Here is a 144,179-nt window from a genome sequence, read left to right as displayed (position 1 = left end):
GAATAGTGCCCCATCATTGGCATCAGTGGAAGGAATAGTGCCCCATCATTGGTATCAGTGGGAGGAATAGTGCCCCATCATTGTTGTCAGTGGGAGGAATAGTGCCCCATCATTAGTATCAGTGGGAGGAATAGTGCCCCTTCATTGGTGTCAGTGGAAGGAATAGTGCCCCATCATTGGTATCAGTGGGAGGAATAGTGCCCCATCATTGGTATTAGTGGGAGGAATAGTGCCCCATCATTGGTGTCAGAGCGAAGAATCGTGCCACATCATTGGTGTCAGTGGGAGGAATAGCACCCCATCATTGGTGTCAGTGGGAGGAATAGCACCCCATCATTGGTGTCAGTGGGAGGAATAGCACCCCATCATTGGTGTCAGTGGGAGGAATAGCACCCCATCATTGGTGTCAGTGGGAGGAATAGCACCCCATCATTGGTGTCAGTGAGAGGAATTGTGCCCCATCATTGGTATCAGTGGCAGGAATAGTGCCCCATCATTAGTATCAGTGGGAGGAATAGTGCCCCATCTTTGGTGTCAGTATGGGAGGAATAGTGTCCCAACATTGGTGTCAGTGGGAGGAATGGTGTCCCATCATTGGTGTCAGTTGGGGGGGGGGGGGAATAGTGCCCCATCGTTGGTGTCAGTGGGGGGGGGAAATAGTGCCCCATCGTTGGTGTCAGTGGGGGGGGGGAATATTGCCCCATCGTTGGTGTCAGTGGGGGGGGGGGAATAGTGCCCCATCGTTGGTGTCAGTGGGGGGGGGGGGGGGAATAGTGCCCCATCGTTGGTGTCAGTGGGGGGGAGGACTAGTGCCCAATCGTTGGTGTCAGTGGGAGGAATAGTGCCCCATCATTGGTGTCAGTGGGGGGGAGGACTAGTGCCCCATCGTTGGTGTCAGTGGGAGGAATAGTGCCCCATCATTGGTGTCAGTGGGAGGAATAGTGCCCCAACATTGGTGTCAGTGGGAGGAATGGTGTCCAATCATTGGTGTCAGTGGGGGGTGGGATAGTGCCCCATCGTTGGTGTCAGTGGGGGGGGGGGGGGAATAGTGCCCCATCGTTGGTGTTAGTTGGGGGGGGGGAATAGTGCCCCATCGTTGGTGTCAGTTGGGGGGGGGGGAGGAATAGTGCCCCATCGTTGGTGCCAGTGGGGGGGAGGAATAGTGCCCCATCGTTGGTGTCAGTGGGGGGGGAGGACTAGTGCCCCATCGTTGGTGTCAGTGGGGGGAATAGTGCCCCATCATTGGTGTCAGTGGGAGGAATGGTGTCCCATCAATGATGGGGCACTATTCCTCCCACTGACACCAATTACACTTGCTGACCCTGTTCTAGTATGGTGCTGCTGCAGCCAGCATATGTGGTTGCAGCAGCACCTCTACACTGCACACTTACCTGCCGCTCCTTCACGTGATTTTCACCGTGCCGCCCCCCTAAAAAGTGTCAGTATGCCGTATACCGGCGTATAAGACGACCCCCGACTTTTGAGAAGATTTTCAAGGGGTAAAAAGTCGTCTTATACACCGGAAAATACGGTATATTAAAGTGGAGTTCCACCAAAAAGGGGAACCTTTGCTGGTTTGCCTCCTCCCCCCTCCACTGCCACATTTTGCACTTTTTTGGGGAGGAGGAGGGAGCGGGTCCCTGGTTCTGGCATGCCCTCCTCTTTCCCCCCCGCAGTCTTCTGGGACACATTACAGGTCCCAGAAGATTGCTGGACCATTCGGGAGGCGCAGTACAACTCGTGCATGCGCAGTGGGCACCCAGTTGTGAAGCCACATCTGCTCTCCCCATACAGGATGTACGCACAAGCAGATATACTGACAGGAAGACTGAATGAACTACCCCAGTGCTCCACAGTGCCGTGATAGTTCATTGAGAACTACAAGCTGACAGCCGCTAAGTCGGGACTAGTAGTTTCCCATTCACAGAGGAGTGACGCGGCTGGGCAAATGGAGCCCCACACGGCCACATTTTTTAAAAATTTGACAGCTATCGGGGAGAAGATCGCTCACTAGCTGACAAAGCTGGTGATCTGCAGGGAGCGGGGGCCAGTGCGTTCATAACATGTTACACTCTGAATATGGGGGTAACATGTTACAAAAGGGGAATTAGCCTTTAACCACTTGCCCTCCAGAGGATTTACCCCCCTTCCTGAGCAGGCCATTTTTTTGCATTACGGCTGGTAAATGGTACGGTGGGATATGATTGCCTATGCGGTTTTTATTTTTTGCACAATAAAAAAAAAAATAGACTGACAATTTTGAGAAAAAAAACCCAATATTTTTGACATTTTGCTATTAGACATGTCCAGTAAAAAAATTTAAAAATCACATTTCGTCATAAATTTAACCGTTTCCATACCGGGCACTTTTACCCCCTTCCTGCCCAGGACATATTTCAGGTTTCAGCGCTCTCACACTTTGAATGACAATCATACAACATTGTACCCAAACTAAAATTTTATCATTTTCTTCACACAACTAGAGCTTTCTTTTGGTGGTATTTAATCACCGCTGGGGTTTTTATTTTTTGCTAAATTAACAAAAACAAAGGCCAAAAAGTTTGAAAAAAACCCACGTTTTTCTTTGTTTCTGTTATAAACGTTTGCAAATAAATAATTGTTCTTCATAAATTTAGGCCGAGATGTATTCTGCTACATGTCTTTGGTGAAAATAACCCAAATTAGGATGTATTATTTATTTTGTAGGAAAGTTATAGAGTTCACAAACTATGGTATAGATCTGAATATTGATCAATCCTGAAGTACCGACAGCCAATCTAATTTCTTGAGGTCCAAGAATGTCAGAACAGTACAGATATCCCCCAAATGACCCCTTTTTGCAGAGTGGACAGTCCGACGTACTTCATAAGAGGCATGAAGTTGTATTTTTTTTGTCAGAATTTTTCAGAAAATGAAAAAATAAAAAAAAAATATTTTCACAATTTTTTTACATACTGTCACCAGTGCAGTAGAGCGTCATCATATAACTGGCATGGCGGTGATCAGGGACACTGACTGGTGACAGTATGAAAAAATATATATATCATTTTGTTTATTATTTTTAATTTTTTATTACTTTTTTTTTACAATTTTTTTTTCATATTTCACTATGACCAAAGTTGTACAATGTTACCATAGTAACAATGTACTACTTTGGGGAAGTGATCAGTATTATTTATTTTTTTTTTACACAATTTGCTTACAGCAAAGAATTACTGTGCCATAAGCAAGCATTTACCTGAATGACATCGATTCATTCAGGGGTTTTTTTTTGTGCTTAGCTGTGATTTGGCCACAGCTAATCACATGACACAGCTGGGCTGTGATTAGCCCAGCTTGTGCATGTGATCGCTGTGACCAATCACAGCTACACACACTAGCATACAATGGATGGCATGAATGAAGCCATCCATTGTATACAACTGTCATGTGACCTGCTGTGATTGGTCACAGCAGGTCACATGGTATCGGCAACGAGCCGGTACTAAGATCTGTCATCGGCCGTGTCCGAGGTACACGGCCGGTGACAGATCGCGCCGCTGCGCGGCTCTGCAGGCGCGCAAACTGCGCATGCCCGGGATGACACCATATGGCGTCCACCCGGAACGCTAAGGGATTTGGCCGGCCGCCACTGGCCGGGCAGCTAATGGTTAATCCAAAATGTATTCTGTGACATGTCTTTGCTATAAGACAATATGTATAAATTTATTGGCTTACGTGATATTTATAGTGTTTACAAATGGCGGTATATATACTGGGTTTTTTTTTTTTTTTACTAGTAATGAAGGCGATCAGCAACTTATAGCGGGACTGCGGTGGGCATTCTGACACTGGGTGGAACTGACATCCCTAGGGACACCAATACAGTGATCAGTGCTAATAAAAACCACTGACACTGTACTAATGGCAGTGGGGAGGAAGGGGTTAACATGTGGGGCGATCAAGGGGTTAACCTGTGTGCTGTGTTACTATGGGGCTGTGTGTTAGTGCTTCACTGTAAGCACACTGCTTTGCATGGCTGTGCTATGCACAGCCATGCAAAGCAGTGTGCAGGAGCTGACAGGGGAGAGAACTGTTTTGTTTACAAACCATTCTTTCCCCCCATCGGAGATGTTCGGCAATCACCGACCGGGACCCGGTGACTGATAGCCACGGCCGTGAATGGTGGCGCAGGTAGGGCACACGTGCGTCCCCTACCTGGCAATGCAAAATCAGGTATATACACGTGATTTTGTGCACCCGTGCCGCCTTGTAGCAGTACTTCTGCTATAGGGCGGACGGGAAGCGGTTAATACAATACTGATGTTTACCTTCCTGGTGACACCTCTGGCACATGTGCATTCTAACCAATATTCTCAGTATCCTGAAATGCTGCGATGTGAAGACACCTTTGCTCTAATGACATGATCACAGATCTCCAGTATAGGTTCTCATTCTCACAAGCCTTCCTCTGTTTACTTCCCTGAAACACCATGTGACAAGCAACATCACAGGGGCTGTGTCATCACTTAGGCTACTTTCACGCTGACCTGCGGCAAAAACACATATGCATATTTCACACGTTTATACCGCGGTTGCTGTGCGTTTTGTGGTGTGTTAGATGTGTTGCATTACAAAGCATATTGGTGAATAGCTGGTTGTTAAGGACGTCATCAGGTACTCGCTTCTTAACCACTTGACAACCAGCCTATAGCCGAACGAAGGCCACAGCGCGGTTGTCCAGTTCTGGGAGGGCGTCATACAAACATCCTCCTAGACCGCGCCCTCCCACGTACCCCCAGCGGCGCGCATCCGGCAATCTCCGTGATTGCTGTGTCCTATGGACACAGCTGATCACGTGATGTGGTAAAAGGGCAATCATAGCAGCCTTTTACCACATGATCAGCTGTGTCCAATCACACAGCAGATCGCTTGGTAAATGCAGTTGCTGGTCGTCGGCTTCACCTTCCTCACGCTGCCACAGTGTGAGGAAAGTCCTGCTGATAACCGGCAATTGTCTGAAAACAGATTGGCACTGATGATCAGTGCCGCCCACATGTGCCCAGCAGTGCCACCCACATGTGCCCAGCAGTGCCGCCCACATGTGCCCAGCAGTGCCGCCCACATGTGCCCAGCAGTGCTTCCCATCTGTGGTGCCCAGCAGTGGCGCCAGTCAGTGCCCAGCAGTGCTGCCCATTAGTGTAGCGTCATCAGTGCCGACTCATCAGTGACGCCTCATCAACGCACATTAGTGAAGGAGAACAATTACCTGTTTGTTTCTATTATAACATTTTGTAAAGAAAGACTTTTTATTTTGATTTTTTGCTATTTTTTTGTTTATAGCGCAAAAAATAAAACACCCAGAGGGGATTAAATACCACCAAAAGGAAATCTGTGTGAAAAAAATGATAAAAATGTCATATGGGTGCAGTGTTGCATGACCGCGCAATTGTCATTCAAACTGCGCCAGCGCTGAAAGCTGAAAACTGTCCTGGGCAGGAAGGGGGTATAAGTCCTCGGTAGGGAGGGGTTAAAGGATAAGTTCACCTATCATAACATGTACCCTCTGCAGGCCTGGGGGGGTCAGCCACAGTCTGCCTCCCCAGTGTTCTGGGGGAACACTGGGGGGGCAGGTGGGGAAACGCTGAGGGGGCGGGGGGGAAATGACGCTGAGGGGGAGGGGGGAATGACGCTGAAGAGCGGGGGGGGGGGGGAGAATGACGCTGAGGGGGGGAAATGACGCTGAGGGGGGGGGGAATGATGCTGAAGAGCTGGGGGGGGGGAATGACGCTGAGGGGGGGGGATGACGCTGAGGGGGCGGGGGGGAATGACGCTGAGGGGGCGGGGGAAATGACGCTGAGGGGACGGGGGAAATGACGCTGAGGGGACGGGGGAAATGACGCTGAGGGGACGGGGGAAATGACGCTGAGGGGACGGGGGAAATGACGCTGAGGGGACGGGGGGGGGGGGAAATGACGCTGAGGGGACGGGGGGGGACGGGGGGGAAATGACGCTGAGGGGGCGGGGGGGGAAATGACGCTGAGGGGACGGGGGGGGGGGGAAATGACGCTGAGGGGGCGGGGGGGGAAATGACGCTGAGGGGGCGGGGGGGGATGACGCTGAAGAGTGGGCGGTGCGGGGAATGACGCTGAGGGGGGGGGAATGACGCTGAGGGGGGGGGATGACGCTGAGGGGGGGGGGATGACGCTGAGGGGGGGGGGGGGATGACGCTGAGGGGGCGGGGGGGGGAGATGACGCTGAGGGGGCGGGGGGGGGGGGAAATGACGCTGAGGGGGGGGGGAAATGACGCTGAGGGGGCGGGGGGGAATGACGCTGAAGAGTGGGCGGTGGGGGGAATGACGTTGAGGGGACGGGGGGGGGAATGATGCTGAGGGGAGGGGGGGGGGGGGAAATGACGCTGAGGGGACGGGGGGGGGAGAAATGACGCATGGGGGGAATGACGCTGGGGGGGGGGGGGAAATGACGCATGGGGGGAATGACGCTGAGGGGGGGGGGAAATGACGCTGAGGGGGGGGGGGGAATGACGCGGGGGGGGAATGACGCTGAGGGGGCGGGGGGGAATGACGCTGAAGAGTGGGGGTTGGGGGGAATGACGCTGAGGGGGGGGAATGACACTGAGGGGGGGGGCAGGTGGGGGAGGGACACTGGGGGGCAGGTGGGGGAGCCCCAGCTATGTCTGCCCCTTTTACCCCCCCCCCACCTTCTCCAGACATAACCTATCAGCCTTTCTATACAGACAATCCCCCCAGCCTTGTCCACAAAGCCCCCCGACCTCCTCTATGCACCCCCCGGCCTCCTCCATCCACCTCCCCGGCTCTCCTGCCCTCTGTCCTCCTCACCTGCTCAGCTCTGCTCCCCCCTCGGAGGCCATCATCCCCGCCCCAGCCGTTCCTTTGCTGTTCCCCCGTCAGCTGCTCCTCTCCTCCGCCTCCCATAGACTTTACATAGCTAAAGATGGCCGCCGTTTTCTCTGTATGGAGCCGACTGGGAAGGGAGACATCTATGGGATGAGCGGTATTACATGAGAATGCCATCTTGTGGCGGAATTCTAGAATAACCAATAAATGGCCCCAATCCTGTGTAATTCTATGTAAAATCTATAAAATGATAGAAGATGGATTTGGTTGTAGTGTTACATGAGTGCCATATTGCCAGTCAGAGTGACAAGGCCGGAAAAGTGACAGTTGGTGACAGTTGGTGACAGTTGGTGCTGAGTCTGCCTGAGGCCTGCGCTGGTAACCGAGGTGATTGCATCCTCAGACTGTGTCTCCTGCGACTGACTGCATCTCCTGCGACTGACTGCAATTCTTCTCCTTTCTATTACATTGCGTTTACCATACTAGTTTTCTTGATAACATTATTATTATTAGATATTTTTAAGCTGTTTTCAGGTACTCCGGCATCAATTACTACCAGGATGCCGCGATCTTCACGACGTCCATCTCGTGGAAGGCCATCACGTCAGGAGGGCGGAGAGTCTCCCATAGCCCATCGGACGAGGGCCAGAGCGCAACAACGGCAGAGACGGGAGGACGCCGCCATCAGCCGCAGCCGATCTCCAAGAGACCGCAACAGGGCTGCTGAGCACCACCCAGAGCCACTGGGAGCACCGGCCATGGAGCCACAGGGAGCACCGGCCATGGAGCCACAGGGAGCACCAGCCATGGAGCCACAGCGAGCTCCGGCCATGGAGCCACAGGAAGCACCAGCCATGGAACCACAGCGAGCACCGGCCATAGAGCTACAGGGAGCACCGGCCATGGAGCCACAGGGAGCACCGGCCATGGAGCCACAGGGAGCACCGGCCATGGAGCCACAGGGAGCACCGGCCATGGAGCCACGCGGCGACGAGCAGGTAATCTGTACCATTTGTTTGGCAGATTGTGACGATGGAGACGCCAATACTACCCTACCCTGCGATCACCAATTCCACACCCGCTGCCTCCAACAATGGGTTGAAGAGAGTGCTACCTGTCCCATGTGCCGGGCGAACATTCCTGTCCTGCGAGGGCACCAGGATTTCAACCGTATGAGAGAGTTTCTTGATGAAAATGGAATCGACTACGTGATCGATGAGGAGCATGGTATTATAGAGATCTATTATTAATATTACCAGCTTAGAAGTATTTATTGCATTATATATTTTAAGAGTTTTCCTGTCTTGTAGAAGTTATAGTATTTAATGCTTTAAAAAAAAAAAAAAAAAAAAAAAAAAACAAAACAAAAAAAACCAAAAAAAATATATAGTTATTGAATATTATTATAAGTATTATATATTTTAAGAGTTTTCCTGTCTTGTAGAAGTTATAGTATTTAATGCTTTAAAAAAAAAAAAAAAAAAAAAATATATATATATATAGTTATTGAATATTATTATAAGTATTATATATTTTAAGAGTTTTCCTGTCTTGTAGAATTTCTAGTATTTAATGCTTAAAAAAAAAAAACAACAAAAAAAAAAAAGAAAACAAAAAAAACCAAAAAAAATATATAGTTATTGAATATTATTCTAAGTATTAAATATTTTAAAATATGTTCTTTATTGTAGTAGTCTAACATTATTATTATTACACAGTATTTATATAGCGCCAACAGTTAGCTCAGCGCTGTACATTACAATGGGAGACAATACATGAGACAGTACAGTAACAATACAATAAAATACACGAGCGGTTCGAGGCCCCTGCTCCTTGGAGCTTACAATCTAGGAGGGAGGGGATAGTGGTACAGGAGGAAATAGCTGTGGGGGATGGAGTGGTGGGGGGAGCGGAGGAGATCAGCAGTTAGGTAAGGGCGGGGTAGGCTTCTCTGTAGAGATGGGTTTTCAGGGTGCGCCTAAAGGTGAGGAGGGTAGGTGACAGTCTGATGGATTGGGGTAGTGAGTTCCAGAGGATGGGGAAGCCCTGGAGAAGTCCTGGAGGCGGGCATGGGAGGAGGAGACCAGGGAACTAGAGAGTAGGAGGTCTTGTGAGGAGCGGAGAGTACATTTTGGGTGGTATTTTGAGGCAATGTTATGAACAGCTTTGTACGTCAATGTTAGTATTTTGAATTTTATGCGTTGGGCAATCGGAAGCCAGTGGAGGGAATGGCAGAGGGGGGTGGAGGATACGGAGCAGTTAATAAGGTGGGTGAGTCTGGCCGCAGAATTCAGGGTAGACTGAAGCGGGGATAGCCTGTGTTGGGGTAGGCCTGCGCGGAGGGAGTTGCAGTAGTCAAGTCGTGATATGATAAGGGAGTGAATGAGTTGCTTTGTAGTTTCCGGGGTTAGGAATGGGCGTATTTTGGAGATGTTGCGGAGGTGGAGTCTGCATGAATTTGTCAGCGATTGGATCTGGGGCTTGAAAGACAGATTGGAGTCTAGAATGACACCAAGTACTCTGGCTTGCGGGGTGGGGCTGATGGTGGTGGTGTTGTTGGTCGTGATGGAGAGGTCAGGGGGGGGGGGGCGTGGGCTGGGGGGAAAACTAGGAGCTCGGTTTTGGAAAGGTTTAATTTGAGGAAGTGGAGTGACATCCAGTCTGATATTTCATTCAGAAGGCTAGTGATTTGGCCCAATCTTGTGGGCGGCGAGTGAGGTACTGGGTGGAGGTGGGGGAGGAGAGAGCAGGGAGTTGAAGGTGGAAAAGAGCTGGCGAGGGCTGGCGGAGAGGGTATTGATGAGGGTTACAAAGTAGGCTTGCTTGGCAGCATGGAGGGAGGTAGTGTAGGTGAGGAAGGCGGATTTATATCGGTTGAACGCTTGCTGGGATCTGGTTTTGCGCCATAGTCGCTCTAGCATCACTTGAGGTTTTTGGAATGGTCATTCTGCCAGGGTTGAAACGGTCGGGGTCTAATGTTTTGTGTGGTTAGGGGTGCTAAGGAATCAAGGGCGGCAGACAGCGAGTTGTTCTAAACAGTAGTGGCCAAGTCAGGGCAGGACAGGGGAAGGATACTGTCGTAGAGTTGGTCAGCTGCAGAGTGGAAGGGGGCAGGGTTCAGGTTGCGGAGATTTCGGCTGGTGAAGGTTTGACGTTTGGGGTGGGTAGGTGTAAGAGGACGAGGATACAGAGAAGGTGATGAGGTTGTGGTCAGAGAGGGGAAAAGGGGTGTTTGTGAGGTTGTGGGGGGTGCAGAGATGACAGAAAACAAGGTCCAGGGTGTTCCCATCGGAGTGGGTGGAGGACTGTATGCACTGTGCGAGTGCAAAAGAGGAGGATAGGTGGAGGAGTTGTGAGTTATGCTTAAAAATCACATTTATTGTTATTATATTTATTATTGTTATTATTATTATTAATATTTATTTTAAGATATTTTCTTCTCATAGTAGTTAATGATTAAAAAAAAATACAAAAAAATATTGTTATTTTATATTAATATCATTATAATGATATATTTTAAGATGTGAATAGAGGAATCTGTTAGTTGGACTGAACGACAAAAACAGAACGTTTCATGTGTGCCCACCATTAGAAGTGGGTGGATACAGGGAGGTAAATTCTAATGGTAGGCATACCACACACAGCTGCAGGCATAATCCTAGTATAATTTTATTCAGCCGGCGATCGATTTTCATGTAAAAGCAATCCTAGTGACTAATTAGCTGCAGGATTGCTTTTACAAGCAGCGGGAGAAGATGCCCCCCCCCCCCCTTGCTGCCTTCCACGGCTTTCTCAGGCTTTCCCGTGCCATCGGGGGAACCTGAGAATGCAGCCGGTGTTTCTGCCAGCTGACCATAGATTTGACTGGAGACCGGAATGGAGCCAATCATCTCTATAGTCTAAGAAATCGGAAGCTTACCAGAATTTGATCACTTCAGTTCCGCAGGATATAAACAGCGCCATTTGTAAATTGGGAAAGTATCTGATCACACCGATTTTGGTGAGATTAGATAATGTAAGAGCAGAGGAGATATCTAGAGTCTGACAGACCCCAGATTTCTCAAAAATGAATGTATGACAATGCCCATCGCAGTTATAGGGGATATTTGCATTCCCTGACATAGCATTAAAAGCGATAAAAAAAATGAAAGGGACAGTGTAAAAATAATTTTAAAAATCAAAATAACTTGAAACTCCATTAAAGATTTATTTTTTTCTCCACAAGTTTCTGGAAAATGACAAAAACATTTTTTTTTTTTTACACAAAGTTGTCACTTAAATGATATATTGCTCACACAAGCCATGGGTATATGTGGAATTACATATACAAAATACATTCTGCTACGTCTCCCGAGTATGGGGGTACCACATGTGAGAGACTTTAGCAGTCTAGCCAAGTACAGGACCCCAAAAGCCAATATGCTCCTTCAGGCGTTTAAAGGGCTTTATTTACTCATTACACTTCCTGACTACCTATCACAATTTAGGAGGCCCTGAAATGCCAGGATAGCACCAATCCCCCCCCCTAATGATCCCTTTTTGGAAAGTAGACACCCTAAGAAATTTGATAAGAAGCATGGTTAGTATTTTGCAGATCTCATTTGTTGCCACAAGTTTTTGGAAAATGAAGAAAGAAAACAAAAACATATTTTTTTGTTTTTTTTATATTTCAAAACCTTGTGAGAAAAAATTAGATCGGCAAAATACTCACCATGCCTCTTTTTAAATTCCTCGGGGTGTCTACTTTCCAAAAAGGGGTTATTTGGGGGGGGGGGGGTTTGGTGCTATCCTGGCATTTCAGGGCCTCCGAAACTGTGATAGGTATTGAGGAAGTGAAATGAGGAAGTTACGCACTGTCAAGCTTTCAAAGTGGTCATTGGATTTCAGGCTCCTGTATGTGGCTAGGCTCCCAAAAAGTCTCACACATGTGGTATCCCCATACTCGGTAGAAGTAACAGAATGTATTTTGGGGTGTAATTCCACATATACCCATGGCTTGTGTGAGCAATATATCATTTAAGTGACTAGTGACTGGTATTTTAGCACCTCAAGAAAAGTGAAGGGCAGTAAGAAAGTAAAAGCTGTGTAAATTCCATTCTCTATACCATAGTTTGTAGATACTATAACTTTCACACATAGCAATCAATATTCACTTACTGGGATTTTTTTTTATCAAAAACATGTAGCAGAAAAATAGCACAAAAAAATTAAAAGCGCACAGGTGATCAAATACCACTGAAAGAAAGCTCTGTTTGTGTGGAAAAAAAGGAAGAAAATTTTGTTTGGGTACAGCTATTTTCTTTTTGTAGTAGTTAATAATTTAAAAGAAAAACCCAAAAATTAAAAAAACAAAACAAATTATACCATTATTGGTATGAGGGGGCAGGTGGGGGGGGGTAACACTAAGGGGGCAGGGGGGGAATAACACTAAGGGGAAGGGGGGAATAACACTAAGGGGATGGGGGGAATAATGCTAAGGGGGCGGGGGGGGAAATGCTAAGGGAGCAGGGGGGGAATAATGCTAAGGGGGCGGGGGGATGACGCTTTTATTGTTATTATATGTATTGTTATTATTATTTAATAATATTATATATTTGAAGATATGTTCTGCTCATAGTAGTTAATAATTTAAAAACAAATACAAAAAAATATTGTTATTTTATATTAATATTATTAGGATAATATATTTTAAGATGTGTTCTGGCTTGAAGTAGTTATAATATTTTATGCTTTAAAAAAAAAAAAAAAATATATATATATATATATATATTTCTGTCATTCAGCTGCAGCACCGACCTGTTTATTCTGACAGCAACAGGAACTTGCTCCCAGAATATACATTAGTCAGTGTGGGCAGTGCTGTTGGATGAGATTTTTCATCCGCAGTTAAAAAAGAGCATACGGTATATGCCGAAGCATGGGGGCCTGGGGTGGCCAGTGGGTGGATGGCCCCCATGCTTCGGTATATATTTAAAAAAAAAATTGTTGGCCGAGATTTCTTCATCCACATCGACCGATGTGAATAGAGGAATCTGTTAGTTTATTTTTTCTTCGTTCAGCCCATGGGCTGAATGACAATAAAAGAACGTTTCATGTGTGCCCACCATTAAAAGTGGGTGGATGGAAGGAGGTATATTCTAGTAGTAGGCATACCACACACTTTTTCTGGCAGAGATTTCTTCTCTTTTTTTCATTCAGTACACAGGCTGCATAAAAGAAAAAAAGAACATAGCATATATACCCAACAAGCGACGTACTGGTACATCACATACCCAACAAGGACCAGTGACATACTGGTACATCACAAAACTTTGAGTGGTTATATCAGGATGATGCCTGATCGGTTTTCATGTAAAAGAAATCCTAGTGGCTAATTAGCTGCAGGATTGCTTTTACATGCAGCGGGATAAGATCCCCCCCCCCCGCGCTGCCTTCCACGGCCTTCTCAGGCTTTCCCGTGCCATTGGGGGAACCTGAGAATGCAGCCGGTGTTTCTGCCAGCTAACCATAGATTTGATAACCGGCATTTCCCTGTTTACATATGATCAGCTGTGATTGGACACAGCTTATCACATGACCGAGCCGACATCTTCAGCTCTTTCCGTGATCGGTGATCCGCTGTGTCCGAGGTACACAACGCACCGTCGATCGCCACGTGCCCCCTGAGCCGCGCATGCGTAGTGAGAATGGGAGGACGCCATATGATGTCCTCCCAGAACGAGAGAACCACCTTGCGCCCGTAATATTACTATATGGCGGACGGGAGGTGGTTAAACTCCATTAAAGATTTTTTTTTTTCTCCACAAGTTTCTGGAAAATGACAAAAACATTTTTTTTTTTTTACACAAAGTTGTCACTTAAATGATATATTGCTCACACAAGCCATGGGTATATGTGGAATTACATATACAAAATACATTCTGCTACTTCTCCCGAGTATGGGGGTACCACATGTGAGAGACTTTAGCAGTCTAGCCAAGTACAGGACCCCAAAAGCCAATATGCTCCTTCAGGCGTTTAAAGGGCTTTATTTACTCATTACACTTCCTGACTACCTATCACAATTTAGGAGGCCCTGAAATGCCAGGATAGCACCAATCCCCCCCCCTAATGATCCCTTTTTGGAAAGTAGACACCCTAAGAAATTTGATAAGAAGCATGGTTAGTATTTTGCAGATCTCATTTGTTGCCACAAGTTTTTGGAAAATGAAGAAAGAAAACAAAAATATATTTTTTTGTTTTTTTTATATTTCAAAACCTTGTGAGAAAAAATTAGATCGGCAAAATACTCACCATGCCTCTTTTTAAATTCCTCGGGGTGTCTACTTTCCAAAAAGGGGTTATTTGGGGGGGGGGGGGTTTGGTGCTATCCTGGCATTTCAGGGCCTCCGAAACTGTGATAGGTATTGAGGAAGTGAAATGAGGAAGTTACGCACTGTCAAGCTTTCAAAGTGGTCATTGGATTTCAGGCTCCTGTATGTGGCTAGGCTCCCAAAAAGTCTCACACATGTGGTATCCCCATACTCAATAGAAGTAACAGAATGTATTTTGGGGTGTAATTCTACATATACCCATGGCTTGTGTGAGCAATATATCATTTAAGTGACTAGTGACTGGTATTTTAGCACCTCAAGAAATGTGATGGGCAGTCAGAAAGTAAAAGCTGTGTAAATTCCATTCTCTATACCATAGTTTGTAGATACTATAACTTTCACACATAGCAATCAATATTCACTTACTGGGAATTTTTTTTATCAAAAACATGTAGCAGAAAAATAGCACAAAAAATATTAAAAGCGCACAGGTGATCAAATACCACTGAAAGAAAGCTCTGTTTGTGTGGAAAAAAAGGAAGAAAATTTTGTTTGGGTACAGCTATTTTCTTTTTGTAGTAGTTAATAATTTAAAAGAAAAACCCAAAAATTAAAAAAACAAAACAAATTATACCATTATTGGTATGAGGGGGCAGGTGGGGGGGGGGTAACACTAAGGGGGCAGGGGGGGAATAACACTAAGGGGAAGGGGGGAATAACACTAAGGGGATGGGGGGAATAATGCTAAGGGGGCGGGGGGGGAAATGCTAAGGGAGCAGGGGGGGAATAATGCTAAGGGGGCGGGGGGATGACGCTTTTATTGTTATTATATTTATTGTTATTATTATTTAATAATATTATATATTTTAAGATATGTTCTGCTCATAGTAGTTAATAATTTAAAAACAAATACAAAAAAATATTGTTATTTTATATTAATATTATTAGGATGATATATTTTAAGATGTGTTCTGGCTTGAAGTAGTTATAATATTTTATGCTTTAAAAAAAAAAAAAAAATATATATATATATATATATATATTTCTGTCATTCAGCTGCAGCACCGACCTGTTTATTCTGACAGCAACAGGAACTTGCTCCCAGAATATACATTAGTCAGTGTGGGCAGTGCTGTTGGATGAGATTTTTCATCCGCAGTTAAAAAAGAGCATACGGTATATGCCGAAGCATGGGGGCCTGGGGTGGCCAGTGGGTGGATGGCCCCCATGCTTCGGTATATATTTAAAAAAAAAATTGTTGGCCGAGATTTCTTCATCCACATCGACCGATGTGAATAGAGGAATCTGTTAGTTTATTTTTTCTTCGTTCAGCCCATGGGCTGAATGACAATAAAAGAACGTTTCATGTGTGCCCACCATTAAAAGTGGGTGGATGGAAGGAGGTATATTCTAGTAGTAGGCATACCACACACTTTTTCTGGCAGAGATTTCTTCTCTTTTTTTCATTCAGTACACAGGCTGCATAAAAGAAAAAAAGAACATAGCATATATACCCAACAAGCGACGTACTGGTACATCACATACCCAACAAGGACCAGTGACATACTGGTACATCACAAAACTTTGAGTGGTTATATCAGGATGATGCCTGATCGGTTTTCATGTAAAAGAAATCCTAGTGGCTAATTAGCTGCAGGATTGCTTTTACATGCAGCGGGATAAGATCCCCCCCCCCCCCCGCTGCCTTCTACGGCCTTCTCAGGCTTTCCCGTGCCATTGGGGGAACCTGAGAATGCAGCCGGTGTTTCTGCCAGCTAACCATAGATTTGATAACCGGCATTTCCCTGTTTACATATGATCAGCTGTGATTGGACACAGCTTATCACATGACCGAGCCGACATCTTCAGCTCTTTCCGTGATCGGTGATCCGCTGTGTCCGAGGTACACAACGCACCGTCGATCGCCACGTGCCCCCTGAGCCGCGCATGCGTAGTGAGAATGGGAGGACGCCATATGATGTCCTCCCAGAACGAGAGAACCACCTTGCGCCCGTAATATTACTATATGGCGGACGGGAGGTGGTTAAACTCCATTAAAGATTTATTTTTTTCTCCACAAGTTTCTGGAAAATGACAAAAACATTTTTTTTTTTTTACACAAAGTTGTCACTTAAATGATATATTGCTCACACAAGCCATGGGTATATGTGGAATTACATATACAAAATACATTCTGCTACTTCTCCCGAGTATGGGGGTACCACATGTGAGAGACTTTAGCAGTCTAGCCAAGTACAGGACCCCAAAAGCCAATATGCTCCTTCAGGCGTTTAAAGGGCTTTATTTACTCATTACACTTCCTGACTACCTATCACAATTTAGGAGGCCCTGAAATGCCAGGATAGCACCAATCCCCCCCCAATGATCCCTTTTTGGAAAGTAGACACCCTAAGAAATTTGATAAGAAGCATGGTTAGTATTTTGCAGATCTCATTTGTTGCCACAAGTTTTTGGAAAATGAAGAAAGAAAACAAAAATATATTTTTTTGTTTTTTTTATATTTCAAAACCTTGTGAGAGAAAATTAGATCGGCAAAATACTCACCATGCCTCTTTTTAAATTCCTCGGGGTGTCTACTTTCCAAAAAGGGGTTATTTGGGGGGGGGGGGGTTTGGTGCTATCCTGGCATTTCAGGGCCTCCGAAACTGTGATAGGTATTGAGGAAGTGAAATGAGGAAGTTACGCACTGTCAAGCTTTCAAAGTGGTCATTGGATTTCAGGCTCCTGTATGTGGCTAGGCTCCCAAAAAGTCTCACACATGTGGTATCCCCATACTCAATAGAAGTAACAGAATGTATTTTGGGGTGTAATTCTACATATACCCATGGCTTGTGTGAGCAATATATCATTTAAGTGACTAGTGACTGGTATTTTAGCACCTCAAGAAATGTGATGGGCAGTCAGAAAGTAAAAGCTGTGTAAATTCCATTCTCTATACCATAGTTTGTAGATACTATAACTTTCACACATAGCAATCAATATTCACTTACTGGGAATTTTTTTTATCAAAAACATGTAGCAGAAAAATAGCACAAAAAATATTAAAAGCGCACAGGTGATCAAATACCACTGAAAGAAAGCTCTGTTTGTGTGGAAAAAAAGGAAGAAAATTTTGTTTGGGTACAGCTATTTTCTTTTTGTAGTAGTTAATAATTTAAAAGAAAAACCCAAAAATTAAAAAAACAAAACAAATTATACCATTATTGGTATGAGGGGGCAGGTGGGGGGGGGGTAACACTAAGGGGGCAGGGGGGGAATAACACTAAGGGGAAGGGGGGAATAACACTAAGGGGATGGGGGGAATAATGCTAAGGGGGCGGGGGGGGAAATGCTAAGGGAGCAGGGGGGAATAATGCTAAGGGGGCGGGGGGATGACGCTTTTATTGTTATTATATTTATTGTTATTATTATTTAATAATATTATATATTTTAAGATATGTTCTGCTCATAGTAGTTAATTTAAAAACAAATACAAAAAAATATTGTTATTTTATATTAATATTATTAGGATGATATATTTTAAGATGTGTTCTGGCTTGAAGTAGTTATAATATTTTATGCTTTAAAAAAAAAAAAAAAAATATATATATATATATATATATATTTCTGTCATTCAGCTGCAGCACCGACCTGTTTATTCTGACAGCAACAGGAACTTGCTCCCAGAATATACATTAGTCAGTGTGGGCAGTGCTGTTGGATGAGATTTTTCATCCGCAGTTAAAAAAGAGCATACGGTATATGCCGAAGCATGGGGGCCTGGGGTGGCCAGTGGGTGGATGGCCCCCATGCTTCGGTATATATTTAAAAAAAAAATTGTTGGCCGAGATTTCTTCATCCACATCGACCGATGTGAATAGAGGAATCTGTTAGTTTATTTTTTCTTCGTTCAGCCCATGGGCTGAATGACAATAAAAGAACGTTTCATGTGTGCCCACCATTAAAAGTGGGTGGATGGAAGGAGGTATATTCTAGTAGTAGGCATACCACACACTTTTTCTGGCAGAGATTTCTTCTCTTTTTTTCATTCAGTACACAGGCTGCATAAAAGAAAAAAAGAACATAGCATATATACCCAACAAGCGACGTACTGGTACATCACATACCCAACAAGGACCAGTGACATACTGGTACATCACAAAACTTTGAGTGGTTATATCAGGATGATGCCTGATCGGTTTTCATGTAAAAGAAATCCTAGTGGCTAATTAGCTGCAGGATTGCTTTTACATGCAGCGGGATAAGATCCCCCCCCCCCCCCCGCTGCCTTCTACGGCCTTCTCAGGCTTTCCCGTGCCATTGGGGGAACCTGAGAATGCAGCCGGTGTTTCTGCCAGCTAACCATAGATTTGATAACCGGCATTTCCCTGTTTACATATGATCAGCTGTGATTGGACACAGCTTATCACATGACCGAGCCGACATCTTCAGCTCTTTCCGTGATCGGTGATCCGCTGTGTCCGAGGTACACAACGCACCGTCGATCGCCACGTGCCCCCTGAGCCGCGCATGCGTAGTGAGAATGGGAGGACGCCATATGATGTCCTCCCAGAACGAGAGAACCACCTTGCGCCCGTAATATTACTATATGGCGGACGGGAGGTGGTTAAACTCCATTAAAGATTTATTTTTTTCTCCACAAGTTTCTGGAAAATGACAAAAACATTTTTTTTTTTTTACACAAAGTTGTCACTTAAATGATATATTGCTCACACAAGCCATGGGTATATGTGGAATTACATATACAAAATACATTCTGCTACTTCTCCCGAGTATGGGGGTACCACATGTGAGAGACTTTAGCAGTCTAGCCAAGTACAGGACCCCAAAAGCCAATATGCTCCTTCAGGCGTTTAAAGGGCTTTATTTACTCATTACACTTCCTGACTACCTATCACAATTTAGGAGGCCCTGAAATGCCAGGATAGCACCAATCCCCCCCCCAATGATCCCTTTTTGGAAAGTAGACACCCTAAGAAATTTGATAAGAAGCATGGTTAGTATTTTGCAGATCTCATTTGTTGCCACAAGTTTTTGGAAAATGAAGAAAGAAAACAAAAACATATTTTTTTTGTTTTTTTTATATTTCAAAACCTTGTGAGAAAAAATTAGATCGGCAAAATACTCACCATGCCTCTTTTTAAATTCCTCGGGGTGTCTACTTTCCAAAAAGGGGTTATTTGGGGGGGGGGGGGGGTTTGGTGCTATCCTGGCATTTCAGGGCCTCCGAAACTGTGATAGGTATTGAGGAAGTGAAATGAGGAAGTTACGCACTGTCAAGCTTTCAAAGTGGTCATTGGATTTCAGGCTCCTGTATGTGGCTAGGCTCCCAAAAAGTCTCACACATGTGGTATCCCCATACTCGGTAGAAGTAACAGAATGTATTTTGGGGTGTAATTCCACATATACCCATGGCTTGTGTGAGCAATATATCATTTAAGTGACTAGTGACTGGTATTTTAGCACCTCAAGAAAAGTGAAGGGCAGTAAGAAAGTAAAAGCTGTGTAAATTCCATTCTCTATACCATAGTTTGTAGATACTATAACTTTCACACATAGCAATCAATATTCACTTACTGGGATTTTTTTTTATCAAAAACATGTAGCAGAAAAATAGCACAAAAAAATTAAAAGCGCACAGGTGATCAAATACCACTGAAAGAAAGCTCTGTTTGTGTGGAAAAAAAGGAAGAAAATTTTGTTTGGGTACAGCTATTTTCTTTTTGTAGTAGTTAATAATTTAAAAGAAAAACCCAAAAATTAAAAAAACAAAACAAATTATACCATTATTGGTATGAGGGGGCAGGTGGGGGGGGGGTAACACTAAGGGGGCAGGGGGGGAATAACACTAAGGGGAAGGGGGGAATAACACTAAGGGGATGGGGGGAATAATGCTAAGGGGGCGGGGGGGGAATAATGCTAAGGGGGCGGGGGGGTGAAAATGCTAAGGGAGCAGGGGGGGAATAATGCTAAGGGGGCGGGGGGATGACGCTTTTATTGTTATTATATTTATTGTTATTATTATTTAATAATATTATATATTTTAAGATATGTTCTGCTCATAGTAGTTAATAATTTAAAAACAAATACAAAAAAATATTGTTATTTTATATTAATATTATTAGGATGATATATTTTAAGATGTGTTCTGGCTTGAAGTAGTTATAATATTTTATGCTTTAAAAAAACAAAAAACAAACTATATATATATATATATTTCTGTCATTCAGCTGCAGCACCGACCTGTTTATTCTGACAGCAACAGGAACTTGCTCCCAGAATATACATTAGTCAGTGTGGGCAGTGCTGTTGGATGAGATTTTTCATCCGCAGTTAAAAAAGAGCATACGGTATATGCCGAAGCATGGGGGCCTGGGGTGGCCAGTGGGTGGATGGCCCCCATGCTTCGGTATATATTTAAAAAAAAAATTGTTGGCCGAGATTTCTTCATCCACATCGACCGATGTGAATAGAGGAATCTGTTATTTTATTTTTTCTTCGTTCAGCCCATGGGCTGAATGACAATAAAAGAACGTTTCATGTGTGCCTACCATTAAAAGTGGGTGGATGGAAGGAGGTATATTCTAGTAGTAGGCATACCACACACTTTTTCTGGCAGAGATTTCTTCTCTTTTTTGCATTCAGTACACAGGCTGCATAAAAGAAAAAAAGAACATAGCATATATACCCAACAAGCGACGTACTGGTACATCACATACCCAACAAGGACCAGTGACATACTGGTACATCACAAAACTTTGAGTGGTTATATCAGGATGATGCCTGATCGGTTTTCATGTAAAAGAAATCCTAGTGGCTAATTAGCTGCAGGATTGCTTTTACATGCAGCGGGATAAGATCCCCCCCCCCCCCCCGCTGCCTTCTACGGCCTTCTCAGGCTTTCCCGTGCCATTGGGGGAACCTGAGAATGCAGCCGGTGTTTCTGCCAGCTAACCATAGATTTGATAACCGGCATTTCCCTGTTTACATATGATCAGCTGTGATTGGACACAGCTTATCACATGACCGAGCCGACATCTTCAGCTCTTTCCGTGATCGGTGATCCGCTGTGTCCGAGGTACACAACGCACCGTCGATCGCCACGTGCCCCCTGAGCCGCGCATGCGTAGTGAGAATGGGAGGACGCCATATGATGTCCTCCCAGAACGAGAGAACCACCTTGCGCCCGTAATATTACTATATGGCGGACGGGAGGTGGTTAAACTCCATTAAAGATTTATTTTTTTCTCCACAAGTTTCTGGAAAATGACAAAAACATTTTTTTTTTTTTTACACAAAGTTGTCACTTAAATGATATATTGCTCACACAAGCCATGGGTATATGTGGAATTACATATACAAAATACATTCTGCTACTTCTCCCGAGTATGGGGGTACCACATGTGAGAGACTTTAGCAGTCTAGCCAAGTACAGGACCCCAAAAGCCAATATGCTCCTTCAGGCGTTTAAAGGGCTTTATTTACTCATTACACTTCCTGACTACCTATCACAATTTAGGAGGCCCTGAAATGCCAGGATAGCACCAATCCCCCCCCCTAATGATCCCTTTTTGGAAAGTAGACACCCTAAGAAATTTGATAAGAAGCATGGTTAGTATTTTGCAGATCTCATTTGTTGCCACAAATTTTTGGAAAATGAAGAAAGAAAACAAAAACATATTTTTTTTTTTTTTTTTTATATTTCAAAACCTTGTGAGAAAAAATTAGATCGGCAAAATACTCACCATGCCTCTTTTTAAATTCCTCGGGGTGTCTACTTTCCAAAAAGGGGTTATTTGGGGGGGGGGGGTTTGGTGCTATCCTGGCATTTCAGGGCCTCCGAAACTGTGATAGGTATTGAGGAAGTGAAATGAGGAAGTTACGCACTGTCAAGCTTTCAAAGTGGTCATTGGATTTCAGGCTCCTGTATGTGGCTAGGCTCCCAAAAAGTCTCACACATGTGGTATCCCCATACTCGGTAGAAGTAACAGAACGTATTTTGGGGTGTAATTCCACATATACCCATGGCTTGTGTGAGCAATATATCATTTAAGTGACTAGTGACTGGTATTTTAGCACCTCAAGAAAAGTGAAGGGCAGTAAGAAAGTAAAGGCTGTGTAAATTCCATTCTCTATACCATAGTTTGTAGATACTATAACTTTCACACATAGCAATCAATATTCACTTACTGGGATTTTTTTTTATCAAAAACATGTAGCAGAAAAATAGCACAAAAAAATAAAAAGCGCACAGGTGATCAAATACCACTGAAAGAAAGCTCTATTTGTGTGAAAAAAAGGAAGGAAATTTTGTTTGGGTACAGCTATTTTCTTCTTGTAGTAGTTAATAATTAAAAAACAAAAAAATTATACCATTATTGGTATGAGGGGGAAGGTGGGGGGGGGGGGGATAACGCTAAAAGGACAGGGGGGATAACGCTAAGGGGACAGGGGGAGGATAGCGCTAAGGGGGCAGAGGGGGATAACACTAATGAGGCGGGGGGATAATGCTAAGTGGACAGGAGGGATAACGCTAAGGGGGCGGGGGGATCACGCTTTTGTTATTATATTTATTATTATTTTTTTAATATTATGTATTTTAAGATATGTTCTGCTCATAGTAGTTAATAATTAAAAAAAAAATACAAAAAAATATTGTTATTGTATATTATTATGATGATATATTTTAAGATGTGTTCTGGCTTGAAGTAGTTATAAAAGTTCATGCTTTAAAAAAAAAAGAAGTTTTATATACATATATATATATATATAATTTTTATTGATAATATTATCAGATTAGATGTATTTATTGTATTATATATTTTAAGAGCTTTCCTGTCTTGTAAAAGTTAAGGTATTTAATGCTTTGAAAAAAAAAATAAAACAAAAAAAAACAAAAAAATATATATAGTTACTGAATTTTATTATTAGTATTATATATTTTAAAATATGTTCTTTATTGTAGTAGTCTAATAGTTTATGCTTAAAAATTACTTTTATTGTTATTATATGTGTTATTATTATTATTAATTTTATATATTTTAAAATATGTTCTTTATTGTAGTAGTCTAATAGTTTATGCTTAAAAATTACTTTTATTGTTATTATATGTGTTATTATTATTATTAATATTATATATTTTAAGATATTTTCTGCTCATTGAAGTTAATGATTTAAAAAAAAAAATACAAAAAATATTATTATGATGTTATATTTTAAGATGTGTTCTGGCTTGAAGTAGTTATAATAATTTATGCTTAAAAAAAAAATATATATATATTTCTTTGCAGGAATGTCATTCAGCTGCAGCACCGACCTGTTTATTCTGACAGCAACAGGAACTTGCTCCCAGAATATACATTATTCAGTGTGGGCAGCGCTGTTGGATGAGATTTTTCATCCGCAGTTAAAAAAGAGCATACGGTATATGCCGAAGCATAGGAGCCTGGGGTGGCCAGTGGGTGGATGGCCCCTATGCTTCGGTATATATTTTTTAAAAAAGTTGTTGACAGAGATTTCTTCATCCACATGAATAGAGGAATCTGTTTATTTTTTTCTTCGCTCAGCCCATGGGCTGAACGACAAAAACAGAATGTTTCATGTGTGCCCACCATTAGAAGTGGGTGGATGCAGGGAGGTATATTCTAATGGTGGGCATACCACACACTTTTTGTGGCAGAGATTTCTTCTCTTTTTTTCATTCAGTACACAGGCTGCATAAAAGAAAAAAAGAACATAGCATATATACCCAACAAGGACCAGCGACGTACTGGTACATCACTAGACTTTGAGTGGTTATATCAGGATGATGCCTGATCGGTTTTCATGTAAAAGCAATCCCAGTGGCTAATTAGCTGCAGGATTGCTTTTACATGCAGCGGGAGAAGATGCCCGGTATTAGGTATTGAGGAAGTGTAATGAGGAAGTTACGCACCGTCAAGCTTTCAAAGTGGTCATTGGATTTCAGGCTCCTGTATGTGGCTAGGCTCCCAAAAAGTCTCACACATGTGGTATCCCCATACTCGGTAGAAGTAACAGAATGTATTTTGGGGTGTAATTCCACATATACCCATGGCTTGTGTGAGCAATATATCATTTAAGTGACTAGTGACTGGTATTTTAGCACCTCAAGAAATGTGATGGGCAATCAGAAAGTAAAAGCTGTGTAAATTCCATTCTCTGTACCATAGTTTGTAGATACTATAACTTTCACACATAGCAATCAATATTCACTTACTGGGATTTTTTTGTACCAAAAACATGAAGCAGAAAAATAGCACAAAAAAATAAAAAGCGCACAGGTGATCAAATACCACTGAAAGAAAGCTCTATTTGTGTGAAAAAAAGGAAGGAAATTTTGTTTGGGTACAGCTATTTTTTTCTTGTAGTAGTTAATAATTTAAAAGAAAAACCCAAAAATTAAAAAAACAAAAAAATTACAACATTATTGGTATGAAGGGGCAGGTGGTGGGGTAACACTAAGGGGGCAGGGTGGGGGGATAACGCTAAGGGGGCAAGGGGGGAATACCACTAAGGGGACGGGGGGGAATAACACCAAGGGGACAGGGGGGAATAAAACTAAGGGGGCGGGGGGGATAATGCTAAGGGGGCAGGGGGAAATTAACGCTAAGGGGGCGGGGGGGATAATGCTAAGGGGGCAGGGGGAGAAGATGCCCCCCCCTGCTGCCTTCCACAGCCTTCTCAGGCTTTCCCATGCCATCAGGGGAACCTGAGAATGCAGCTGGTGTTTCTGCCAGCTAACCATAGATTTGACTGGAGACCGGAATGGAGCCAATCATCTCTATAGTCTAAGAAATCGGAAGCTTACCAGCATTTGATCACTTCCGTTTTGCAGCATATAAACAGCGCCATTTGTAAATTGGGAAAGCATCTGATCACACCGATCTTGGTGAGATTAGATAATGTAAGAGCAGAGGAGATATCTAGAGTCTGATAGACCCCAGATTTCTCAAAAATGAATGTATGACAATGTGCATCACAGTTATAGGGGATATTTGCATTCCCTGACATAGCATTAAAAGTGATAAAAAAAATGAAAGGGACAGTGTAAAAATAATTTAAAAAATCAAATAACTTTAAACTCCATTAAAGATTTATTTTTTTCTCCACAAGTTTTTAGAAAATGACAAAAACATTTTTATTTTTACACAAAGTTGTCACTTAAATGATATATTGCTCACACAAGCCATGGGTATATGTGGAATTACATATACAAAATACATTCTGCTACTTCTCCCGAGTATGGGGGTACCACATGTGAGAGACTTTAGCAGTCTAGCCAAGTACAGGACCCCAAAATCCAATATGCTCCTTCAGGCGTTTGAAGGGCTTTATTTACTCATTACACCTCCTGACTACCTATCACAATTTAGGAGGCCCTGAAATGCCAGGATAGCACCAATCCCCCCCCCCTAATGATCCCTTTTTGGAAAGTAGACACCCTAAGAAATTTGATAAGAAGCATGGTTAGTATTTTGCAGATCTCATTTGTTGCCACACGTTTTTGGAAAATGAAGAAAGAAAACAAAAACATATTTTTTTTGTTTTTTATATTTCAAAACCTTGTGAGAAAAAATTAGATCGGCAAAATACTCACCATGCCTATTTTTAAATTCCTTGGGGTGTCTACTTTCCAAAAAGGGTTTATTTTTTGGGGGGGGGGGGTTTGGTGCTATCCTGGCATTTCAGGGCCTCCAAAACTGTGATAGGTATTGAGGAAGTGTAATGAGGAAGTTACGCACTGTCAAGCTTTCAAAGTAGTCATTGAATTTCAGGCTCCTGTATGTGGCTAGGCTCCCAAAAAGTCTGACACATGTGGTATCCCCATACTCGGTAGAAGTAACAGAATGTATTCTGGGGTGTAATTCCACATATACCCATGGCTTGTGTGAGCAATATATTATTTAAGTGACTAGTGACTGGTATTTTAGCACCTCAAGAAATGTGATGGGCAGTCAGAAAGAAAAAAGCTGTGTAAATTCCATTCTCTATACCATAGTTTGTAGATACTATAACTTTCACACATAGCAATCAATATTCACTTACTGGGATTTTTTTTTTACCAAAAACATGTAGCAGAAAAATAGCACAAAAAAATAAAAAGCGCACAGGTGATCAAATACCACTGAAAGAAAGCTCTATTTGTGTGAAAAAAAGGAAGGACATTTCGTTTGGGTACAGCTATTCTCTTCTTGTAGTAGTTAATAATTAAAAAAAAAAAACCCCGGAACAATTGAGTACTGTCCGTGATACTTTTTTTATTTGCACTAACATACAATTTAGATTACACGCTTTCGGGGTATGTCCCCTTCTTCAGGTCTAGCTCGCCCTCTAAATTGTATGTTAGTGCAAATAAAAAAAGTATCACGGACAGTACTCAATTGTTCCTGTCGCAAATGCACTAATACGGCTACAATCACCTCAAGCAAAAAAACCCCCAAAAATTAAAAAACCAAAAAAATTATACCATTATTGGTATGAGAGAGCAGGTGGGGGTGAAAACGCTAAGGGGACAGGGGGGATAACACTAAGGGGACAGGGGGGGATAACGCTAAGGGGACGGGGGGGATAACGCTAAGGGGCGGGGGGGGAATAACGCTAAGGGGGCAGGGGGGGATAATGCTAGGGGGGCAGGGAAGGGATAATGCTTTTATTATTATTATATTTATTTATTATTGTTATTATTATTTTATTAATATTATATATTTTAAGATATTTTCTGCTCATAGTAGTTAATGATGTAAAAAAAATACAAAAAAATATTGTTATTGTATATTAATATTATTATGATGATATATTTTAAGATGTGTTCTGGTTTGAAGTAGTTATAATAGTTTATGCTGTAAAAAAAAAAAAAAAAAAAAAAAAAATTATATATATATATATATATATATATATATATATATATAATTGTTATTTATAATATTATCAGCTTAGATGTATTTATTGTATTATATCTTTTAAGAGTTTTCCTGTCTTGTAAAAGTTATAGTATTTAATGCTTTGAAAAAAAAAAAAAAAATTAAAAATGAACAAAAAAAAAACAAAAAAAAAAATATATATATAGTTATTGAATAATTGTCAAGGTCCTACCTTTCCTCAGGGCTTTTGCTGCTCCATGTGCTGGCATCCATCTTAGGTGTCTGCAAAGCATTGTGGGATCCTTTATGCTTTCAGCCCTCTGCGGCTCCTCCTCCAGGAGGTGGCAGTTTATCACATATAAGTCTGCTGTTTGTAGCTGTCCATTGCATTCGTGTCCTGTCTGTTGCACAGCAGCAAGCTCCTATTTAGTTTCTCATTGCTCTCCTGGATACCGACTCGGCTTTGGCAAGACTCCTTCCTGGCTTCTGACCCCGGCTCTGGCGACCATCCTTCCTGGCTTCTGACCCCGGCTCTGGCGACCATCCTTCCTGGCTTCTGACCCCGGCTCTGGCGACCATCCTTCCTGGCTTCTGACCCCGGCTCTGGCGACCATCCTTCCTGGCTTCTGACCCCGGCTCTGGCGACCATCCTTCCTGGCTTCTGACCCCGGCTCTGGCGACCATCCTTCCTGGCTTCTGACCCCGGCTCTGGCGACCATCCTTCCTGGCTTCTGACCCCGGCTCTGGCGACCATCCTTCCTGGCTTCTGACCCCGGCTCTGGCGACCATCCTTCCTGGCTTCTGACCCCGGCTCTGGCGACCATCCTTCCTGGCTTCTGACCCCGGCTCTGGCGACCATCCTTCCTGGCTTCTGACCCCGGCTCTGGAGATCATCCTTCCTGGCTTCTGACCCCGGCTCTGGCGACCATCCTTCCTGGCTTCTGACCCCGGCTCTGGCGATCATCCTTCCTGGCTTCTGACCCCGGCTCTGGCGATCATCCTTCCTGGCTTCTGACCCCGGCTCTGGCGACCATCCTTCCTGGCTTCTGACACCGACTCTGGCGATCATCCTTCCTGGCTTCTGACCCCGGCTCTGGCGATCATCCTTCCTGGCTTCTGACCCCGGCTCTGGCGACCATCCTTCCTGGCTTCTGACACCGACTCTGGAGACCATCCTTTCTGGCTTCTGACCCCGGCTCTGGCGACCATCCTTCCTGGCTACTATTCTACTAAGTCATCCGCTGTTGCTGTTGGACTTGCATAGACTCTGTCTTGTTTTTGTATAATAAACCTACCTTTAATTGCACCTCCTTGTGTGTCTGGCTCCTTGCTCCCTGACAATAATATTAATAGTATTATATATTTTAAAATATGTTCTTTATTGTAGTAGTCTAATAGTTTATGCTGAAAAATTATTTTTATTGTTATTACATTTATTATTGTTATTATTATTAATATTATATATGTTAACGTATTTTATGCTGATAGTAGTTAATGATATAAAAAAAAATACGAAAAAAATTGTTATTGTATATTAACCATTTGACGCCCGGCCTCTGGCCTCTGGCGTCCGTAAAAATGGATTAGCTTTCCGGGATGCCGCCATATGTCATCCTCCCGCACATGCGCAGTTTGCGCGCTTGCAGAGCCGCGCAGCGGCGCGATCTGTCACCAGCTGTGTACCTCGGACACAGCCGATGACAGATCTGAGTACCAGCCTCCGTTGCCGGTACTCTGTGACCTTCTGTGACCAATCACAGCAGGTCACATGACAGTTGTATACAATGGATGGCTTCATTCATGCCATCCATTGTATACTAGTGTCTAGCTGTGAATGGTCACAGCTAATCACATGCACATGTCATGTGATTAGCTGTGGCCAAATCACAGCTAAGCACAAAAAAAAAAAAACCTGAATGAATCGATGTCATTCAGGTAAATGCTTGCTTATAGCAAAGTAATTTTTTGCTATAAGCAAATTGTGTAAAAAAAAAAAATACTGATCACTTCCCCAAAGTAGTACAATGGTAACATTGTACTACTTTGGACATAGTGAAATATAAAAAAAAACTTAAAAAAAAGAAAAAAAATTTAATAAAAAAAAAAAAAAAAAAAATATATTAATTTTTTTACACACTGTCACCAGTCGGTGTCCCTGATCACCGTCATGCCAGTTATATGATGACGCTGTACTTCACTGGTGACAGTATGTAAAAACAAAATAGTGAAAATAATTTTTTAATTTTCTGAAAAATTATGACAAAAAAAATACAACTTAAAAAAACTCACCATGCCTCTTATGAAGTACGTCGGACTGTCTACTGTGCAAAAAGTGGTCATTTGGGGGATATCTGTACTGTTCTGACATTCTTGGACCTCAAGAATTTAGATTGGCTGTCAGTACTTCAGGATTGATCAGTATTCAGATCTATACCATAGTTTGTGAACTCTATAACTTTCCTACAAACTACAAATTACATCCTAATTTGGGTTATTTTCACCAAAGACATGTAGTAGAATACATCTCGGCCTAAATTTATGAAGAACAATTATTTATTTGCAAACTTTTATAACAGAATCAAAGACAAATGTGGGTTTTTTTCCAAAATTTTCGGTCTTTTTTTTTTAATTTAGCAAAAAATAAAAACCCCAGCGATGATTAAATACCACCAAAAGAAAGCTCTAGTTGTGTGAAGAAAATCATAAAATTTGAGTTTGGGTACAATGTTGTATGACTGCGCAATTGTCATTCAAAGTGTGAGCAACAGGAACTTGCTCTAAGAATATACATTAGTCAGTGTGGGCAGTGCTGTTGGATGAGATTTTTCATCCGCAGTTAAAAAAAGAGCATACGGTATATGCCGAAGCATGGGGGCCTGGGGTGGCCAGTGGGTGGATGGCCCCTATGCTTCGGTATATATTTAAAAAAAAAAATTGTTGGCAAAGATTTCTTCATCCACATCGACCGATGTGAATAGAGGAATCTGTTACATAGGATATATACCCAACAAGCGACGTACATCACTGGACTTTGAGTGGTTATATCCGGATCCTGGTATAATTTTTTTCAGCTGTCGATCAGTTTTCCGCTTTCCACGGCCTTCTCAGGCTTTCCCGTGCCATCGGGGGAACCTGAGAATGCAGCCGGTGTTTCTGCCAGCTAAACATAGATTTGACTGGAGACCGGAATGGAGCCAATCATCTCTATAGTCTAAGAAATCGGAAGCTTACCAGCATTTGATCACTTCAGTTTCGCAGGATATAAACAGCGCCATTTGTAAATTGGGAAAGCATCTGATCACACCGATCTTGGTGAGATTAGATAATGTAAGAGCAGAGGAGATATCTAGAGTCTGATAGACCCCAGATTTCTCAAAAATGAATGTATGACAATGTCCATCGCAGTTATAGGGGATATTTGCATTCCCTGACATAGCATTAAAAGTGATAAAAAAAAATGAAAGGGACAGTGTAAAAATAATTTAAAACATCAAAATAACTTTAAACTCCATTAAAGATTTATTTTTTTCTCCAGAAATTTCTGGATAAAGACAAAAACATCTTTATTTTTACACAAAGTTGTCACTTAAATGATATATTGCTCACACAAGCCATGGGTATATGTGGAATTACATACCATATTTTTCGCTCCATAAGACGCACCTGACCATAAGACGCACCTAGGTTTTAGAGGGGAAAAACAAGAAATAAAAATATTCTGAACCAATGGACTGCAGACACAGTACAGGGGATGACCAGAGACTGCGGACACAGTACAGGAGATGACCAGAGACTGCGGACACAGTACAGGAGATGACCAGAGACTGCGGACACAGTGCAGGAGATGACCAGAGACTGCGGACACAGTGCAGGAGATGACCAGAGACTGCGGACACAGTGCAGGAGATGACCAGAGACTGCGGACACAGTGCAGGAGATGACCAGAGACTGCGGACACAGTGCAGGGGATGACCAGAGACTGCGGACACAGTACAGGGGATGACCAGAGACTGCGGACACAGTGCAGGGGATGACCAGAGACTGCGGACACAGTGCAGGGGATGACCAGAGACTGCGGACACAGTGCAGGGGATGACCAGAGACTGCGGACACAGTGCAGGGGATGACCAGAGACTGCGGACACAGTGCAGGGGATGACCAGAGACTGCGGACACAGTGCAGGGGATGACCAGAGACTGCGGACACAGTGCAGGGGATGACCAGAGACTGCGGACACAGTGCAGGGGATGACCAGAGACTGCGGACACAGTGCAGGGGATGACCAGAGACTGCGGACACAGTGCAGGGGATGACCAGAGACTGCAGACACAGTACAGGGGATGACCAGAGACTGCAGACAGTGCAGGGAATGACCAGAGACTACAGACAGTGCAGGGAATGACCAGAGACTGCAGACAGTGCAGGGAATGACCAGAGACTGCAGACAGTGCAGGGGATGACCAGAGACTGCAGACAGTGCAGGGGATGACCAGAGACTGCAGACAGTGCAGGGGATGACCAGAGACTGCAGACAGTGCAGGGAATGACCAGAGACTGCAGACAGTGCAGGGAATGACCAGAGACTGCAGACAGTGCAGGGAATGACCAGAGACTGCAGACAGTGCAGGGAATGACCAGAGACTGCAGACAGTGCAGGGGATGACCAGAGACTGCAGACAGTGCAGGGAATGACCAGAGACTGCTAACCTTTGGGGAGGGAGGGGGAGCGGGTACCTGAATTTGACAGGTACCCGCTCCCACTTCCGCGGCGTTGTCCTTCCTTCCTTCTTCCCGGGCTGGCTTCTGTGACAGCCGGGTGCCCACTGCGCATGCGCGAGAAGCGCTGCGCTTTGTGAAAGGCCCGGCGCCTTCTGGGACCTGTCATGTGTCTCAGAAGACACCGGATCATTCACAAAGCGCAGCACATGCGCAGTGGGCACCCGGCTGTCACAGAAGCCAGCGCGGGAAGACTGTGCAGCGCTGGAGCGAGGCACAGGTAAGGCCCTGCAGGAGAGAACAGCTGAGCGGCCGGCCCGGTATTCTGACATGGTGGCGGCAGAAATACTGGACCGGCCGCTTTATATTCGCTCCATAAGACGCACTGACATTTTCCCCCCTTTTTTTGGGGGAAAAAAGTGCGTCTTATGGAGCGAAAAATACGGTATATAAAATACATTCTGCTACTTCTCTTGAGTATGGGGGTACCACATGTGAGAGACTTTAGCAGTCTAGCCAAGTACAGGACCCCAAAAGCCAATATGCTCCTTCAGGCGTTTAAAGGGCTTTATTTACCCATTACACTTCCAGACTACCTATCACAATTTAGGGGGCCCTGAAATGCCAGGATAGCACCAATCCCCCTCCAATGATCCCTTTTTGGAAAGCAGATACCCTAATAAATTTGATAAGAAGCATGGTTAGTATTTTGCAGATCTCATTTGTTGCCACAAGTATTTGGAAAATGAAGAAAGAAAACAAAAACATATTTTTTTTGTTTTTTTTTTATTTCAAAACCTTACGCACAGTCAAGCTTTCAAAGTGGTCATTGGATTTCAGGCTCCTGTATGTGGCTAGGCTCCCAAAAAGTCTCACACATGTGGTATCCCCATACTTGGTAGAAGTAGCAGAATGTATTTTGGGGTGTAATTCCACATATACCCATGGCTTGTGTGAGCAATATATTATTTGAGTGACTAGTGACTGGTATTTTAGCACCTCAAGAAATGTGATGGGCAGTCAGAAAGTAAAAGCTGTGTAAATTCCATTCTCTATACCATAGTTTGTAGATACTATAACTTTCACACGCACTTTGGTTTGGGTGCCATTATGAAAAGGGTCCTGTGCAAGTTTGTAGCTGTGCGTTCCAGACTCGCAAGTGATAGAGCAGACTGGCATATGGAGATAAGTGTTCACATAGGATTGCTATTGACAGAAGTTTTTCCCATTGATGTCCGTGGGAGGCGTTTTCCCATAGAAATCCACGGGAGACGTTTTTCCATTGAAATCCACGGGACGCGATTTCCCATTAAAGTGCACGGGACACGATTTCCCATTAAAATGTACGGGACACGATTTCCCATTAAAGTGCACAGGACACGATTTCCCATTAAAGTGCACGGGACACGATTTCCCATTAAAGTGCACAGGGCACGATTTCCCATTAAAGTGCACGGGACACGATTTCCCATTAAAGTGCACAGGGCACGATTTCCCATTAAAGTGCACGGGCACGATTTCCCATTAAAGTGCACGGGGCACGATTTCCCATTAACGTGCACGGGGCACGATTTCCCATTAAAGTGCACGGGACACGATTTCCCATTAAAGTGCACGGGACATGATTTCCCATTGAACTGCACGGGGCACGATTTCCCATTAAACTGCATGAGGTGTGATCTTCCATTGAAGTGCACGGGTCGCGATTTATCACTGAAGTCTATGAGGTGCAATTTCCCATTGAAGTCTACAGGGCGTGATTTCCCTCTGAAGTCTACAGGGCGGGATTTCCCATTGAAGTCAATGCAAAGCAGTGTGTGAACCCAGGTGCCAGGAAGCAATTTCTAATCCTGGGCCTGGGATTTGTTGAGCCCTGTGCAAATGTAAATCTTATATCTCCAGGGCTTTTTTTTCTCAGAGAACAGGTGCAGGAACTCAAATCATCGAGTGGGTGTGGCCTAATTTTACAGTGGGAGTTAAAGAGACATTGTTACACCAATGATCTCTGTATGCTATACTGCAGGGGTTTCAATTTTGAGTCCAGACCTACTAGCCCGGGTGTCGGCAACCCACGGCTCCAGAGCCGCATGCGGCTCTTTTTCACCTTTGCTTCGGCTCCGGAGCAGCAAATGCGGCTCTTCTGTGTGCCGGGAGCCCGCTCCCCTCCCTCCTCTCGGGCGGCCGCCCCAAAAGTCAGGACTCTGCAGCTAGCCCAGCAATATGCAAACTATGGCCCGGCGGACCTTTTAATCCGGCCCGCGGAGCATGGCAAACATTGGCTGTCAGGATGTAGGCGGGGCAGTGTGACGAACTCCTCTCCTCTCACAGTCCGCCCTGAAGACCGGAACGGCGTGGGAACACGGCGAGTGGAACGCGCGGAGCAAAGGTAAGTGAATTGACACAATATGGGGAATGAATTACTATAGGGGGGGTGAATTACTATAGGGGGGATGAATTACTATATGGGGGATGAATTACTATGGGGGATGAATTACTATATGGGGGATGAATTACTATGGGGGATGAATTACTATATGGGGGATTAATTACTATGGGGGATGAATTACTATGTGGGGGATGAATTACTATGGGGGATGAATTACTATATGGGGGATGAATTACTATGGGGGATGAATTACTATATGGGGGATGAATTACTATGGGGGATTAATTACTATGGGGGATTAATTACTATGGGGGATGAATTACTATATGGGGGATGAATTACTATGGGGGATGAATTACTATATGGGGGATGAATTACTATGGGGGATGAATTACTATATGGGGGATGAATTACTATATGGGGGATGAATTACTATGGGGGATGAATTACTATATGGGGGATGAATTACTATGGGGGATGAATTACTATATGGGTGATGAATTACTATGGGGGATGAATTACTATATGGGGGATGAATTACTATATGGGGGATGAATTACTATGGGGGATGAATTACTATATGGGGGATGAATTACTATGGGGGATGAATTACTATATGGGGGATGAATTGCTATGGGGGATGAATTACTATATGGGGGATGAAGTGCTATGGGGGATGAATTACTATGGGGGATGAATTACTATATGGGGGATGTATTTTCAGTTTTAAAAATGTGGCTCTCAAAATATATTTCAATCGTGGTTTTGGCGAGATTTGGCTCAGTTGAAAAAAAAGGTTGCCCACCACTGACCTAAGGCTATGATTGTGAATATGACGATACACTGTGGCCCTGATTAACCCTTTGCTTACTGGGCCCTTAAACCCCCTTCATGACCAGAGCGCTCTTTGCAATATATGCAGTGTCGGATTTGTTTTAAATGTTGCAATGGTTTTGCGGCTCCCAGTCTTTTTTTCCCTTCGGAAACGGGTCCAAGTGGCTCTTTATGTCTTAAAGGTTGCAGACCCCTGTACTAGCCGGTCACAAAACTTACTCGCCACCAGTTGCCCCACCCAACCTTGCCCAGGCTCACCTCCAACCCCACCCCTGGCCCACCCCCAACCACACCCCCTTAAAGCTTATGAAATTACATTTTTCTTTAGAATAAATAGTCCGAAATATAAAACTGTATACAGTAATGTATATCCCAGCTCCCCTGTACTCCATTATAGTGATATGACATGTATACAGTAATGTATATCCCAGCTCCCCTGTACTCCATTATAGTGATATGACGTGTATACAGTAATGTATATCCCCCCTCCCCTGTACTCCATTATAGTGATATGACATGTATACAGTAATGTATATCCCCCCTCCCCTGTACTCCATTATAGTGATATGACATGTATACAGTATGTATATCCCCCTTCCCCTGTACTCCATTATAGTGATATGACATATATACAGTATGTATATCCCCCCTCCCCTGTACTCCATTATAGTGATATGACATGTATACAGTAATGTATATCCCCCTCCCCTGTACTCCATTATAGTGATATGACGTGTATACAGTAATGTATATCCCAGCTCCCCTGTACTCCATTATAGTGATATGACATGTATACAGTAATGTATATCCCAGCTCCCCTGTACTCCATTCTAGTGATAGGACATGTTGTATACAGTGCTTACTGTCCCCCCGAGTCCCCGCGGCGGTGGAGAAGGTGTCTCCTCTCAGCGGAGGAGAGCGGACCTCTCCTGCACTTGTCCCCTCGGCGGTGGTGCCGTAGAAGCCGGAAACCAGAAGTTGGAAACCGGACATCAGCTTCACAATGAGGCTTGGAGCGCAGGTGCAGTCACTCCAAGCTTCATCTGTGCTGACCACTCACAGCCGCTCGCCACAGAGGAATTTCTCCTCGCATTTGGCGAGTGGCTTTTTCAATCCCTGCTATACTGTATATATGCTGTCCCTGCCTACCAAGTAAAAATCTTCCCCAGTGAAAACTTTACAACTTTTATTCCCTAAAAAAGCAAAACCCATCACTCACCTATGCACCTCCTATTCAGGGGTGGACTGACCATTTGGAAACCCCTTGAGATGCCTCTGGTACCTTTTTCATAGGCTTTTTTTGAGTTTGGGCAAGGACACAGGGGCCCCATGATCCCCTATTGCCCGGGGGGCCCCATGAGTTCTCAGTCTGCCCCTGCTCCTACCCACTGCTCACCTCTCCCCCATGTCCAAAGCTCTCCTCTGTACCACTGTTCAAAGCTCACACCTGTCCACAGCTCACCCCTGTATCCCTCTCTAAAGCTCACCTCTATATCTTTGTCCAAAGCTTACCCCTGTATCCCTCTCCAAAGCTCACCTCTATATCTCTGTCCAAAGCTCACCCCTGTACCCCAGCCCACAGCTCACTTCTGTACCCTTCTCCAAAGCTTACCTCTGTACCCCTGCCCACAGCTCACCCCTGTACCATGACCACAGTTCACTTCTGTACTCCCTCTCCAAAGCTCACCTCTGTACCCTTGCCAAAGCTCACCCCATACTCTGTCCAGAGTTCAACTCTGTACCCTACCCACGGCTCAACTCTGTACCCCTGTCTACGGCTCACCCCTGTACCCTGCCTGCAGCTCACCCCTCTACCCCTGTCCACTCCTCACCCCTGTACCCCTGTCCACCTCTCACCCTAGTACCCTGCCCATAGTTTACCTCTGTAACCTGCCCTCAGCTCACTTCAGTACCCCTGTCCACCTCTCACCCCAGTACCCTGGCTGCAGCTCACCTCTGTATTCCTCTCCAAAGCTTACCTCTGTACCCCTGCCACAGCTCACCCCTGTACCCTACCCACAGTTCACCTCTGTACCCCTTTCCATCACTCGCCCCTGTACCCTGCTCGCAGCTCACATCTTTACCTCTGTCCACCGCTCACTCCTGTACCCTGCTCGCATCTCACATCTTTACCCCTGTCCACCGCTCACCCCTGTACCCTGCCTGCAGCTCACCCCAGTACCTCTGTCCACCTCTCACCCCAGTACCCTTCCCGCAGCTCACCCCAATACCCTGGCTGCAGCTCACCTCTGTACTCCTCTCCAAAGCTCACCTCTGTACCCCGCCCACAGTTCACCTCTGTACCCCTTTCCATCACTCACCCCTGTACCCTGCTCGCAGCTCACATCTTTACCCCTGTCCACCGCTCACCTTTGAACCCTGCCCCCAGCTCACTCCTGTACCCTGCCAGCAGATCACCCCTGTTCCCTACTCGCAGCTCACCCCAGTACCTTGCCCAAAGTTCACACCCTGTACTCCTCTCCAAAGCTCATTTCTGCACCCACCAGCAACAGAAGAATTTACTTTTATGCTAAAATAAATATTAAAGTTAAACTTTCACCAGTACTCATCTCTGCCCTCCACTCTTTTCTCATCAATTCTTACTTCTGCACCCCCCACCTAATCTGCCCACACATTAAAAGGAAGGGAGAGCCAGAACAGAATTGCCAGGCTTAGTAGCTGATAAACTGGAGGGTGGAGCTGATAAGGGCAGGATGGCTTACTAGCTGATGAGCGGGAGGGGGGGCAGAAAGTGGCAGCGCCTCGTGTGTGGACACTGCACCCTCCCCATTCAGAGGTGCAGAGATAAAGAGGCTACCGTATTTTTCGCCGTATAAGACGCACTTTTTCTTCCCCAAAACTGGGGGGGAAATGTCAGTGCGTCTTATAGAGCGAATATGGAGCGGCCGGTCCGGTATTTCCACCGCGGCCGTGTCAGAATACCGGGCCGGCCGCTCAGCTCTGCAGCGGGACCTTACCTGTTCCTCTATCCAGCGGTGTGCTGTCTTCCCGGCTTCTGTAGTGTGGGCACTGGGCATGACAGCCGGGTGCCAAGTGCGCATGCGCAAGAAGCGGTGCTTTTTGTGAATGGTAAGGCGGTACCTGGGACACATGACAGATCCCAGAAGCCGCCGGACCAATCACAAAGCGCAAGTGCTTCTCGCTCATGCGCACTGGGCACCCGGCTGTCATGCCGAGCGCCATTACAGAAGCCGGGAAGACAGCGCGCGGCTGGATCGAGGAACAGGTAAGATCAAACAAAAACTTTTGTAAGTAAGATCGGGTACCTGTCAAATTCAGGTACCTGCTCCCCACCTCCCCAAAGGTCAGCAGTCATCTGTACTGTCCGCAGTCTCTGGTCATCCCTGTGCTGTTCGCAGTCTCTGGTCATCCCTGTGCTGTCCGCAGTCTCTGGTCATCCCTGTGCTGTCCGCAGTCTCTGGTCATCCCTGTGCTGTCCGCAGTCTCTGGTCATCCCTGTGCTGTCCGCAGTCTCTGGTCATCTCCTGTACTGTGTCTGCAGTCCATTAATTCAGAATTTTTTTTTTCCTGTTTTCTGCCTCTAAAACCTAGGTGCGTCTTATGGTCAGGTGCGTCTTATACGGCGAAAAATATGGTAGTTAGAGCTGAAGCTGCAAGTGCTTAAGTCACTGGAATGAATGATGTGAGTGCCGTGCATTCTTTCTGCACTGTGTGCAAGGGCAGGGAGAGCTGTAGAGAGCCGCCCGCTAGGTTAGCTCAGCTATGCTGTCACAGGGGAGCCGGGCAGTAGATAGTGGTGAGCACAGGGCTAGCGTTGGAAGTAGCAGAATGCCATTCCGCCATGTTCCAGCTGAAAAAAAGCCCTGAATATCTCACTTTACTAGTTTCTTCCCCGGCCAGGAACACCAGGACCAGGAAATTACATTTTACATGCCACTTCTGGGTCATTAACAGAAATGGAAGATCCATTTACTGATCTTCCTCCCATCTATCCAGCGGCACACAGCATGCTGGTTCTGGGTTCGCCGATGCGTAGAACCTGGAAATCCAGTGAAAGGAGGTGCTAAGATTGCTGGTGGGGGGATATCAAAAGAGAAGATTTATAGCCACCTTTTAGGAATAGTTCACCTTTCCGCCAAATCTGTCAATGCATATGTTCACCTTTCACAAAAAATAAATAATATATATGCATATATTTTTTAATACATTTCTATGGCTTTCATTTTTCTTTACTCTTTTTCTATTTAAAAAAAATAAATAAAAAAAAGGATCAGGATTAGCCGGCTCTAAGGGGAGGAAGAGGCCAGATTTATTTTTTTTAAGCATCTTTCAAAAAAGAGAAAGGAGCATGATTGGCCAACTATAAAGGGAAGGATGAAGAGGAAGGATTCTTTTTTGTGACACTAAATGATATCTTTATTTTTCAAAATAATCCGTACACATCTATTTCCTAATATCTGTATAATCTATTTTTCTGCCTCTGTCTAACATCCTCTGTGAGCTCCAAAACATCTCCTTTTCCCTCTCACTGTTTTTGAAAAGAACATGTGAGGTGAGACCGGCATTTTCCAAGATATGTGGAATCGATCTGGCAGAAGTGTTTGAGTGTAACTAGTTTTTTTACATGTTTTTTACTAAACTTTCTAAACGTTTTATTTTTCTATCACATAGGGACAAAAGATCCCTATGTGATGCATTTTTGGTGACAGGTTCTCTTTAATGAGACATTAGGGTCTAAAAAATCCCTGATGTCTCACCTGCGCTTCAATGAAAATAATAGAGTGCAGACTGCACTTAATTAGTTTCTTCACCAGCCATACTGGCTGGTGAAAGTGACATTTTATATGTCGCGTCCGTGTCATTTACAGGAAGGGGAGATCAACAAGCATTCTGTTAGGACTTGGGTCTGAGACTGCGACTTCTGTGATGTCCGGCTGTGGCTCTTCTTGCTGTGCTACCCGAGATGTTGGACTATTTCCTGTCTGATCCTATGGACAACCTTGCCTTGCAGCTTGTTTCTGGGGAACCTTGCACTCCTTTCTTTACCCACGGACTTCCTGATTTAAGCCATATCCCTGAACTTTCCATTAGCCAGATTATTGTGCTCTTCTCCAGCCCGTATGTTGCTCCTTTCACTACTGTTGTCTTCTGTATCTTCACTAACACTCGTTACTGACCTTGGCTTGTATATCAACTTCACTTCTGCTTGATCCCAAACTGAAACCATTCATTATCGACCTTTGGCTTATTGCTCGACTTCGCTTCCACTTAATCCCAACCCTAAACCACTTGTTACTGACCATTGGCTTGTTTACTGACTAGCTTTCTGCTTGATCCCTACCTGCTACATCTGCTACCAGACTCCGGCTTAATCACCTCCTGGTGGGGTGATTCTGAGGAGCACGAGCTTGCACTAGCATGCAGCAAATACTATCTCCACAATCACACGTATATATTAAAATTAAGGGAAACCCTACTGGCAAATTTAAAAAACAACTTCAGAATTTAGTTATGGGGATATGGGGAGTGGGAATCCTAGATGAGAAGGAAGCAAAATATCTTATTCCTTCCAAATGTAAAATCCCAGTGTTCTATTATCTGCCAAAAATCCATAGGAGTTTAAATCAACCTCCTGGGAGACCCATTGTCAGTGGGATAGGGTCCATACATTCCCGGATTGGAGAGTATATAGATTTATTTTTGCAGCCTATTGTAAAACAAATGCCTGCCTATATAAAGGATGGACAGGATATCACTGAATTGATTGAGAATATAGAGGTCACACAGAATACCATACTAGTTACTATTGATGTAAATTCATTATATACTAGCATCAGACATGAAGAGGGTATTGGAGCAGTTAAATGGGCTGTAAAGAATACACTGAGATCCACAGGAGGCAGAGGAAATTCATCATTCAATTACTAGAGTTCGGCATGCTTAACAATTATTTCTGGTATGCAGGAGATTTTTGTCCAGAAAAAAAGCGTGGCAATGGGCACAAAATTTGCACCTAGCCTAGCAAATATTTTCATGGTGAGATGGGAACATGAAGAAATTGTTGGGAAGGCATGAAAAGGGTTAAGAACATGGAAGAGATTTATAGAGGATATCCTGGTGATATGGAGCCACTACAGGTTTTTTTTAAAACACATAGAAAATAATCCACATGGATTGGGTTTTTCCCAGACTATAAATGTTGAATCAGTAAATTTTCTAGATTTATGTATTTTTAAAGATAATGAGAGATTATATACAAAAACATACTTTAAGGAGACAGATAGGAATGAATACACTCCTACCTCCAGTTGTCACCATCCACAATGGATTCAGGGGATACCGAAGGGGCAGTTTAGTTGCATAAGGAGAAATTGTTCGAGGGTTACGGATTATATTGATCAATCTGAACTGATTAATCACTTGCCTACCAGGCACTTATACCCCCTTCTTTACCAGGCCAATTTTCAGCCTTCAGTGCTGTTGCACTTTGATTGACAATTGCGCAGTCATGCAAGATTGTACCCATATGAAATTTTTATAATTTTTTTCTCACAAATAGAGCTTTCTTTTGGTGGTATTTAATCGCCGCTGGGCACTTTATTTTTTGAGCTATAAACAAAAAAAATGGCAAAAAATTAAAAAAAAAAAAGTTTCTTTGTTTCTATAATAAAATTTTTCAAACAGGTAATTTTTCTCCTTCACTGATGTGCGTTGATGAGGCAGCACTGCACTGATGGGCACTGATAAACGGCACTGATGGGCACTGATAGGCGGCACTGATGGGCACTGATAGGCAGCACTGAAGGGCACTAATAGGCAGCACTGATAGGGAGCACTAATGAGGTGGCACGGATAGGCGGCACTGATAGGCAGCACTAATGAGGTGTCACGGATAGGTGGCACTGATAGGCGACACTAGTGATGGGTACTGATAGACAGCACTGATAGGTGGCACTGACTGGCGGCACTGCTGGGCACTGACTGGCACAACCACTGGGCACTGACTGGTGCCACTGACTGGCAGCACTGCTGGGCTGCACTGATGGGCACTGGTGGGCACAGGTGGGTGGCACTGGTGGGCACAGGTGGGTGGGCACAGGTAGGTGGCACTTCTGGGCACACTTGTGTGACACTGCTGGGTGGCACAGGTGGGTGCACTGCTGGTCACAGGTGGATGCACTGCTGGGCACCGGTGGGCGGAGCTAGTGGGCGCACTGCTGGGCACAGGTGGGCAGAACTTGTGGGTGGCACTGCTGGGCACCGATCATCAGGGCATTGATCATCAGTGCCCTGATGATCGGTGCCGATCCCTGCTCTAACAACTGCCGGTTCTTGGCAGTACTTTCCTCACGATCTGACAGCGTGAGGAAAGTGCAGCCGAGAACCGGCAATTGCATTTCCCGGTGATCAGCGTGTCATTGGACACGGCTGATCACGTGGTAAAAGGCCGCTGTGATTGGCCTTTTACCACATCACGTGATCAGCTGTGTCCATAGGATCGCGTGCAGGACAGCGCGTTCTGGGAGGACATCATATGACGCCCACCGAGAACTGGCCGGCTGCAGTGCAGCCGTCATTCAGCTATCTGCGGTCGGCAAGTAGTTAAACAAAGGTTTGTACAAAAAGGGTATGATGCAGGTAGATTGGAAAACCTGAGATTTGAAATCAGTAAAGAATACATGGGAAACAGAAAGATAAAAACACTAAAAGAAATGAGACCTAAAAAAGAAGATAAGAAGCTGGAATTTGCTTTTATTTCCAATATGGAGATGGAGAGGATGATGTGTAAGTATTGGCCTATATTAAAAAGGGATAACATTTTGGGCCCATTGTTACTGTCAGGGATCGTCCACTGTCCACTTGTTACTGTCAGGGATCGCCGACGCACATCTATGCGTTCTAATGTGCAGGAGCGTGCGGTGTGCGTTCTAATGTGCAGGAGCGTGCGGTTAGGTGCATGGGCACCGGCGTGCACGTCATCGCAAGGCGGGTTATTTAAATCACCAACACACTTTAGCCTATGCCTTCTGGTCTACAACATCCTGTACTCCATAACCTGATTATGTTGCTGTATCTGATCTGACCCTGACTAAGAAAGAACTCCGCTTGCACCGACCTGGCTTATCCTTGACTATCTGCTTACCTGGTCCCTTGTACCTGATCTGCTTGGTCCTACCTGGCCTGTATCCTGGTTACCGCCATACCTACCTGCTGCTGCACCTACGTTCCTGCATCTGCACCTGGCCTGTATCCTGGTTGCCGCCATACCTACCTACTGCTGCACCTAAGTTCCTGCATCCACACCTGGCCTGTATCCTGGTTGCTGCCATACCTACCTGCTGCTGCACCTACGTTCCTGCAACCGCACCTGGCCTGTATCCTGGTTGCCGCCATACCTACCTGCTGCTGCACCAACATTCCTGCATCTGCACCTGGCCTGTATCCTGGTTGCTGCCATACCTACCTGCTGCTGCACCTACGCTACTGCCCCCGCACCTGGCCTGCTCCCGGGTCATCACCTGCCTACAGTCATCTCAAGACCCACCAGGCAATCAAACCACTCCTGGCTTGGTGCCCTCTGTCCTCACTCTCAGGGGCTCCAAGCGGCGTAGTAAAAGGATGCCCTCCTTTCCACGTCAGGCTCCCCAACCAGGTACATGACAGTACCAGAACGCCATATCGGAGCCTGAGAGAGGGGCCTCTCCTCTAGAAGAAATCTGTCAGCACATTGCGGCACTGACACAAGCCGTCAAGGGCCTGCAAGAGGGATATAACTATTTGAAAATCATTTTCAGACCCTACTTTCTGCCAGCGCCACAGCGACATCTGCTCCAACTGTCGCTTCAGGAGCTATGATGAACCCTGCAGTGATGCTGCTGCCCCTGGAGCCAAGGGTCCCCACACCCGAAAGGTTTTCTGGTGATCGCAACAAATTCAGGGCATTATGCAACGCATGTGAACTGTATTTTGCATTACAACCTCGCACCTTTTCATTAGAGGCAACCAAGGTGGGGTTCGTGATATCACTCCTCCAGGGAGAACCACAAGCATGGGCTTACCATCTGCTGGAAAAGGAAGACGTCAAGCTAGTTTCCTTAAATCGCTTCTTCGAGGCTATGGCTCAGCTCTATGATGATCCCCAGCAATCTGCATCAGCAGAAGCAGCTCTCCATTCCCTTCAGCAGGGCAGCTGAGGACTATGTGACGGAGTTTAGGCGCTGGAGCGCCGATACCAATTGGAACGATGCTGCCCTACGCTATCAGTTCTGTTTAGGCCTTGCTGAACCCCGTAAAGATGAGCTAGCCCATGTAGGGGTACCAAACACGCTGGAAGAACTCATTAATCTTGCTATCCAGATTGACCGCCGGTTTAGGGAACGAAGACTGGAAAGGTCTGCCAGCCAAGTCTGCCCTATGTGGATGCTATCCAGGGCACCATCTCCAGCAAACATGGTACCAACTAATCCTACCACACCCAGTGTTGAAGAATCCGAACAAATGCAAATAGGGTTGCTACGAACCTCACTTACTCCGGAAGAACGCCAATGCAGCCGACAGGGTAACCTGTGCCTCTATTATGGATAACCCAGCCATTATGTACGAAATTGTCCCGCAAAGCTACGGAAGTCTCTGACTACCCTGCCTGCTAAACTACCACCTGCAACCATCAACCCTGCTCACAATGCCATTTCTGTCTAATTCCAGCAACCGGGAAGAACCCTGCCAGTATCTGCTATCATTGGCCTGCAGCTGCTTTATTGACTCAACTTTCACCCTGCAACATCAGATACCCTTAAAAGCCAAAACGCAGAGACTGACAGTATACTTGGCTGACAGATCCAACATTAAATCTGGGGCAGTCACCTAGGAGACCATTCTGCTACCCATTGTAATACCTCCATCTGGCCACAAGGAACTACTATGCCTGGATGTTATTGCATCACTACTGTTTCCAGTTATCTTGGGAATCCCATGGTTACAGGCCCACAACCCCAGCGTGAATTGGGTATCTGGTGAAGTGGACTTTAAATCGGCCTACTGCCACATGCATTGCTTACTTTAACTTCCTGCTCAACCTGTGCCCCTATTGTGTTTGGACATTGATGCTGAGGTATGCCAAATCGTTCCTGCAGCCTACCATGACTTCCTTGATGTTTTTAGTAAATGTGGTGCAGACACCCTTCCACCCCACAGACCCTACGACTACCCAATTTAACTGCTACCCGGGGCCGAGATTCCCTTTGGTCGGATCTTCCCACTTTCAGAGCATGGGTTGGAGGCACTGAAAGACTACATTGATGATAATCTAAACAAGGAGTTCATCCACCCCTCCACCTCCCCAGCAAGAGCAAGTATCTTCTTTGTAGAAAACAAAGATCATTCCCTCCGCCCATGTGTAGACTACAGCAAGTTGAACAATATTACGGTTAAAAACAGATATCCCCTGCCATGCCATCAGTCCCAGAACTATTCCAAAGACTCAGGTCCGCAACCGTATTTACCAAGTTGGACTTAAGAGGGGCATACAATCTCGTACGAATCAGGGAGGGAGATGAGTGGAAGACAGCCCTCTGTATCAGATTTGGGCAGTTCGAGTACCTAGTCATGCTCTTTGAACTATGTAATGGCCTGCAACCTTTCTGCACCTGGTAAATGACATTTTCAGAGACTTCTTAGATAATTTTGTGATAGTCTACCTGGATGACATTCTGATTTTTTCCACATCTATTGAACTTCACCGAGGACATGTGCAGAAGGTCCTTGGTCGCCTCAGACTACACAGACTATATGCAAAGCCTGAAAAATGCGAGTTTGAACGCCAGAGCATTCAATTCCTAGGATTAATTATATCCATTGAAGGCTTTAGGATGGATTCCCAGAAAGTCTCTGCCATCCTGAAATGGCCTGCACCATCTTAAAAAAAGGAATACAACGTTTCATAGGTTTCGCAAACTTTTATAGGAGATTTATCAAAGGATTCTCATCTATCATCGCTCCTATCAGTCAACTGACCAAACAAGGGGTCTGAATCTGTTGGACACCAGAAGCTCAAAGCGCTTTTGACTCATTAAACGGACTATTTACTTCAGCACCCATACAAAACCATCCAGATCCAGCACTACCCTTTGTGGTAGAGGTAGATGCCTCGGAGAAAGCTGTTGGGGCTGTCCTATCACAGCGGCAAGGCCTGAAACTCTTACTTCATCCAGTTGCCTTTTTTTCCCGTAAGCTATCCCTTGCGGAGAGAAACTATGATGTAGGGGATCAAAAATTACTTTCCATCAAGTCAGCTTTGGAGGAAAGGAGGTACCTTTTAGAGGGAGCAGCACACCCCATTTTGATCTATACCGATCACAAGAATCTGGAGTACCTGAAGACTGCGAGATGTCTAAAACCCCGACAAGCCAGGTGGGCACTTTTTTTCACCAGGTTTATATTTCACATTACCTACAGACCAGTCTCTAAGAATATCAAGCCCGATGCCCTGTCTAGGATGTCCAATGATCCTAAGGATCCTCCTACCCCTGATACGGTGCTCTCAGCAGGCAACTTCTGTCTTTTACAAACAGACATTTTTTTACAAATTCAGCAGGCATCTTTAGGGGCTCCTTCCCCACCAGGAGTAACTCTATCCATTAGAGAAGGTTTACTCTGGTCAGGAGACAAGATCTTTGCACCAGAAAGTATCCGATTGGTAATTTTGGGGCTATGTCATGACCATCCCCTGGCAGGACATTTTGGGGTCCACAAGACTTTAGACCTAGTGCAGCGCCTGCTCTGGTGGCCTGATTGGGAGAAGGACTGCAAGGCTTATGTAAATTCCTGCCCCACATGTATACGTAACAAGGGCAACAGAAGCAAGACCTGGGGATTACTGAGGCCCCTACCAGTTCCTGTTCGACTTTGGGAAATTATCTCAATTGATTTCATTGTAGAACTGCCACCATCAGAGGGATGTTCGGCCATTTTTCTCATAGTGGATCATTTTTCTAAAATGGCCCATTTTATTGCCATGAAGGGAGTACCTTCTGCAGCTGAGACTGCCCAAATCTTCATAAGAGGTGGTGAGGCTCCATGGTGTTCCAGGGAACATTGTCTCGGATCGAGGGGTACAATTCACTTAAAAATTCTGGAAAGCACTCTGTGAGAAACTGAAAATGGGACTCTCTCTTCCACTTATCACCCTCAGACCAACAGGCAAACAGAAAGAACCAACCAGACCTTGGTACAATACATTCGCTGTTTTACGTAATTTTCCCAAGATGACTGGGTATCACTTTTACCCTTGGCCGAGTTTGTATATAGCAATTCAGAACACTCGGCCACGAAACAGTCCCCCTTTTTCTCTAATTATGGATTTCATCCTGTGTTTCTATACAATATAGTGCCTGAATCATCAATTCCAGCGGTCCAAAACACTTTTGAATTCCTTCAGCAAAACAACAAGGTTCTACAGGAGAAAATCACAAAAGTTCAACTGGACAATAAAAGATTCTTTAACAGGAAAAGAAAGGGGGACCTGGTCCTGGAACCTGGTGAGGAAATATGGTCGTCAACAGCCAATTTAAAATTCACTTATCCCTCAAAGAAGCTAGGTCCCAAGTTCATGGGACCCTTCCCAGTAAAAAGAAAGATTAATGACGTAGCATATGAGCTTACATTACCGGAATCACTAAGGATTCACCCGGTATTCCACGTATCACTGCTCAAAGCCTCTGTCTCTAACCCTTTTCCTGGCCACGAATTGGGGCCACCTGAGCCAGTGATCGTCAATGGCGAAGAGGAATATGAGGTAGAGATAATTATTGACTGTAGAAAGAGGAGGAACCAGCTCCAATATTTAATTAAATGGAAAGGATATGGATCTGAAGACAATTCATGGGAATCGGAATCCAACATCCACAGTAAAGACTTAATCTTGGCAGTCAGACGCAGGCATCCAGAGAAAATGGCCCAGTTGGGCATCTGGAGGCTGCCCTTGGGGGGGGGCACTGTCAGGGATCGTCCCCTCGCCGATGCACATCTATGCGCCTGCGCCGGATCCCTGTCAGCTGTGGCAGTGCTCATGGGAGCGTGCGGTTACACGCATGCGTACTGGCGTGCACGTCATCGCAAGGCTGGCTATTTAAATCACCAACACACTTTAGCCTATGCCTTCTGGTCTACAACATCCTGTACTCCATAACCTGATTCTGTTGCCTGTATCTGATCTGACCCTGACTAAGAAAGAACTCCGCTTGCACCGACCCGGCTTATCCCTGACTATCCGCTTGCCTGCTCCCTTGTACCTGATCTGCCCGATTGATCGTGACTCGGCTTGTCTGACGCTGCTGCATCTACGTTCCTGTATCCGTACCTGGCCTGTATCCTGGTTACCGCCATACCTACCTGCTGCTGAAACTACGTTCCTGCATCCGCACCTGGCCTGTATCCTGGTTGCCGCTATACCTACCTGCTGCTGCACTTACGCTCCTGCACCCGCACCTGGCCTGCACCCGCACCTGGCCTGCACCTGGAGGTCTTCCGAGTCATCACCTGCCTACAGTCATCTCAAGACCCACCAGGCACTCGTGCCACTCCTGGCTCGGTGCCCTCTGTCCCCACTATCAGGGGCTTCGAGCGGGAGTAGTAAGAGAACACCATCCTCTCCACGTCAGGCTCCCCAACCAGGTACGTGACAGTTACCAAATAAACCTGGGTTTATATATTGAAAGGCATCGAATCTACAGACCAAGCTGGTTAAAAATATAATTTCCCCTCCAAGGAAAAATCCAATTAAGATGTTTGATCTCAAAGGGTTTTTCTCATGTAAAAAGTGTAATATTTGTAAAACAACAGGGATGAAAACTAGGAAAATAGAGAGCTTTATGTCACAGGTTACGACAAAAGAATTTAAGATTGATTAGTTCATAACATGCATTACCCCTTATGTGACCTATTTATTGGAAACTTCATGTAAACTTCAATATGTAGGCAGAACGACTAGGTCACTGTATAAAAGACTCAGAGAACATGTCTCTAATATAAAGAAGGGGAAGAAGGACCATAATTTGTCCAGGCATTTTAGAGACGTCCACAAATGTGATCCAACACAATAACGATTTTGTGGAATTGATAAAGTGGAGGGACACTGGAGAGGAAGTAAGAAAATTATAGAAATCTCCAGAAATGAAATGTTTTGGATTTTCCAACTGGACACTTTGAAACCTAAAGGTCTGAATGTTGATCTGGACCTTAATTGTTTTATTTCAGACACATAAATAGTTTTATTATATATTATATTAAATAGGGATTTAAGTCTAAATTTTATATTTGTCCACGTCCCATCTCCCATACCCAGCTCTGGGATATTAGCATACTGGTGGAGTGTAATGGTAATTACTATTTATATTCTAGATGGGCTTTTAGCTCAGTACAGAGATACTGTTTGGATGACGAGTTCTATTAGTTTCTAGTCTATTTTAGAATAGATATTTAGGGGATTAGGAGTAGTTGCCTTTCCGCTGGATTATAGGTATTTTAGATGAACTTTTGGTATTTTAATACATGGTAATTGGGTTTTATTATAACTGTGGCTAGGTACCTTATTTGTATTTTTAAACTCATTAATTTTTAACCAAAATTGTATAGTTTTATATAAGGGTAAAATATTCCCATTTATTTGTCCACTAATAGATTCACGAGGTATAATATGCTATGGGGATTATTTATAGGATTAATTTGCATATAGTGTTCTGGATATTGTATATTAATAACAATTAATTAATTTATTCATATTTATTTATGAGATAGTCAGGAGATTTTTTAAAAATTGTGTATTTATTATTATTTATCCAATATTTATTTGAATAGTGGATGGATAGTGCATATACAATTTATACTACTAGATGGCGTTGGGTGTAATATTATGCATTGCTGCTATTGTATGTAAGAAGTATATATGTGCGGGTATAGAGTGTTATGCCAGTTATGCCCCCATGATATGTATATAGAGCATTATATATACTTGCATTTATATACTGGCCCATTTGAGTTGGTGGTTTTCATTTATTTTATCAGTGGGCTAATGCCCTATTTCAAGATGGCGCTATCGGTCTGTGCTAAGGGGAGGAGTGAGAGTATATAAGTGGCCGCCGGTCTGACGTACACACCCTTTGTGAAGAAGTGACGAAACACATCAAGGACTTGACGTCGGACATAGACCGGAAGTTTCGGAGTGGCCATCTTGATTGAGGTTTATTCACTGATTGCCGTTTTTTCTGAGGATTCATGTTTCTCACAATGGAGGATAATGCGTTTTACTACTGTTTTAATTGTAAGCATAACTTTAATAAACCAGACCCTTTTTCTAAGACTTACTACACTATAAGGATCTTGTTTTTTGACCCATGTTGTGATGCCATATGGAGATTGAACAGGGCAAGGATTATCAGATGAGGAGAGCCATTTATACTTGTGGAAGTGTTTAGTCCGGTAAGGTGCATGGTGTGTAAGGTGACGGGGAGTGGACTTCACATTACACTAATGCCGTGAAAAATAAGGGGAGCACTTTTTGGTATCTCAAAGGATATTGCATTATTATATGTTTTTTGTCGGAGGTAATACCGAAGCGCTAGAAAAATAGATGAGATTATATTACCAAAAAAGGTTTAATATAGAGCAATATTGTGAATTGTGCCAGTGAGCGTATCCTTATCTTGTGATGATCCATGTAAATGATAAAGTTATGCGCTTACCAGAAGCGCATAGGTAATGCGCATTGATACCTCAAATTGGTGAGGTATGCGTCTGGGACATCCGTCTCCCATAGGGCAGCTCCGCAGTGGTAGGTATCTGCTCCAGAGGTCTCCTATATGGGTCAGCGGGGTCAAGCCACCTGGTTACAGGAATTCCCCCCTCTGGATGTTGAAGAGCTTCCCAGGTTCTGCATACTCAAAAGGCTCCGTGTCAGGAGCCATAGAAAATGCTCATAGCGTAATATTGCCAAAAAGTTTGAATTTATTCAGAAAACAAGGTTCAAAGTAAAATGATGAAAAGGTAAAAACAGGTACACTGACCAGTAATGTGGGTGACCACCGGACCTGTATAAGGCTCCGGTGGTTTAAAACGGAGCAGATACCAACCACTGGGAGCTGCCCTATGGGAGACGGATATCCCAGACGCATACCTCACCAATTTGAGATATCAATGCACATTCCCTTTGCGCTTCTGTTAAGCGCATAACTTTATCATTTACACGGATCATCACAAGATAAGGATACGCTCACTGGCACGATTCACAATATTGCTCTATATTGAACCTTTTTTGGGACTATAATCTCATCTATTTTTCTAGCGCTGCACTTTATTACTGTTTATGTTATATTTAAGGTTTTATGTGGTTACCTGAGTGTATCAGCTGCTATTGGAGAGCGTTCACTATTGTTACATTTTAAGGGTGTTTAATACAGCCGCTTACAAGTGGACACTGAGTGGCGTGACACTTTATTAGCACCGGGTGGTTATTATATTCCCTAATGTTTTGTGGAGTAATGTATGTACTATGTAGAATTTTCTTTTTGAGGAACACATGGATATAAAGAATGCCTTTATGAAGGTGAACTAATTTTAGGAGCACAAATTCACATTGATTTGAGGATATCACACACGTCGAAAGACTGTTATCTTAAATACTATCTCCACCATCAGGAGCTCTGGTGAAGACCGGTTGGTACTTAGACCCTGCACCTCGGGTAAGCCTGCATCATCCATTAAGATGACCTGCCAGTGTACTTATCCTGCTGGTCTGTGGGCACCTCTCTACTGCTATAGCTACTGGTCTTTGAACCTGACCTCAGGCCATGACCTATTCACTGATCTACCTCCCCTCTACCCAGCAGCATCAATCATTCTGGTCCTGAGTTTCAGATGGGCACAAAAAGTCCGGACAAAATAATGAGGGTGCATGGGGTTAACAGGCATTCTTGGGGGCATGTGGAAGAAATCCAGCAGAAGTGCTTGGGTATAACTTTAATTTTTTACACAATTTTTTCTAAGTCTTTTTTTCCCCATCACATATGGGACATAAAGTCCCTCATGTGATGCATTTTTGGTGACTGACTCTTGATGTCTCACCTGCTCTGCAATGAAACTAATAGAGTGCAGTTCCCGTACTGGCTGGGAAAAGGGACACCACCACTCAGGAGTAACTCTTATATGTCCCTTCTGAGTCATTAACGGGAAGGGGAGATCAGCAAATGGACATTCACAGATCTCCCTACCGTCTACACGGTGGCATCTGTCATGCTCGTCCCAGGATAACCGGGATCAGGCATGGAGCCTGGAAATCTGGTGGAGGAGGAACCAAGATTGCCAGTGGGGGACACCAGAAGAGGAAGTTTGGGTCCACTCTGTGCAATACCATTACACAGAGAAGGAAAGATTGATATGTTTGTTTGTTATTTTAATTGAAAAAACAAAACAAAACAGAATTTACAACCGCTTTAACAGGAAAGGGAGAACTCCCTCCCTTTTACCAGCTATGCTGGGGCTGGGTTTGCTAATAAGCGCAGTGCTGGGAAATACAGGTAAAACATGGTGCAAAAGGAACTTAGACTTTAGACGGTTAGTTCACCTTTCCCTAAAATCTGCCAATACATTTTAAGTGCCTTGCAAAGAAGAAAAAGGAGTGTGATTGGCTGGCTATAAGGGGAGGAGGAGGCCAGATTTTTTTTTTAAGCATCTTGCAAAAAAACAGAAAGAAGCATGATTGGTTGGCTATAAGGGGAGGAGGAGGCTGCACTTTTTTTTTTTTTAAGCATCTTGCAAAAAAGAGAAAGGAGCGTGATTGGCTGGCTATAAGGGGAGGAGACCGAATGTTTTTTTTTTTTTAAGCATCTTGCAAAAAAGAGATTGATTGGATGGCTATAAGGGAAGGAGAAGGCCTGATTTTTTTCCCATATCTTCTCTGCTAAACTTTACTTTCCCTGGCCTGGCTCTGACCACGCTCTGGTTCTCGATTCTGTACCTCGGCTACCTGGCTACTACTGACTTCTGCCCACCTGAGATCCTGCATCCACCTGCTCACCAGCTTTACTACTGCCTGCTCTTCTGCACCTGCTACAGTGCCTCCTGTATCTGTAAGTTCACCAGTCTGCCTGCTGTCCGGCATCCCTTCCAGCCAGGATCTCCAGCAAGGCACCCATGCCCATCCATGCCCTGTTATCACCTGTCATCAACTCCAGGTGAAACAGGACAGGAGGTGTAAGGGAAAGCCCTCTCGTCAGCTTGGCCTCGACCAGGTACGTGACAGTCACCTAGGAGGAGATGCCATTGAGAGACGAGACCATTGAAGGAACAGTAAGGTTAGCTCCATTTTAAGTGCGAAAACAGGAAAATGTTTCTTAAAAAAAACAAAGAAACAAAAAAAACACTGCTTTAATAGTGTTTTTTATTCTAGGGTCTCATATTCTATCATGTTGAGGGTTGTTTTTTTTAGAAATTATTATTTTTATTATTCCTGTACCGGATTTATAAAGCGCCAACAGTTTGCGCATCACTGTACAATATAAGGGAGACAGTACAATTACAATACATTTCAGTACAGAAGGAATATGAGGGCCCGGCTCGCGGAGCTTACAATCTAAAGGAAGGAGGAGGTGATACAAAAGGTGATAGCTGCGGGGGATGATCTGTTGGAGGTGATTCAAGTACAGTTCTTAGGTGGAGGTGGGGTAAGCTTCCCTGAAGAAGTGAGTTTTCAAAGAGCGCCTAAAGGCAGACAGGGTGGGGGCTGATAACAAAGATATATATCTTCCATAGATCTTGTCGGGTGATTCATTTAGATATTTAAGCCTAATTATACACTCAATGGCCACTTTATTAGGTAAACCTGTTCAATTGCTTGGTAACACAAATTGCTAATCAGCCAATCACATGGCAACAACTCAATACATTTAGGCATCTAGACATGGTCAAGACGACTTGCTGAAGTTGAAACCGAGCATCAGAATGGGATAAAAAAGAGAATTAAGTGACTTGATCGTGGCATAGTTGTTGGTGCCAGATGGGCTGGTCTGAGTATTTCAGAAACTGCTGACATACTAGGATTTTCAGGCACAACCATCTCTAGGGTTTACAGAGAATGGTCTGAAAAAGAGAAAATATCTAGTGAGCGGCAGTTGTGTGGGCAAAAATACCTTGATGATGTCAGAGGAGTATGGGCAGACTGGTTGTGGCGACATTCAAATGGTAGGGTTAGAATTTGGCGTAAAAAAACATGAAAGCATGAATCCATCCTGCCTTGCATCTACGATTCAGGAGGGTGGTGGTGGTATAATACACACACACATACATTCAGGGAAATCAAACCTCTTGCTCTATATGTTGAATTTATTCCAGGTAATAACTGCACAACAATGGTTGAGCTTACCTGCACCTGGTGAAGAGTGGGGACACTTGAAACGGTTGTGCAACTGTTAAACCTGAAATGAATTAAACATATTGAGTGAGACATTTTGGAATGCAACGACTTTCCTGGATTGATAGGTCTATGTGACAGTTTGGAGCCTGTCAGTTACCGGCTATATTTATATATACTGTATCTCTAATCTTACAAATGTATCGGGCTACATTGGATCCAGTCAAGCTCTGTATATATATCTCCAAGGGCCAATTATACATGACAGAAGCAGAGCACACTGGAGAGTGCAGCTAAAACCACTTTAATAAAGAAAACATTTACATTGTACCTGCATGCAAGTGAGCTGATCAGTGCCTATCACCAGAATCAGCTCATCCAGAGGTATACCATATTCCAGATGTAAATTTACTTCCATTGATTGCCGGTGCGCTGTGTCCCTCGGACACAGCGGATCACAGAAAGAGCCGAAGATGTCGGCTCGGTCATGTGATCAGCTGTGTCCAATCACAGCTGATCACATGTAAACATGGAAATGCCGGTTATCGGCATTTCTCTCCTCTCGAGCTGTCACGCTGACAGCTCGAGAGGAGAGGAGAGCCGGTAATCGGCTTTCCGCGGAGGGGACATGCACACTGATCATCAGGGCACTGATGATCAGTGTGCCCTGATGATCAGCATGGCCCCAGAAGTGCCACCTGTCAGTGCTCATCAGTGCCACGTGCCAGTGCCCATCAGTGCCACGTGCCAGTGCCCATCAATGCCACATATCAGTGCATACCAGTGCACATCAATACCACATATCAGTGCCCATCTGAGCTGCCTTTCAATGTCACCCATCAGTGCCAGTCAGTGCCACCTATCAATGTCAATCAGTGCCACCTATCAGTGCTGCCAATCAGTGCCACCTATTAGTGCCAGTCAGTGTCGCCTATCAGTGCGCATCAGTGCCAGTCAGTGCCGCCTATCAGTGCCAGTCAGTGCCGCCTAACAGTGCCAGTCAGTGCCGCCTAACAGTGTCATATATCAGTGCCATATATCAGTGTCATGTATCAGTGCTGCCTTTCAGTGCCCATCAGTGATGCCTGTCAATGCCCATCAGTGCAACCTACCAGTGCCTCCTCATCAGTGCCCATCAGTGCAGCCTATCAGTGCCCATCACTGCAGCCTCATTAGCGCACATCAGTGAAGGAGAAAAATCACATATTTACAAAATTGTATAACAAAAACTAAGAAAAAACTTTTTTTTTTCCAAATTTTCAGTGGTTTTTGGTTTGTTTAAGAAAAAATAAAAATCCCAAAGGTGATTAAATACCACCAAAAGAAAGCTCTATCTGTCTAAAAAAATGATAAAAATTTCATATGGGTACAGTGTTGCATGACCGCGCAATTGTCATTCAAAGTGTGACAGCGCTGAAAGCTGGAAATTGGCCTGGGCAGGAAGGGAGTATAAGTGCCCTGTAGGCGAGTGGTTAAGGAGCACTAAGAGCCCTTGGATGAATATCTTCAGACCTCAGCAGTAAACTACCCACCCAATTGGCTGCCTTGAAGAGTATCCTAGAGCAAGGGATTCCAGAACAGTCATCAGCATTGGCCCCGGGAGAAATTACTGGGTATTGCACCTGGCAGCCCTCTCTGTTGCAGGCCCTGGGGGTGTAGAGGTGTTCACACTGTCCCTTGTGTCCTGCAGCTGAGGATAAAACTGCTTTCAGGCGTTCTGCTGGGCTAGTCCTTCCAGGCTGTGCAGGCTGTCCTTTTCCCATAGACTGTAGATCAGAGGAGCTCCCTCTTCCAGCTTCCTTTCCTTCCAGCCTCCTTTCTCCAGCCTGGAGGCGAAGCCCCATTTCCTGGGGTCCCCTCCCAGACCACACGACAGCAACTTAGTAATTCCACCTGCCTCCTTCCAATTGCTGGCCATGCTCTCTCCTATTTAAGGGCTTACCTAGCCACCTTGACAGACCTCCTGCCTGAGAACTGGCCAAATTCCCCTAAGTGTGCAGATCCTGCCTCCTTACCTCCGCCCACTAGTTTCTAGAAGTTCCCTTCTAGAATCCAGGGGGAGGAGAAAGAGGCCTGGTTTGCACAGCCTTCCAGTCTTCCTGCCTGACCTCACATTGAACACACAGTAAATTCAGACTCTCACACCTACTGTGAGTCAGCAATAAATTTACCTCACTCTAACACTAGAGGGCACTACATGTGGACAGCCACCATTGAAATACATGGGATTTGGGATGTTGAGACGTTTGGAACTTTGAACTACAAAACCCTCATGTGTGAGTGGGGCCTAACTATCACTTGGCTTGGTGATCAGATATTCAACTCCAAGGCTCTCACCATAACCTTCTTCTACTGTAACTCTCCACAATTCATCTGTTTACTGGTAATACCATAGTTCATGACAGTTAACCCCATTATACGAGGGTGTCTAGTGGATCCCATCACTGTACCTGCATTTTGGGCATTCATTCCTGAACGCTCAAGACCTAACACCAATACCACTTGGTACAGTGTTTAGCCCTGTCCAGCTGCAGCCTGCCATAGACCTTGCTGCAAGCAATGGGGCTACTGTACCAGTGCCTCCAAAGTGCATTAAAATGCAGAGCTACATGCACAGCAGCTAGATGCCCTCATGTGCAAGGAGCCTTAGGGACTGTGTTGACGGGCTTTGGGCTTGTGTTGATCCATCAGTTTGAGACGTTTCCTAAAATTATTCAGAATTTCATGTCAGGTGTGCTTGACCTGCAAACAAAATCCTGTTGACACAGACCACTAGGGCTTTTTTACACTAGCATTAGCCCTCTGACGAGAGATTCACTGTGGATTGCTTTTTAGAAGATGTTTGAGTGGCAGTGAGATTATATTGTTTCCTCACCATTCTTTTCAATCCCAAAAACCAACTGTCAACTGTTTTGCTTTTTACTGAAAGTGATTTAGTGGCTGTAAAGCTGCTTGATCACTTCCATGCACACTGGAATGTGCTCTTTCCCCCACCTGACCAATTTCACCCCTGGCCCTCCTATTGGTTGAGTGGATGGAGAACAGCGAACATCAGTTCCTGCTTACTGATCATTCCTATAGTGAATGAAGCCGGAACTGATGAGATAGAGCACTGTCTTTGCATGGCTGCTGTGGCTGAGAAAGGAATTAATCAAGTACAAAAGCTAAACAAAAAGATGGCAACCACCCTAATTTATAACTATGGTTTGCAGTAAGGTGCACATGGAAGGGCAATGCGGATCACAGACAAAAATTTCCCAGCACACTTAACAATGTGTTGCTGTGCCTTTAGGAGGAGTGAGCACCCTAGCATTTTTGCAGGCTAGCTGGTAAGGGCCTGTTGTGGAGAGTGCCAGGCTTTCCTGTTTGAGATGCTCCCAGTTGGGGAGTTGGCATGTCACCATCTAGGGCCCTGCCAAGAAGATGCATAATAGTTGGGTGGAGAGCAGGGGCGGACTGACAACACATGGGGCCCCTGGGCAATAGGGGATCATGGGGCCCCTGTGTCCTTGCCCAAACTCAAAAAAGCCTATGAAAAAGGTACCAGGGGCATCTCATGGGGCCCCCTACTGACCCCGGGCCCTCGGGCAGTGCCCGAGGTTCAAATGGTCAGTCCGCCCCTGGTGGAGAGTCATCAACGGGACCCTGTCATCGGCAGAACGGCAATCGGACTCTCCAGACCTGGTGGAGGACATCCCCCACCAGGGCTTCCCCAACAATCGCAGAGTTGAGTGCTGCCCCAGTAGTGATGGGCAAAACACCCCCGTTTGGTTCGTAGTTAAACATTAAAATGAAAGTTCAACCGTGAACTTTGAACAGGGACAATTCACTAAGCGGTATCTTATACAGCACAGCCACTAAAATACTGCATGAGTTATATTATTAAGTCATGCAGTATTTTAGTAGTGAAAACATTCTTTAATGTTTCAGCTGCCAGCCCTTCGAGTCTGGTATGGATTTTGAGGGGAACCCCATGTCAAAATTTAAAAAGAAAATGGTGTGGGGCCGCCCCCAAAATCCTTGCTCCCCTCCTCTTGAACAATACCAGGTCACATGCCCTCAACATGGGGGGGTGCTTTGGGGCGGGAGGCCCCCCAAAAGCACGTTGTCCGCATATTGATGGGGACAAGGGCCTCTTCCCCACAACTGTTGCTGGTTGAACAAAGGGGCCCCCAGATCCCAGGCCCCCCTCCCATGTGAATAAGTAAAAAATGCTCTGCTCTTGACACTGGCTCCTGGCCCTCTGACAGCTGCGCCGGGATGACAATTCTTTAAAACTGTGATGACGTCACATGCGCTATGACCTGACCTGTGGTCAGACTCATTGGTTTGGCCAATCGCAATGCACTATAAGGGCGCAGTGCATTGTGGGGCACGGTGGGCAAACATCCTGCTGAACACCATTACTATTAGTGTGTTCACCAAACACAGAATGGCTGACGATCGAGTCTATCGTATGTTCGACTCGAACATAAAGCCCAAAATTATCTCCCAGTACCAGCGGGGTCGAGCTCTGTCTTGACCCTGTCCCTGAAGTACTTTTGGCGAAGGTCTCTGTGCAGCCACCACCTACTACAGCACAGGTACATGCAGCAGAGGCTAGTAGTCCTCATATACCATCTGGAGACCCACAGCCTGCTCTATCATTTACGCAGCCACCACAGTCGGTGGTGGACTGTGTGTCTTCAGCTTCTTGGGAGTGTCTGGGGCCTCATGGGATGCCCCTAATGGTACTATTGCAGCAGAGATCTGGGATGTTTGTGGGCTCTCACTGCCTGACCTGCGTTTCCCGCATCAGTGCCCGCTTGTGACACCTGAGAGTGGGCTCAATTCATGGGAGACCTAGTGCCCTCCCTACATGGAGTCAGATGAAGAGGAAGTGGAGGAGACCAGCAGTGCCCCAGAGCCTTCCCAACATCCAAAGTCCTATCTGCCCCTAGGACAGGGGCAGCATCGCATATGCCTCCTCATCAGTATTATATTTATCTACAGATACAACATTTTTTCTCCTCCAAGATTCCCTCCGTAAATCTAGAGAATCCTACTCTTTTCGAACGCATCTGCATTCAGGGTCCATACCAACGGGGCCTAATTTCCTCTATCTATAAGTTACTTCAAGACACTTGTCCCCTTTCTACTGATACACACCTTTATATGTGAAAGTGGCCCCGAATCCTTCAATGAGATATCCTCTTAGATCAATGGAGCAGGATCTGGGAGGCCGCCTCTAGATTTTCTATATGTGTGGTATATAAAGAAAACACTTATAACATTTTGAACTTTTGGTACAAGACTCCTGAGGTTCTCCATGATCACAATCCGAGTGTTTCTCCTGTCTGGTGGCAATGTGGCGTGGAAATTGGCACTCTTTTTCACATTTTCTGGCTTTGCCAACACATTGCATCTTTCTGGAGAGAGGTCCTTAGCCTCTTGCGGCTACTTCTACAGGCCCATATTCCATTTGACCCCATTTACTTTTTATTAGGCCTACCTTTTACAGGCCTCTCCAAATCTGCCAAGAAACTATCCTCTCCTGTCTCGGCCAGGAGAACCATTCCCATGCATTGGCTATCTATTATACCTCCTACTCAGTCGAAATTGGTGAAGGTCATTGCTGAGATTAGAAGAATGGAGTAACTCACTGCTAAGCATGCTAATCTTGTCCCCCTTTTGAAGCGGTTGGGGAACCATGGAATCTTTTGATTTCCAATATGTCTACCCAGATGTCTGATATTGCTGGCTAACCCACTGTTATACACTGACATTGCATGTATATGCATATCACTCGATGTTCTTGTTTCTTTTCTCCTTTTGTTGGTTTGTGACTGTTATCTCACAACTCTGCAACTTTTTGTCTGTTGTATGTCTTTCGAAACTCAATAAAAACTAAAAAAAAATTAATTATAAAAAAAAGACCCCCACAACAGTCTGTATATGTAGTAAAGCATGCTTGTTATACTCACTGTGGAACCTAAGGGGTTAATCCTCCACATTGTATAAAAAAAGATGCTTGATTCTATCTTCTCTGATCCTCCCCTTCTTCTGCTGTCCCCAATCCATCTGCTGATAGAACAGAGCCTTGAGGACAAGCTGCACATGTTCAGTTTGGTGTGTATTGCTAGAGTTTTTTTTCTTTCTTGGGAGAGTGCATGTGATCAGCACAGGGCCAACCAGCACTGTAGAGACAGAGGGTCAGGGGTTATGAAGCCTCATAGGAGAATCAGGGAAGAATGAAAACTCCTCCAACAAGCTTTAACCAGTGTTGTGCTGGACACTGATAGAAGTCACGAGACTGCTATATACTGCTGATAAGAAAAGGTATTTAGCAGTTTATATTGACTAAAATAATTGCATTTCCATGTTCTGTGTACTGTGGGAGACCAGATATAGTGAATGCAGGGTCCGGGGAGACCAGATATAGTGAATGCAGGGTCCGGGGATACCAGATATAGTGAATGCAGGGTCCGGGAAGACCAGATATAGTGAATGCAGGGTCCTGGAGACCAGATATAGTGAATGCAGGGTCCTGGTTTAGTAACACTTTAAAATAATATATTTATAAACAATATAGGGTCTGGGATTAAAAATCCCATTTCAGTCTTTGCAGATGACACCAAGCTGTGCAGTGGAATAACGTCCTTACAGGATGTGTCCAATTTACAAGCCGACCTCAATGCACTATGTAATTGGGCAACTATGTGGCAAATGAGGTTTAATGTTGATAAATGTAAGGTTCTGCACTTGGGGGCTAAGAATATGCATACATCATACATACTAGGGGGGTACAACTGGGGGAATCAATGGTGGAGAAGGATCTGGGGGTTCTGGTAGATCACAAGCTTAATAATGGCATGCAATGCCAAGCTGCGGGTTCTAAAGCGAGCAAAATCCTCTCTTGTATTAAAGAGGTATAGACTCCAGAGAGAGATATCATATTACCCCGGTACAAATCATTAGTAAGACCTCATCTGGAATATGCAGTTCAGTTTTGGGCACCAATTCACAAAAAGAACATTGGGGAACTGGAGAAAGTACAGAGAAGGGCAACCAAACTGATAAGAGGCATGGAGGAGCTCAGCTATGAGGAAAGATTAGAGGAACTGAATTTATTCTCTCTTTAGAAGAGGAGATTAAGGGGGGATATGATCAACATGTATAATACATCAGTGGTTCATATAGTGAACTCGGTGTAGAGATATTCACCCTGAGGTCATCACAGAGGACAAGGGGGCACTCTTTACGTCTGGAGGAAAAGAAATGTAATCTCCAAACACGGAAAGGTTTCTTCACAGTGAGAGCTGTGAAAATGTGGAATAGACTCCCTCAAGAGTTGGTTCTGGCCAGCTCAGTGGATTGCTTCAAAAAGGCCTGGATTGTTTCTTGGATACACAGAATATAACTGGATACTAACATTTGTAGGTAAAGTTAATCCAGGGAATATCCGATTGCATCTCGGGGGATCAGGAAGGAATTTTTTCCCAGCAGGAGCAAATTGGATCGTGCTTTGCTGGGTTTTTATTGCCTTCTTCTGGATCAACTGTGGGTATAGGATTATAACTTTTTTTTTCTATGGTTGAACTGGATGGACTTTTGTCTTTTTTCAGCCGGACTAACTATGTAACTATAATATATCCATAAAGGGCCATATAAAGGCAAATGTAATGCAGTAAAGTCAAAGGAAAGCCAAAGATTGGATAACTCGCCAGTCATCTGCAGTATAATGCCCAAAAGACTTTGCTGCTAGCCCTGGACATGTATTTGCTGCCATGTAAGGTAACATTGGCAACAAGTCTTCTTGATGTAGTCACCTGTGTAAGCTGAGTTTTGCTTTTCCCTTATCAGTAATAAGTGTTTAATGCGTGACAAAGTCCATGGTCATTGAACTTGAACGTCCTCAGCCCTGCAGCCCGCTCTATACAGGATCCAGCTGTCATCATCCCACCACCCTCTCCATGCTGGTGAGGATTCAGCTGAGCTGCTGCCTTGTATGGTATCCTCGAGCTGCCGGCCGGGATGTTATTAGCTTTACATAGGAAGGAGGAATTCATAGAAGCCGATGATCTGCCGTATTTATACATATCTGCCTGCATTCCTAAATCCTGGTGAAGAGTGACCCATCCTAACACTAACCCAGCTGAATCAGAGTTCTAGATTTTAAAATAGTTTTAAATGAAATCCTATTACTATCACCTCAGGTCCATACAAAAGTAAGAAATCAGATCCTGTCTCATAGTATTAGGTAGAAACATTCTAATATTTTTTGCAATGTAAAATCATAGCATATAATAATAAATACATTTAAATAACCACTTTGCTTCTGGAGCACCTTTTTAAAATTTTCATGGTAAAATTTTAATTTTTTCAGCTAGAAAATTACTTAAACCTCCCCCAAACAATTATGTTCTCTGAAAGCAGAGGCCCCAATGAATAAAATGGTGGTAGCTGAAAATGTTTATACTGCAAGATAATTATGCAATTGTTTATCAAATCTATATTAAAAAAAATTGAGCCAAAATGAATAGTGCACAGAAACACAATTTTTTTTGTAAAATATTTAAAAGTTGATTTTCTATCGAGTAAATAGATGCAAAACATGTCAAGCCAACTTTACAGTGCTGTAGAAGTGATTGGGTGACTCTACAGCCACATAGATCACTTTTATGGGATATCTAGAAGCTGTCTGAAAAAATGCTAATGCTAATCCTTTTGAATATATTAAATGTATAAAGTCACATGACTGTGTTTGGTACCTAAATATCATGTCCAGCAAGATTTCTGATAGACCAGCAAGTACGGTATGTTTTTGTACTTGCAATGCAACACATTCCAATGGGTTTTTTTTTTGCCCTAATACAAATTTTTTTTTTAAATAACAAACATGTTATACTAACCTGCTCTGAGCAATGGATTTGCACAGAGCAGCCCCGAACCTCCTCTATTTGGGTCCCCTACTGGTGTCCCTTGCTTGCTATGGGTGCACTTGTGCATGCTCACTCCCAAGCCAGCTCTGTGTGTCCAATGACACACAGAGAGGGGCTCAGCCCCATCCCTCCGCTCCCTCCTCACTGGCTGTGATTGACAGCAGAAGGAGCCAATAGCTCCCACTGCTTTGTCTGAGCCAGTGAGAAGGGGAAGAGCCAGGAGAGCTGCTGCTCTAGTACCCATCTCAGGATCGAGATCAGGCCTAGTTAAGGGGGTGCTGGAGAAACTGCACAGTGAAGGTTTTTTACTTTCATGCACAAAATGCATGAAAGTGAAAAAAAACTTCAGCCTTTACAACCACTATAAGGCTGCTTTCACACCGATTTGTTTTTTTACACATGTGACCATGTAATCCTATGGAACTCTTAACACTGATCCTTTTTGGGTCAGTTGTGTCTTTTAACCACTTCAATACCGGGCACTTATACCCCCTTCCTGCCCAGGCCAATTTTCAGCTTTCAGCGCTGTCGCACTTTGAATGACGATTGCGCAGTCATGCAACACTGTACCCGTATTAAATTTTTATCATTTTGTTTCACACAAATAGAGCTTTCTTTTGGTGGTATTTAATCACCACTGAGTTTTTTATTTTTTGCTAAATAAAACAAAAAACACCTGAAACTTTTGAAAAAAAAACGCACTTTTCTTCGTTTGTTATAAAATTTTGCAAATAAATAAAATTTCTTCATAAATTTAGGTCAAAATGTATTCTGCTACATTTCTTTGGTGAAAATAATAATAATTGAATTTATAATTTTTTTCAAATGTTTCTATTTTTTTATTAAATTTTTTCTTTTTTTTACTACCGTATTTTTCGCTCCATAAGACGCACTTTTTTCCCCCCAAAAAAAGGGGGGAAAATGTCAGTGCGTCTTATGGAGCGAATATAAAGCGGCCGGTCCGGTATTTCTGCCGCCACCATGTCAGAATACCGGGCCGGCCGCTCAGCTGTTCGCTCCTGCAGGCCTTACCTGTTCCTCGCTTCAGCGCTGCACAGTCTTCCCGCGCCGGCTTCTGTGACAACCGGGTGCCCACTGCGCATGTGCTGCGCTTTGTGAATGATCCGGTGTCTTCTGGGACACATGACAGGTCCCAGAAGGCGCCGGGCCATTCACAAAGCCCAGCGTTTCTCGCGCATGCGCAGTGGGCACCCGGCTGTCACAGAAGCCGGCCCGGGAAGAAGGAGAACTCCGCGGAAGTGGAAGTGAGTACCTGTCAAATTCAGGTACCCGCTCCCCCTCCCTCCCCAAAGGTCCGCAGTATCTGGTCATTCCCTGCACTGTCTGCAGTCTCTGGTCATCGCCTGCACTGTCTGCAGTCCCTGGTCATTCCCTGCACTGTCTGCAGTCCCTGGTCATTCCCTGCACTGTCTGCAGTCTCTGGTCATTCCCTGTACTGTCTGCAGTCTCTGGTCATCCCCTGCACTGTGTCTGCAGTCTCTGGTCATCCCCTGCACTGTGTCCGCAGTCTCTGGTCATCCCCTGCACTGTGTCCGCAGTCTCTGGTCATCCCCTGCACTGTGTCCGCAGTCTCTGGTCATCTCCTACACTGTGTCCGCAGTCTCTGGTCATCCCCTGCACTGTCCACAGTCTCTGGTCATCTCCTGTACTGTGTCCGCAGTCTCTGGTCATCTCCTGCACTGTGTCCACAGTCTCTGGTCATCTCCTGTACTGTGTCCGCAGTCTCTGGTCATCTCCTGCACTATGTCCGCAGTCTCTGGTCATCTCCTGTATTGTGTCCACTGTCTCTGGTCATCCCCTGTACTGTCTGCAGTCCATTGGTTCAGAATATTTTTTTTTCTTGTTTTTCGCCTCTAAAACCTAGGTGCGTCTTATGGTCAGGTGCGTCTTATGGAGCGAAAAATACAGTATTTTATTTTTCAGCACACTGTGATCAAAGCAATACAACAATACCTTAGTAACATTGAACTACTCTGGGCAAGTGATCAGGATTTATTTTTTTAACACATTGCTAATATCAATGTATTTCATTGATATTTGCAATCATTGCTACTGAATGAAACGGATTCATTCAGTCTTTTGTTGTGATTAGCTGTGATTGGGTAAAGCTGATCACATGATACAGATGGGCTGTGAATGGCCCTGTCTGTATCATGTGATTGCTTTGACCATTCACAGCTAACAACACAATTGTATAGAATGAATGGCATGACAGGAAGCCATCCATTGTATACAATTGACATGTGATCTGCTGTGATTGGTCACAGCAATCACATGACACTGGCAATAGACCAGTGTAGTGATATGTCATCGGCTGTGTCCCATGGACACAGCCGGTGACAGATCGCGCCACTGTGCGACTCGTTTTGACAGGTCGTCATATGACTCCCAGTCGCAATGGCGAGTGTCCTGCCCAGCCGTCAATCTGCTATAGGCCAGGCGGGAAGGTGTTAAAATCCCGCTTGCTGCATTTTTGGAGCAGGTTTGGTGGAGTGAAAAAAAAAAAAGCACACCAAAAAATGTACCCTCCCCATTGAAATGGATGTGTAAATCGATAGAATAAGGACACTCACATGTTTCAATAAAATAACAGGCCTTGTTTAATAGCCTCAAAGGCTTCAAAGGAACAAGTTTCCAAAGACCAGGTCTTGAGAACGCCCTGTGGGTGGGGCGAAACACGTTGACGCACTTCCGGTCTGCCGTCATCTTGGCCTACGTCATTTCCGGTATTTGGAACGCACGCCGACTTTTGCGGTTCAAGCGGCCATTTTTGAGGTGGAAAGCTGGTCATCCTCTACAGTGATCCTTAAAGCGTGAGATCCCTATATTTACAATTTGGAAACTTGTTCCTTTGAAGCCTTTGAGGCTATTAAACAAGGCCTGTTATTTTATTGAAACATGTGAGTGTCCTTATTCTATCGATTTATATGGTATTGAGTGGCAGTATTACACTATGTAGCCTTTCTTTCCTTGCACACTATTGAGGATTCCATGGAGAAGTAGAGTGGAGTCGATTGCTGTATCTAAGCAGGGTGAAGAAGGTGATTTGAGTTCCTCTTGAGGGGCTATAGGATCCCTTATATCCTATGAGGCTTATTACTCACCTCCATCTGGTGAGTGCGGTCAATATTATTTTTCACGTGGTGATTAGGTGGAAGCACATTTTGGAACATTGTCTTGAAAATCCTTTTGGGAAAATAAGGACTTTTGTTTGAAATATTATATATATATATATACTTTTGCACGGATATTTATTTGTGATTATTTTTATTTATTTAATTTTTGCGCTGTTTTTTGTGTTTATTATTGGTGGTTTTCACTGGTGCACAGCTGCATAATTGTATACTTTCTTTGATTGGCGCTGGGATTTTTTTAGTTTGTTAATGGCTCATGTACATTGACAGAAAAATGCAGCTGCTTTGGGCTTCTGAATTTCTTTATTTTTATTTTTTTTTATGCCTATGAATGCAGCTGCATGTTATTTATTGTGGCCATGTACAACCAGGCGTTTATGTGTGTATTAATGTGTAGCATTTAGGGGAATAAGGCCTCATGCACACATGTACGCTCCAAATATGCCACCAGAAATTGGTAGGAAAAATGTCTCTAATCTCAGGAATCCCCCTGATGAAGCCACGTGACCCAGTGGCGTAACGTGTAGGGGAGGGGCTGTGACGTCACAACGCTATTCAGAACACACATGGCGAGTACAGACAGTGTGCAGAGCATACACAGAGGAATTATATGTTTTAAAAAGCGAAATTTATTTAAAAAAAATGTGAGTGGATATATATGCAGCATTAATAAATAATTTAAAAAAAGGATAAGGCACTATCAGGGGACTGACCATTTGGAAACTCGGGCACTGCCCGAGGGCCCGGGGTCAGTAGGGGGCCCCATGAGATGCCCCTGGTACCTTTTTCATAGGCTTTTTTGAGTTTGGCCAAGGACACAGGGGCCCCATGATCCCCTATTGCCCGAGGGCCCCATGATCCCCTATTGCCCGGGGGCCCCATGAGTTGTTAGTCCGCCCCTGGGCACTATATATAGATTCTTTTGCATGATAACCCACAATATGGAGGAATAAAGAGGAGAGGTGGAGGAAGTGCAAAGACCCCTGGAGGACAGAGGAAGAAAATCCATCCATTCATAATATAAACAGGAATCAGCAAGTCCAGGAGACCCCTTTCCCTGTGGGAAAAGTGCATTACTACATTCAACTACCCATCGTTTTTGGAATATGGTCAAAGCTTGAAAATCACCTACCTGTCCACATAAGGACACAAAGCTGTTTTAGCCTAACTTCACGGTTTGGCTAAAATTAAAGGTGAGAACATAAATAAGAAAGATCCATTCATTTTCTGATTACCATCATGGAGTGGACTTTTTTGGGTTTCTTGATTTAGACACTATTTTGTAAATTGAACATTAAATATTTTATACACTTGATATATATTGTAATTTTTATGTAATTATTTATTTTTTATTCATATTTTATTTTTCGTATCACTATAAAATACAATTTTTTGGGTATCTTAAATTGATAATTTATAATAATATATTTTGCTAGAGCACATATTGCACTTTAAAAATATATTAACCTCCTTAGCGGTATTCCCGAGTGTAGCTCGGGGTAAATTTCTATACCAAGAGCGGTAACCCCGAGCTACACTCGGGCTTACCATGCGGCGTTGCTCAGGGGGTCCCTGCAGCACTTACCTTGTCCTTCGCTCCCGCGGTGTGTCCCCTGCAGCGTCCCCAGCCATCTCCTCCAGCCGATGCCGACATCCGGCTTCTGTGTTCCGGTCCCTGTGACGTCGGGACGTACGGGTGCCGGAACCGGCGGGAAATTTTAAATTTTTAAAAAATGTCATTTTTGCTGTCATTGCTGTTTCAATGCATTTCACATATATTTTGTCCCTACTGCTTTGTCCTGTGCCCTGCCTGCATTTTGAATGTTCTTTCTGCCTGGAAACTTAGAAAAGTCCATGGCGTCCAAAAAGTGTCCCTTTACGTCAAAAGCGGTTTTAGAACAGCGATAGTAAATCAGAACCACTTGCAGAATTGAGTGATAATGATTCATGGGGAAATTCTTCATCAGACACTGAAAACGATTTTGCGACTTTGCTCAGCGATGTGCGAATTTGCCTCTGTATTTCAAATTTCAGTGTTTTTGGTTTGATTATATTATTGAATTAAATTTATTATATTATTATTTTTTATGATTATTTATTAAATTATAATTTATGATTTTGTGTTTCAAATTTTATCCTACCCGGGATGTTTAAAATTTGTTCGTACAGATTTCAGTGAGTTATTCCTAAAAATTACAGCCTACAATAAAAAACTACATATTTCCATGCAAAAAAATGGTACCGCTTTCAGCACCAAAAATCGGAAAGAATCATACCGCCAAGGAGGTTAAGGTTTATTAAATTTCACTTGTATTTAAAAACTGATTTTTGCAAAAATATTAATTATTTATTCACAGTGGAGCACGACACAAATTTAATATTATATATTTGCACATGTTTATAACTCTTTAACTCTTCTCCACTCTAACTAAAAAACAAGTTTTATTTTTTTATTAATATATATTATTTTTATTTAAGTTATATTTTAAGCAGTATGAGCATTCTTCACGTTATTAGAAAATCGAATACTATGACTATTTATTATACTGTGCTCAAGCTGGTCTAGAGATGGATCTGCACAGACAGGACATGTGTGTACTCAGGCTGGACGACTGACGGTGAGCGTTGTCAGCACAGCTGCTCCTTTAAGAAGCCGGTCACATGATTCTGGGAGCAGAGGGCACTTCAGCGTTGGAAGGAAGAGGTTTATGGAAACGCAAATCACAAGCAAGAGACTTCATTTCTGTACATGATAATTCTCTAGCCTGTGAGAGCAACAAAGGATCCCCTGCACAATACTCATCATACACCGCCGGGGTGAGACAATCACTATTAGAGAAGAGTAGAAATGTTTATTTTCTTTACAAAAACTTTGTCCTGCATATGAAGCGGTATCTTCCATTATTACTCTGGTTCTACAGCCTAGCTCAGAACAGATTCTAAGAAGACCGCAATACGTATATATACGTTCCAGAAGTGGGGAAGATATCAGCCATAACCTTTTTTTCAGCCTGGATTTCTGATGAAAGTGGTCTGAGCAGTTCATTAGCCACTGGAACACTTTCTGTACCTGTGCCCCCCCCCCCTGCTGCTCACCGGTGTTTCTCGGGCTCACTGTTAAAACCAGCGTCCACGAGAAAAGATCCGACGGTGCGGCTCGCTGCTGCTAGAGGCAATGAGAGATTCTATGGTCTCTGATCACCTCTATGGTGTTGGAGGTCCAAAGCGACATCATGATGTCACATCCAGTCCAGGACAGATGTAAACAATTGTTTTCTTTTTTAAAGAAAAAGAACAAAACTTTTTTTTTTAATCTTTTGCTTTTAAAGGAGAGATTTGGAGTCTTTTTGACCCCAGATCTCTCCCTAACCACTTTGCGCCGGCGCCTCCTGGCGCTTTAAAAGTTTCAGAAGCCGGGTGGGGTTTTAGGGTCATGTGACCGCTGTGATTCGCCATCATGGTGGTCACATGATCGGAAAAGGTCCCGATCGCAAGGGGAGATCGGAACCAGGGGCGGACTGGCAACTCATGGGGCCCCCGGGCAATAGGGGATCAAGGGGCCCCCGTGTCCTTGCCCAAACTCAAAAAAGCCTATGAAAAAGGTACCAGGGGCATCTCATGGGGCCCCCTACTGACCCCAGGCCCTCGGGCAGTGCCCGAGTTTCCAAATGGTCAGTCCGCCCCTGATCGGGACCTTCCCGTGAGTCACGGACATATGTGCTGGTAGTGCGCAGGGTGCTCACTCTCAGCACATATGTATTTTCTAATGGCACGCAAATATGCAAGGCCCAGACACCGAGACGTCACATATTTGCATGCGCTCGGCGTCCAGGGGTTAAAGAGAACCTATTGCTTATTTCTATTACAAGGGATGTTAACATTTCTTGTAATAGGAATAAAAGTGGTAAAAAAAATATAAAAGTGGTAAAAATGTAAAGCTCCCCCATCCCTCCGTGCCTGCATGCAGAAGTTAACACATATGTAAGTCTTTCACGCATGTGTAAACGGTGTTCGCAGCACACATGAGGTATTGCCCTGAACGTTAGAGTAAGAGCAATAATTCTAGTGCTAGACCTCCTCTGTAACGTTAAACAGGTAACTTCGAAAAAAATTTAAAGCGTCGCCTATGGAGATTTTTTCAGTAGTTTTTCACCATTCCACGAGTGTGTCCAATTTTAAAGCACCGTAACATATTTTTCAGATTTCAATTTCAGATTAAAATTTATTTTTTCCAAAAAAATTGTGTTTGAAAAACTGCTGCACAAATACCATGTGACATAAAAAATTGCAACAATCGCTATTTTATTATCTAGGGTCTTTGCTAACAAAAAATATATAATGTTTGGTGGTTAGAAGTAATTTTCTAGTAAAAAATACTGATTTAAACTTGTAAGTAAAACGTGCCAGAAAATGCTTGGTCTTCAAGTGCTTTTAAAGGGCCACAAAATCTAATACAAGAATGTTCTTACATAAGAACTTGGTCACTAATTTGACTTTTGCTAAACAGAAAATCCTAAAAAACACGAAGAAGTCTTCTGCTCCTCACATCAGCCATTCAGAAAGCACAGAAGCCAGAGCGTCAGCGTAACAGCCAGGAAACCTGCATTTTCAGAAGGGGTCAGTAGTAGCAGTCTATATATTTTTCTCAGGAAAGTTTATCTTTAAAAGTTCAGTCGACTTCTACATCATGCACCCTTCCTACTCCCACCCCCCAGTCACCGGTGTACTTACCTCTGGGGTTGCCAAGCTATTAGCACCCCCACAGCCACTCCAGTGTTCTGAGAATTTGAAATCCCATTCTTCTCTCTCTTTTCCATGCAGTGCTTCAGGGATGGACCAGATCTATTCACTGTGACAGTGATGACCATGAGTGGTACAAGTGGATAGCCATCCATCTATCCATAGGCTGCATAGAGCTGTATTAGACCTTGTATGTGTAATGTCCTGGTAAGCCATGTGGTGTGGTGGTGGCTGCGTGCACTGTAATTGGTGGAGGTGGTACAAAGGATACACATCACCCTGGACTGTAGTGTACTTTATAGTTTTTTTTTATATTACATCAGAACGTTTTGTATTTATGCACTTAATTGTTGCAGTGCAACACATCGGAGTTGATTTACTAAAACTGGAGAGTGCAAAATCTGGTGCAGCCAGGAGCGGACTGACAACTCATGGGGCCCCCCGGGCAATAGGGGATCATGGGGCCCCTGTGTCCTTGCCCAAACTCAAAAAAGCCTATGAAAAAGGTACCAGGGGCATCTAATGGGGCCCCCTACTGACCCCGGGACCTCGGGCAGTGCCCGAGTTTCCAAATGGTCAGTCCGCCCCTGGGTGCAGCTGTGCATGGTAGCCAATCAGCTTCTAACTTTTATACTAACATACTAAAATTTATAGGTAAAGTTGATCCAGGGAATATCCGATTGCTTCTCGGGGATCAGGAAGGATTTTTTTCCCTGCAGGAGCAAATTGGCTCATTCTTTTTTTTGCCTTCCTCTGGATCAACTGTGGGTATAGGATTAAAATTTTTTTTTTTTAAATAGTTGAACTGGATGGACTTTTGTCTTTTTTCATACAGACTAACTATGTAAACTTCAGCTTGTTCAATTAAGTTTTGACAATAAAACCTGGAAACAGATTGGTTTCTTTGAAGAGCTGCACTGGATTTTATACACTCCAGTATTAGTAAATCAACCCCATTATTTGTTTAGTCTGGTTATTGGGTATTCAGAGATCAGTGAGTGCTGCTGTTACCTTCATATGTATATTTTTTGTATGGTTTACACTAAGAGCGGTTTGTGTGCTATTTTTGGTTTCACATGTTGCGCTAATATAATCAACTCTGTGCTGAACTGTGCCACAAGCCACTAGTGCTTTTTATCATACATATTCACCAGCTTCTTGTGATAATCAATGCCATGTGTGCCATTGTTAAGGGATTATCAGTGATCTGTGTTTGAGATATGACAAAGATGCAGCCTGCAGTATCTATATTTAAAGAGGAGCAAAAAACACATGTTGCTCACTTGCAGTCCAAGTTTAATGTGTTAAACTGAAATGGATAACATTATACAGCTAATTACTGGTTCACAATATGCCGCAGGCTTCAGGCTGGTTGCAGGTGCAGGAATTGCACCTGTTCCCACACCCACAACCACCCACAGGCACCTTGTGTTTCTCTTGTGAAGAATGTGGGGGTGTCATTAATTCTGAATGGCACCCCCACGCATCTCATCTCCCAGCGCGATAGTGGGTGCACGAAACTGCATGGTGATTTTGCTTGGTGAAATGAGGGCATAGCAGGTCATTCAAATGAAAAACGATGGCCGCACGGCCTTCACTAGTGTGATTCGGGCCAGCAGCAGTGGCAGTGCAGGCCACATGGAAAAGCACATTAATTTGTATTAGAGAATTACCATTACTAACATATAGGATACAAAACAGAGAAAGTGAGTGTCCAAACAAACACACAATGACCAAAGATAGCATAAACATAGGGGATGATTTACTAAAGGCAAATAGACTGTGCTTCTGCTTGTTTACAAAACCTTAGAGCAACTGCACTGCAAGTGCACAGTCTATTTGACTTTAGTAAATCAACCCCCAAAGTGTGACTAACCTGTATTTAAAGAGGAAAAGATAAAACATGTTGCTCACTTGCATTACGAGTTTAATGCGAGCTTATTGGTATAGTCTCCTGAAGTCACTCTACAAATCATTAGAGCTCCCTCTAGCTGCAGCCTAGTAATAGCATTACTGGGAGGTTTATTTTACTTTCTACACTATAAACAGGTGAAGACATGAAAATATATGTGTTGAACAATTATAACTGTTAAGAAACAAAGTGTCCATAAATATGTCTTTTAAAAACTCCCACAAATTATGAGAAACTTCCACTTTCTCTGTTTTGTGTTCAGGTTGATTCAATGGACTTTCATCTGGCATGATTTTTTATATGTGATTTTTCATGTGTTGGACACTTGCACTTGTGTATTAGTTGCGTTCCCCTATAGGGAATCACTTGCCTCACAGTTATTTGTTCCCCCTGATTGGGGTTATTTTATGTGGGGGGTCACTTGTGCAGTTTGTGACAGCTCACCTATATGTTTCTATGTCTTTTATGTTTATATGTGTTATTGATACTTCTGTTTAGTATTTATTTTAGCGCTACACCATTTTCTTCATAATATTTGTATACTTTGTGGTTAAAAGAGGGTGCTAGCTGCTTAGGGTAGGTTACATCCATTTCAGCGCAGGGGGTCTTTCTCCTTCCACTCAGCTCGTCTCTCACAATGAGCATGGTGGATGGCTGTATAGCAGTGGGCCCCTATATCAAGTAAGTTGACCACCAGCTTCCTGAACCCTGTCCACTCTTAAGAAACTATTTGAATTCCTGCATGCTTTCTATTCCCTGTTACTTCCTGTACATTATGGCATTAGTTACTAAAACAGAAAGTGATGGGAAATCTCTCCAATGGAGACACAAATGGTAATAAAAACCTGACTGAGGTTCCCTACTTAGGCCGTTGTTTGGTGGACTGCACAGTTGTAGCCATATCTACAGCTGACATAATGCTGCTTACAATAGTGGATCCTAGATTTAGTTTTTTTGCAGCAATAATTACTAAATATGTTAAGGGTTAAGTCTTTTTAAGGTGTCATCCTTATTTTGTGCCTAGAGTAAATATACTGTAAATCCTGATGCATGTCGTCTGTACATATGAGTGTTTTTCTTCCCTTTATAGCTGAAAAAATGAAGTACACCAGCACAAGAGGAGCTGTGTCTGGTGTGGGGTTTGATGAGGTCTTATTTTCGGGATTTGCTGCAGATGATGGTCTGTATATGCCGGAGAAGATCCCGAAGCTGGATGAGCAGACTCTCAGATCATGGAGCGCTCTCTCCTACAAGGAGTTGGTGAAGGAAGTGTGCTCTCTCTTTATTCCTTCGGAACTCATCCCCAGGAATGATCTACATGGTAAGTTACACATTAACGAAAAGTGAGAGAAATGTATAAATTGCTACTGCTAAAGAGTTCACAAAGGTTGATTGGTGGCCAGGAGAAGTAGCTCCAGTTCTTAGTAAGGGCAAGTCGATATGCAGTATACGGCACTATTTAGCTCTTTAGTTGAGGAAAAGCACTAAGGAAAAAAAGGTCCCTAACTCACTATAAGCGCCATGTCACTCCTTGACACAGGTGCATTTCAGCGTAGCAACTGGTGTGCACTGCAATTTGGATGAGATCAGACTTTTTTTTTTTTTTACATTTTTGTAACCACTTCTCAACCGTGCCATAGCCAAAAGACGGCTACAGTGCGGTCTTCTACTTCTGGGAGGGTGTCTATAGATGTCTCCCCAGAACCCTGCCCCCTGCATGCCCCCCGGGTGCGCATTGGGCACGCTCTGTAATCACCTTTGGACACAGTTGATCACAGATCAAAGTAAAGGCTCAATCACAGCGGCCCTTTGCCATGTGATCACCTGTGTCCAATCACAGCTGATCACATGTAAACAAATCTGCCGGTTATCAGCATTTCAGCATATCGGCTCTCCTTTCCTCACACAGTGACAGCACGTGAGGAAAGGAGAGCTGATAATGGCAATCCTGACAGGACACATCTACAATGATAACACTGTTCAACAAATTTTTATTTTTTGCCAGTTTTGGAAACAAAAGGATCCATTTCTTAATGAATTTCACATTCTGAGTTCAAATATAACAATGAAATTTGTCAATTGGCTCTAGTTTTTCTGTAAACGGAAAGTTTTCTACTATAGGCGTAATGACTACATAATGCACAATAATTATATAGATAGATGTCTTTCCACAAATATAAAGCAAGTGATATTGACTACATAACAAAGCCTAAATGGCATAATATATTGCATAGGATTACCAAGAAAAATTATAGCCATAAGCTAAGTTGAATCATTTTAATACTTAGGATTCTCACTAGTTTTGTCTTCAGTTTGTGTCGGTTTTGCTTCTCTTGGCTTTTCTCTTGTATTCGAGGAAAGGGCTATCTCTTACAACTGCACGTGACTACACGCTTCAGGTTCTTCCTCACTTGACTCAACCACGAGGGATTCTGGTGCTTTAGGAATTGGTAGCCCCTCTCCATGAGGAACTGGACGTATTGCCGATGGAATATTTGGATAGTGCACAGATAACTTTTTCTTCTTATTTAGCCCTTTTACAATTGGAGGCACCATACAAAAGTAACAATTACTAACATGATCTGTTGGCTCTCTCCAAATCATTGGCACAGCGAAAGGCATAGATGCCTTTTTTCCATTCAACCATTGCTCCAGTGCCATCCCACAAGAATTGCAGCATATATGTGGTGCCCAGCTCTTGTCCTGGTCTCCTATCTTGCAGCCAAAATACAAGTTGTAGGCTTTCTTAATCATTCCTGTTATCCTCCTTTTTTGTGAGATAAAAGTTATTTCACCGCAGATATAGCAGAAATTATCTGCTTTATTCACACAAGTTCGAGGCATTACTGAGTAGCCTATATAAGCATAAAACGAAATGTAAAGACGCTGTCGAACTACAATCAGCTACAGATACTGCAGCTTTTATGCAGTGAAGTGATGCAATTAAAGGCTAATATTGCATCATCTCAGTATACATGCAATTTTCTATTGGTCACCATTATCAATTGCGCAATATGCAGCTGAAGTTGCATCATAATTTTGAATGGCTTACGTCATTAGATGGGTGAATATATCATGGAAACTCGAGCCAATCAACATTTTTTAGGGTCATTTTCGTTTTCAGCACCCCAAAATTATGTAAGATTAGCTCAATTTATGCCCAAAACTTTTTACCTGTTGAACAGTGTAATCAGGGCACTGATCTTCAGTGCCCCGATTATCAATGCAGCCCCATCAGTGCAGGTTCTTAGTGCCTATCAGTGCAGCCTATCAGTGCCGGCTTATCAGTGCAGCCTCATGAGTGCCCATCAGTGCAGCCTCATGAGTGCCCATCAGTGCAGCCTCATTAGGGCACATCAGTGCAGCCTCATTAGGGCACATCAGTGCAGCCTCATCAGAGCACATCGGTGAAGAAGAAAAATTTTCATAACGAAAACTAAGAAAAACTTTTTTCAAAATGTTCAGGCATTTTTCCTTTGTTTTGTGGCAATAGCCGCCCATCACAGTGCCACAGCATCTGCTGTGAATAGACCCTTATTTCAAAAGGAAAAATACATTGTAACTGCTTAAAATGCCTAAAATGTGATAGCTGGAGTTAGGCTTTAATTTCTTAGTCATTTATGTAAAGTCCATCTAAATCTACTAGTCCATCTAACACTAACCTCACTCTAGGATGACAGCACTGCTGTCCAAGGGTGGCTACATGGCTGCTCCATAGATACAGCTGATGATTGAGTGTAGCCACCCTATGGCTTCATGCACATGGGTGAATGAATTTATGCTGCCAAAAGGTGGCAGAAAAAAATGCCACTGATTTTGTGTTTTTTCACTTTTAGGTGCGTTTTATGCGCATTTACATGCATATGGTGTTTAGAAGCGGTTGTGCGCAAACTCATTCTATTGGCTAGAATATTAATGCATTCTATCCATTAGAATACAGTGAAGGAAATAAGTATTTGATCCCCTGCTGATTTTGAATGTTTGCCCACTCACAAAGAAATGATCAGCCTAAAAATCGAATGGTCGGTGTATTGTAACACTGAGACAGAATAGCAACAAAAAATTCAAAAGAAATGCATGTCTAACAAATTATCAAGTATTTGATCCCCTTCACAAAACATGACTTAGTACTTGGTAACAAATCCCTTGTTGCCAATCACAGAGGTCAGACGATTCCTGTAGTTGGCCACCAGGTTTGCACACATCTCAGGAGGGATTTTGGCCCACTCCTCTTGGCAGATCCTCTCCAAGTCATTAAGGTTTGGTGATGACGTTTGGCAACTTGAACTTTCAGCTCCCTCTACAGATTTTCAGTCGGATTAAGGTCTGGAGACTGGCTAGGCCACTCCAGGATCTCAATGTGCTTCTTCTTGAGCCACTCCTTTGTTGCCTTGGCCGTGTGTTTTGGGTCATTGTCATGCTGGGACACCCATCCACGACCCAATTTCAATGCCCTGTCTGAAGGAAGAAGGTTGTCACCCAAGATTTGATGGTACATTGCCCCATCCATCATCCCTTTGATGCGGTGCAGTTGTCCTATCCCCTTAGCAGAACCCCCCCCCCCCAAAGCAGAATGTTTCCACCACCATGTTTGACAGTAGGGATGGTGTTCTTGGGGTCATAAGCAGCATCCCTCCTCCTCCAAACAGGGCCAGTTGAGTTGATGCCAAAGAGCTCGATTTTAGTCTCATCTGACCACAACACTTTCAACCAGTCCTCTGCATCATTCAGATGTTCAGTGGCAAACTTCAGATGGGCCTGGACATGTGCTTTCTTGAGCAAAGGGACCTTTCGGGCACTGCAGGATTTCAATCCTTGTTGGCATAGTTCGATACCAATTGTTTTCTTGGTGACTGTGGTCCCAGCTGCCTGGAGATCATTGACAAGATCCTCACATGTAGTTCTGGGATGATTCCTCACTGTTCTCATGATCATTGACACTCCATGAGGTGAGATCTTGTATGGTGCACCAGACCTAGGGAGACTGACAGTTGTTTTGTGTTTCTTCCATTTGCGATGATTGCACCAACTGTTGTCACCTTCTCACCAAGCTGCTTGGCGATAGTTTGGTAGCCCAGTCCAGCCTTGTGTAGGTCTACAATCTTGTCCCTGACATCCTTGGACAGCTCTTTGGTCTTTGCCATGGTGGAGAGTTTGCAATCTGATTGTTTGATCGCTCCTGTGGACAGGTGTCTTTTATACAGGTAACACAATGAGATTAGCAGAACTCCCTTTAAGAGACTGCTTCTAATCTCAACTTGTTTCCTGTATGGAAGACACCTGGTAGCCAGAAATTCTGCTGAATGATAGGGGATCAAATACTTACCATAAACATGCAAATCAGTGCATCATTTGTTAGTCATGCATTTCTTTTGAACTTTTTGTTGCTATTCTGTCTCAGTGTTACAATACACCGAACATTCGATTTTTAGACCGATCATTTCTTTGTGAGTGGGCAAACATTCAAAATCAGCAGGGGATCAAATACTTATTTCCTTCACTGTAAATACACACACATAAGCGTATGATTATGCGTGTTTACATGTGTTTAGGGGCATGTATATGCGTTTGTGTGGAGAAACCGCAAAAGCAGATTCTTGGGTAATGCATGCTTGGGAAATTTATTTCCGCCACTGGACGAAAACACCTGCATGTGCATGGGCCCATTACCTAAAATGCAGTGGTGTTCAGAGGTGAAAAAAAAACCCAAACACCCTTGAAAGTGGCGTTTTCTGCATCTGTGTGCATGAGGTCTAAGACAGGAGGTGGATTGCTGCCAGATCACCAGGTAAAGATAAAAGAAAAAAAACGAAAACTAATGCAGCCACCACATCTAAGGACTGGTAAGCTGCAGTATATTACATTTATGGTTTTTGGGTTTAGATATGTGGAATGCAGTGATAACTCTTCTCTGTATAGATCTGATCGACAAAGCTTTACTGCGCTTCAGACACCAAGACATCGTTCCAATTACCAGACTGGAAAATGGGTTGAATGTGATGGAGATGTGGCACGGTCCAACATACGCTTTTAAAGACCTCGCTATGTCCTGTGTGGGGCAGTTTCTGGATTACTTTTTGAAGAAAAGCAAGCGGCATGTGAACATCCTGGTTGGTACGTTGTCACCAATATATCATTGTTATCCCACAGATGGCTGACTTTTCTCATATCGTTCATAAAATATATGAAAGCACATTTAAGCGGATGTAAATCCTTTAAGTGTGGTACTTTGGAGAGTAAATTAGACTTAACACAAGCTACATGTTTTCTTGCTGTGTGCTGCACGCAGTAATGTGTCTAATGTGTAAAACTTTCAGCTATTTATTACCTCTCACTGAGGTCACAGCACTCCCCCCAACAATGTATTTATCTGATTTTCTCTCCTGAAGGACTGCACCATCTTTGTTCAGCCACCATCCAGGGTCAGCATCTACTTTCTGGACTGAGGTGACACAGTCATGTAAATTTTAGTGCTTGTGCAATTCTTGGCTGTGTTCACAAATGCCTTACACAAATCAGCCTCTGCTGCATCCTCTCACCTTGCAGTGTTACAATGTACAGTCTGATCCTCCTACCTGCAGGGCACTGTTGACATCATTTCAGCCGAGACAAAGACTGACTGAATCTTGAGGATTGCCTTTTAACGATAAAATTTGGAGCTTTTCTGAAAAGAAAATGATACTGTTACTCTGTATTGTGACATATCAGGAATTTATTCATGCAGACTGGTTATGTTACTGACAGGTCCACTTTAACCCCGTGTTTATATCTCACATTTATTACTGACTGATTATTTTAATTACTGACCAGAAGCTTTCAGAGAGCTCTCTGTATTATTCAGCGCTGTGTATCTTATGTTTCAGCAACATCTGGAGACACGGGAAGTGCTGCAATTGAGGGTGTTCGAGAAAATCCGAATATTGATATCATTGTTCTGTTCCCACTTGGACGCTGTACTAAGATCCAGGAGCTGCAGATGATCACAGTGTTTGAGGATAATGTTCACCTGTTAGGGGGTAGGTAGCCGGTACATTACTATTAGTCAGGATTTAACCACTATGTACGTCCCGAGAGCGAAGCGCTCAAAGCAAACTTGTGGCAGTAGCAGCCATGTGCTTTGTATTTATTTTCTTCAGTCAAAGCCAGGGGCAGACTGACCATTTGGAAACTCAGGCACTGTCCGAGGGCCCAGGGTCAGTAGGGGGCCCATGAGATGCCCCTGGTATGTTTTTCATAGGCTTTTTTTTGAGTTTGGGCAAGGATACAGGGGCCCCATGATCTCCTATTGCCCGGGGGTCCCATGAGTTGTCAGTCCACCCCTGGTCAAAGCTGGCCTCCAGCTGTAATTTAAAAGTGATCCAGGCAGCTGTATAGCCGCCTGATCACTTTAACAGTGTAGGCACATTACATGGGGAGGCTGCAGGGCACATTGCATGGGGAGGCTGCAGGGCACATTGCATGGGGGGCAGCAGTAGGGCGCATTACATGGGGGGCAGCAGCAGGGCGCATTACATGGGGGGCAGCAGCAGGGCGCATTACATGGGGGGCAGCAGCAGGGCGCGTTACATGGGGGACAGCAGCAGGGCGTGTTACATGGGGGACAGCAGCAGGGCGCGTTACATGGGGGACAGCAGCAGGGCGCGTTGCATGGGGGGCAGCAGCAGGGCGCGTTGCATGGGGGGCAGCAGCAGGATGCATTACATTGTACATGGAGGCAGCAGCAGGTTTTGTTGCATGGAGGGGCAGCAGCAGGGCACATTACATGGAGGGGTAGCACCAGGATATATTATTTTGTACATGGAGTCAGCAGCAGGCTATATTACATCTTCCTTCTTCCTTGGGTCAGCTGATAGCTTCCCATGGTTTCCAACACCATTTCTATGCTGATGACACACAAATCTATCTCTCTACTCTCAGCTCACCCCATCAGTTTCCTCACGTATCACCGATTTACTGACAGATATATCAGACTGGATGTCACACCTCTTCCTAAAATTCAATCTTTCCAAAACTGAGCTCATAATATTTCCTCCCCCACGTGTCTCTTCCCCTGATTTCTCAGTCAGGATCAATAGCACGACTATTATCCCATCCCTGCATACCAGGGTGCTAGGGGTAACCCTGGATTCTGAACTATCTATTCAGGCTCACATCCAATCCCTGTCCAAATCATGACGCCTCAACCTCCGCAACATCTCCAGAATACGCCCCTTATTAACCAAGGATACCACAAAGCTCCTAATTCACTCCCTGGTCATCTCTCGACTTGACTACTGCAACTCCCTCCTCATTGGCTTACCTTTACATAGACTATCCCCCCTCCAGTCCGTCATGAATACTGCTGTCAGGCTCATCCAACTTACCAACTATTCAGTGTCTGCTACCCCTCTCTGCCAATCCCTCCACTGGCTTCCAGTCGCTCAATTAATAAAATTCAAAATACTAACAACAACTTACAAAGCCATCCACAACTCTGCCCCCCGCTACATCACCTACCTAGTCTCAAAATATCAACCAAACCGCTCTCTTCAATCCTCCCAAGACCTTCTGCTCTCTAGTTCCCATGTCACCTCCTCCCATGCTTGCCTCCAGGACTTCTCCCGAGCTTCTCCCATCCTATGGAACTCCCTACCCCAATCTGTCCGGCTGTCTCCTAATCTATCCACCTTTAGGAGATCCCTGAAAACCGTTCTTTTTAAATAAGTCTATCCTGCTTCTACCTAGTAAACTGCCATTTATTTCCTCCATCAGCTCATCCCCCCACAGCTATTACCTTTTGTATCACTCAACCCTTCCTCCTAGATTGTAAGCTCTAACGAGCCGGGCCCTCTGTTTCCTCTTGTACCAAATTCTATTGTAACAGTAATGTCTACCTTCATTTTGTAAAGCGCTGCGCAATTTGTTGGCGCTATATAAATCCTGTATTATAATAATAATAATAATTACATGGGAAGGAGCAGAAGGGCACATTACATGAGGGACTGTAGCGGCCGAGCACAGCAAGGGGAGATGGCAGTATACTGTAGAGTAGGTTTTGGGAGTCCTGGTCCTCACCAGCCCCTCCATTCTTCTCCATCCCAGGTGATGTCACATACATGCACCTAGGATGGACAGGAGGGGAGTAGGGGCCGCGGGGAACAGAGTGCTACAGCACGACTCCCAGAAGCTTCACAATGCAGATCTGTATGTAGGGGAGACCTGGGGATGAGAAACAATCTGATTACTAATGCAGGCCATAGACAGGTTGAAAATCGGCCGTTTAAAAAAAAAAAAAAAATTGGTCGTTCATTTGACCGACATTACCACCAATTGCAAAAAAATCAGCCACTTTTCGTCCCGTCTACGGCCGGCATTTTTACTTCTGTCCCTTGCAGAGAGCTCTGCTATTATATGTTACATGAAAAAGTCTTGCGGTTGCAACATTGTATCTTTTTCAGATACAGATATTTTTATTCGGATACAAATAGATACATTGTTGCAACTGCAAGACTTTTAATATAAAATATAAAAGTGGACTATTCTTCTTCTTCTTGCAGGTCACAGCTCATGTGCAGATTTTTTATCGGTAAAACGATCAACCGATTTGCCCATCATTGCCGGGAAAATTGGCCGTGAATTTTCCAACTTTACCGATAAAACAAAAGTACCAAAACCCCGAAAAACGGCCGACCAATTAATCCACTAATGGTGCGAAAATCGGCTGATTTTTTTTCGCCAAAAAAATCTGCCAATTTTTGACCCATCTATGGCCTGCATAAGTGATTACATTGGAATGTGTGAGATATTGTACATCCTCCATACGCATGAGCAACCTAATAATTCATATAAAATGCAACTCTTCTAAATTTTCTCCTGTTCCTTGGCAGTTGAAGGAACATCGGATGAGCTGGATGTACCTGTAAGAAAACTCTTCGCAGACACAAGTTTTGCAAGCAAGCATAACTTAATGAGCACTAATTCTGTAAACTGGGCTCGAGTGATGGTCCAGGTAGCCCATTTCATCTACGGGTACTTCCGATGTGCTCCAGCATCAGAGGAAGACATACTGCGCCCAGTGGAGATAGTCGTACCAACAGGTGGAGCAGGGAATATTACAGGTAAGAGATGGGTAACATGAAGCTGTTGCAACATATTATTATTATTTTATAGGATTTATATAGCGCCAACAGTTTACACAGCACTTTACAACATGAGGGCAGACAGTATAATTACAATACAATTCAATACAGTAGGAATCAGTGGGCCCTGCTTGTTAGAATAAATGTCAGTTATTTGCAGCTTTTAAAAGTTAAAGACTTTTCTGCAAGCATAGGAACCACAAGTCCCCCGCCAGTACCATTTTGGAACTAAACTTAACATAAAAAACAATAACAATAACCAAAAAAAAAATGCCAGTAGGTAGAATTACATGGCGGAATTTTTTTTTTTATATGTGAACTGCCTGGGGAGCATGTTCAGCAGAGAGTACATGATTGAGGCTTCAGCCACGTGTTAAAATATTGCAACTGTAACATGTATGCATGGGAATCATGTAAACAGTCACAATGCAATGGCTGAAGGAAGGAAAGACCCATCCAGAAGAAGAATGAGAGAATATGGAAGGGACCTGTCACCACTGGAGGAGGATAACCTTTTCCAAAAAGTCCAAGTGTGCCATACATACGTGCACATAATGACGAGTGCTCCCGGGGCCCCTGGGTGGCTCAGTTCAGCTCTAACTTTGTTATTCCTTTTATTTAAAGCTGAACTAAATTCTCTTAAATTAATCAATATTAAAGTGGTCGTAAAGGGTGAAGGTTTTTTTACCTTCATTCATTCTATACATGAAGGTAAAGAAGCTTCTGTATGCTGTTCCCCCCACAGCCCCTCCTTTATATTCATCTGAGCCTCCTCTTGATCCAGCGATGTGCATGAGAGCCTTGGCTGTCCTGGGTCTCCCTCTCTTCATTGGCTGAGACACAGCAGTGGGAGCCATTGGCTCCTGCTGCTGTCAATCACAGCCAATGAGCCAATAAGGAGAGTATGTCTTATGGACACAGAGCAGGGCTCGGGAGCGAGCACGCACCAGTACCCCAACAGCAAATGGCTTGCTATTGGGGGGGGGCACTGGTCAAGGGGAGGAGCCAGGAGCGCTGGCGGGGGGAAAAAGAGGATCGTGGTTGTTCTGTGCAAAACCAGCACAGAGCAGGTAAGCATAGCATGTTTGTCATAACCTCTGTGACCAAGCCCCGTTGGGTAGGGTGAAATGCATCAGAGGGTGTGGCCAGAACGGCAGTAGAGGCTATTCCTCAACATTGGACTCCTGGGGTCGGTTGATCAGCGTCCATCTCTTCACAAGTACAACATGTTTGTTATAAAAACAAAACAACAAACCTTTAGAATCACTTTAACTATTTTAATCCTTATGCTGCTACTATTAGTAAATAGATCATATTAATATAGTTCCTGTTTTTTTTTGGTTTTTTTTACATTTCTTCAGTTACTTCCTGGTTTCTGGCCTAGACCAAAATGATGCCATACATCCCAGGAGTTTTAATGAGCATTTTGTTTTCTTTCATCTGGAGGAGGAGCTTTCTCAGTAAGCACACACTCCTGCCTGCGTGCCTGAACTAAGGACAGATGGATTCCAGGAAGTAAATGTTACATGAATCATCTGCCATTACCAGTGGCGGACTGACAACTCATGGGGCCCCTGGGCAATAGGGGATCATGGGGCCCCTGTGTCCTTGCCCACACTCAAAAAAGCCTATGAAAAAGGTACCAGGGGCATCTCACTGGGCCCCCTACTGACCCTGGGCCCTCGGGCAGTGCCTGAGTTTCCAAATGGCCAGTCCGCCCCTGGCCATTACACAAGGCTGTGGCTAGAAATGCTGAGGGTTGGTTTTCAAAATAATTTCTCAACAAAATAAAGCACGGAGAAATGGATGGATGGATGAGCATGCTTTATGAATTAAATGGTGTTTTCAGTGGTCAGATACAGTTAAGTTCCACTTTAAAGTGTGACTTCCCAGACTTCAGGGCTAAGTTTCATAGGGGGGTGCAGTGGAGATTCCTGTTGTAGTTCCTTGAGCCACCACAAGAGATCTCTACTACATAGTTACATAGTTACTCTGGCTGGAAAAAGGCAAAAGTCCATCCAGTTCAACCATAGAAAAAAAAAGTTATAATCCTATACCCACAGTTGATCCAGAGGAAGGCAAAAAAAAAAAAAACTCAGCAAAGCATGATCCAATTTGCTCCTGCTGGGAAAAAAAATCCTTCTTGATCCCCCGAGAGGCAATCGGATATTCCCTGGATCACCTTTACCTACAAATGTTAGTATCCAGTTATATTCTGTGTATCTAAGAAAGAGTCCAGGCCTTTTTCAAAGCAATCCACTGAGCTGGCCAGAACCAACTCTTGAGGGAGTCTATTCCACATTTTCACAGCTCTTACTGTGAAGAAACCTTTCTGTGTTTGGAGATTAAATTTCTTTTCTTCCAGACGTAAAGAGTGCCCCCTTGTCCTCTGTGATGACCTCAGGGTGAATAACTCTACACCGAGTTCACTATATGAACCACTGATGTATTTATACCTGGAGATCATATTTCCCCTTATGTATTATACATGGAGATCATATCCCCCCTTATGTATTATACATGGAGATCATATCCCCCCTTATGTATTATACATGGAAATCATATCCCCCTTATGTATTATACATGGAGATCATATCCCCCCTTATGTATTATACATGGAGATCATATCCCCCCTTATGTATTATACATGGAGATCATATCCCCCCTTATGTATTATACATGGAGATCATATCCCCCCTTAATCTCCTCTTCTCAAGAGAGAATAAATTCAGTTCCTCTAATCTTTCCTCATAGCTGATCTCCTCCATGCCTCTTATCAGTTTGGTTGCCCTTCTCTGTACTTTCTCCAGTTCCCCAATGTTCTTTTTGTGAATTGGTGCCCAAAACTGAACTGCATATTCCAGATGAGGTCTTACTAATGATTTGTACCGGGGGAAATGATATCTCTCTCTGGAGTCTATACCTCTTTTAATACAAGAGAGGATTTTGCTCGCTTTAGAACCCGCAGCTTGGCATTGCATGCCATTATTAAGCTTGTGATCTACCAGAACTCCCAGATCCTTCTCTGCCATTGATTCCCCCAGTTGTACCCCCCCTAGTATGTATGATGCATGCATATTCTTAGCCCCCAAGTGCAGAAGCTTACATTTGTCAACATTAAACCTCATTTGCCACATAGTTGCCCAATTACACAGAGCATTGAGGTCGGCTTGTAAATTGGAGACATCCTGTAAGGACGTTATTCCACTGCACAGCTTGGTGTCATCTGCAAAGACTGAAATGGGATTTATAATCCCAGACCCTATATTGTTTATAAATATATTAAAAAGTAAGGGTCCCAACACTGAACCTTGGGCTACACCACTGACGACCCCAGACCATTCAGAGTATGAATCATTAACCACTACTCTTTGAATACGATCTTTTAGCCAGTTTTCTATCATTTACATTCAGATTTTTCCAAGCCTGTAGACTTTACCTTACACATTAGCCATGTGTGTCAAACGCTTTTGGAAAATCCAAGTATACCATTTTTATATTTATTAAAAGCTCTTTTCTTATTATCTATAGCCTTTTTAACTTTGGCCGTAAGCCACATAGATTTGATTTTTAGCCCTTTAAACGTGTTGCCCATGGGAATATATTTTGCAGTGTGTTCACATACAGTCTTTGAAGAACTCCCATTTCTGTGTTGTGTTCATCAATGCCAATATTCCCTCCCAGTCTAAGGCTTGGAGAGCAGCTCTCAGCCTTGAAAAATTAGCTCTCTTGAAATTGATCCTTTTTATTTTTCCCGTATGTGCTTGCTGTTTACAGCTAACAATAAATGAAATCATGTAATGGTCACTGCTACCCAGATGTTCTTTTATATGGACATTAGTAATAAGCTCGGGTTTGAGATTACCAGGTCCAGCAGAGCATCGTTCCTAGTAGGGGCCTCTATGAACTGGACCATAAAATTGTCCTGTAGTAGGTTTAAAAATGTTTGCCCTTTAACTGTTCCTGCAGTACCATTACTCCAGTCAATTTCCGGGTAGTTAAAATCCCCCATTATTATCACTGTCCCAGCCCTTTCGATCTGTGCAAGGAGCTGAGTTTCCACCTCCTCATTAACACTGGGAAGTGTAACTTGGTTATTCATTTTGATATAAGGAAGCTGCCATCTTAGCCTCTGTTTGATCTGCAGTTGCCGTGGTTCTGCACATTTGATCAGTTATGACACCAGACAATTTATGGCTTGTCAGTTCAGTTGAGAGCTGTCATTCACAGCATGCTTTGAATACAACAGTTCTGGGAAACCATTACATTGATGGGTTTTGTTCCACTTTAAAGTCGGCACTCCACCTTAAGTTGCTCAGCACCCATGCTCTACCCCAGCCTTTTTCAACCAGGGTGCCTTTTGGGTTCTTCAAGGGTGCTTTGGAAAATGCCTAAAAACTTCCCCAAAATTGTGTACAACCCAGTGGGTAGATTAAGCCTGTTTTTTGTTACACAAAGCCATCATTTTTAATTAACTGTGCAGGCCAGTCACCAGCATTCTAACAATCACTGACATCATTGGTTGATAAGGAGAACATCAGACACCTACACGGCATCTTTATTTAACCCTTCCCCCGCCCCACTCTGTCAGCACTGGTTCACGTTAACTGAATTGGGGAGAGAAAATAAGGAAGCAATGTTGGAATACTAGTCAGTACCAGTCTGGATAAGAGTAATTGCTTTGAAATAATAAATCACCTCTAATGTTGGGTGTCTTATGTGTGTGGATGTTGATGTATTATGTAAATCGATTAGTTTAGATTTTTACATTTTAGAATGGGGTGCCTTGAGATCATCTATAATTTTAAAGGATGTCTTGACTTTTAAAAGGTTTAGAAAAATGGTTCTACCCATCTGTGATGTTCCTGGAGGGCTATTTAATTAGGTTGGTGGGATAGTGAAAAAGGCCTTCAAGCTGTGGAAAGAAGCAAGTAGTAGTTCTCACCTTGGACCTGTTCATAGCCTCCATGTAACCAGGAAGCCTTTCCACATAAGCTTTCCCTCCAGGGGGAGCATAAGGACTTTTCCCACTTGATGGGGTAAGACAAATCGTATTCCACCCTTAGAGAAATGTTGGGACTACAGTTGCAAGAAAAAGTATGTGAACCCCTCTCCATTTGTAGACAGTCTGTCTTACCGTGGACACATGAACATCAAGGCTTTTGGAGATACTTTTGTAACCCTTTCCAGCTTCATGCAAGTCAACAATTCTTGATCGTAGGTCTTCTGAGAGCTCTTTTCTGAGAGGCATGGTTCACATCAGACAGTGCTTCTTGAAACCAGTAAACCCAAAACAGGTGTGTGTTTTTTAAGGACAGCTGTCAGCAACACATCCAATATCATCACACTGATTGGAGTCAAGGTTGGCTCACTCCTGGCTCCAGTTAGTTCTGGGAGAAGTCATTAAGCTAGGGCCTCACATACTTTTTCCTCCCTGCACTGTGAATGTTTACATGTTATGTGCAATTAAACCATGGAAACATCTAATGTTTGTGTAGTATTATGTTCAGCTGACTGTGTTCTTCTATTGTTGTGACTTAGATGACGTTCAGAGCACATTTTATGCCCAATTCATGCAAAACTCCACGTAATCCCAAGGGGTTCACATACTTTTTCTTGCAACTGTATGTTCTATCCACTGCTATGCCACTGGTCTATCCCTCTCCACCTTTCCTTGTATTAAAGGAGTTGTTGTAACTCATTACGCTTGCTGCCACCATTACCCTACATGGCTGGCTGTTCACTTGTAGGACTATGCTTGGACATGGCAAAGGAGAATAAGGAAGACCAAGGATGGTTGGAAGAAACTGCTGGTTCAGTTGAAGAGCCTGGGTTCAGATTAGGCCAGGCTGGGATGCTCACAGGGTGTCTTGGGGCGATGTCTGGAGGTTTCTGCTTAGGAAACTACAGGAGCACTGGTGTTAAGGGGCCACAGAGTGTCCATGGATTGCTCAAGCCGGTAAGGAAAGAGTAAGGGGTAGATTTACTAAAGCTGGAGAGTACAAAATCTGGAGCAGCTCTGCATAGAAACCAATCAGTTTCCAGGTTGTTTTTGTCGAAGTTTAATTGAACAAGCTGAAGTTAGGAGCTGATTGGCTACCATGCACAGCTACACCAGATTTTGAGTGCTCCAGTTTTAGTAAATCTCCCCCTTAGACTTCACATGATCCTGTCACATCACATTATCACCCTTGACACTGATCCCCACTTATTTTTCTAGTCTGTGAGAATAAGTTTCAGTTTTATGTGATTGTTATGTGAGATAGGCAGAACTATTGTGCAGACTTACCTTTTTCTGTTCTGTTTCCTCTCACAGCCGGCTGCATTGCTCAGAAGATGGGGCTGCCCATCCAGCTGGTTGCTGCTGTAAATAAAAATGATATCATTCACAGAGCCATTCAACATGGAGACTTCTCATTGGGAGAAACAGAGATGACATTAGCCTCTGCAATGGATATCCAGGTATTAAATGTTATACAGCTGACACCTTCTATATGTTTTCAGAGTGCTTATCTTGTAGGGGTGGCAGGAACAGCAGCCTGGGCAAGTCAATCCAGACAACCGGCCAATGGGCCCACTTTCTGGCAAGTCCAACCCATCTCCACATTTCATTTTTGTCACATGCTATTGTAGTTTTTCCCTCCTTTATGGACCCTAAGCATTGCATCTGCAGGTTTATAGATGAATGGAAATAGATGTAAGGGAGCTGTTTAATCTTTCAAAGCATTTGTCTTTCTGTCCAACCAGTTCTGAGATTCAAACAGCTCTGCCACAGAGCACAACCATGCCTGGAGGACATAAGACCTGAAATTCTCTGCTCCACTTCCATAACACTTGCAGATGTCCACCCCACATCACCCTCTGATTTGACAGTAAAAGGACAAGCAGCAGAAAGATGACTCTTCATTAAAAAAGTGATAAAAAAAATATTTTTATAAGTATTTTTATTATAACAAAATGTAGGGGAAACCATTTTTGCAACATTTTCAGTCTTTTTTTTCTTCCTTTTTATAGTAAAAAAATAAAGAAAAAACAAAACAATGGTTTCTAAATACATTAAAAAGAAAGCTCTACCTATATAAATGATATATACAAAATGAATGTTTGTACAGTGTGTCATGACATGAGTGATTGTCAGTCAAACTATCAATGAAACCTGAAAATGGCTTTCTAATGAAGGGGTACTACAGGCTGGTGCTCAAGTTGTTCGAGACCCTACAAGTGCAAAAAATACCTCTTGATCTGCAGAAATGCATTCAACAACTAATTCCTGTTGTAAGCTGACAACACGCAGCATTTTGGTGGACTGAGTGGTGTCAGCCCTGCTCAGTTGTCTGTTATTAAACAACTCAACCTCTTCCACTGTTTTCATCTGTACAATATAGAGCAGCCTTTCTCAACCTATTAACCCCAGATCTGTGAAATAATTTCGTAGGTCTCATGGAACCATTGGTATGAATAGTCAATTGGGTCTATTGGAAAAATGTCTCGTACCTTGGTGGTCAGTGGGAAGATTGCCCTCCTTAGAGTGGTGGCTTCAATGACGCCCTTACAGTCAGCTAAAAAGATCATTGGTGTCTTTCTACTGACTCTGCCAAGTGGTTATGGACCTGCAACTATGAAGGCACCATGATAAGGGACACAGCTCAAGGAACTTCCAGCAACCTCTGGAGGAACCCTCGGCTGAGAATGGCTGACAAAGACAGTAATTATTCTGTATTCCAAAGATAAGGACTAGGAGGGCTAATTTCTCTCCTTAAAGTGTTACTAAACTCACAACAATAATATCAGCCTGTATATGCAGTAAAGCATGCTTGTTATACTCACTGTGGAACCTAAGGGGTTAATCATCTGCACTGTGTAAAAAGGATGTTTGATCCTATCTTCTCTCTTCCTCCCCTTTTTCAAGCGACCACCTCTTATCTCCTGATAAGACAGACTGAACCGTATGTATTTTAAACATGCTCAGTTTGGTGTGTATTACTAGAGAGGTTTTTTTTTTCTTGGGAGAGTGCATGTGATGAGCACAGGGACAATCAGCACTGGTCAGACAGAGGTCAGGGGTTCTGCATCCTACTAGAGCAAAAAGAAAACTCCTACAAGCTTTAGCTGGAAACTAATAAAAATCACTGCTCTAACTGCTGATGAGAAAAGGTATTTAGCCGTTTACATTTACTAAAATAATTGCATTTCCATGTTGTGTGTAGTGTGGGAGACTAGATATAGTGAATGCAGGGTCCTGGGAGACCGGATATAGTGAGTGCAGGGTCCATGGAGACCGGATATAGTGAATGCAGGGTCCAGGGAGACCCGATATAGTGAATGCAGGGTCCGGGGAGACCAGATATATAGTGAATGCGGGGTCCGGGGAGACCAGATATAGTGAATGCAGGGTCCGGGGAGACCGGATATAGTGAATTCAGGGTCCGGGGAGACCGATATAGTGAATGCAGGGTCCTGGGAGACCGGATATAGTGAATGCGGGGTCCGGGGAGACCGGATATAGTGAATGCAGGGTCCGGGGAGACCGGATATAGTTAGTGCGGGGTACGGGGAGACCGGATATAGTGAATGCAGGGTCCGGGGAGACCGGATATAGTGAATGCAGGGTCCGGGGAGACCAGATATAGTGAATGCAGGGTCCAGGGAAACCGGATATAGTGAGTGCAGGGTCCGGGGAGACTGGATATAGTGAGTGCAGGGTCCGGGGAGACCAGATATAGTGAATGCAGGGTCCGGGAGACCGGATATAGTGTATGCAGGGTCCGGGGAAACCGGATATAGTGAATGCGGGGTCCGGGAGAACGGATATAGTGTATGCAGGGTCCGGGGAGACCGGATATAGTGAATGCAGGGTCCGGGGAGACCGGATATAGTGGATGCAGGGTCCGGGGTTTAGTAACACTTTAAGATAACAGAGGAAGTATGCACAGGACAACCCTGAATATTTCCAGGATCAAGTGATATTATCAAACAGATATAACAAAACACTTACAATTGTATATTTGACAAATTAAAAAGGTGCAAATAAGAGAAGTTCATTATTAGGGTTTTCATACATCTTAAAGGATAAGTTCACCTTTTGAAACATGTTACATATAACAGCCGTATTCAGGGTTTAACATGTTATGGAAGGACTGGCCCCCACTCCCCCAATGTGACAGCCCCCTCCCCTTCCCCCACTAGCTGTCACAATTTAAGAAAAAAGTGTTTGTGCAGGACTCTGCCTTCCTGTGTCACTCATTCACAGTATGCTGTGTTCGGGAAGAATACAAGTTCCCACATCCTCTGTGGCTGTTGTCTTGTAGTTCTCAATGAACTACCACGGCTCTGTTGAGTGCTCTGGTAGTTCATTGATTCTTTGTCAGTGTGTATCTGCTTGCCCATATGATGTACGAGCAGACAGCTTACACCGACAGTCTGCAGTTTGTTGTGGTGGTTTATGTAAGGATATATATTATTTATAAAGGGCGTGTCCCTTTCCCTTAGATGAAATATTACAGTGCCTCCAGCCGTTAAAATACGGCAAATATTTAGTAAACCAATAATTTGGACACTTTGATAATTTGATCACCACTTATTATTATACCTTGAATTCTTTTAGCCAATATGATTTCGTACCATACACACAAAATTTGCCTTATAATAGATAAATATAAAAATTTATTTATGTACAAAAATTATATATACATTAACACAAACGCAAAGGACTGGTGATAAATGAATATTGGTACACACAATCAAAAATATAACCTACCAATGTAAGACACACTAATCAAGTTTCTAATTAATTACATCAATCACAAATTTTAAATGATATGATTATTTATTAAATTTATTAATAATTAATAATTTCGAATATCTCAAAGGTTATATTCTCGCATGCCGTGGCCATAGGATTGCAAGAAGTAAGCCCTTGATATGTGATACTCTGGTTATTAATATTCAATAAATTATGAAATATGGAAAAATTTATAATATGGCAATAAACAATTTTTAACAGTAACACAGTATCTTTCTACATATATCTAACTACCCAATATTGTTATGATACACTGAGGTAATTTTATGATTCCACACAACAGAGAAAATAATTAATACAAAAATCAAATAAATATCTCACCACACCCGGAATTCAGACTAGGCAACTCTCCCGTGGATTTAGCTGGCAGTGGAACGCCTTTAGACTGATATATAGGCAAGTGATAGATTCAATAGGGGAGAATGTAGGAAGTTATAAGTTTAGAGGTTTAAAGTTTTAAGAAGTTTGAAAAGATGGAAGAGTAATTATTTCAGCAGAGATCTTCTTCAGATGTCAGGTCTTTCCATGAGGTCTTTATGAGGGTTTTTTTTTCTTAAAGCACATGGGCTTTTATATCCACTAGTCCATTGTTCTAAGATACCTTCCCACCAGGCTTCCTGATTGGCTAGTTGAGAAATGTGTGTACATAAGCTATTTCTCACCTGCCCGCCAGGTGGCGGTCATGTATCACAGAACAATGTGAGTATTTGAGATGACTCATACCTTGGGTGGAATCTTCAGGTAATTTCAGGAATAAAATATACGGCTCTATCCAGATATAGCAGTGATACCTATATTATTCTAAATAGGGACCATGGAATATAGGTGTATATTCGGTTATTCCTCCTTGAAGTACCATCCTGTTTGTTTCCTGATAAGACATGTAACTAATGCTAGTTTATAATACATCTTACTTCCCATCATCTCAATACTCAAGTTAGTGATATATAGTTCCCATTGCTGAGTATTTAGTGGTGTTTAAAGTCTATGACATCTTATTTATAATCTGTTTTTGTAGTACATTTTTGTCATGATATACAGTGAACTTTTAAACTTAAATGTCCTGAATTTCACCCCTTTGTTTCAGAATCAACATTTCCTCTGTGTAGGGAAAAAAAATTCTCTATTTGCCTGGCCCTTGTATTGGACTCATGGTAAACATCTGTTAATGCCTTCACCCTTGGTGAACAATAGTATATGGTAATAGTTTCAGAGGTCTGTTGGTTCATCACACTCTACAAGGTTTGGGTAAGCTCTCAGACAATCAGTTTGGTTCCTCTATTGTCATGTCCAGACCTTGTATATGTTTACCTGCTTATTGAAGTCTGAATAATGGTGTTTGATCACCTGTAGAACTTCAAAATAGTATTGTCTCTAGGAGGAAAGAAAAACAATCCCTTCACCCATTCTCTCCAGTTCTTTAACTAGAATTCTTGGTGGTTCAACCAAGACAAAATTAACTCTTAACATCCGGTTATGCTGATCTGTTTGCCATATAATACTATGTCTTGATAAAAGTCATATTCTTGAGACGTGATTCAAAAGCCCACAACAAAATCCCCCTTTGTTTTTGGGGTATAGGCACGCGTAGAGGGGTGTCTGTATCGAAAAACATGAGTGGGACTTTTGGGTTAGAGTGATCGTTCGTCTTCTCCGGTGAAGGGAATGAAATTCAAAAAAAAAATTTTCGATAATAAAATGGCAGCGGTCATGCTGGTTGTTCCTCAACTTGACTCGGCGTCTTTAGATGGACACTTCCGATGACGATCCTGGTCTTGTGATGAGGCCGGCCTGGCCTGGCACATCCACCTTGGGGTCCATGGGTCCTCCGCACGACAGGTCTCTTAGACGGTCTCCTAGGCGGGTCTTTTCCTCTGGACTGGCCCTTGGTGGCCTGGGACATCAGGTTATCGTCTCCGGATCGATCTCTGGCATCTGGTCTTTCCCACAGGACATTATAGCTTCCTTCTAGGGTCCGGTCATTGACACCTCCGATCGCCGGTCTGGTCATAGTCTGGGCCTTCCTTTCTAAATTATTAAAATGAACAGTTTAAGTATGGGATATACATAAAATTATGTTACTGGATCCTGTAAGGCAAAAGATGAATTATATGTTTAAAGGAAATTTAATAATGATCTCAATATCTCCAGATAGGAATTGGTGGGTTCAGTCTTCCAACAACTGCAATTGAGACTTCGGATGGCAAGCACGTAATTGGTTGATGTGCACCCATCTATCACTGATTTCACCATACCGGGTGACCTGCAATTTATATGCGACCGGAGAGATTTTATCAATGATAGAGAACGGACCTTTCCAAGATGGAAGGAATTTCCGTTCCTTGATCTGGTCTCTTGCAAAGTTGTATAGATAGACCTTGTCACCAATCTCATATTCCTTCTTGGAGGTTTTGAGATCATAGTATGTCTTAGCACTAGTTGCAGCTCTTTCCAAATTTCGCTGGGCAAAGGTAAAAGCATATTGCAGATGTTTACGTAAATCCTCTATGTACTGGTGTGTGGTGGTAGCATTGATCAAATTTTGATCTGTAGTGCGATACAATAAGTGCTGGGGCAGTACCATCCGTCTACCTGTCATCAGTTCAAAAGATGACATTTTTGTAACTGTATTCGGAGTAGCCCTCAACGCCATCAGGACCAGCGGGAGTTTGACATCCCAATCTTTGCCTGTTTCCTTAACAAATTTCTTAAGGACGTTAACGATGGTCTGATTGTATCGTTCTACACCACCACTAGAGGCTGGCCGATAGGCGATATGCAATTTCCTTTTAACCCCCAAAATTTTCCACAATTTGGCCATCACTTCGCTAGTGAAGTGCGATCCTCTATCAGACTCTATCCTCTGAGGTAAACCAAAACGTGAAAATACATGATTTATTAGCAATGCAGCACATGTCTCGGAGCTGTTGTTTGGTGCTGGTATACATTCGACATACTTGGTGAATAAACATGTAACCGTTAACATATACCGATTTCCTCGTGAAGATTTTGTTACGGGCCCAATAAAATCCATCTGAAGGTCTGACCAAGGCATGCATATCCCCCTCTTCTGGAGAGGTGCTCTGTGAGTTGGCTTGGTAGGTTGAAATTGGGGACATATTAGGCAACCTTGGCAGTATTCCTTCACATCACGTAACATATGAGGCCAGTAGGCATAATCCCGCAGGATCTCATACGTGATCTTCTCTCCACGATGACCGGAAGTGGGAGCATCATGGGCATGCTGTAGCATCAAACCTCTAAATTTAAGTGGGACGACCCATTGTTGTACGCCACCCTTTGAGGTTCGTATCAACAATCCCTGGTATAAAGAGAATTGGGATTTGGATTTCATTAAGATACGTAAATCCTCCTTCCCACTATATACTTCCTTATTTATGGGATTTTGGTTGGGATCTTCTATATGACTATAAAACAAGCCAATTATTGGGTCTTCTTTTTGGGCAGTAATTAAATCCTCACTAGGAGAATCGTGACTCCACTGTAATGCATTCGGATCACCAGCTGTTCTGGCCTGTTGCCTGGTGACAGCTTCAACCTGTACGGTACCTAAAAATTGGTCAATGTCTAACAGTTCACCGGTGATTGCCCCTTCCTTGGCTAAAGAATCGGCCAGATCGTTCCCTTCTTTCTCGGCACCTAGAACCTTGGAGTGGCCTTTGGTCTTCTTGAAGTGCAGGGTGAGATCATTGGACCTTACCAGTTCATCGATGTGACAAAAGAGCTTACCATGTTTCACGGGTTTGTGATTACTCTTGTTCATGTTGTTTCGCTTCCACCTAGGGAAATACTCCACAAAACTATTCCTGACATAATTGGAATCGGTTATGATGGCACACTCTTTAATGTTGAACTCTATAGCCATCTCAACTGCTCTAAGAATTGCAGTAAGTTCAGCAACCTGACTGCTTTTTGGTCCAAGTTTGTATCCCACAGAAATTGGGGTGACACCTTGGGTCCAAACGATTCCAATACCTGCCACTAGTTGGAGCTGTTCCCCATCCTTGTGATGAAAAGCACAACCATCCACATATACACACGGCAGCTGTTTACAGTATTCTTCATCGTAAACCTTGTAGGGAGAGAACAGTTGTTCTTCCAGAAAGTCAGTGTCCGGGCCATCCATAACAGGCGTAGTTGCGGAACAATCATGGAGCTCGGCTAGGCCCTGGGCTACTGGACTTTCCTTGTTCTGTTTGTACCGAATTTCAAGAGGCCACCCTTGCAAAGACAAAGTCCAAGCAGTGATGCGGCTATTAGACACATTTCCTCCCTTGATACGTTCACTCTTTAAATACTGTAAAGGCTGGTGTGCCGTTTCAACAATGATTCTCTCTCCCTGAATGTAACTGCGGAAATTCTGTAATGCCCACACGGTGGACAATAGAGCTTTTTCACAGTCACTGAACTTTACTTCAACCGGGGACAAAGTTTTACTGGCATAGGCAATCACCTTACTGACATCATCACGTTTCTGGTAAAGAACAGAACTCATACTTACCTGCGTAAACCCTGTCTCTAGATAGAAATTTTTACCCCCTTCGGGATATCCGAGACACGGGGCTTGTGTGAGACGTTCCTTTAATTCCTTCATGGCGTCCTCCTGTTTCTTACCCCACGACCATTCGACATCCTTCTTCAGTAGGTGAAGCAGCGGCTTGCTTATCTCGGCGTAATTATCAATAAACTTACGCGAGTAGTTTACCATACCTAGGAATGATCTCAATTCTTTAAGGTTAGTAGGGACTTTACAATTCAGAACCGCCTCAACTTTCTTCTTTTGTGGGTTCAAACCTTCAGCAGTAACTTCATGGCCTAGGAAGTTTACCTTCGTGCGACACCACTGGGCTTTTTGTAAGGACAGTTTTACTCCTGCTGCTTTTAATTGGCCCAGGACATGCCGAAGTTCTGTAATGTGTTTGGCCATATCCGTACTTTTGATCAGGATATCGTCCACATATGCCAACGTCCCCCTTTCGAAGGCGTCTGGCATGGCCTTGTGCATGAACACAGCAAATTCATGTCCGGAATTTATGAATCCGAAAGGCATTCTCACCCAACAATATTGTCGATTCCCAAAACTGAAGGCCAGTTTGTATTGGTCTTCCTCACTCACCTTTATGGTCCAATACCCTTGTGCACAATCCAAGGCTGTGAAAACTTGGGATCCTTGGAGCTGGGCGAGACATTGGTCTATGTATGGGACAGGCCATCCTGACATGTACACACGTTTGTTTAGCTGACGGAGGTCAGCGCACAAACGCCATTGTCCATTGGGTTTTAAAATACCCAGGATCGGGTGGTTGTAGGAGCTGTGGATGGGCCTAATTATACCCCTTTCATGTAACTTCCTGATAATCTCAGCTAGAGATTCATAGGAAGCTAATGGTAACCTATACTGTCTTACGAATACTGGTGGGGCATCTGGATCTGTTTGGATCCTAGCGATGTGTAGGTCAGTAGTCCCACAATCGTAAGAATCCTTGGCAAAGATCTCTTGGAATTCAAGGAGAAGCTCTCGGAGCAATTGTCGGTCGAGATCACTGGCACACGCGTCGGCGAGGGCCACCATCTCTTCCACTAACTCCTTGAATCCAGGAAAGCTTTCCGGCTGACCTATCTCATATGCCTCTTCAAGTTTTGTGGTGAGGTCATTGGGTATGTGATGTGTGTGTGTTCTCCTGCCATCCAGGTTCTTTGGGGTACTCTTGTTCTTTGATTGGGTGATCAAAGACAATTGATGTCTCTTCGACTCGACAGGTGCCATCTTTAGAATTGAATGGATAAATGGACTCTATGGTGAAAATACCCTCTGGTAATGAATGGGATGTTTGTTCAATTAATTGTTCCTCCGACAAATATTCATCGGGGATGAGTCCAATCACCTGGTTAGTAACCCCAAAGGTATAATATTCAGTCTCTACCGCTAGACCAATAAGGGTCTCTTTGGGTAAGACGATGTCCTTATTGGACAGATTATGGATGTAAATGTACATCGGGGATTGATGTGTGTTGACTAGGGGCGTGTGTGTAATGTTCAGTCCCTCCCCCTGCATTTTATGGGAGAGGCATACTAATGCATCTGACCCCTTCAGTCTATGTCCCTTTTTGACTTGGATGGGGAGGATGAAATTATTTATGCCCTTAGGAATTGTAATCTTTTGGGCTACCTGGACTTCAACAGCATAAGGCATCTGTTGCTGGGATTTTAAAGCTAAGTCCAGATTTTGGTATTTTTCGGGGTCCCCCTTTAGTCGACTCCATAAACAGTCATTAATTAGGTCGACTTGCATTGCAAAGCGGTGTAATACATCGTTGCCAAAATAAATTTTAGTTTGGGGATTATCCAAGACTAGGAACACATGGGTGGCTGTTTTGTTTCCTACAGTGACGTTTAAGAGACACCTAGCCATTGAATTGTGATCATCAGAGTCATCAAGGGAGTCTGAAATCCAATGACGCTGAGGTGTGGAGAAACGGATCATTTCCATTTCGGTCAGGTGTTTTATCAACCCATGGCTTACAAAGCTGTGTTCCTGTCTCAAATCTAGTTTGGCATATTTTGACCTATTAAGACCATTTATCCGGATGGGGATGAACAAGTCGCTGTTAACCCTTTCAATACCTGTCAAGAATTGGGTGTGATCTCCCCCTTTTCTTGGTTTATCCTCCTGATGAAAAGATATCGTAAGGATGTCATCTTGGAGGGAAATATCTTTTACTTTATCTTGGGGAATTCTAAAAATGTGTTCCTCATCTCTTCTGATAGGGTTATGGTCATCAGGTTTGATAACCGTTACATCAGGAAGTTGGCTGTTCCTGAAATGGATTTCTAATGATCCAGGCCTTTCTTCCACCAGGTGGCAGTGTTGTCGGGAATGGGGAGTTTTAAGTTTCCCATATTTAATCGGGGTATTTACCTGTGACCACAGCACTTGGTTCACACAGTCAACTATGGTGTTCAGCCTTTTTAGGAAGTCCATCCCAATTATCATGTGGTGCTGTGATATGCTAGCAATGATGATGGGGTGTCTCAGTTCCTTATTACCCAGTTTCAGTTTAAGCCAGGCGGTACCCATGACTTGTAACGGGTCTCCACCTACACCAATCAATGAGCTGTCAAAACTTTTAAGTCTCGGCTTGGTGGGCATGACATTCGCCACTTTGTCAAAATGTTCCTGTGACATGATGGTTGCTTGGGATCCAGTGTCTATTAAGCCGACAATCGAAAGATCACTGGCATCCTGCACCTGCACCGTGGCATAATATCTCCCATCAGATTCAGTCAGCTCACACATGAAATTAGTGTGGTTGAAGATCTGTGGGCCCTTCAATAACCTATGACTAGCTCTTATCTCACCGCATGTGGTGGACACATCACCCTTATCCTCCCTGGTGGGATTCTTGGACTGTCTCAAGACAGAAGCACAACTAGAAGTTGGTGCTCCGTCTGGCTTGTCAATCCTGATGACTTCCGATGCCGCGACTATATTAGGGGCAATAGATGGACACTGAAAAGCAGGAGAATCATTAATAACCAACAAATGGTCCCCCTTTGCCTGAGAACTAACTTCTCCATTAGTAGGCGTGTCAGGGACGGGGCACACATCTCCTGTCATTTGACTCAGTGTCCTCCCCTGTTGGTTTAAGGCTTGGTTGCCTGTTAATTCTGTGACCCTTGGTTGGTCACAGGAGCTGCTCCTAAAAAAGGATTGGATGGAAATTGAGTGACAAGCCTGTCCATTTGTTCAGCCATTTTGCTGACCTGTGCCTCTATTTGTCCAATACGCTCAGAGGAGTCATTCTGTTGATTCTCCCTCTTCCTATACTTACGCTTGTATTTTGGACGAGACTGGTAATGAGACTCAGAGTCAGAACTACTGCTCTGGTCCCGACGCCATTGTTCTCTCTGAGGTTTTGGGGTCTCCCTGTTATTAAAGGGAGCCTGGGGTACTGTATCCCCCCTTTGAGCCTGAGGGTGTTCTTGGCGTGGAGGAAATCTTTGGAAGTCGGAGTTTTTATTAAAATTGGGATTCTTATTGTAATTATGGGGCCTGTTGAAATTGGGGTTCCCATAAAAATTCCCATGTTGGTTTTGGCGAGGATAATAGAACCTCTGAGGATACCATTGACTCCTTTGATTCTCATCACTGTACTGACCCTTACCATACTTTTTATTCTTCTCACTTCCACTACCGTAGTTCCCTGGCTTTTGTCTATCCTTTCTCACCCACTGGTTTTGGGGTGCAAAGTTTTGGACTTCCTTCACTTGCTGGGTTTGAGGTACAAATCTAGGGGAACCATTGGTTTTACCCCCACGGACTACTTCCGCATATGATTTCTTCTCTGCCTGCAAATTTGGATTTGGAGGGGAGACGGCAGTGGCTGCTACTATCTTGGGGCTATTTTTAGGTTCTCTTTTTATCCCGCCCTCACTGGACTGTTGGATCGAGAATAAATAGTCACTCTCTCTCACCAACCAATCAAGAGAGCATCCCTTTCTGTAATCCTTTGCAAGTCCCAATTTTATGTAAGCAGGTAATGCTTCATAGAATAGTGTCTTGAATTCTGGCTGGTTAGGATTGGGATCCTTTTCAGCCAGGAAATAGGCATTTCTGAGGACAGCCAGAAATTCTGCAGGGCTTTGGTGAGGACCACACTTTAAATTGTAGGCCGCAGCCTTGGCAGAGGTTACAGTTTTATAAGGCCCAAATTCCATGTGGCACTTATGTTTAACCTCTCTCCAGGACTGATTGGAATAGGCCCTCAAGGTCTCAAAGAATTGCCGGTATTTCTCTTCAAACACCCATGGCAGCAATTCTATTTTGGTGTGGTCATCTCTAATGCCCAGAATCTCTAACGTCTGTTCATATGTTCTCATGTGTTCGGTGATCTCAAGGGATCCTTTCTTAGAAAACATAGGAACAGTGTCCTTCAGGAACTTAATGACCTTTGGGGTGTCATATCTCCTGAATGACCCCTGGGATTTCCCTTCCTGCCTATATGAAACCTCATACTTTTCTTCTGAGCGCTCTGGAGTGTATCTTGAAAGCCTAGGAGGTGACCTATATTCTGACCCTGACTCACTATCAGATACTTCGCTGTGATGCGGGTATCTCCGCTCATCAGCCTCTGGCTTGACTGGGTTGGTCCGTCTTTGGACCCCAGAATTTATTTGGGCCGTCAACCTTATAATCTGCTCCTCCAGAGTTTTCTGCTCAGATTTTATCAAGGTAAGTTCTGACTGGTCATGCTTATCCCCTGGGTGAACTTTAATTTTGACAGGAGATAACCTCTCTGATCTGAAGTACTCCACCTCATCTTTTAAGTCCTGATACTTCTTTTGAAGTTGTTTTAATTCCTGAAAGTTTCTTTCATATAGGTCCTGAGCACTTCGAAAGTCTCCGACCAATCTATCATAATGTTTCTCGGATTCGTCTAAACGAACACCGGCATGACCAAGCTTCCCTTTCAAAGACTCAATGTCCTGATTTTTGCTTTCTAACAAGAGGCGGGCCTCTGACAACTCTTCCCTTAGAGTCATGGTCCGCTGGGCAGCTCCAGCGGTCATGAACCATAACATGGGCCAAGCTTCTAGGAGAAGTCTGTCACGGCTTCTATCACTTTCTGCTCCAGCAAATGCTATTAAAAACCCAACAACCTGGCCCTTTTGGTTGAACAGGTCCTCAAAGGTACTCATGGCCTGCTCTTTCTCTTCATCCACAAATTCATTATTGCTATCCCCCAAATTCAATTTCTTGCGGAGATAATTTATTACTTCATTTTCAACATACTTCTGCCAAGCACCGGCAGCTTTCCGAGCTGGCTTCATAACTTCCTGCTCAATGCCTTGAGCCGCCATATTTTCCTCGTTATGCTTGGAAGAGGTGGATCCGTGATTACTGGATGCCATTTTGATACAAAATATATGTTTGATAAAGTGTACAAATATACAATCACCAGTGCGTTTTGTGTTATGGTACGATTTCTATGGATCTCAGCAGTGCCTCCAAATTTATGTTGTGGTGGTTTATGTAAGGATATATATTATTTATAAAGGGCGTGTCCCTTTCCCTTAGATGAAATATTACAGTGCCTCCAGCCGTTAAAATACGGCAAATATTTAGTAAACCAATAATTTGGACACTTTGATAATTTGATCACCACTTATTATTATACCTTGAATTCTTTTAGCCAATATGATTTCGTACCATACACACAAAATTTGCCTTATAATAGATAAATATAAAAATTTATTTATGTACAAAAATTATATATACATTAACACAAACGCAAAGGACTGGTGATAAATGAATATTGGTACACACAATCAAAAATATAACCTACCAATGTAAGACACACTAATCAAGTTTCTAATTAATTACATCAATCACAAATTTTAAATGATATGATTATTTATTAAATTTATTAATAATTAATAATTTCGAATATCTCAAAGGTTATATTCTCGCACGCCGTGGCCATAGGATTGCAAGAAGTAAGCCCTTGATATGTGATACTCTGGTTATTAATATTCAATAAATTATGAAATATGGAAAAATTTATAATATGGCAATAAACAATTTTTAACAGTAACACAGTATCTTTCTACATATATCTAACTACCCAATATTGTTATGATACACTGAGGTAATTTTATGATTCCACACAACAGAGAAAATAATTAATACAAAAATCAAATAAATATCTCACCACACCCGGAATTCAGACTAGGCAACTCTCCCGTGGATTTAGCTGGCAGTGGAACGCCTTTAGACTGATATATAGGCAAGTGATAGATTCAATAGGGGAGAATGTAGGAAGTTATAAGTTTAGAGGTTTAAAGTTTTAAGAAGTTTGAAAAGATGGAAGAGTAATTATTTCAGCAGAGATCTTCTTCAGATGTCAGGTCTTTCCATGAGGTCTTTATGAGGGTTTTTTTTTCTTAAAGCACATGGGCTTTTATATCCACTAGTCCATTGTTCTAAGATACCTTCCCACCAGGCTTCCTGATTGGCTAGTTGAGAAATGTGTGTACATAAGCTATTTCTCACCTGCCCGCCAGGTGGCGGTCATGTATCACAGAACAATGTGAGTATTTGAGATGACTCATACCTTGGGTGGAATCTTCAGGTAATTTCAGGAATAAAATATACGGCTCTATCCAGATATAGCAGTGATACCTATATTATTCTAAATAGGGACCATGGAATATAGGTGTATATTCGGTTATTCCTCCTTGAAGTACCATCCTGTTTGTTTCCTGATAAGACATGTAACTAATGCTAGTTTATAATACATCTTACTTCCCATCATCTCAATACTCAAGTTAGTGATATATAGTTCCCATTGCTGAGTATTTAGTGGTGTTTAAAGTCTATGACATCTTATTTATAATCTGTTTTTGTAGTACATTTTTGTCATGATATACAGTGAACTTTTAAACTTAAATGTCCTGAATTTCACCCCTTTGTTTCAGAATCAACATTTCCTCTGTGTAGGGAAAAAAAATTCTCTATTTGCCTGGCCCTTGTATTGGACTCATGGTAAACATCTGTTAATGCCTTCACCCTTGGTGAACAATAGTATATGGTAATAGTTTCAGAGGTCTGTTGGTTCATCACACTCTACAAGGTTTGGGTAAGCTCTCAGACAATCAGTTTGGTTCCTCTATTGTCATGTCCAGACCTTGTATATGTTTACCTGCTTATTGAAGTCTGAATAATGGTGTTTGATCACCTGTAGAACTTCAAAATAGTATTGTCTCTAGGAGGAAAGAAAAACAATCCCTTCACCCATTCTCTCCAGTTCTTTAACTAGAATTCTTGGTGGTTCAACCAAGACAAAATTAACTCTTAACATCCGGTTATGCTGATCTGTTTGCCATATAATACTATGTCTTGATAAAAGTCATATTCTTGAGACGTGATTCAAAAGCCCACAACAAGTTCTGCATGGCACCGGTGATCTGCTGGTGCAATGCTTTCCAGGCTCACAGAACAAAAAATAGTAAATGCACATTTTTATTACCTGCAAAAAAATGTGCATTTATTATTTTTTGTTAGAGGTGATTGCAGCTGTATTAGTGCATTTGCGACAGAAACAATTGAGTACTGTCCGTGATACTTTTTTTTATTTGCACTAACATACAATTTTGAGGACAAGCTTTTGGGGTATGTCCCCTTCTTCAAGGTCCAAGTAGTACCGTTATGATGGGTCTGTTATGATGGGTCCCATCATAACAGTACTGCTTGGACCTTGAAGAAGGGGACATACCCTGAAAGCTTGTCCTCAAAATTGTATGTTAGTGCAAATAAAAAAAAGTATCATGGACAGTACTCAATTGTTTATTTTTTGTTAAAAAGTGAACTTATCCTTTTAACCTGTTCCATTTTTTTTATGAGATTCGGTGGACAGCTCTATAAATATCCCCCCTTAGAACCTATATAGTGCAAATCCTAAAGTGTCTTGTGCTAATTGTAAACACACTTATATTAATTATAAAACATCCATTCATATGTGTGAACTACCAAATGTGGCTTCCACCTGTGCAAACAAATCTTATGTTTTTCACAAGATGCCACAGGTGGAAGCCTCCTGTGTTCACTAAGCAGCACGGCAACCACTTGGCATGGGATCCAGGAGCTAGCAGCAATCACTGTAGTAGTGGTGCCTACTACAGTGATTTCCGGCTTCCAGGAGGATTTTCCAGAAATGGCACATACATACTTACGCAGGGCCCTCTGATTCCTCCTGTATTCATTTGTATTGTAATTGTACTGTCTGCCCTTATGTTGTGAAGCGCAGCGTAAACTATTGGCGCTGTATAAATCCGGTATTATAATAATAATAATAATCCAGTACATTAGTCCAAGCTGGATCAATGGCACTACTCAGCACATACCTTGAATTCAGCTTTAAAGATCTGTTCACTGCTGACATCTAGTGGAGAAATAGCAGAATGCAATTAATATTTTACTGCCCGTCACCCAGTACAAAATTAAAGGCACAACCACCTTTCCAGACTTTTGCTGTACACCCCATTTCATATAAGGTGGATTCCATTCTTATCAGCAGGGTATCAGCTCACAGGTCCCCTGCTGATTGTTGAAGGGGACCTGGACTGACCAAGCTGGGCAGATGACACATTGATAATAACAGAAAATCACCAGCACCAAAAAATACTGTGAAATAGTTCTTAACCTCCCTGGAGGTATTCCCAAGTGTAGCTCGGGGTAAAGTTTCAGCACCACATGTGGTAACCCCGAGCTACACTCGGGAATACAATGCAGCGTTGCTCCGGGATCCCTCAATCACTTACCTTGTGCTGCACTCCCGCGATGTCCCCCTTGCAGCGTCCCCGGCCATCTCCTCCGGCCAATGCCGGCATCTGTCTTCCGGATTTCGTTCCCTGCGACGTTGGGACTTACGGGGACGTAACCGACAGGAAATGTAAACATTTTAAAAAGTGACATTCACTAAATACACTAAATTCACATAGTAAAACATTACTGTACCAAACCATTTCACATACATTTTGTCCCGAGTGCTTTGTCCTTTGCCCTGCCTGCATTTTTACTGTTCTTTCTGCCTGGAAACTGAGAAACATCCATGGCGTCCAAAAAGTGTCCCTTTAGGTCAAAAGCGGTTTTAGACCAGCTAGAGAACAGCGATAGTAAATTAGAACCACTTGCAGAATTGAGTGATAATGATTCATGGGGGAAATTCGTCATCTGACACTGAAAACGATTCTGCGACTGAGCTCAGTGATGTGCGAACTTGGCGCTTTATTTCAAATGTCAGTGTTTTTGGTTTGATTACATTATTGAATTAAATTTATTATTTTTTATGATTATTTATTAAATTATAATTTATGATTTCGTGGTTCAAATTTTAACATACCCGGGACGTTTTCTAGACTCTTGTTCAGACAGATTTCAGTGAGTTATTAAGAGAATTACAGGCCTACAATAAAAAAATGACATATTTCCATGCAAAAAAATGTACCGCTTTGAGCACAGAAATACTGACATAATCAGACCTCATAGGGAGGCTACTATGTAAAATGTTGCTGCTCCTTAGTGATATCATTAATAAAAAAAAAAAATAATAAATTAAAAAATAAATAAATAAATAAATAAATAAATAAATATATATATATATATAAAACAGCACAAACAAATATTAGATATACATATATATCAACTCACAAAAACTCAATTAGTGCAGAAAAAAAATATTTGTGCAGAAAATTTTTTTTGTTGAGATGGTCCCAAATATATTAGATAGGATATAATAAATAGGATAAAGTCCTTATTCCAAGACCCTTGACCAGTGATCTTTGCTCGCCCTGGAGGTTGGAGGCTGATTACAATTACAATGTGTATCTCTGAGGCATTGAGTGAAAGGCAATAGTCTTACCTACAACTGGGAATTTCTGCCTAAACCTTGAGATTGGAGGCTGATCCGAGGAGGATCTTGGATTCATGAGTCCATAAAATTTATGGCATTGCATTCACCTATATCTGGGGAGTGCGGTGTGTGATAATACCACAAATGGGTGTGAATTCTGGTCAAGGGCCTTGGAACAAGGATTTTATCCTATTATATCCTATCTAATATATTTGGAGTGGGACTATCTCAACAAAAAACATTTTTCTGCACAAATATTTTTTCTGCACTAGATGACACATCCATGTCCACTCACTATCTGCAGAGAGACCACTCAGTTTCTGCAGAGCAGACACAGAGAGAACCTACTCTGCTCTATGGGCAACTGGTAGTTAATAGACTCCACTGTCCTTTATACACCCCACTTCCCTCCGATCCGCTCTGCCTAAATGGAAGAGGATAGATTCCCTTCTGACCCGATCGGACCAGGAGGTAGGCGGATGTAAATGGACACAAGTCCATTTTTACCCCCACTGTCCATAGGTATACATGGACCTTCTGAAGAGGTGCCAGGTCTGCCGGAAAAACTGACAGTTAGACCTGATTTGATTGCCCGTGTGAAAGGGGCCTAAGTCTTGCTGCTAGAACTGTGATTAATCTGGGAACAGAAGACGCCAATCACTTATTGACTGACACTGTTCTTGGTCCACTAAAAAGTACATCAATTCATGTTTTATCTTTTATAGGAGCCTTACAACATGGAAAGGATATTGTGGCTAGTTGCTGATGGGGACTGTGGAAAAATTAAAGCCATGATGGAAGAATTCAATGCTAAAAAACAGCTCCGATTACCAGCAGACCTTCACCAAAAGGTAGATTATAGGCATTATAATTAAACATTTGTTATTTAGTTGCTTCTGTTTTACATATTGGGGTGGATTTACTAAAGGCTAATAGATTGTACGCTTTGCAATTGCATTTGCTCCAGAGCTTAGTAAGTTAAGTGAAGTTTCACTTTGCAAAGAATACCCAATCATATGCAAGGAAAATAAAAAACAGCATTTTTGCTTGCACATGATTGGATGATGGAAGTCAGCAGAGCTTCCCCTCATTCACTAAGCTCTGGAGCAACTGCACTTGTAAAATGCAGTCTATTTGTCTTTAGTAAATCCACTTCACTGGGTTGCCAACATTTTGGTTTTTACATGGTTTTGACTTCCAGGCCTCATACACATTGGGCGTGTGCTGCTGTTTTTGGTGGTTTTTTTTACAGCCAGTAAACTCCCCAGCATGTTATCCTATGACAATTTTCCTATGTGACACATTGGGGTTGATTTACTAAAGGCAAATAGACTGTGCACTCTGTAAGTGCAGTTGCTCCAGAGCTTAGGAAATGAGGCAAAGCTTCCCTTTGCCAAGAATACCCAATTAGGCTGGCCATACATTATACAATTTTCTGTCCAATTTCTGCCCAATTCCCTTTAGATTTACCTTCAACTATGTAGCTCAAGAGCCTACCTAAGGCTGGCCATACATTATACAATTTTCTTGAGATTTTTACTTTAGATTTACCAAAAACCATATAATATGAGGTCAAACCTAAACAACACTTTCAATTGTATTCAATTAGGCAGGCCCATGCGCTACATAGTTGAAGGTAAATCTAAAGGAAATTGGGCAGAAAATGGACAGAAAATTGTATAGTGTTGTTAGTTTTGACCTCCTATTATATGGTTTTTTGTAAATCAAAAACCTTAAGAAAATTGTATAATGTATGGCCAGCCTTGCAAAGAAACTAAAAAAACAGCTTTTTTGCTTGCACATGCTTGGATGATGGAAGTCAGCTGAGCTGCTGCTCATTTCCTAAGCTCTGGAGCAACTGCACTTACAGAGTGCACAGTCTATTTGCCTTTAGTAAATCAACCCCATAGGCTTTACTCAGCGTTTTTTGGCAGGGGAATTTTCTGGCTGGAAAAATCCAGAACTAGTGGGTTTCAAGAGGAGTTTTTTAGTTGTAAAAATGCTCTAACGCCGGTAAATGCAGTAAAACGCAGCAAACTGGTGTTTTTGAGCCAACATTTTTTATGTGTAAAAAACGTGTCTAAACGCGACAAAACAACACTAATGTAAAGAACGTGGAAAAACGTGCATTTTTATGGCGACTTTATACGTGTCAGAGGAAAATCCCAGATGGACTGTTTTGTTGGTAGTCAGTAGTGGCTGAGCTGTGAGCACCCCGAGTCCAAGTGTAGATAGTGTACCCTCCCAGTCGCCAGACAAAATTAAACGCTCACCTTCGGGGTATGACAAAAAAGGGTCAAAAATCGCATTTCCCCTTTGGGGCACGTAAGCACTGAAAGCTCCAATCAGTCTCGAACTGTATGGTATCAATCAAACTACATATGGAAAGAGGCAAAAGCAGAAGGATAGTGCTCTCCGTATAATATACTTTTATTAAAATATAAAAGACACACTTACAAAGGAGGCACTGTTGGCAAAACGTGCATAACCGAGTGCTCTAGATCACAGTGCATAGATGCAAGATAGCCGCGGGTGAATTCATAGGCGTGGCTCCTCCCCCGTACGCATTACGTCCTAAGACCGGACTTCATCAGCGGGAACAGAGCCAATCAGCACTGTCCAGGCAGAGGGTCAGGGGTTATGCAGCCTCATAGGACAGTCATTGCAGAACGAAAACTCCTCCAATAAGCTTTAACTAGTGCTCTGATAGAAGTCACATGACTGCTATATACTGCTGATGAGAAAAGGTATTTATCAGTTTATCTTTACTAAAATAATTGCATTTCCATGTTGTGTGTACTGTGGGAGACCGGATATAGTGAATGCAGGGTGCGGGGAGACCAGATATAGTGAATGCAGGGTGCGGGGAGACCAGATATAGTGAGTGCAGGGTCCGGGGAGACCAGATATAGTAAATGCATGGTCTGGGGAGACCAGATATAGTGAATGCAGGGTCTGGGGAGACCAGATATAGTGAATACAGGGTCCTCGGAGACCAGATATAGTGAGTGCAGGGTCCGGGGAGACCAGATATAGTGAATGCATGGTCCGGGGAGACCAGATATAGTGAATGCAGGGTCCGGGGAGACCAGATATAGTGAATACAGGGTCCTCGGAGACCAGATATAGTGAATGCAGGGTCTGGGGAGACCAGATATAGTGAATGCGGGGTGCGGGGAGACCAGATATAGTGAATGCAGGGTGCGGGGAGACCAGATATAGTGAGTGCAGGGTCTGGGGAGACCAGATATAGTGAGTGCAGGGTCCGGGGAGACCAGATATAGTGAGTGCAGGGTCCGGGGAGACCAGATATAGTGAACGCAGGGTCTGGGGAGACCAGATATAGTGAATACAGGGTCCTCGGAGACCAGATATAGTGAATGCAGGGTCTGGGGAGACCAGATATAGTGAATGCGGGGTCCGGGGAGACCAGATATAGTGAACGCAGGGTCCGGGGAGACCAGATATAGTGAACGCAGGGTCTGGGGAGACCAGATATAGTGAACGCAGGGTCCGGGGAGACCAGATATAGTGAACGCAGGGTCTGGGGAGACCAGATATAGTGAACGCAGGGTCTGGGGAGACCAGATATAGTGAACGCAGGGTCCGGGGAGACCAGATATAGTGAATGCAGAGTCCGGGGGGGCCAGATATAGTGAACGCAGGGTACGGGGAGACCAGATATAGTGAACGCAGGGTCCGGGGAGACCAGATATAGTGAATGCAGGGTCCAGGGGAGACCATATATAGTGGATGCAGGGTCCGGGGTTTACTAACACTTTAACTATATTACTGAAAAAAGAACCTTGTTTACTCTTAGTTTCTATATTCACTTCAGCTCTGGAAGGTGTTACGCCCTTCATGACCAGGCCATTTTTGCCATTCAGAACTGTGCTACTTTAATTGGTAATTGTGTGGTCATGCAACGCTGCACCCAAAATAAATTTATATAATTTTTTTTCACACAAATAGAACTTTCTTTTGATGGTATTTGATCACCACTGGCGTTTTTTCATTTTATGTGATATAAATGAAAAAAGACCGAAAATTTAAAAAAAAAATTTTTTTTTACTTTCTGATATAAAGCTTATCCAATAAAATAAAAAAAAAAAAATCTAATTTCTTTATAAATTTTTGCCAAAATGTATGCGTGAAAGTTATAATGCCTACAAACTATGGTACATATACTGGAATTTTTTTTTAAATTCTACTAAAACTGGCAATCAGAGACTTATAACGGGGGACTGGGATAGCGCGGCGGGCATTTTGACACTAACTGATGCTGGTGGGAACTGACTGTCACTGACATCACCAGTCACATTAATACAGTGATTAGTGATAATACTATACACTCCTTTATATTGTAAGCTCCATGAGCCGGGCCTTCCTATTCCTTCTGTATTGAACTGCATTGTAAATGTACTGTCTCCCTTTATATTGTAAAGCGCTGTGTAAACTGTTGGCACTATATAAATCCTGTATAATAATAATGATACTATACACTGTCACTGTATTAATGACACTGGCTGGGAAGGGGTTAACATCTAGGGTGATCAAGGGGTTAAATGTGTGCCTAATGATGTGCAATGTGTATAAAGTGGCTACTTTTGCTATATTTCTCTCAGTTTCTCATCCCTGCCAAAAACTGACACATTGCACCCTTTGCACAGAGCTCTGTGTTGTTTTCCAACACAGAGCTCTGGGCAGTGATTGTACACAGTTGATCAGCAGGTGATAGGCTCTCGCTGTGTACAATCACAGTGCTTGCTGGGCAGGAGCACGTTTGTGCGTGCCCTAAACCCAGAAGTAGGCAATGACATACAGGTATGTCACTTTGCCCACAGTGGCCGCCGTCCACAGTACATTACAAGCAGGAGGAACTGGGTATATCATTCACCTGGTGGGTTCCTACTAAATGTATCTAAAGCCCAAACTTTGTTTTTGTAGAATGGTTAGATCCCCTCAAGTGTTTTTTTTTGTTAGTCCCACTGGGGAGATTCACTCTCTCTATTTGTCCTGGTGACCACTATTGTCAGGAAAAGTCTGCCCATAGTACAGGTGAAGATTTCTGGCGCACAAATATGCACATGCACTAAACAATGACGAGCCGGGCAGATGTGAAGGTACTTCGGCATAGGCGTGCGCACTTCCACATCCAGGCGCGTGTCTGTCACTAATGCTGGCGCCAAAAGGACTATTTAAACTGGCTCCAGTAATGTCTCATTGCCGTTTGGTCTTAATCCCTGCTTGTGTTTCCTGATTCTTGTGCTTGACTCCTGATACTGAACCAGCTTGTTCCTGACCTTTGCTTGTCTGCTACCTGCCCTGACCCACGGCTTTTCTTGGGTTACCCTTCTGTCTCCTATTGCTGCCTGATTGATACTGTGCTGCTGATCTGGCCCATGACCCGACTACGTTTCCTCCTGCCGTCTATGCCCGATCTGCCCGACTGCTACCAACCCGACCCTGCATCCTCCACCATGCTCCCCAGTGATCCATCCAGGGGCGGACTGACCATTTGGAAACTCGGGCACTGCCCGAGGGCCCAGGGTCAGTAGGGGGCCCCATGAGATGCCCCTGGTACCTTTTTTCATAGACTTTTTTGAGTTTGGGCAAGGACACAGGGGCCCCATGATCCCCTATTGCCCGGGGGCCCTATGAGTTGTCAGTCAGCCCCTGGATCCATCCATCCAGAATACTGCTGTCTGCTTTCTGCCTGCCCTGCGGCTTCATCTGCCTACCGTCTACTTCTGGAACATCACCTACTAGACTGATCACAGGCACTCATACCCCGCCGTGCTCCTGTGGCCGCTGTCCCACTATCAGTAGCCCTTGAGCCGGAGTTGTGCGGGAGGCCTGCCTCTTCACGTCAGGCTCACAATCCAGGTACGTGACAGCTATCACCAGGACAGAGAGCAAGGCTCTGTGCACACTTATGCAGTTTGCTTTTCGCAGTTTGTTTTGCGTTTTTCTACGTGCATTTTTCTATGCGCGTTTTTGATGCATTTTTACCATGTTTTGAGTTTTTTGTTTAGCTCTTCTTCTTTTTTTGGATTTTTTTTTGTTGCTGGGCATAATAAAAATGCAAAACGAGGCAAAGACGCACTACCATGCATTTCAGCAGCTTCTCCATTGAACTCCATTGAATGTGTGCCCTAGGAAACCATGTTAAATGGACTGTAGTGCATTTTTGCAAAAAGCACTAAAAAACGCATTGGTGTGAACGGAGCCTATGGGAAATCTAAAATTCTGAGTTGTCATCTGAAGAAAAACAGAGGGTAGGTGTTCCATAGGAGACAACTGTTTGGGTTTTTCCCAGTTTGGAGATAAATCCTTTCACTTGTTGTTGTTTCTATGGTACAGGAATTAACAAGAATTCTCCCCAATGGAACACAGGTGACAGAAAAGCTGTGAAGGTCTTTAACTCCTTTTTTTGCCAAAAAAGGCATTGGCATTAGGAGGGGCAGAGACGTGACTACAGTACTGGGGCCTTCCGCAATCTGCCGGCAGCACAGCAGATTTGTACTTTTTGGACATCTAAATTATCTTGTTTTTTACCACACTGAAGAGATCCTGCATGAATGGAGGTCTGCACCCCAGGCTAGGGCATGTTTACTGATATAAGCCTGGCAAGGGTCTCATGTCTGGATTTGGGCTTTAAAACCCAACTCTGAGAAGTGTAAAATCCTCCCATACTCTGGAGATGTGCCTGCACTGCAAGTGTTCATTGCTTGTCTAGTTTTAGGGGGCATTGAAAAGAAGATTTACTTACCCAATCCTCCACTCCTCTATGCTGCTAGACTGATTCCTGCAGCATCTTCTCCCCCATGCTGCAGAAGTTTAAGGTCCTGACGTCATCAAGGTCTATTGCCTTGCAATGGACGTGATGATGCCAAGGGATGGTCCCCTGCCGAAGCATGGTGGAGTACCATCTACCAGGGGAGTGGAAGATCAGGAGACTTGCTTTTACTCTCCCCTAGACTAAAGGGAGAGTCCACACTGTGTGCGTTGGCTGCGGGTGCGGGAATTTCTACTGTTCCCACACCCGCGACCACCCGCAGCTCTTACAAGATGTGCAGGGCTGTCTTCATTCTAAATGGAGCCTTCACGCATCTCAGCCCACAGCGCATTTGCTGGTGTGGGAACCGTGGGAAAATCTCATGGTCAAAAAGAGTATTATTATTATACAGGATTTATATAGCGCCAAAAGTTTGCTCAGCGCTTTACATTATAGTGGGAGACAATACAGCAACAATACAATTCAATACAAGAGGGATTTGAGGGCCCTGCTCCTTGAAGCTTACAATCTAGGAGGGAGGGGTGAGTGGTACAGTAGGTAGTCACTGTGGGGGATGGAGTGGTTGGAAGAGTAGAGGATACCAGAATTAGCAGATAGGCTTCCCTGAAGAGATAGGTTTTCAGTGATCGCTTAAAGGCAAGTAGAGTAGGTGATAGTCTGATAGATTGGGGTAGGGAGTTCCAGAGGATGGGTGACACCCTGGAGAAGTCTTGGAGATGAGCATGGGAGGAGGAGATAAGGGAGCTAGAGAGTAAGAGGTCTTGCGAGGAGTGGAGAGTATGGTTTGGGTGATATACGTATAGAGATAAGATCGGTTATGTAAATTGGGGCAGTGTTGTGGATGGCTTTATATGTCATTGTCAGAGTTTTGAATTTTATACGTTGGGCAACTGGGAGCCAGTGGAGGGATTGGCAGAGAGGGGTAACGGATACAGAACAGTTAGTGAGCTGGATAAGTCTGGCAGCAGCGTTCATGATAGACTGGAGGGGGGATAGCCTGCGATGAGGTCGGCCAATGAGGAGGGAGTTACAGTAGTCAAGGCGTGATATTACAAGGGAGTGAATAAGTTGCTTAGTGGTTTCTGGGGTTAGGAACGGTCGTATCTTGGAGATGTTGCGGAAGTGAAGTCTACATGATTTTGTCAGCAATTGGATCTGGGGCTGGAAGGACAGATGGGAGTCTAGGATTACACCTAGTACCCTGGTGTGAGGGGATGGACTGAGGATGGTGCTAGCGTTATTTATGGTGAAGTCAGGGGAGGGGGCACGGGCTGGGGGGAATACTAAGAGCTCCGTTTTGGAAAGGTTGAGTTTGAGGAAGTGGAGTGACATCCAAGCCGATATGTCGCTTAGTAAGCTAGCGATGCGGGTGGACACTGAAGGGGTGAGGTGAGGAGTAGAAAGATAGATTTGCGTGTCATCAGCATAGAGATGGTAATTGAAGCCATGGGAGTTTATCAAGTGACCAAGGGAGGAGGTGTAGATGGAGAAGAGAAGGGGTCCAAGGACAGAACCTTGGGGGATCCCTACAGAGAGAGGGAATGAGGGGGAGGTGGCAGCGTTATAGGTAACACTGAAGAAGCACTGCGATAGATAGGAGGAGAACCAGGAGAGAGCAGAGTCGTTGAGGCCAAAAAGATCATACAATTTCCCCACGGCTGCATTTTTAAAAAGGTGCATGCACTTTTTTCTGTGCAGAAAATGCAGGCATAGCAACCTATTCTCTGGTGAAGAAGGGACCCCCCCTTCGAAATGTGTCATTCTGAGAATTTCCCCCTCAGATGGGATCCGCATGTGTCTCCTTATCGTAGGATGCACTTTTGGATTTTATATGCCTGTTTTATTACTACATTTGTGAGTATATCTCCAAACTGAATACATTTACTAACTGTAATGCGCAAGGTTGGTGCGCTCTGTTTTTGTTCTTCAGTAGTTTGTATCAAGCTTCCCCAGCTTTGTGTTGGAGCTGCACAGCCTTTGATCGGTTTGGGACGAACTTCCATACATCTTTATAATTTTTATACTATTGATCTATCGGCCCTCCACTGGTCTGGGTCTCTGAGCGCAGGAGGTGTTGTATTTGTGTTTACCATTCAAATGTGAGCCAGGGCTAAAGGAGTAGTGAAAGCACACCCCCATTACAAGGGAGGATTTTCAGATTTTCCAAGAGTTGCGCTTCAAAGTAAAAAAAAATATTAATTTTGAAGCAAACGCTTTTGCTGAAACCAGTTGGTATATTGCTTCACTGATATTTGGTATCTTGTTCCAATTTTCCACAGCTGATGGGAATGATGATATCCTGCTCTGTTAAGGACGATGACATTCTTAGGACGATCAAACGTTGCTGGAAGGAGAACCATTACCAGCTCTGCCCCCACTCTGCGGTTGGGGTGTCTTACCATTACCAACAAACCGACAGCAACCAGAACAAGTATTTCACCTTTTTATAGCATTAACAATGGTTATTATATTAATAACACAATGTTCCAGCGCTTCGTTTAGATTTTCACTCACATAATCCGATATTTCAGACAACCAATCCGATATTTCAGACAATAAGGAGATCTTGCAGTAACTCTCTAACACTGGCCCACCTCTCCATGTGCAAGTGCCACATTACAGCTGTAGCAGAAAAAAAAAACAAAACCTGTAGAGAAAAAGAAAAACATATATTTTACATCCAGCATAACACATGGTCCTGCCAGCAAAATCATGAGAATGCTGAGTATCCCGCCCAATCTCACGAGAAGCTTCTTTTTTTTAAATAATAAAATAATTTAAAGTTTATTAATCTTAAAGTTGAAATGTTTATATTTTGTCTTCCCTGCCCTCCCCCCCATTCAAAGTGCTAATTAAAAAAAAAACTTACATTTTTATTACTTAACTTGTTTTGGACATGCTGATATTATTACTAGGTCTCTATGCAGAGCATGGCTGGTGGGAGAGGCCAGCAAGGTGCTGCATGTAGCTACCTGAAACAAATTGCAGTACCCTGCCTCAGTACCCCTCTCAAGTGCTGTCAGCCCTGATTCTGCAAGCAGTAGGATGGAGTTATGGAAATATCAAAGTGCTTTGATGGGTGGATGTCAGTCTGGAGTATGTAAATACAGTCAGGGGCAAACTGACCATATGGAAACTTGGGCACTGCCCGAGGGCCCGGGGTCAGTAGGGGGCCCCATGAGATGCCCCTGGTACCTTTTTCATAGACTTTTTTGAGTTTGGGCAAGGACACAGGGGCCCCACGATCTCCTATTGCCCGGGGGCCCCATGAATTGTCATTCCGCCCCTGAATACAGTATATACGCTATATTGCCAAAAGTATTGGGCCAGCCCTCCAAATCATTGGATTCAGGTGTTCCAATCACCTCCATGACCACAGGTGTATAAAATCAAGCATAAAAAATTGCAGCGCTAATTGGACATATATTTTAAAATCCAAAAAATGGACAGGAATTATACATAAGTCCATGTGGGATTCCCATATATAAAAACAGAAACCGGTGCATAGGAAAGAGAGTTCCAATCGAAAGAGCAAACTGTCACCTTCCACCCAATGAATTGGCCTCTTATCCGAAGGTCTGATGGCCCAAAGGGTCGGCCAGCATAAGCGGTTTAATACATCCAGCTTATACTGCAACCGGTCTTCAGTAAAAATCACTCACAGAGCAATCCAGGATACTTCTCCGAATCACATTTCAAATAGCAAACTTCCCATCTAGCAAACACACCACATGAAAAGAAGAATTGCCAGCTCACAGTGTAGTAGATTAATTAATTCAAACAATTTTATTCAAATTGCACTTACATAGCAGGCATTACCCACTTCCAGTCCGGATACTTTCACCCCCTTCCTGCCCAGGCCAATTTTCAGCTTTCAGTGCTATCACACTTTGAATGACAATTGCGCGGTCATGCAACACTGTACCCATATGAATTTTTTAGCATTTTTTTGAGACAGATAAAGCTTTATTTTGGTGGTATTTATTCACCACTGGGATTTTTATTTTTTTTGCTATGTAAATTAAAATGTCCAAAAATTTTGAAAAAAAGTTTTTCTTATAACATTTTGCAAATAAATAATATTTCATCATAAATCTTGGCCAAAATTTATTCCGTTATATTTTTAGTAAAAAAAAAATAACCCAAATTAGTTTATAACCAAAAATTATAATTTTTAAACATTTTATTTTTTTACTTTTTTTTATATTATTTTTTTTTTTACATACTGTCACCCTAGCAGTACAGTGTCACAATGGTGACACTGTACTACTTGTGGGGGTTGATGAAGATTTTTTCTTTTTTTTTTTTACACTGATTGCTTTTATACCCATAAAGGATGTAAAAGCAATCATTTCTCCTTCGCTCTGGCTGCATTCTTGCAGCCATTGAAAACTACTGTGTGAGCTGTGATTGGTCTAGCTTGTCACATGGTACAAGGCTGTTGTGAATAGCCTTGTACCATGTGATCTCTGTGATCATTCACAGATTTCACACGTAGTAAGCAATGATGTCAAAAGTGACATCTTGCTTACTACTCTGCATGTGATCACTGATTGGCCAATCAGTGATCACATGATCGGGACCTTGTACAGAGGTCCCGTCCGACAATCGGTGTTCCACTGTGTCCAGAGGACACATCGGGCATCGGATCGCGGTGCTGTGCGCTCTCAGGGAGCGTGCACAAGCAGGGTGCGGGGAGGCTGTTTATAAACGGCCACCTGACCCTGCACTGCCACCGTCCGGTTATTTATATACAACGGCCGGATGGGAGGTGGTTAAAAACAGCATGACAAAGTGACAATGTGGTATGTTTCAAGCCAACAAGATGGCCGCTGTCCCTCCAAAGTGCGATGACGCCACACGGCGTAAGCCCTGATGATGCCTTTTGATAAAGAAATGTGTAGGATGGAGTTACACCGTGTGATGTCATCTCGCTCTGGAGGGACAGCGGCCATCTTGTTGGTTTGAAACATACCACATTGTCACTTCTGTCATGCTGTTTTTAATGCCTGCTATGTAAGTGCAATTTGAATAAAATTGTTTGGATGAATTAATCTACTACACCAGTGATGGCGAACCTATGGCACGCGTGCCAGAGCTGGCACGCAGAGCCATCGCAGTGGGCACGCCAGGAAGAACGCGCTCTCCTGCACACCCCTGGGGGCGCGCACCGGGCGATCTCCGTGATCGCTGTGTCCTACAGACACAGCTGATCACGTGACGTGGTAAAAGGCCAATCACAGCGGCCTTTTACCACGTGATCAGCGGTGTCCAATGACACACTGATCACCGGGAAATGCAAATGCCGGTTCTCGGCTGCACTTTCCTCACGCTGTCAGATTGTGAGGAAAGTACTGCCGAAAACCGGCAGTTGTCAGAGCAGGGAACGGCACCGATCATCAGGGTCACTGATCATCAGTGCCCTGATGATCGGTGCCCAGCAGTGCCACACACAAGTTCCGCCCACCTGTGCCCAGCAATGCGCCCACCTGTGCCCAGCAGTGCGCCCACCTGTGCCCAGCAATGCACCCACCTGTGCCCAGCAGTGCGCCCACCTGTGCCCAGCAATGCACCCACCTGTGCCCAGCAATGCACCCACCTGTGCCCAGCAGTGCGCCCACCTGTGCCCAGCAATGCACCCACCTGTGCCCACCTGTGCCGCCCACCTGTGCCCAGAAGTGCCACCTACCTGTGCCCAGTAGTGCCACCCACCTGTGCCAACCCACCTGTGTCCACCAGTGCCACCCACCTGTACCCACAAGTGCCACCCACCAGTGCCCATCAGTGCAGCCCAGCAGTGCTGCTAGTCAGTGCCACCAGTCAGTGCCCAGCGGTTGTGCCGGTCAGTGCCCAGCAGTGCCATCAGTCAGTGCCCAGCAGTGATGTCAGTCAGTGCCACCTATCAGTGCTGTCTATCAGTACACATTATCAGTGTCGCCTATCAGTGCCACCAATCAGTGCCGCATATCAGTGCCACCTATCTGTGACACCTCATTAGTGCTGCCCATCAGTGCCACCCATCAATGATGCCCAGCAGTGCCACCAGTCAGTGCCGTCTGTCAGTGCCTCCAGTTGGTGCTATCAGTCAGTGCCGCTTATCAGTGCCCATCATTTCCTGCATATCAGTGCATCATCAGTGCCTCCTCATCAATGCTCACCAGTGCCGCCTCATCAGTGCTACCTATCTGTGCCGCCTCATCAATGCCCATCAGTGCTGCCTATCAGTGCAGCCTCACCAACGCACATCAAAGAAAAAATATTACCTGTTTGCAAAATTTTAGAATAGAAGCAAAGGAAACCTTTTATGTTTTTAATTTTTTGCTCTTTTTTCATTTATAGTGCAAAAAATAAAACACCCAGTGGTGATTAAATACCACCAAAAAAAAGCTCTATTTGTGTGAAAAAATTATAAAAATTGTATATGGTTACAGTGTTGCATGACCGCACAATTGTCATTGTTAAGTGCAACAGCACTGAAAGCTGAAAATTGTCCTGGGCAGGAAGGGGGTAGAAGTGCCCGGTAGGCAAGTGATTAATTCCAGTGTTGGCACTTTGAAATAAAAAAGTTGGTTTTGTGTTGCAGTTTGGGCACTCGGGCTCAAAAAGGTTCGCCATCACTGTACTACACTGTGAGCTGGCAATTCTTTTATATGGTGTTGTGGTTGACTTATAGGAAGTTTGCTATTTGAAATGAGATTCTAATCTTTACTTTAACGAATCGATACGAAACACGTTTTTTTGTTTTGCACATGTCTAGAAACCATTGTGCTACTTCTGTGTGACATAAAAAAAAATGGAACTACCACCATTTTATTCTGTAGGGTCCCAGCTTTCAGAAAAGAGATCATGTTTATGTGGTTTTAAGTAATCTTCAGGTCTGTGTGCAAAAACAAAAATGCAAAAACAACCTTGGCTGTGAAAGGGTTAAAGGCCTTTTATTTTTCTTTTCCATCAACAGGCCCCGATGTTGCCTGGCTCCGGCTTCAGCTGCTAAATTTCCAGAAGTCATTCTAAAAGCCGATCTTACCCCTGACCCCCCGGCTGACATCCAGCAATTGTGGAATAAAAATTGCAGCTATTTGCATGTGACGAGAGAAGATGATTGGGAAGAAGTACTTAGAGAAAAAATTGAAATCATTGACAGCGAAGACTGAAAGAACTGAACGTGAACATCCATCCACAACAATGGAAGGGAAATAGAACGATCTACTGTTCTGTCATTTGTAACTGCCTATTGACCAACATCATTTCCTAGAATTACGGGGGAAAAAATGAGGGATAAATACAATGGATAATAGTTTATTTTGTGTTTGAGTTTTGTCAATTAACTTACTGTATACTTCCTACCAGGGGCAGACTGACCATTTGGAAACTTGGGCACTGCCCGAGGGCCCGGGGTCAGTAGGGGGCCCCATGAGATGCCCCTGGTACCTTTTTTATAGGCTTTTTTAGTTTCGGCACGGACACACTGGCCCCATGATCCCCTATTGCCCGGGGGCCCCATGAGTTGTCAGTCCGCCCCTGCTTCCTACATAAACAAACACATAAATAAATGTGTAGACTAGGCTCCATGCACACTAGCGTTTTTTTTATTAAGCTCTTTGAAGCTGTTATCAGCATTTTTTTCTGCTCATAGAAGCTAATAGTGTTCTCCAATGTGTTCATTCACACTACTTTAGGCTATTAGCATTTTTTGAGCTTCAGAGTCTAGGAGTTTTTTGGAACTTTTTTTAGAAACATAGGAAAGTGACAGCAGAAAAAGACCGAGTGGTCTATCGAGTCTACCCATTTTTTCGTTTTGTTTGTTTATTTTTTTGGGGGGGATGTTTTTTTTTTTTTTTTTTTTTTCTTTTAGGTGTTTTTTTTTGTTTGTTTTTTTTTTTGTTAACTTTTTTTTATAGGTCTATGCTTGTCGCAAGCATGTTTGAAGCCACTTACTGTTGACTGGCTCACTACTTCTGCTGGATGTTTATTCCAAGCATCAACCACTCTTTCAGTAAAATAGTACTTTCTGAGATTAGTTTTGAACTTTTCGCCAGTTAGTTTAACCACTTCAGTACCGGGCACTTTTACCCCCTTCCTGCCCAGGCCAATTCTTAAGTTTCAGCGCTCTCACACTTCGAATGACAATTGCGCAGTCATGCAACACTGTACCCAAAATAAAATTTTATCATTTTGTTCACACAACTAGAGTTTTCTTTTGGTGGTATTTAATCACCGCTGGGGTTTTATCTTTTGCTAAATTAACATTAATTTCTGTTATAAAAGTTTGCAAATAAATAATTGTTCTTCATAAATTTAGGCCGAGATGTATTCTGCTACATGTCTTTGGTGAAAATAACCCAAATTAGTATTTATTATTTAGTCTGTAGAAAAGTTATAGAGTTCACAAACTATGGGATATATTTGAAAATTGATCAATCCTGAAGTACTGACAGCCAATCTAATTTCTTGAGGCCCAAAAATATCAGAACAGTACAGATATCCCCCAAATGACCCCTGTTTGCAGAGTAGTCAGTCCGACATATTTCATAACAGGCATGGCGAGTTTTTTGAAGTTGTAATTTTTTTGTCATATTTCGGAAAATGAAGAAATTAAAAAAATAATTTTCACCATTTTTTTTTTTACACACTGTCACCAGTGCAGTACAGCGTTGGCATATAACTGGTGTGGCGGTGATTAGGGACACTGACTGGTGACAGTACGAAAAAAAAAATTGATACATTTTTTTTTATTAAATTGTTTCTCTTTTTTTTAAGATTTTTTTTATTTCACTATTTCATTTCAGGTACTTATATAGCGCCATCAATTTACACTGCACTTTACATATATATTGTACATTCACATCAGTCCCTAACCCCCAAGGGGCGTACATTCTAAGGTCTCTAACTTACATTCATACATACACATACTAGGACCAGTTTAGACAGGAGCCAATTCACCTACCAGCATGTCTTTGGAGTCACTATGACCAAGGTAGTATAATGCTACCATAGTAACATTGTACTACTTTGGGGAAGTGATCAGTTTTTTTGTTTTTTTTTACACAATTTGATAGCTTATAGCAAATAATTTCTTTGCTATAAGCGAGCATTTAACTGAATGAAATGGATTTCATTCAGTTTTTTTTTGTTCTGATTAGCTGTGAGTGGCCTTAGCTAATCACATGACACAGATGGGCTGTGACTGGCCCAGCCTGTGCATGTGATCGCTGTGACCATTCACAGCTAGACACACTTGTACACAATGGATGGCATGAAAGGAAGCCGTCCATTGTTTACAACTGTCATGTGACCTGCTGTGATTGGTCACAGCAGGCCACATGGTACTGGCAATGGGGCCAGTACACAGATCTGTCATCGGCCGTGTCCGAGGTACACGGCCGGTGACAGATCTCACTGCGGGCACACGCAAAGCGTGATCTGGGAAAGATGTCATATGACGCCCTCCTGGAGGGACGAAGTGTTCGCCCGGCCACCATTTGACTATAGGCCGGGCGGCAAGTCCCCATGTTCTTGATTTTGGTTCCACGTTGAAAATACATTTTGGTTTCATGTTGAAAATACAACATTTTCCAGCAGAAAAAAAATGCTGAATGCTACTAAAATGCTCCTAACAACAGCTTTTTTCTAGCTTTTTTTAATTTTTTCTCTCTTTACATTTACTGTAAAAATGCTAATAAAACATTAATGCTCCTAAATGCTTCTACACACTGCCAAAATGCTACTAAAAAACTTTATTACCAGCGTTTTTTTCCCGCATTTCTGGAGCTTATCAAAAATGCTAGTGTGCATGGAGCCTTAGGGAGCATTTTTCTGGTAGAAAAAAAATACCGAATGCTTGTAAATGCTACTAAACCACTCCTAACAGCTATTTTCAAGCTTTTTTTTTCTAGCTTTTTTCCCCGTACGTGTACTATACAAAAATGCTAAAAAAATGCTAATGCTTCTAAAATGCTACTAAAAGCTATTATCAGCAGTTTTTATCAGGCATTTTTTCCACACTAGTGTGTATGGAGCCTTCCCATTGCGAAGTAAACATCTGCCAGCTTCTAGTATCTATTGGGAACTTTAGCACTGAGGTACAGTATGTGTGCCAAAAAGAAGTATCACCCAAAAAAGGGGTCCAGGACCTCATTCAAATGAATGAACTGCTGTATCTGCCACGTGCGCATGCATGGAGGAAAAGAGATTTAATCTCCAAACACAAAGGTTTCTTCACAGTAAGAGCTGTGAAAATGTAGAATAGACTCTCTCAAGAGTTGGTTCTGGCCAGCTCAGTGGATTGCTTTAAAAAAGTCCTGGGTTCTTTCTTGGATACACAGAATATAACTGGATACTAACATTTATAGGTAAAGTTGATCCAGGGAATATCCTATTGCCTCTCGGGGGATCAGGATGGAATTTTTTCCCCTGCAGGAGAAAATTGGATCATGCTTTGCTTTGTTTTTGCCTTCCTCTGGATCAACTGTGGGTGTAGGATAACTAACTTTTTTTTTTTTAATGGTTGAACTGGATGGACTTCTGTCTTTTTTCAGCCAGACTATGTAACATATGGGAGCCCAGTGTTAAACACCGCTAGGGACTTATGCATGCCATAGACACTTCATTTATCGGCCGATTTTTCGTCCAAAAGAATAATCGACCGATTTTGGCACTGTTAGTGGGGCAATGGCATTGGCCGATTTTCGCGGTTCCTCCTCATTTCTTTTATCGGTCATGCTGGAAAATTTGTGAAAAACGGCCGATTTTTGCAATCATTGGTGGCAACAGAACGAATGATGTTTTGTTTTTTGGACGAAAAATCGGCTGATAAACGAACCGTCTATGGCCTGCATAAGAGACCTATTTAGAATGCAGTTAATGTAACTTTCCCCAAACATTCCCTGGTGATGAATCAATCACTGTCATTTAAAGTGGTAGTAAAGTCATTTTAAAATCAAAAATAGTAAAATCAGAAAGTTCCAATGTAAACAATATATAAAGTGACTCTCGTTAATGACTCTGGATCCAGTATCAGTGCAGTAGTGGTAAAGGTAATGCACACTCACCAGACGCGCATATTTATTGCGCCTTATGTTAAACCCAGATGTCATCAGACAGGTATTAAGTAGATGGACTTGCCTCTTAGAGATGGTGCGTCATCAGATTAGATGTTATGGGGTTGGTAAAGATGGTCCAATCGATTGGCGAACACCCTCTGAGGACGTGTTTGTACATGATACGCGTCAGGAGGAGCCACATCACGCCGTGACGTCACACCGCCGGAGCAACCTGGAGCTCCGGCAGCCATCTTTAATACCAGATGGTTAGTCCTGTCTGTTTTATCTTTTTCTGATGCATCACAATAAAGTTGTTTATAACTACTACACTATGGGAGTTTCCTTGTCCTTACCCCCTGGGGGAGCTCTTTAGACCAGCAGACCCACTACTCTAGGACGGATTGCCATACCCTGAGGGTTGATCTGCATATCCAGAGAGTTACTTCAGGTTGAATGTAAAGGAGCTCTAAAGGACGAGGACCATCTTTACCAACCCCATAACATCTAATCTGACGACCCACCATCTCTGAGAGGGAAGTCCATCTACCTAATACCTGTCTGATGACATCTGGATTTAAAATAATAAATATGCGCGTCCGGTAAGTGCGCATTACCTTTACCACTACTGCACTGATACTGGATCCAGAGTCATTAAGCATGGGAGTCGCTTTATATATTGTTTACATTGGAACTTTCTGATTTTACTATTTTTGATTTTAGATTGAATATTTTATTTGGTGGTTTTAGTGATTACGTATTTTTTGCTCCATAAGACCGACTTTTTTCCCCCCCAAAAAGGGGGGAAAATGTCAGTGCGTCTTATGGAGCGAATATAAAGCGGCCGGTCCGGTATTTCTGCCTCCACCATGTCAGAATACCGGGCCAGCCGCTCAGCTGTTCTCTCCTGCAGGGTTTACCTGTTCCTCGCTCCAGCGCTGCACAGTCTTCCTGCGCTGGCTTCTGTGACAGCCGGGTGCCCACTGCGCATGTGCTGCGCTTTGTGAATGGTCCGGTGTCTTCTGGGACACATGACAGGTCCCAGAAGGCGCCGGGCCATTCATAAAGCGCAGCGCTTCTCGCGCATGCGCAGTGGGCAACCGGCTGTCACAGAAGCCGGCCCGGGAAGAAGGAAGGAAGGACAACTCCGCAGAAGTGGGAGCGGGTACCTGTCAAATTCAGGTACCCGCTCCCCCTCCCTCCCCAAAGGTCAGCAGTCCCTGGTCATTCCCTGCACTGTCTGCAGTCTCTGGTCATTCCCTGCACTGTCTGCAGTCTCTGGTCATCCCCTGCACTGTCTGCAGTCTCTGGTCATCCCCTGCACTGTGTCCGCAGTCTCTGGTCATCCCCTGCACTGTGTCCGCAGTCTCTGGTCACCCCCTGCACTGTGTCCGCAGTCTCTGGTCATCCCCTGCACTGTGTCCACATTCTCTGGTCATCCCCTGTACTTTGTCCGCAGTCTCTGGTCATCTCCTGCACTGTGTTCGCAGTCTCTGGTTATCCCCTGTACTATGTCCGCAGTCTCTGGTCATCTCCTGTACTGTGTCCGCAGTCTCTGGTCATCCCCTGTACTGTGTCCGCAGTCTCCGGTCATCTCCTGTACTATGTCTGCAGTCTCCGGTCATCTCCTGTACTGTGTCCGCAGTCTCTGGTCATCTCCTGTACTGTGTCCGCAATCTCTGGTCATCTCCTGTACTGTGTCCGCAGTCTCTGGTCACCTCCTGTACTGTGTCCGCAGTCTCTGGTCATCTCCTGTACTGTGTCCGCAGTCTCTGGTCATCCCCTGTACTGTATCCGCAGTCTCTGGTCATCTCCTGTACTGTGTCTGTAGTCCATTGGTTCAGAATATTTTTTTTTCTTGTTTTTCCCCTCTAAAACCTAGGTGCGTCTTATGGTCAGGTGCGTCTTATGGAGTGAAAAATACGGTATATACGCAGAGTCATTTGGACATTTATTTATTCTAGTGCTGCACTTTCTTGTTTATTAATGTTTTAGGGTGCTATTGATTACCTTTTTGTGCACAGCAGCTTTTTTGTTTTGTTTTATTTAAGGCGCTCGCACCTCCTTTATTATATAGTAAAGTCATTTTGCTTAAGGCTCCATGCACACTAACCTTTTATAAGCTCAAGAAATGCACGATATAAGCACTGGTAATGGAGTTTTTTAGTAGCATTTAGAAGCGTTTGGGAGCATCAGCGTTTTATTAGCATTTTTACAGTACATGTAGAAAAAGAAAAGCTAGAAAAAAGTTGTTAGGAGCTGCTGCTGGGGAAACTCTCTGAAAAACTCTACAAAACCAATTTTTTTTCTGCTCCTAGATGCTGAAGCTCAAAAAATGCTACTACCAGGGGCGGACTGACAACTCATGGGGCCCCCGGGCAATTGGGGATCATGGGGCCCCTGTGTCCTTGCCCAAACTCAAAAAGCCTATGAAAAAGGTACCAGGGGCATCTCATGGGGCCCCCTACTGGTCAGTCCTCCCCTGGCTACTACCCTAAAGTAGTGTACATGGACACATAGGATAACACTGTTTAGCCTCTAGGATCAGGAAAAAATGCTGATAACAGCCTATAAAAGAGCTTAAAGCGGAGTTCCACCCAGAAGTGGAAGCCCCAGTTTTCTGCCTCCTCCCCCCTTCCGCTGCCACATTTGGCACCTTTTTGGTGGGAGGAGGGGAGCGGGTACCTGTTTATGACAGGTACCTGCTTCCACTTCTGGCAGTTCAGTACACCATAGCAAACTGAGCTTAAAGTTCATTGAAACAGCCCCCACCCCCACAGCCCTCTGGGATACATCCAAGGTCCCAAAGGACTTCGGCCCACGCTCCGTGCATGCGCTCTAGGAAACTGCCGGTAAAGCTGCAAGGCCTCACTGCCGGATTTCCTTAGTCAAGATGGCGGTGCCAGCACCCGACAGCTGATTGAAGAATTGGCTCGGAGTGAGGCCATTGCTGGATGTGTAGACAGGTAAGTGCCCTAACATTAAAAGTCAGCAGCCACAGTATTTGGCGGCGGGGGCTGGAACTCCACTTTAAAAAATTGCTAGTGTGCATGTAGCCTAAAATCTCTGTCATAAATGTACCCGCTGCCCATTGGCGGGTGATGCGATCTGAGCTGCGCATGCGCAGCTCAGATCACATTTATGGCCTGCTTTGCGCACATGGCGATGTGATTCTGTGCACATGAGCGGAAGTGACGTCATTGCAGCTGGGCCAATCAACCGGCTGAAGATGTGGAACCCAGAAGGAACACCGGGACAAAATGGAAGTTCCGGGGAAGCCGTGACAGCGCTGCGCTGGAGGGCTCTGTCCGCAGGAAAGTCTGTCATAATGTTCTAGTATGTGGTACACACTACTACATTATGGCTTAAACCTGACCAGGGGGACCAACATTTTTGTTTAAAATGGATGACTTTACTACCGCTTTAAAACACAATCACTCATTTATTTTATTTATTTCAGGTACTTATATAGCGCCGTCTATTTACACAGCGCTTTAAATATATATTGTACATTCCCATCAGTCCCTAACCCTCAAGGGGTGTAAAATCTAAGGTCCCTAACTCACATTCATACATACACATACTAGGGACAATTTAGACAGGAGCCAATTCACCTACCAGCATGTCTTTGGAGTGTGGGAGGAAACCGGAGTACCCGGAGAAACCCACGCAGACACAGGGAGAACATGCAAACTCCAGGCAGGTGGTGCCGTGGTTGGGATTGCGAACCAACGACCCTAGTGCTGCCAGGCGAAAGTGCTAACCATGGGCACTGTGCTGCCCAATTAAAACACAAGCACCAAGAAGATTCCCCTGCAGTGAATGCACAGTGAATTTCTGATTTATTATTTATAAATAAACTCATAAGACTAGGTTTAGATGTGTGCCTAAGCCCGCTGCTCCTCTGAAAAGCGATTGACATTCAGATCACTTTTCAGGCAAAACTGACGGAAGGCGAAGAGGCGATGTGATGCCTCCTCACCACCTGTGTTTTCGTATCATTTTTGCAGAACAAAAGAGTCCAACCACACTTTCCCATTCCCTGTTTGAATGGGTCGCGTTCTGAAGGCTTGCCAATCGCAGCATGCTGGATAGTTTTTGCTGTAGCCGCGAAGCGTCACGACCACAGCATATAAACACTCACACACAGTTTGCTGCCATTGCGCTAAAAATGCAGCTCAACTGAACATTTTTAATTTCAATAAATGTTTATTGATTTTCCAAAATAGGTAAATAACAGAAAAACAAGAATGAAAAAGCTGGCTAGATCAAACATTAATACAAAGTACAGAAGTCATACTTATATTTGCAACTATAGCAATAAGACATGAGGATAGAAAACAAATGGACCATTCTTTACAACACAAGTATGTTTCCACCGAATGATCCAGAAAGTAATAAACATTCCAAACTGTAATAAATGAAAAGTGGGAAAAGATAAAGTTGTTTTTGTTTTATCAATCAAAATCTTGTTCTGAGTACCATTTACTCCATGGTTGCCACATTTTACCCATTTTTTGCTCCAAGGGGGAAAAATACATTCCATCCTGATCCCCCAGAAGGCGATCAGATATTCCCTGGAGCAACAATCTTTGGTGTTATTAAAGTTACTTAACCCAGGACCCTGCATGTACCATATCTGGTCTCCCACAGTACTCACGCATTTATTTTAGTAAATATAAACTGCTAAATACCTTTTCTCATGAGCAGTATATAGCAGTCTTGTGACTTATATCAGTGTCCAGCAGAGCACTGGTTAAAGCTTGTAGGAGGAGTTTTCATTCTTCCCTGATTGTCCTATGAGGCTGCATAACCCCTGACCCTCTATCTGGACAGTGCTGATTGGCCCTGTGCTGATCACATGCACTCTCCCAAGTAAAAAACACTAAACCCACCAAACTGAACATGTACAGCTTTCCCCCAAGGCTCTGTTCTATCAGCAGATGGATTGGGGACAGTAGAAGAAGGGGAGGATCAGAAAAGGCAGGCTGAAACATCCTTTTTACACAATACACAGGATAAACCCCTTAGGGTTCACAATGAGTATAACAAGCATGCTTTACTGCATATACAGCCTGATTGTACTGTGGTGGGTTTAGTAACACTTTAACTATAAATGTCAGTATCCAGTTATATTTTGTACATTTATTAAAGTATCCAGCTCTTTTTTGTAAACAGTCCACTGAAATGGCCAGAACTAGTTCTTGATGAAGTCTATTCCACATTTTCATATATGAAGATTACATTTCTTTTCCTCCACACGTAAAGAGCGCCCCCCTAGTCCTTTGTGATGACCTGAAAGTGAATCCTCTGTGTCCACATTGGGAGGTGTGGGCATCCTGAAAGAAGAAGGCTCAGCAGGAAAAAAGCTTACCTGTTGGTCCAATGATTTATATGAAAAATAAATAATCTGCATGAAAAATCAATAACTATAATGGTGCGCTGTGAGGAAAGTAAATACTCCCTTTGCACCAGAAGCTGTCCTCTGTAGCCGAAATGACTTATTGTAGGCATTTTATATAACTGGCCACCAATCTCTAACATTGACTACTTCTTCATGGAAAATTCCTTCAGTTGCAAGATATTTGTGTATTTACTTGCATGAACAAAACCCCCTATGAAATTTCAATGGGGACAAAGTCAGGGATTTGATTAGAACAGTCTACTTCTATTCTCTATTTCTTCTTCTTGAGTCGTTCCTTGGTGTATTTGCTAGCGTACTTCAGATCGGCATTGTATTTACTCCAGTTCAACTTCAAATTTTGGATAGATGGCTTCATATTCTCATCAAGCACACTTTTATGTGACAAAGAATGTATAGTTAACTTGATGACTGCAAGCTTCCCAGGCCTAGAAGCAGCAAAGCAACGCCATAACTATTCCACCATTATAAAACAGAGAGCAAAAAAGTGAGCGCTTTTAATAAACAAGCAGCTGAGGCACACAAGATAATCAAAAAATCCTCACATGAAAATAAAATAAAAGTGCAGCGCTAGGAATTAAATGTGACACAATAAAAAGTGATCATAAAAAGTCCCAATTGTGGTGACCTAGGGTAACAATGCACACTAACCAGAAGTGCACATAAATAGTGCAGTGTAGGAAGGATGGAGTTCATAAAGTAGTCATCAGCATGGGGAGGGTAGATGTATTCCCTTGATCAATGAAGGTCCACACGATGATACAGAGCTAGGCAGAAGAAATCCACTAGATGGCAGAAAATGATCACGGCTCCACCAAAGAAAACACTGCTCCTCCACTGTACACCAACGATATCTGAGATGTGCTTGGCAGTTCTTTCTCTGAAGATGTGCTTGGCACGTAACGCGTAAGGAGGAGCCTACGCACGCCTTGACGTCACGCCGTTGGAGCATCGTGGAGCTCTGGCGGCCACTACATCTGACAGGACGGTTAGTCATGTCTGTTTTTTCGTTTGCTATTATTGCCATTTTACTGGATGCATCCTGCCTACTAATAAATACCTTCTAACTATACTTCACTATGGGCATTTTTACTTGATCCCTTGTGGGGAGCATCTTTTCTCTCAGGTATCATTGGTGTACAGTGGAGGAGCAGTGTTTTCTTTGGTGGAGCCGTGATCATTTTCTGCCATCTAGTGGATTTCTTCTGCCTAGCTCTGTATCATCGTGTGGACCTTCATTGATCAAGGGAATACATCTACCCTCCCCATGCTGATGACTACTTTATGAACTCCATCCTTCCTACACTGCACTATTTATGTGCACTTCTGGTTAGTGTGCATTGTTACCCTAGGCACCACAATTGGGACTTTTTATGATCACTTTTTATTGTTTCACATTTAATTCCTAGCGCTGCACTTTTATTTTATTTTTATTCCACCATTATGCTTCATAGTTGTTATGAGGTTCTTCTCCTGAAATACTGTCTTTGATTTGCGGCAAATATGTCTACAGTTACTCTTGTAGGCAAGTGCAGTCTATTTTCTCCACTGCAGGTGGAGCTTCTCCACAGCAGCAATGCTGGTGGGGAAGGAAGTTGAGGTTTCTTTGGCCACTTGGAGGCAGCTAGCCAACTGGATTTAGGCACACCATGTGGCTCTGGCTGCCACCTTGGGTCAGACAGAGTCTACTTAAGACCCTGGCCCCTGGGTTTGGCGTGCATTTTTGTGAGTGGTAGTGTAGGGACAGGTTCCCCATCTGTCAGTGACAGTGCTTAGTGTCAGAGAAAGGTTCCACAGGAGTAGAAAAGTGCAGGGACATGCCATCCTTCCTGAAAGCCTCCCCATTTGGGTATGGACCAGCCAGGCTGCATTCCGCCCCTCCAGACAGTTGGTGTTGGCACCTCCAAGGCTTCAGTCTTCTGTCCCATTGCTGTTACATCTCATGAGTGTTCCCAGTCAGGTTGCCTTCCACTGGATCTGTTGTGTACTGCTGGACTTTTGTTACAATATATATTGCTGTTACTGCACTTGGACTGTGTTTTCTGCCAGCTGCACCACACTGTACCTACCCACACTCTTATCAGTCTTTGATTGACTAACCTTCCGCATATTGTTCCAGAAGGCCTGGTCTTTGTCTATATGTTCAACGTCTAACTGTAACCTTGCTCTAATGCATTTTTTTTGGTCAACAAAGGCATTCTCCTAACATGCCTCTCATGCAAGTTGAATGGGTGCGATCTCTTTCTGATTGTGGATGTATGCACCTTGACCCCAAATATTGCAAGGGTTACCTGAACAACCAATGAATACAATTTTGGGGTTCTTGGAGAACACCAGATGTTAGATGCCTGGAGTTTACATTTATTTATTTCATGTATTTATATAGTGCCATCAATTTATGCAGCACTTTACATATATATTATACATTCATATCAGTCCCTAACCCTCAAGGGGTGTACAATCTAAGGTCCCTAATGTACATTCATACATACACATACTAGGGACAATTTAGACAGGATCCAATTCACCTACCAGCATGTCTTTGGAGTGTGGGAGTAAACCGGAGTACCCGGAGGAAACCCACGCAGGCACAGGGAGAACATGCAAACTCCAGGCAGGAGGTGCTGTGGCTGGTATTCAAACCAACGACCCTAGTACTGCCAGGCGGCAGTGCTAACCATTTAGCCACTGTGCTGCCCATACATACATAATATAGGTTCCACCCGTATTTTTTCTAAAGAGGTTTCAATCATTGGCCACTAATCTGAAACAACGAGTTCTAAGTTTATGAATTTGAAGTGGTGGTAAATGTAAAGGGATACTTATTTTTTCGATGTGAGAAAATGAATACACTGTGTCAATTTTATGTGTTTTTTTTAAGTATCTGTAGGTACTATTTGAATGAAGATCCAATGTTTGCCTGCTCAAATATGTTGAAAAAGTCAGCAATTCCCTTGAAATGTACTTACTTTTTCACATGACTGCAATCCGTGAAGCCCATTGTTTCTAGCAGTGATGTAACCACACAGACTGGCAGTGAGCTGGGCACAGCTATTGGCACATTTGTACCCGTACTTTTATATTTCACTTGTATCTCTAGGAGTTAAAAGGCAAAGACAGAGACCCTACCAGCTATCTGCAGCATGATGCCCAGAAGGATTTGCAGCTCGCCCTGAGCAGGTGTAACATTTTCATATGAGATATTAAATAACAGTAAACCTTGTTTGTTGCTTTTACAGAGTCACCTGTGGAAGCCAAGTCTTCATTACCTTTATGGATGTTGAGGGCTTTACTCACTTTACAAAGTCCATGGTCATTGAACTTGAACCTTCCTGGCCCTGGAGTGAGCAGCATACTCTATACACAGGATCCAGCTGTCATCATCCCACCATCCTCTCCATCCTGGTGATGATTCAGCTGCTCTCCTGCCTAGTACAGTGTCCCTGGGCTTCTGCCTAGGATGTTATGAGCTTTCTATCATCTCACCGCTGTAAATAAGAGGGAGGAATTCATATGACCTGATGAACTGCCGTATTTATACATATCTACCCGCATTCCCGTGTCCTGGTGAAGAATGACCCATCTTAGCTGCTTTGGAACACATGGATCATTTGGCATGCAGAAAATGAGCAACGGCTTTCACAGCGATTGCTATCAGCTCCGATATGAGTGCTAAATGTAGATCAGAAATGTGATTCTTACAGTCAGCTTTTTGCTTTTACTTTCTACAATGTATGAGTATGCTAAATGAAAATTAAAGTGGAACTCCAGCTTTTCATTATCTCCGAAGCAGTTTTTATTTTTAACTAAAAAATAACACCTATACATGCCCTTTTCCTAAAATCTCCGGTAGGGGTGGGCCTTCTGCCAAGACCAAGCAGTCTTCGCACAATGAGATGTGAACATTCTATGACCCCCAGCCTGTGTGGTGACATGCCTACTGGGGAAAGGAGTTGGTGTAAACCAGTGGTCTCAAAACTGTGGCCCTTTGCTTTCCTTTATCTGGCCCGTGAGGCATTATTCCTGCCTCTGACACCAACAATGGGACACTATTACTTCCACTGATATCAACAATGGGACACTATTCCTCCCACTGACACCAACGAGACACTATTCCTCCCACTGACACCAACAATGGGACATTATTCCTCCCACTGACACCAATGATGGGGCACTATTCCTCCCACTGATACCAATGATGAGACACTATTCCTCCCACTGACACCAATCATGGGACACTATTCCTCCCACTGATACCAATGATGGGACATTATGCCTCCCACTGATACCAATGATGGGATACTATTCATCCCTCTGACACAAAGCATGGGGCACTACTCCTCCTACTGAAACCAACGATGGGGTAAAATTCCTTCCACTAACACCAATGATGGAGCACTATTCCTCCTACTGACACCAACTATTTTCCCCCCAAAAACAAAGATGGGGCATTGTTAAATCCCAATGGGCAGAGTCCGGCCCCCTGTAACCTTGAAGGACAGTAAACTGGCCCTTTGTTTAAAAAGTTTGGAGACTCCTGGTGTAAACAAGAAATGATTGTCGTTCTGACCGAAGAAAACAGAGGCCACCAGCTCTGGGCCGAAGAGAAAACCTTTAACCTGTCTGGTGACATCATAGCAGCTACTTCTTCTACTTCCAGGGGTGAGCGTTCTTCCAGGTCTGGCATATGAAAGCTGCTCAGTCCTGGAGTACTATGACCCCAGCTTGTGTGATGATGCGCCCCCCTGGGGGGGGGGTGTAAACAACAAACAAATGTCATTCTGACTGAAGAGAACAGAGGGCTGCCAATGCTGGGCCGAGGAGGTCTACTATAGATCGTGGGATACGAGAGGCTGGGTCACCGCTAAGCTTTACTAGACATGTGTGGTTCGTTTATAACCGATTCGAAATTTGGACAAATAGATATTCGGAAATTCAGATGTATCTGAATTACAATAGCAATGAATTTAAATGAATTTGAAATAACAGAAACCCTCCTATTCTGCAATAAGCCAGACTGAATGTAATCTTGAAGCTTTATTAACAAAACAGGGTGGGGTGAAACTATTAAGAAAAAACAGATAAGAAGTACAATCAATGTAAGAATGTACAGAAAACACAATGAATAGTCAGGCAATAGATGGTGATAAGGGATTCTGACCAGCGATGCTGCCTTTAGGAAATCTAAAAGGATACAAGTTTTAGTCCAACATGTGCTCTGGTAGCTGGCCCCTTCTCTCCCAGTTTCTAAGATGGAGTCTGAGCTCCCAAGATGTATATCTTTCCTTTCTCTGAGAATTATGGGAATTTTTATTAACTCTTTAAACAGTCTCTAGTTTCTGTAAAACAGTAAATTTATTACGGGCTCCATCTAATGGTTAAATTCAATATTTGCAGGCAAGACAGGTGTAATATATTCCCATGCTGGAGGCAGTACACATTCCTTCCCCTTACAGTCAACAGGTGAATTGAGATGAATTTTGAACTTCCACATTTCAGAGCAGAGGGTTTTCCAAGAAGAGTATGCATTACATACACCATTACCCTATACGTAAACATGGGCTAAAGGTAATTTCAGAATTTCCACACCTGCATGTAGGTTGATTTATGAAAAGCCTATGTAGTGCTCTCCCCCGAAAGGGCCCGCTGATTCGTCCCAGGTTCCTTTCCCAGATTAGTGCAATTGCAGTCAGGCACACCACATTCACCCTTCTGGCTCAATAAACAGTCTAGGGGTTGCCTTTTTAAAATGTATTGCTGAATAACTTAGAAACGGCAGAAGGAGCTGTGGGATACTCCATGAACGCTCAGCAATAAACTGAGGACACTCTCAGGACCGTTCCTTGAGCAAAGGGCCAAAAAAAGAGTAGACACCTTCAGAAATGTCCCAGACCAGGCAAGCACTAGTATTGACATGCCAGGGATAGCAGCAACAACAGTCACTAGGATCCTTCACTCAGGACTGTACTCACAATGTCCCTTGATACTTGGATGCCTCCTTCCAATATCAGACAGACTATCCATTAGTGAATCTTCCAGAGTTGATCCTCCATGAAATCCCCTGCTTAGCTTCGGAAATTTTAACAGAACATGCCCCCCCCACTCTGCCACAGCTGGGACCTCAGTGAGTGCAGGAAGAAATCTCAGTTGGGCTGCCCAAAAGGGCAGAAGCCCTTCAGGCTGCGAACCTCTCCTCCTGGACAACAACAGGGCTGCCTCAAGCCCCAGACTATTTATGCACTCTCCAGCCACCTACTGGGCAACCCCCCCCCCCTCCCTCAGGGATTGGCTTAGACAATATAAATATTCAGTCTACTGATTTGCCTTCACCCAACCCACTATATTCTGGAATCCTCCAGAAGACAGGAGAAAGCTTTAGACCTCCCTGTAGGGCTTATTCATAATGGTGGTTGGGGAAGGGGGGCTAAAAACTAGCGAATGATCTGTGGTTTTATGGCCACCTACCCAAATTCTAACATTACATCCTGGTAGGGCTGTACACATATTGCGGCAGTGATGCTTTTATTCACGGTCATGACCATTTTAACTAGGGCTGCAGAGTTTGACAAGTGCTACCGCCTGTCAGACTTGGCCACTGAGATCAATGGGGCCACACCACAACCACAAACCAAGTACTTGGCTCATAGTTGCAATGCAGTCAATTGCTATTGGGCAATTAAAAGAAAAAGTAGACCCCAGTAGTGCCTACAGAATGTCTGTCAGTCACTGCTATACCACCCTCCCTTCTTGGCAGGGGCGGACTGACAACTCATGGGGCCCCCGGGCAATAGGGGATCATGGGGCCCCTGTGTCTTTGCCCAAACTCAAAAATGCCTATGAAAAAGGTACCAGGGGCATCTCATGGGGCCCCCTACTGACCCCGGGCCCTCGGGCAGTGCCCGAGTTTCCAAATGGTCAGTCCGCCCCCTGCTCCTTGGATCACTTTCCTGAGGGCAGTAAGCTTACCGTCTGTCTGAAAGAACCCTTATTGGATGACACGAATGTGATTTTAGATGCAACTTGAGTTGCACAGAAACGTATGACAATGGAAATAACTTTGTTTTCAATAGTTCCAGTTCCCATCAATCAGTTTTGGAAAAAAGTGTCCTGTCCTATACTACATTGGTGCCATTCCAGTACGATTTTGGCCCCAAAGAATATGCAAACCACATCCAAAATGCAATAAAGTTGCACTACATAATCGCACTGAAAATTGGATCAAATCACAGCCGCAGTAGTGTGAATCTAAACTTTAGTTTTCTAAAGCATGGTATATGATAAACAACTGCTGTTGCTTTTTTTTTCATGAAATAACCAAAAACGTTTTTCCATCTCTGGTGCTGAGCTCCTCCAACCTTTTTCAGCCACTTCCTGCCTACACAACCCCATTGCAGGGTTAGCTGAATGTTATTGCTCTGGACCGGCTTCCTAATTGTGACAACAGTGGTCTATACCTGCACAATTTGTTCTTGGGCGGCGAGATGCCAAGATAGGGTCACAACTGGAGACAGTTGTCACCCCATACAGGACGTGTCCCAACAATGACCTTCATGGCAGGATCATCAGGTGTTCTTTTAATGAAAACTACAGATTAAAAAGTTTGAAACCCACTTTTGAAATGAATGACCTTTTGGAGACTGGTTTTGGATTCACTTGAAATCCATATTAGAAAATACGATCTCCTTTACAAAAGTATCGGCTTATTTTAGGTATGGTAGATGTTTTAGAGAAATTCTGAAGATTTCAATGGTATCCTACCAGCCCAGGACCTCTGTATAACTGGTTGAACTGGCTCTTTAAAGAGGCTCACGTCTGTTATCACCTTGAAACCCAACCTTTCCAGCTAGCCTTCTACATCTCCTTGTTGGTTGGGAGTCTTCAATGATGGATGACCTCATCCGTCTTGCAATTTGCCAACGTCCTTTCTGAATGGATGCACAAATGTCTTTCTCAACAAGATTTTGTCAAGGAAAGTCCCTGCCGTCCTTTGATTTATCACCATGACGGACTGGTAGAGTGGTCATAGGAAGAGCTTGGTGGCCTCTCTGTCTTGTAGATCCACCTCTTCTTGTGTGACAGGAATTTACGAAAATGGATCTTCTCTAGAAGCAAAGAGGATACAAAGCTGCCAGTGTGTGATGGATCACCTGCCTGAGACAACATAAACATTTGAAGGCAATAAACTAAAAAACAAATACAGTAATAAGGCATCAATTTCCAGCCTGTGGTCTGAGTGTCAGATCATAAACCAATGATAATCGGTCTGGCGTTAAATGTTAACCTTTAACCGCTAGCCTACAGGGCACTTATACCCCCTTTCCAGCTTTCAGCGCTGTCACACTTTGAATGACAATTGCGCAGTCATGCAACACTGTACCCATATGAAATTTTTTATCATTTTTTTGTGACAGATAGAGCTTTATTTTGGTCTTATTTAATCACCTCTGGGTTCTTTATTTTTTCTTAAACAAACCAAAAACCACTGAAAATTTTGGAAAAAAAAGTTTTTTCTTAGTTTTTGTTATAAAATTTTGTAAATAAGTGATTTTTCTCCTTCACTGATATGCGCTAATGAGACTGCAGTGATGGGCACTGATAGGCTGCACTGATGGACACTGATAGGTGGCACTGATGCGCACTGATGAGGTGGCACTGGTAGGTGGCACTGATGGGCATTGACAGGCATCACTGATGAGCACTGAAAGGCAGCACTGATACATGGCACTGATAGGCAGCACTGATAGGCGGCACTGACTGGCACTGATAGGCGACACTGACTGGCACTGATAGGTGGCACTGGCTGGCACTGTTAGGCGGCACTGACTGGCACTGATAGGCAGCACTGATGCGCACTGGTAGGCGGCACTGACTGGCACTGATAGGCGGCACTGACTGGCACTGATAGGTAGCACTGATTGGCAGTACTGATAGGTGGCACTGATTGGCATTGATAGGTGGCACTGACTGGCACTGATGGGTGACAATGAAAGGCAGCTCAGATGGGCACTGATATGTGGCATTGATGTGCACTGGTAGGCACTGATATGTGGCACTGATGGGCAATGGCACGAGGCACTGATGAGCACTGACACAAGGCACTGATGGACACTGACAGGTGGCACTGCTGGGGCTACACTGATCATCAGTGCCCTGATGACCAGTCTACATGTCCCCTCCGCGGAAAGCCGATTACCGTCTCTCCTCTCCTCTCGAGCTGTCAGCATGACAGCTCGAGAGGACAGAAATGCCGATAAACGGCATTTCCCTGTGTACATGCGATCAGCTGTGATTGGAGACAGCTGATCACATGACCGAGCCGACATCTTCGGCTCTTTCCGTGATCGGTGATCCGCTGTGTCCGTGGGACACAGCTCAATGCCGATCGCCGCACTGCGTGCTCCCTGAGCCGCGCATGCGCGGTGAGAATGGGAGGACGTCATATGACGTCCTCCCAGAACAAGAGAACCACCTTGCACCCGTCATTGGACTATATGGCGGGTGGGAGGTGGTTAAAGAACCATAAAGTCAAAAAGAAAAACTTACATTAAAATGTATCAAAAGCCAAAGACCATTTTGATTTTAGTTTTGGACAGAGTGAACCCCTGCCAAGTTTTTAATGCTGTCTGTGTCTCAGTTAGAGCTCGTTCATATGTATGGCAACCCTTTTCCACCCCTCTGAAAAGTGATCCACAATGCTTGACAGGCATTTAGGAGGCTATACTTCTAACTTCAGCTTGTTCAGTTAAGCTTTGACAAAAAGAAAATTGGAAGCTGATTGGTTTCTATGCAGAGATGTACCAGATTGTGCACTTTTCAGTTTTAGTAAATCAATTCTATATGACAGTTGTAAGGCATTTGCAAAGCAGTACCATACACTTAAAGAGGAGTCCCCCCAAAAAAAATTAAAAGTCAACAGCTACAAATACTGTAGCTGCTGACTTTTAATATTAGGGCACTTACCTGTCCAGGCATCCAGCGGTGTCCTCACCTGAGTCAATTCTTCAATTGGCTATCGGGTGCTGGTGCTGCCATCTTGACTAAGGGAGACCGGCAATGAAATCTTGAGACTTCACAGCCGGTTTCCTACTGCACATGCGTAAAGTGCGCTGCACTTTGTGAATGGGTTGCAGTCTTCTCTGTGAAGTGCCCCAGAAGGCTGCAGGGGAAGGAGGGAGGACCAAACTTTCCGCGGTGAACTGAGCAGGAAGCGGGAGCGGGTACCTGTCAAAACCAGGATCCCGCTCCCCCCCAAAAGGTGCCAAATGTGGCAGCAGAGGGTGGGAGGAGGCAGACAAGCAGAGCTTCCCCTTTTGGGTGGTAATCCGCTTTAAAGGGGTTGAGATCAAAGGTGATTTGGCCTGCCAAATGCAACATGCTGCCCACGTGCTCTCTGGGCCCCTCTAGAACCCCATTCTCTGGAACTCTCTAGAACCACCAAACATTATTTATTTTCCTGAAAGCAGAGGTCCTGGAGTATAAAATAATGGCCGTTGGAATTTTTTTATGTCGCAGCTGTTTATCATATGTTCAGGAGCAAAATACACTAAAATGAATTTTAGTGCACACAAACACAATATAATACCCAACTGTCTGGTATAACATTAAAGATGATGTTGCATCAAGTAAATAGATACTACAAATTGCATACGCCGTGAAATGACGACAAACTTTAAAAGCCTTCACAGGTTCTCGGTTTAGAGCCAATCTCGAATTATTGCTCTCACTCTGACATATGCGGTGATACCTAACATGCACGGTGCAATCGCGGTTTACATATGTGTGCCGGACCTACATGTGCTCTTGCATTTGCTTGTATGCGCGAGGGAAGTTTTTCATTATTTTAAAATATTTTTTTTTTTACATTTTTTTCATTTAACTTTATTGCTATCACAATCACAGAGGGGCTAATAACAAAGCCCTATGTCACGTACCTGATGGTAGAACCTGAGATGTAGAGGAGGGCCTCCCTTGCGGCTCTGGCTCAGGGGCCCTGGTAAAGTGACAGGGAACACCAGAGCACAGAGGTACACCAGTGCCTGATGGACCTCTGTGGAAATGATGTGCGTCAGGAACGCTGGAGCTGCTGGAGTATGGCACACTGGCAGAGGTGCAGAGATGATTTGGCAGCTGGCATTCAGGCAGATGTCCAGGTGCAGGATACTGGCAGGGTAAGCTGGTCAGGAGCAGGATCAGTGTAAGCAAGGTCAGGCGGTCCGGGTCCGCAACAAGCAGGCAAGTAAGGCAGAAGCAGCAGGCAGAAGAAGAGTCCAGAGGGCAGGCAGAGGTCGAGGCAGGCGGAGTTCCAGCGAGGTCAATGACAGATCAGATCAGCAGTAGAGAAACAGGTAGCAGGATACATTGGTGCACAGAGGTTAAGACCAAATGGCATTGAGGCAGAGTCCCAGTTAAGTTTAAATAGCCCGCCTGGCGCCAAAGTTCCGCTGTGCATGTACACCCGCACACGCAACCGCGCATGCACACCCGACGGCAAGCCACGAACCGAGCTGACAGGAGCCCTGCTTCCGCGCACATCTGTGCGCCTTCCATGACACCCTACTTCCCTTCCCAAGATGGCCCAAGATGGCCAACCAGCCTAGAATGGAGCTTCTCACTGGAGGGCACTGTGGTTTGACACTGGAACGCAGAGTCAGCCTGTCTACTCTATGCTTTAGTCCTTCCCAAATAGTTTCTAATCTGACATGTGACCAGACCCCTAAGCCTATGATCCCGATGTGGCCACAAAGTCTAACCTGGCTCTAGGCTATCCTGGATATCAAGCCATATGCTAAAACTAGCTTTAGAACCCCAGTCCAGAAGGGACAGGGTTAACAAGAACAATATGAGCTGCATATAAATCATATTGCAAGAAACCTGTTCACCTACTAATATACTGGAAGGTGACCAAAACCCATGCAGTAGCACAGAATTAGCTATCTGGCTCTGTGCAAATGAGATAATAGCAATAGTATATAAATAACGCTCAAGGATTCAGAAATACACTCAAGAAGCTATGGGCAGCTGCAGTTAAACTATTAGAATGTCGGAATACTTGGTAGCCCTAATTTCTCAAGTAGCAGCCTCCCTGTCATATCTGTTTGCTACAGCTCCAATATTTCAAGGATAGCCTCCCAGTTATAGAGTATTATTTAAATACAACTAACTGGTGGTCCTAAATTCTTCAATAGCAGCCTTCCAGTGACAATGGAGCCTTTTCGGCTGCATTCACACCTGAGCATCGCATTTTTTAGCAATTTTTGGGCGTTTCGTTGCTCATTTTTATGAATGTTTTTCTATAGCTTTTTAAAAGCGTTTTTGAGCTTTAGCATTTTTTGACAACAAAACAATTTCATTGCTTCTATGTTTTTCAGCTTGTTTAGCTTTTTTATCAGCTTTTCTTATTTCTTATTTTTGACTTATTAATTAATTTAGTTTTTATTTTTGTTTGTTAGGGTTAGAGATTGGGTTTAGGGTTAAGGTTAGAGTAGGGTTAGGGGTTAATTTATTTATTATTATTATTTATGTATTAAAATTAATAAATAATAATACATTTATTTTTTAAATTTTTTTTTATTTTTTTTCTTTGGGTTAGGAATGAGGTTTTACTAAGGTTACTGGTTACAGGGTGGGCTTAGAGTTATGGGGTATATTTAATTTATTTATTTTTGGTTAGGGGTTAATTCATTTTATGATTTATTTATTTTTTGGTTAGGGTTAGGGGTTTAATTATTTTCTTAGATTGTAAGCTCCTAACCCTCTTGTATTTACCTGTATTGTTGCTGTATTGTCTTCCTTTATATTGTAAAGAGCTGAGCAAACTGTTTCTGCTATATAAATCCTGTATAATAATAATAAATAATAATAATAATAATATTTATTTATTTAGATTTGGGTTTGGGGGGGCTAGTGGGTTTATTAATTTTTTTTTTTTTATATTAACAATTTTTATTGGTTTTCAAAGAAATCATATGTTACAGAAAACAAGGAGAGAAAAACAAAAAAGACAAGCAAAACAGAGAAGTACATCGATGGCAAGGATTACATTTAGTCAAGACCAATAGAGTCATATATTAACAGTGCGTTAATAATCAGGGTCTTACATTTCAGGCCAGCATAGAGGAAGAGAAATTATCCCACGGGAGCCAGATCATCTCAAATACAGCAAACAAACCACTATGTGAAGCAGTCAAACACTCCATCTGTCTTACATCGGCAATAAGTTTATACAAAGTTGGCAAGGAAAGTGGAGTAGAGGATAACCAACACATAGAAATACTTCTCCTGGCCGCTGTTAGCACATGTGCAGCAAGTTTTCTGGCTAGTTTAGGTAGACCCGGGAATGGCAAGCCCAGCAAAAAATGCAATGGGTCAAATGGAAGAGAAACATGCAACAACGATTGCAACAAGGAGCGAACCTCTTCCCAAAAAGGAGCAATGGAGCTGCAGGTCCAA

General features: G+C 43.7%; 1 protein-coding gene across 4 annotated transcripts; it reads left to right on the top strand.

The window, feature by feature from the left end:
- Positions 1-69,124: 69,124 nt before the first annotated feature.
- On the top strand, positions 69,125-122,456 carry THNSL2 (threonine synthase like 2). 4 transcript variants are annotated; one of them, XM_089656419.1, is made up of 10 exons: positions 69,126-69,282; positions 70,973-71,082; positions 74,208-74,438; positions 79,037-79,231; positions 79,981-80,133; positions 82,984-83,214; positions 89,552-89,697; positions 108,196-108,321; positions 116,549-116,700; positions 121,228-122,456. In XM_089656419.1, the coding sequence occupies exons 3-10, from the start codon at positions 74,216-74,218 to the stop codon at positions 121,421-121,423; spliced, it is 1,422 nt and encodes a 473-aa protein (XP_089512545.1). In that variant the 5' UTR covers positions 69,126-69,282; positions 70,973-71,082; positions 74,208-74,215; the 3' UTR covers positions 121,424-122,456. The 4 variants fall into 4 exon arrangements, with proteins under 4 accessions (XP_089512543.1, XP_089512547.1, XP_089512545.1 ...); XM_089656418.1 differs by lacking the exon at positions 70,973-71,082 and adding an exon at positions 71,287-71,412 and having other exon boundaries at positions 69,129-69,282; XM_089656417.1 differs by lacking the exon at positions 70,973-71,082 and having other exon boundaries at positions 69,125-69,282.
- Positions 122,457-144,179: the final 21,723 nt, after the last annotated feature.

Source organism: Staurois parvus, unplaced genomic scaffold, assembly GCF_062004578.1.
Source record: "Staurois parvus isolate SC_StPar_1 unplaced genomic scaffold, SC_StPar_1.0 ptg000903l, whole genome shotgun sequence".
Lineage (NCBI taxonomy): Eukaryota > Metazoa > Chordata > Amphibia > Anura > Ranidae > Staurois > Staurois parvus.
The sequence above is the reverse complement of the archived record's forward strand: the minus strand, read 5'-3'. Positions and strand labels throughout refer to the sequence as shown.

Coding starts and splice junctions, on each gene's coding strand:
- THNSL2 (XM_089656417.1), top strand. CDS start 74,216: ATGAAGTACACCAGCACAAGAGGAGCTGTGTCTGGTGTGGGGTTTGAT. Junction 80,134..82,983: donor TAATGTTCACCTGTTAGGGG/GTAGGTAGCCGG, acceptor GTTCCTTGGCAG/TTGAAGGAACATCGGATGAG. Junction 89,698..108,195: donor CCTCTGCAATGGATATCCAG/GTATTAAATGTT, acceptor TATCTTTTATAG/GAGCCTTACAACATGGAAAG.